At 41.7% G+C, this 132,500-nt stretch overlaps 5 protein-coding genes and 3 non-coding genes across 8 annotated transcripts; 5 read left to right on the top strand and 3 right to left on the bottom strand.

The window, feature by feature from the left end:
- Positions 1-7,937: 7,937 nt before the first annotated feature.
- Positions 7,938-15,982, bottom strand: LOC138962262 (frizzled-4-like). The gene has a single exon (XM_070334008.1). It carries the CDS (start codon positions 15,033-15,035, stop codon positions 13,098-13,100), a length of 1,938 nt encoding a protein of 645 aa, XP_070190109.1. The 5' UTR covers positions 15,036-15,982; the 3' UTR covers positions 7,938-13,097.
- A 10,942-nt stretch (positions 15,983-26,924) lies between these two features.
- LOC138962261 (frizzled-10-like) lies at positions 26,925-36,689 on the bottom strand. Its single transcript, XM_070334007.1, has 2 exons — positions 35,637-36,689; positions 26,925-28,438 (listed from the first exon to the last, which is right to left on the bottom strand). The coding sequence occupies exons 1-2, from the start codon at positions 36,566-36,568 to the stop codon at positions 28,435-28,437; spliced, it is 936 nt and encodes a 311-aa protein (XP_070190108.1). The 5' UTR covers positions 36,569-36,689; the 3' UTR covers positions 26,925-28,434.
- Positions 36,690-43,829: 7,140 nt separating this feature from the next.
- Positions 43,830-81,966, bottom strand: LOC138962264 (testis-expressed protein 11-like). Its single transcript, XM_070334009.1, has 30 exons — positions 81,922-81,966; positions 79,740-79,839; positions 79,230-79,363; positions 78,763-78,847; positions 73,611-73,690; positions 72,859-72,889; positions 72,470-72,519; positions 72,081-72,200; positions 67,211-67,291; positions 66,589-66,726; positions 65,906-66,001; positions 65,332-65,413; positions 64,634-64,715; positions 63,252-63,400; positions 57,939-58,024; positions 57,254-57,409; positions 56,863-56,965; positions 56,372-56,469; positions 54,572-54,714; positions 53,646-53,683; positions 53,213-53,299; positions 52,709-52,779; positions 51,776-51,892; positions 51,374-51,458; positions 49,362-49,505; positions 48,945-49,053; positions 46,933-47,035; positions 45,363-45,433; positions 45,039-45,132; positions 43,830-44,533 (listed from the first exon to the last, which is right to left on the bottom strand). The coding sequence occupies exons 2-30, from the start codon at positions 79,780-79,782 to the stop codon at positions 44,462-44,464; spliced, it is 2,748 nt and encodes a 915-aa protein (XP_070190110.1). The 5' UTR covers positions 79,783-79,839; positions 81,922-81,966; the 3' UTR covers positions 43,830-44,461.
- Trnar-ccu (transfer RNA arginine (anticodon CCU)) lies at positions 58,161-58,264 on the top strand. The gene is made up of 2 exons: positions 58,161-58,197; positions 58,229-58,264. It is a non-coding gene; the product is annotated as a tRNA-Arg (tRNA).
- On the top strand, positions 62,235-62,337 carry Trnar-ccu (transfer RNA arginine (anticodon CCU)). The gene is made up of 2 exons: positions 62,235-62,271; positions 62,302-62,337. It is a non-coding gene; the product is annotated as a tRNA-Arg (tRNA).
- Positions 62,834-62,934, top strand: Trnar-ccu (transfer RNA arginine (anticodon CCU)). The gene is made up of 2 exons: positions 62,834-62,870; positions 62,899-62,934. It is a non-coding gene; the product is annotated as a tRNA-Arg (tRNA).
- A 234-nt stretch (positions 81,967-82,200) lies between the features above and the next one.
- Positions 82,201-86,075, top strand: LOC138961187 (uncharacterized). Its single transcript, XM_070332788.1, has 5 exons — positions 82,201-82,441; positions 82,995-83,137; positions 84,097-84,130; positions 84,345-84,393; positions 85,825-86,075. Exons 1-5 carry the CDS (start codon positions 82,201-82,203, stop codon positions 85,949-85,951), a joined length of 594 nt encoding a protein of 197 aa, XP_070188889.1. The 3' UTR covers positions 85,952-86,075.
- Positions 86,076-87,238: 1,163 nt separating this feature from the next.
- On the top strand, positions 87,239-96,472 carry LOC138962260 (forkhead box protein O-like). Its single transcript, XM_070334006.1, has 2 exons — positions 87,239-87,987; positions 94,358-96,472. The coding sequence occupies exons 1-2, from the start codon at positions 87,628-87,630 to the stop codon at positions 95,909-95,911; spliced, it is 1,914 nt and encodes a 637-aa protein (XP_070190107.1). The 5' UTR covers positions 87,239-87,627; the 3' UTR covers positions 95,912-96,472.
- Positions 96,473-132,500: the final 36,028 nt, after the last annotated feature.

The raw sequence follows: 132,500 nt of genomic DNA, 5'->3' as shown, positions 1-132,500 counted from the left end.
AGAGGAGAGAGAGAGAGAGAAAGAGAGAGAGAAAGAAAGAAGGAGAGAGAGAGAGAGAGAGAAGGAGAGAGAGAGAAGGAAAGAGAGATAGACAGAGAGACAGAGACAGATAAACAGAGAGAACGAGAGAGAGTATTTTGTGTGTTTAACGTGTAGCATCTTTTTTGAAGGAGATAGACAGAGAGACAGACGGACAGACAGTCTACCAGACAAATATCAGGGCCTTAAGTAACGTAGAAACATAATATTCTCCACTTATCCTATAAAAACGCACGATGCTGTACTAAAACAAACAATGACATCCGAAGTAGTTTCCATCCCAAAAAAACAAAGCAAACAAAAACTACTGACCTTGATAGTCGCTTTATGTAACAAGAGGTAGCCTACTCTCATTAGCAAAACATCACATAGCTGTTTAACTATAATGATAAAGATGCATATGTGCATCATATATCACAGCCTAACAATAAACGCATGTACATTTTGAAACGAGCTTCTACCCAACCCAGTTTCAACACAGCACAATGGCAACCAGGCGTCAATCAGCCCGTCTTCCGTCAAGAGTCCAAATAGGCCCGAACCTAACTTCTATATGGTAATAATGAAAATCGACACCAGAAAATTTGAACTTTTCAATTCCTGTAAAGGGGTTTTCGCGCTCAAACGCCAATCTATCATCCCTTTTTATCCCCGTTGTCAAAAGCTAGAGGCACGATGAATAAATGCCATAATGCGCATGTCAGGAAATGATGGAGTGAGGCAGGCTTCCGTCGCCGCAGAATTGTGCGCACGGCCGGGAAGAGTGGAAAAGTTCACGGCGGGAATAAAATAGAAGAAAATTCCGGAATATTTTCAGGGACTATAGCGAGGGTTATATTTTGCTCGCGGGCGAAACCGATAAGTGTGAGCAAAAACCGAAATGGGCTTAGAAAACTTTCACACAGTCAGGTTATTAAAACAAATATTGAAAAAGCATTCTGATTTTCAATCTCAAATGTACTATTTTACCTGAACAGTAAACTACATTAAATCATTCAACAAAAATCACTTTTCCGTCTTACTGGCCCTTAAATTATTGCAATCTAAAAAAAATCAGATTGCACGTAAAATGGATCCTGGAAATCTTCAGGACAGAAGCAATTCTACCAAATCCCACCAAATACAGAAAACATCTAACACACCCAAACACGCATCTTCTCTTTAACTCCTGAATATGTATGGGTGAGTATTAGTATGAAAGAACTCTGAGAGCGCAGGCCTAGCCCGAATTTCACCAGAAGAGAATGACAGTGTACGAAGCTCGTTAATTAAAGGCTCGTGCACGTGCGCATCGTAACTGACAAAAAAATATGCCAAAGCAGAGATACTATACACATACAGAATACCCTACTCTTTCAAACTGCAAAAAGAACTAAGTAAAGTCTCATTTTTGTCTTAAGTGTCCGATGTCAAAGAAGCAGGTTCTGGCACTGCATCATATATAATGCAAAGAGTACTCAGTGAAATTCTCACTTCGGTTTACTTAGCTATACACATAGAGAGAGGGAGAGAGAGAGAGAGAGAGAGAGAGAGAGAGAGAGAGAGAGAGAGAGAGAGAGAGAGAGAGAGAGAGAGAGAGAGAGAGCGCGCATGCAGCCGGGCATAACCAGAACTTGGGGGTGTAAAGACAGTGGAAGTTCTTAGCTCGTTATAGGCTCGTCCGTGCAAGAAATGAACAAAAACTCACACGAAATGTTGCCATTCACCAAGCTAATCCAAAAATATATAAAACGGCAAACAGAACAGAGGATTTATCTCTATATATAATAATTATAGTTCCTGGAAGCAAATAGCCGTAGAGAGGATATACAGTCGGGCGTAACCTGCATTTGACCAGAAATGAAAGAGAGTGGAAGAAACTGCTCGTGCACAAAAAAAAGAAAAACACACCAAAACAGAACAAACACTGACACAGAATTAACCCCTTAATTCTGCAACATACAATTCAATTGTCCACGCACACAAAGGCAAACAGCAAACAACAAAGCAGAAGAAATGTGTGTATTCCTAGACTAGAAATAGCTATAGAGCAGCTATAGAAAGCGAAGGCCTGATCTGAATTGGATCAGAAGGGAACGACAGTGGAAGATGGTCGTTAAAGGCTCGTGCGCATCGATACAAAACAAAATTCAAAAACTGACACAAAATGTACCCCCAAATTCTGCATCAAATTATCAGTCCTTCCCCGAATAAAATGAAGAAGAAATTGAAAACAGCGAAGAGGGCAGAGGAATCCATCAATCCTGACTTCGTGTAATAATAATAATAATAATATGGGAGATTTATAGAGCGCTTGACGTTCTCAAAGCGCTTTACAATGACTTGGTGAAAGGTCAAGGCAGGTAAAGTAGCCCGCACGTGAACATCTCTCATCCTGGGTATTTTCGTGTCTCTATAACCCACCGAACTCTGACATGAATTACAGGATTTTTTCGTGCGCACTTGGTCTTGTGCTTGCGTGAACACACGAAGGGAGTTAAGTCACTTGCAGGTCTGCACATAAGTTGACCTGGGAGATCGGACAAATCTCCACTTTTAACCCACCAGGCGGCAGCGACCGGGATTCGAACACACGACCTTCCGATTAGGAGGCTGACGTCTTATCACCACGCCACTGCCTCTGTAAAAGAACCAGAGAGCTGAAAACCTGACCTGAATTTGACCAGAATGGAACGACACTGGAAGAAGTTCGTAAAAAGGTTCGTGCGCGTCGAAAGAACAAAATATGTCAATAATCAAAAAATGACAAAATGTACCCCAAATTCTGCAACATACTCGCAGCCCTACACCGTCAAGCAAAGAGGAGAGAGAAATAGATGAAAACAGCAAACACAGCAGAAGAATCTATCACTCCTGACTTCGTGGAAAAGAACCAGAGAGCTGAAAAACCTGACCTGAATTTGACCAGAGTGGAACGACGCTGGAATAAATAAGCTCGTTAAAAAGGCTCGTGAACTTCGAGATAAAATAAAATTAAAAACAGAGTCAATAATCAAAAACTGACCAAATTTACCCCAATTTCTGCAACAAGCTAGCTCCCCTACCCCGTCAATTTTGTAAAAAAATTTTTGGGTAAATAAATAAAAAGGAGAGAGAGAGATAGAGATAGATGAAAACAGCAAACAGAGCAGAAGAATCTATAACTCCCGACTAGAAATAGCTATACATGTATAGAAAGCTGAGGCATGACCTGAATTTGACCAGAAGCGAACGACAGTGGAAGCAGCTCGTTAAAAGGCTCGTGCGCGTCGCGCTCGCCGTGGTGTGGTGGTAGGGAGAATGAAGGCAATAGAAAAGCCATCAAGGTGTCATTAATCATCGGTACTGTGTGCCCTGCCCTCCCACCGTTCCGCTAGGCTGCTCTATTCTTGTCAAGGCTCTACTACACTGACATCTGTGGAGAAAGAAAGGGAAAGAGAGAGAGAGAGAGGGGGGAGAGAGAGAGAGGGGAACGAGAGAGAGGGGGAGAGAGAGAGAGAGAAAGAGAAAGAGTTGGTGGGGGGGGGGGGGAGGAGAGAGAGTGTGTGAAAGGGAGAGAGACAGAGACTGAGACAGAGAGAGAGAGGGAGAGAGAGAGAGACAGAGAGACAGAGAGAGGGAGAGAGAGAGAGAGAGAAAAGGAGAAAGAGAGACAGAGAGAGAGAGAGAGAAAAGGAGAAAGAGAGACAGAGAGAGAGAGAGAAAGGGAGACAGAGAGAGAGAGAGTGACAGAGAGAGAGAGAGAGAGAGAGAGAGAAGGTGGAATGGAACTGATATGGTGTATATGAGGTGGCGTGTTTTTTAAGGTCTTTTTCACTGGGAGCCGCTATGACGGCTTACTAGCGCCAAAACTAAAAATTAGTAATTAACCCGTGAAAGTTACTAATTTTCATGAGAAAATTACAATTCTGACGGGAAAATTAATAATTTTCACGTGTTAATTACTAATTTTCTAGTGTTAATAACTAATTTTCAAGTGTTAATGTCTAATTTTCAGTTTTGGCTCGCTTCCTGACGGCTTACTAGTGCCAAAACTAAAAATTAGTAATTTTCACGCGTTAATTACTAATTTTCTTGTACCTCGTGACTGTGGGGGCTCAATGCGCATGCGCGACTGTTTCACCTGCCAGAGCAAAACATCCTTCGATTCGAAACTTTTCTGGTCCATAGTTCTTTAATTAGATGTAAATTAACACTAAGAGCTGAGCGCATGTGTAGATAACCGTGACATACAACTGTCTGTCCAAAAACTTGTTGAATAACGAATTCTATCGAAAGATATTTGTGAAAGTGTGTCAGTGAGTCTCGATGAAGAGATCCGTCTGCTAGTCGTCGGACCTTTTGCACATGTCCGACCGGCCGCCATTTTTCCTCTCTCGGTTCGAACATTTTCGGATCGATTGTCCTTCCCTAATACACTTTTAAGCAAATGTATGAGTGTGGTAGTGGAAACAAATATGAAGTACAGCTGTCTGCCTGACAACTTGTCGAATAAGGAATTATATTGAAAGATATCTGTGAAAGTGTGAGACCACAGCCGATCAAAAGTCCGTCTGCTACGAACAGCTTCGTTTCGAAAGTTTTCAGGGTCGATTATTCTTTTCTAAGATACCCAAAACAACGTTTAGGATAGCGCTATTGCAGAAAACAGTGACATGCATCTTCCCGTCGAATTACTTGCTCGATAAGGCCTTCTATTAAAAGATATTTTAGAAATAGTGTGAGAGTGATGTTTGCCGGGCGTTGAAGCCTCTCAGTGCGGACTCTTAAAATCCGACTACTGTGACCGAAAACGAGGCAAAAATGAAAATTAGTAATTAACACTGTTAATTACTAATTTTCACGTGAAAACGATAACCCTAGGTTTTGGCACAAGTAAGCCGTCATAAGCCGCTGTTGCAGGGATTTGTGTTGATGTTGCTCGTGTGAAAGACAGTCTGTGTGCGACAGTTTCCTTCTTTCTTCTTCATTGCTTATACTTGTAGACCGCACTCTGTCTATCTGTCTGGTTCTCTCTCTCTCTCTCTCTCTCTCTCTCTCTCTCTCTCTCTCTCTCTCTCTCTCTCTCTCTCTCTCTGAGTCTGTCCACGGTGGTCTGTCTGGCTCTCTCTCTCTCTCTCTCTCTCTCTCTCTCTCTCTCTCTCTCTCTCTCTCTCTCTCTCTCTCTCTCTCTCTCTCTCTCTCTCTCTCTCTCTCTCTCTCTCTCTCTCTCCCTGTGCATTTTCAAGAGACAGCATAATCTTGATCAGGTACATATCAACTTCTACACTCCTTTTTTTCCTCACAGCTTGGTCGCGGAATTACCAGCGTAAAAGGCTACACCGAAAAGAAGACAAGAAAAGAGTGACTCAGACGGACAGAAAGACGGCACACGGCATGGATTATGTTTAGGTAACTTTTTTTTACCTCAGTATCCAGGTATCAAGACTGTTTTGCGGTACAGGGAGAAATATAAGTATCCGAGTAAAGACAGGTAAGTGATGGCAACAATATTCTACTGCGGTAGAAGCTATTCCAACACCAACCGTTTCAATGAACAGGTGCAACTTTGCAAAACACAATACAAGTTAGACAGCTATCCTAGTGCAGCGGTGTGATCGTTGTTCCGCCTTCAACTTATCCCCTGCTCTCTTCTGGAATAATAATAATAATAATAATAACGGGCATTTATAAAGCGCCTTATCAGAAGTTCAAAGCGCGTGACAACAATACATGTATACAAAATTCATACAATCACTGTCAGATTCAAACAACACATCATGCACATCTCACATCCCCAGACTCTATACTAAGGAACTATCCGTAGTGTTGTTGGAACAAGTGAGTTTTCAAATTGGACTTAAAAGATGAAATGGATGGAGAGTGACGTAATTGAAAGGGGAGTGAATTCCATAACTGAGGTCCATAATACGAAAACGTGCGGAAGCCATGAGCCTTGCGTTTAAAGCGACCTTGACAGAGAAGTCGAGCATCATCAGAAGAACGAAGGGTGCGAGAGGGAGTGTAGAGAGAGACCAGAGAGTCGACAATAACAATTGTGAGTGTCAAACCGGTTCAAACACACACACACACACACTCGCACACACACACACACACACACACACACCACACACACACACACTCACTCGCTCATACACACACACAGACACTCACTCACACACGGCAGACAATAACATACCCATACATACATACACGAACACAAAGCAAGAACGAAAAGGGGTAGGGATACAAAATATAGCACCACAACCAACCACAAACACCCATAAGAAAACAGAGGGGAGTAGAGGAAAGGACAGAGAGAGAGAGAGAGAGAGAGAGAGAGAGAGAGAGAGAGAGAGAGAGAGAGAGAGAGAGAGAGAGAGAGAGAGAGAGAGAGAGAGAGAGAGAGAGTCCCTGAGAAAGAAAAAAAAATCACGACTGGAAAGGCAGTTGCCTCCCAAACACCCGGAGTCGAATCTCGCTTCTGTCTGCCTCACCCCTATAAATCACTCCCTTTTACTCGAGCACATCCTAAGCACAGCGAAACTCGACTTCAACTACCCGAGCAGCTCGACGTTCTTTACACTTCCTACACCGATACCACCACTAACCCTTTAAAAAAATAAGTCACCTCCAAAATCTTCTTCCTCCTTCTCCCTACCCAGTATGATTACCGTCTGTGCTAAAACCGTTCAGTAGTTTGGCCCTAAAACAGAACAATAGGAAAGGTGGCAAGAGAAAAAAAGGGGCCAGAGGGAGAGAGGAAAGGGAGTAGGGGTGAGGGGTATACGGTTGGTTTGGAATGCAGGGGCCTAGGTTTTAGAGGGAAGGGTTCCGCGGTAGGGTAACGCCGGTAAAACGTTATGGAGCTGGCTGCGAAAGCTTGACAGGCGCGTCCGGCTAGCAGTGTAGATTTAGAAGGCACTTGGCTTTTTACCATAAAGTAGAGTGCGGATATGATTACTGGTAATAACTACCTTGGATTTGGGGGAGTTAGGAAGGAGTTAGGGAGCATACAGTAGAATTGAGGATAGGAGAGAAGAGAGTAGTACCTTGGTTGTGTTGTGTTGTTACTCGGAGCGTGTCGAACCGACTGTTACGTGTATGTTACAGTGTGTACGTGTGTTTTAGTGTGTGTTGGAATGTTCCTTTGTGTGTGTATGTATGCGGGATGAAATAGAAAGAGAGAATGTTCTTTCGTGTGTGTGTGTGTGTGTGTTTGCGCCTGCCTGTACGTCTGTCACTGCATGTTCCTATGTAAACGAGAACGAGAGAGGAGGGGGGGGGGGAGAGACACAAATGTTGTTCACTGTCTCTGTTTGTGCGTCTGTTCGTCTCCGCGCGCCCCATGCTAGCCCGTCTGTAAGTCTGTCTATGTCAACGTGGTGCAAAAGCCTGGCACATTAACAGCTCCCCTGTGGAGGAAATGTGAAGGCTACAGTGAGCCTACTTTATGCTATTTACAAATCCTGGATTCATTCTCACTCCTAAAGGTTGCACGACTGATATTTGAGTTAGGGACGCATAAAGGTTGCCCACGTTGTGACGCGACAGTTTTAGATGTTTTAGAGACCGTCAAAGTTTTCACACTCACAACGGCTGATATTTTTAAATAACCAACTCACGAGAAAGTAAGCTTGCCTTATGTACAGCTTGTCAAACCCACTTTAACCACAGAACGGATTGTCAAGTTATCACTCAAACACAGACATGTGTTTCTCATGATGGCGCTTAAAATTTATAATGACACAAAAGACAAATTAAACACATAACAATCCCTGACACAAAGAACACGCACAACAACAGATGACACAAGACACGTATTACACACAAAACAATGCCCTGACAAAAATCAAACGCACGACAATCACTGAAATGACTCAAAACGTTAATTACGTACACACACAACAATCACATTAAAAAGTAAAAACCAAAACATGTTTCAGTTCAATTTCATGTTCATTCTTTTCTTCAAGTTCAACAAATATGTACATGTACGTGCGTGTTTTGGTGCAAATACAGCCATTTGACGACAAGACATTTGGGACTATTCTCGTTTTGTTTGTGTTGTAAATGTTCAAAAGCAACCTCTCTTCAGGTTGCCAGCGAAACCACCAGACATAAATTAAACACATGTTACTTGTATATCTTTTGGCATTCACATTTCAAGGGGGGGGGGGGAGGGAGGGACATTATGTTAAAAATACAACAAAATGTTAAAAATACAACAATCAATCCATAAAGCTCAAAACAAAACTCATCTAAAGACGTTTGTGCCAAATGTTGTTAGCACTTCTACAACAAAATACATCACAATCACATGTAGTACGAGAAAGGTAGACGTTTCACAAAGCATCTACTTCGATAAAATATGTATGTAAAGTGTTTGTTTCTCACAAAAAGACAATATTTCAGACTGAAGTTTCTTTCGCTTTTTTTCCAAAAACATAAAAGTAACGTTTCAGTTTGACATTGAAAGCATGAAAACACTGCGCAAGTGCAACAGACATAAGTTTTTGCCACAGACATAAGTTTTCGTAAAGAATTCACCGTTTCTGGTGATTTTTGAAATAACAACAATCATCATAAACTTCAGTTGTATCTGTTTTAACATTTATAGTTACCTAACAAAAAACATCAATTTTCTCTTCAAGAAATTTAAACCAAAATCAACTTTCTTCCAAGAGCAGGACATCTAGAACTTTGTGTTTCTTTTGCAAAAGCAGCAAGAGTTTTAAAGCTTTTGATCTGCACACACAAAACTTAGTAAAGCAACATCATTAATGGTTGTGGGGTAAAAGGGAGTGAGGGAAACAAGTCAAAATGAGAATACTGATTTTTAGGGTTTAACGCACAGTAACAAACAACCAGTCAAAATCACACTGAACAGGTAAACAACACTTTTTTGCCATCTTATCTTTCTCAAAACATACACACCCTTAGACACGCGTACGTACGCACACCGTACGCACGCACACACACACACACACACACACACACACACACACACACACACACACACACACAGTTTTCTACTTTACAAACTGACATCCTTTCTAAGCTGGCTACCTCAAGGAATTCAGTCAGAGAGAACTGCACCAGGAAAATTGTAATCACACATGCAGACTGACAGCAACTGACAACAACACGCGTTCCTATCAGTCACAGAGAAAGCGAGAGAAACAGAGAGAGTGAGAGAGAGGGTTATGGGCAAGGGGTAGGGGGGTTGTCGAAAGGCAAACTGCCTTTTAGCTGGTTCGAATGACTGTTAGTTTCCAACGGAAGCTTACATTACAAACAAAAAAATGCAGTTTCTTGGTAGATATCAAAACTACTGATGAAATTTCTTTCTATCATTAGTCATTACTTTACTCTTTCGGATGTTTTGTTCTTTGTTTTTTTCTTTTTATACTTTTTTCTTTTATTACTGTAGCCCTTCTGTCCTTTTTTGGGATTATACTTCTTACTGTTACCACTCTTTCCGTTCTTTCTTTTATTTCTGGCTTATTCTTCTTCAAACCGGCACGGTTGGCCTAGTGGTAAGGCGTCCGCCCCGTGATCGGGAGGTCGTGGGTTCGAACCCCGGCCGGGTCATACCTAAGACTTTAAAATTGGCAATCTAGTGGCTGCTCCGCCTGGCGTCTGGCATTATGGGGTTAGTGCTAAGACTGGTTGGTCCGGTGTCAGAATAATGTGACTGGGTGAGACATGAAGCCTGTGCTGCGACTTCTGTCTTGTGTGTGGCGCACGTTATATGTTAAAGCAGCACCGCCCTGATATGGCCCTTCGCGGTCGGCTGGACGTTAAACAAACAAACAAACAAATTCTTCTTCAAAACGTATGACGAAATTGTAAACACCTCGATCTTAACAAGGCGAGAAGGTTCAGGAAACATAACAGAGGAAGTTTTCAATTAAGTTATTCATGAATCTTTTAATCAGTGAAGTTCCTTTTTCTAGACAAAAGCATTATCTGCCATAACGTGCAGCAGATTTCAAGAACTCGAACACCTCTTCTCTTCAAAAAGGTACAGATCAGTCCATTTTTCCCTTAATTGAAATTTCTGTTTTTGACTTTTGGATTCTAATGTCTCTGAAATATTTCAGTCCGTTTTCAGTTTCCAATTTCAATTTCTTTGGAATTTCCATTCATTTTCCTCTTGACATTTCAATCTACTGTATTTTTTTTAATTGCAATTTCTTTGAAAATGAAGTTTATGTTTTATTTTCATTTTTAATTCCTATGGAAAAGTGAACGTAATAATAACGTTTACCCTGATGCAGCTAAATTACGTTTCCACATGTTGTTGGGCAATGCAAGAGACGATAGAACACGCACAAATGAAAACGAACTCTTTCGTTCCTTTTCTCAAACTCAGTGCTTAAATTAAATATAAATTCATTATCTGATCGCTGCTGATGGATAAAAGTGGAAATGATTATTCTCAGAATATAAAACTAAAATAACTTCTTAAAATGAGGGATGAGAGAGCGAGACGGAAAGAGATAGTTAGAGAGAGAAAGAGAGAGAGACAGAGATTGAGGAAGGGAGATATATATATATTCAAAAACAACAAATACTTCAGTCATCCAAATTTCATCCAGAATTAGCCAGACACACTGTATGAGCAAGCAAACTCACAAAACTAACAACTGAACAGGTTTCCAGACTTCAAAAGCATGCAATCGAAGAGCTTCGCATTAAATAAAATAAAACTGTCCATAACTTTCAGCATATATATATATGATATAATGTTGTGTACTAAAAATGCGCTTCCAGTAACAAAACAGATCTAACTGAAGAATTCACAAAACTCATTCACGTAAAGAGGGCTTATATTTTTAAATGTATTGTTAAAATAAAAAATGCGACAGCGCTTACTATAGGAGAAAAATACCCAAAGACTTTACTCGACATGTTTTGCACAAGCAAAACCCACACCGAACTTTTCCGAAATAAGCATTGGAGCTAATTTTGATACATATTTTTACTTCTAAACGAAAAGATTGTATTATTATGTTGTCCTTTACTATAATCATGCCAAGCTTTTCGATTGCATGCTGGTTTTAGTCACCCTACCTGAGCACACAACATACTTCACTGACGGTACTTAAATTACCCGTAAAACAACGTTCATACTCGTGCCAAAACAAAACCAAAAAGCTTCAACATATATACACATACATCTAAGTAATGGTATATAATTTATACCACACTCTTCGCGCGTCATTGGTCGAAAAAGGTCCGAGAAATGCAAATTAATGCACACATTGTGTACACCACACCACAGCAGGCCTGGAGTGTTTCCATTCTTTGCCCACAGTTCGCCAAGCCTTGAAGTATACATGTATGTTTTTTTCAGGTAGGTTGGTTGACTGGCAGGTAGATAGTTTGGTAGTACTGTGGGTATAGGTAGGTAGGTAGGTAGGTAAGGGATTGAGGGGTAGTGGTGTGCAGGCTAGGGACTGCACACAGTTAGCCTGAAGCTTGAAGGTTTGGGAGTTATCATCATTATTACACACGTTTACACTCAGTGTAACTTTCAGTCAAAACAATGCTCTTTGGTCAACATGGGACTGCTCTACATTATCAGCACATGTGGATGTACGGTAATAGTCAGTCATGAATACACCCACTCCTGCACGCACCAGGAACGTCTCACTAGTAGTACCATAGTTCTTTACTGTGCAACAACGAACAGTAGTAACACTAACAGGTATAGGGGAGTTCAAAGCAGGAGAAGCCGGTGTGGGGAGGATAACAATCGATCAAAGATTTATCGATCTGTTTGGAGGAGCACTAGACCTGTCAAGACACACTCTGCCCCAATGTCTCGGCCACTGAGGTCATCGATTTATTTCCACACGCACACAACTATATACTCCAGCCGGCTGAATTCTCGGACAAACACGAAAACATGCTGCATACACACACACACACACACACACACACACACACACACACACACACGGAGAAAGACTGCGCTTTAGAGTTCTACGTCTTTTCCGTTTGTCTTGTCACCAAAGTTTTCAAAAACCACATGGTGGTACTCCTCTCGGACAAACTTAAAAACATGCTGCACATGCACACACAGAGAAACATTGCTCTTTGTTCTTGATTGTTTCTTTGCCAAGTTTTTTTTTAACCACATGGCTGACAGTTCTTCCTCATTATCATCTATACACTCGCACATTCAACAATTCAACTTTGTATAGCATGACGTACTGTGACACGCACACATAACAATAATTATACTGGCAGTAACCATTAACACTGAATAGAATCAGACACAGTTCGGCGGTAATGACTTTGACACAAAACATTCATTACTTTCAATGATTTTGTTTCAGTTTTGGGCTCTTATCAGGAGCTACTCACTACTCAGCGACTGAGGGGCAACACAATCTATACAGCGCAAGCTGGTTTCACAATGTTTTTGAGTGGAGAGTGTAGGGGGGATATTGGAGAAGAAAGAAAATCCGTAACGATCTGGTTTCAACGTTTGCAGCTGTCTTGCGCTGGTACAGATTGTGGGTTTGCTTTACGTTACCTGATCAATGTTTGAAGGTTCAATCGACATTTTCTGGCGGTGGAGGTGCGTGATTCAACGTATGTGTCCACACACACACACACACATTACACTAACACACAATCCTGGCAAAGGCGTGTTTAGACACCTTAGAAACTCTATCGATCAAGGCTATGCAAACACACGTGCATGCATGCACAGACACACACACGTGCGCTTGAGAAGAGCGATTTTTAAAGCTGATCGGTAGTACACAGGACGCTTGGAATCGATCACCAAATAACTGTACCACTCCAATGTGGAAATGTGTAACGTTATCAATCAAGATCAGAGCTTACCTCGGATAGAGTGACATTGTGATGGTTTTCACGAATGCAGCTCTAGAGGTCTCCCCGGCCTCACACGGTAAATTCCTGTGCACACAAAGTAAAATGCCCTCGCTTTTTCGGGTTCTTGTTTCGGACACATTGTGGTTCTCGAATACGATTCTGAAACCCACACAAACCAGTTTACAGGTTATACTTTCAAAACTCCTGTGCACACGACGAGGCAAAAAGTAAAGCGAATACATTTACACGATGGTTTCAGAATCGGACTTTCCGCGCTTAGAGCTGGATTTCTCCATCCTTATCGTCCTGGAAGATTGATGGTGGTGGTGCGGCTTGACGGGCACCTGTTGGTAGTGGTGGATGGGCACGCTGTACTCAATGCCGTTCTTGCGACTGTCAGCGCGTGCCCGCCCCCCGCTACTACACATCTTGCCCAGGAAGGCCTTCCACGAGTCTACGGTCTTGGCGGACCAGACCCACATGCCGCTGGTAATGCCCACCACCAGATTCATGAAGAGTTTGAGCATGAAGATCTCGATGTTGGGCTCGGAGTGGCCCTTCTTCGCATACCAATAGTCTCGGTTGGCGTACTCGTAGATGAGACAGCCGATGACACAGGTGGCGGGGACTGTGTACAGCACGGAGAAGATACCGATGCGGACCATCAGCACCTCCAGCTTGTCCGTCTTGACGCCGTCGCTCCGGACCTGCTTGCGGATGCGGAAGAGAGCCAGGAAGCCGGCCACGAGGAAGGACACGCCAAGAAGGAGGTAGACGATGAGCGGGGCCACGGCGAAGCCCATGAGGGTAGTGGTGTTCTGGTTGCCCACGAAGCAGACCCCCGTGAGCTCGTCGGCGTCCACGTCCCGCATGACTAGGATGACGATGGTCTTGATGGCCGGCACCGCCCAGGCGGCCAGGTGGAAGTAGGAGCTGTGCAACTGGATGGCCTCGTGGCCCCACTTGAGCCCCGCCGCCAGGAACCAGGTGAAGGTCAGCACCACCCACCACAGCGACGACGCCGTGCCGAAGAAGTAGAGGAGCAGGAAGACGATGGCGCAGTCCGTGTTCTCCAGCCCTTCCTGTATGAGGATGTTCTTGCCGCTCTGGCTCTCCATGTCGCAGGCGATGTCGTCGCGGCCGGCGATGAGCCTGACGATGTAGGCGATGCTGTAGATGTTGTAGCACATGGACAGGAAGATGATGGGCCGCTCGGGGTATTTGAAGCGCTGCGAATCGATGAGGAAGGTGAAGACGGTGAAGAAGGTAGAGAGGAAGCACACGCCGGCCCAGATGCCCATCCACACGTCCGCGAAGTGCTTGTCCTCCGTGGAGAAGGCGTCGTCCTGGCTACACAGCAAGGCGCAGCGCTCCGTGCGGTTGATGTACACGTACTTTCCGGCGTTGTTGTACATGGAGCACTTCCTGAGGTGATGCAGGCTGCTGGAACCGCTTAGCCCTGGGATGATGTCAGGGTACAGGGTGGTCCTGCCTCCTCCGAGAGAAAGTCCATGGTTGTGCGGCTTGGGTGTGTCCGTCGGATCGTCCTCTGTAGGACCGTCCATACACATGTGGTTCTGGTCGTTGGACGCGGGGAACTTGGAGCAGTTGAGTGCCGTGGGCCAGGGGTAACCGAACTCGTTCAGCACGGGCTGGCACCTCTTCCGGACGTTCTCACACATGGGTCTGCACGGCCCTATGGGCAGCAGCACCTTCTCCGTGCACATGGGCACGTAGACGGAACAGAGGAAAAACTTGAGCTGGGCGGAGCAGCCGTACTGAATCAAGGGGGTGAAGGTCTGGAGGGTGAGAGAGGCGTCCTGCTGGTCGATCTGTCCTACCAGGTTGGGCATGCCGGTCACGTTGTAGCCCAGTCCTTTGCACATGTCAAAGCGTATGGGTTCGCACGTGCGCACCGCTTCCGTGCCTGTCACCCCCAGCACGTGCTGCGACAGTATCAGCATGCTGAGGGCGCTGATTGTCAACATGGCACTGCTCGTGCACATCGTGTGTTTTCGCCACGAGAGTTTAGAGTATCGACAGTGGCTATGGTGGGGTTGGGACAGTCCTACACTTGCACTAATACCAGTTCTGTTGTCCAAGTCCCTTCGCCCTTTTTCCCTGCTACTTCCCATTGTTGTAGTGGTGATAGTAGCGTTGGTGGAATCGCAACAACACATGAGTAGTGGAGGGTAAAAGATTTAAAACTGCTTGTTTGCTCTCACACCTCTTCTTGGAGGGAGTATACTGCTACCCTTACAGTTACACAATGATCAAGGTCGAAGATGTTGTTTAGGTGTTGTTCGCGGAAGTTAACTTTCACAACTCCGTCGTATGAGTCGTGTACAGATCTTGTGATGGAATCCCATAGCAGTGTCGGAATAACGTCAGTCCTTCACGTGTTGTGTTGTCTTGGGGGGCCAAGGCCGGGGTAGCGGGAACAACACAAACCTCCCGTCCATGGATTATCACAGTCCGGAGAAAGAGCCAGAAACATGGAGGAACAAGATAGGGGGAGCAGAACAACACAGTGCTGACGACGACTAAAAAGTGCTGTGAAGAAATAACAACACACAGAAACACACAAGGCTCTTACTCTCCCCCCTACTCCAAGGAGTGGGGTGCCTCGTGTGTATCACTAGCCATGGGTGTAGCACAGCGGCACAAGTTTCTCTCTCTCTCCCTCTGTTCCCTGTCTGTCCAAAATAACCCCTTCTGTCTGTACAGCGAACAGCGACCGACAACACAAGTTCTCCCGGCAAGTCCTCACATAAGTCCGGACTCTTTCACAACACACGTGCACACTGAAGAACAAGACTGAGTATTACAGCGAGCCGGTATGCCACCAAAAGACTTTTGGAACTCCCGAAGTCAAGTCACGTTTTAACAAGGGGGCTGTACGGCAGTTGCAGAGCAATAGCACACAGAGAGAGAACCTCCACTAGCCCAGCAGAAGAGAAACTACACACACAGACACCACACACCACACCGCACCGCAGACTTGTGTTTTGGCTCTTGCAAGGCCCAGGCTAAAGCCAGCCAGGAAAAGCAGCTGTGTACAGTGAAGTCCACAGTCGTTCGTTCGTTGGAGGCGGTAGCTCCATGCACTGAGCACTTCAGCCTCGTGGCGGCGGTGAAAAAGCTTGTGTTGTAGAACACGGCACCGGCCCTGTGTTGGTTTCACACGCCTTTCGTCCAATCCGCGACGGCGGTGTCAACCCCCTTGGCCACGCCCCCTTCGACACTAGGGGGTTTCCGAGCGGACGGCATCAATTGCAGCTCGTTAGCTGTCAATCACAACCAAAGAAAACAGGTGGTTTAGGGGTAAGGACACTCTCTCGAAGTTGTCGAGTTATCAGGTTTTGAATTTCGAAATGATTTTTCAAAAAGCTCTGGTGAGGAAACACTCAAGTTCCTGGGTTTTTCGACATCAAATGCTCAAAGAGCCCAAATAAGGAAATGTTTCGAGTAATTCAGTTTTCAGTAATATCACATTTTCAAAAAGCTCAAGTAATTTGGCTGCAATGTTCGTTCGAATCTGCCCGAAAGCGCTCACGCGAAAGCTACGACCAATACCGTCAACATCTAAAACAAGCCAGTGCTGCCAAGCAAGGATCATCATGTTGGTGTATTCGGTGAGTGCAACAGTGGGATAATGTCCACATTCTCAACAACAAAAAGTATTTGCCAGTACAGATTGGCTGTGGAAGTGCATTACGTTTGCTCAGGGAACAAATCACAAACAAACAGACGAACAGAACAAATGCAGTGTATTGGCCAAAATAATGCAACGAACGACCAATATTCCGTCTAATAATGTTCAACAGAATACAAGTCTGTCATGGGGTGTCTCTGGTTGACGCTGAAAGTGATGTTAAAACCCGTCTCCTAAGAGAGATTGAAGCATCCTGGATTCGACTGTGCTTAAGTTTACACGCTTAAACGTTTTGCAGTGGTTTTACTTTCCATCAATCGGTAAGTGTTGCATGTGTTGTAATAATGACTACGTTAGCCATTTTCCAAAACGGTACCTCTTCACAAGTACGCCTCCTCTCTCCCATTAGAAAAACAAACACACAAAAACGGTCACTCTGTCTGGCCAAATGTCCAAAATAACTGATTTCAACGTGAATCATATGGGGAATATCTGTAAGTCCATTGAAATATCAACCTTTAGGCATGACCAGTTTTCGATTTCCTTTCATGTACGTTCACATTTTTGTCGGTAGCATACTGGGAATGTTCGGTTAAAGTACACGGCGGTTGTACTGTTATGCAAGATTCTGTCTTTGCTGAAAGCAGACAACACAACTCTACGAAACTCATCTCCCTCTCAGGCCAGGCATACTTTTGGACACACACGCGCGCACACACACACACACACACACACACACACACATACACATACACACACACACACACACACACACGCACATACACACACACACACACACACACACACACACACACACATACACACACACACATATATAACTCCGCGACGCTTTACTGGGTTCAGACAGATACATACAATGAATGTCTTTGGTGCAAGCTGTCATAACACAATTGCCTTTTGTTCACACAAAACACACGCTATAATAGCCGTGACAATGCTTTTAATGATCGGCCTACTTTTAAATTTGCTGCGCCTTGCAGCATTTCGCCGTCACTGTCATAAGGCCAAAAAAAAAAAATTGTCTGTTTAGGGTAACCCGACCGACCCTATCGATTTGGCGCCGACCCAAAAACTTTTTTTTGATTTCAAAAAAAAAAAAAAAAAAAAAAGGTAAAAATGCTAAAAAGAGACATTTGGCGTTTCTTTCTCTCCCTTTCTCTCTGTTTTATTTATACGTTAGTTTTGAAACATGTATTCATCAAATATAAGAAGTGATTGTTCAGCCAACATAGCATTTACAACAAAAAAAAAAAACAAAAAAAAAAAAACTTTACCTACCTACCGACCCTACTTTTTTTGGTCATGTTACCCTAAACAGACAATTTTTTTTTTTTGGCCTAATGAAATGTTCCGGTTGTGAGCACTAAACGTTAGAGAAAACTGTGGCCTGTTTGTTTTGCATAGAAAGTAAAGTTCACCAAAAAATATGTAGTGTATGTACTGTATAGCAACTGATAATGGCGTTGATTTGCCTTGTTATGGGAGTGGAGAGAAAAAGACAGAGAGAGGTGACGATGGGTCGGGTGGGTGGAGGGGGAAAGGGGGGGGGTGGAGTGAGAGAGGTTATACGATTTCTACACAGTTTGAATAATATTCGGGGAGTGGAGAGGGAGATGGGGGGGGGGGGGGGGGGGTTGAGCGAGTGAAACAGTAATGTCTGTGTGGAGGTATATGGCATAGATCTCAAAACACATTTGGACAAAATGTGTGAGTGTTGGAGAGAGAGATAGAGAGAGATAGAGAGAGAGAGAGAGAGAGAGAGAGAGGGAGAGAGAGAGAGAGAGAGAGAGAGAGAGAGAGAGAGAGAGAGAGAGAGAGAGAGAGAGAGAGAGAGAGAAAACCGTCAGTACATTTTGTGCATGCGTGAGTGCGTGCGCGTGTGTGTACTTGTCTGACCGGTACACTAAATAAACGGAGGCAGTCTCGCCGGAATGTTATAGAGACCGTCCGGCACAAGTTTTACAGTCCACCACCAGAGTTGGCCATCACAATTCTTGTTGTCGGAGGACGCAGAAAACTGACACATTCCAGGCAGCTGTCAATCACTGCTACCGGGCTCGGTGATGATATTTTTTTTCTTCTTCCAGAAGTAGCTCTAAACTTGCCGACTCCTCGACACCTTGCAAATCGACAAAAACCAATCCAATCACTTTCCTGCTTTACGACGCAAGTTGCCCAGAAAGAGAAAGAAAACTTGAAGCAAGGCTTTCTCTCTGTGTACACAGACACAAAACTAACAGTTTCCGACCGAAGGCGGTAAAGCCTGTGGGCTAGCCTAGCGGAGTTGAGGCTTGGTCGGGCGATAAAAGTTGTGTCGAACAAATCGGTTTGTGCTGTATGTTCCACGCTTACTAGAAAAGCCATAAAGCGTACAGTTATTGGGAAAAGATGGAAGTAAATGCGCGGGGTATAGAGGGGAAATGGGTACCGCGGGATTATGGTGTATTCAAACGTGAGGGCCAACTTTTGTGGAAGTTGAATTTGAACAAAACCTGGAAATGTCAGCCTTTGCGTTGCGTGTGTGGTGAAAAGAGTTCAAGCGCTCGTAAACAGAGAACAGTTTTTACGTTCATGAATGGAGCCGGTAAAGTTTTCAAATGTTCAGTGTGTTCTTGAAAGCGGCAACAAAATCGGTAGTAGGCAATATGGTGCTTTGTAGTACATGTATTTAAACAAAGTTAAATATAATACTATTCGCTCTTGCAGATTATCTTTGGTAGAAATAATCTGATTTGTGAAACAAAGAATGTAACCAAATGACGAACTGAGAGCTGTGTGTAAAAGGCTGCCAGTAGGATTTGATGCCTTACTCAGAATGTATATATAACCTGGTTATTAATACTAAAGTATATACTTGAACAGACGTTTTATTAAAACATTGACTTGTGTCGGTTTCACACCAACAAAATTATTCAAAACGTAAATTAACTGATGAGTTACAGCGAATAACTTTCTATGCCTTTATTTTGACATTCATTGACATTGTGAATTCGAATAAATGACACATGTATCTGTTGAACTTTTGGACTTGTGCAATGTGACTGAATTTGTGACTGACCAAACGAACCGTATCATTGAGTGATTTAAATAGATTCGAACATGAGTTCGTCAGTGCCTCATTCACAACCACATCAATCCTAAATACCCAAAACTTCGTACAAAAAACTACTGCAATATCAATAAGCCACAAACACCAACATTAAAACACCACAGGAGTTCTCTGTCCAGCAAGGTCACAGCGGCCTTGCTCAACATTTAGAATAACAACCCTCATCCCAAAACATAAAACATGAAACTGGTTTTAAAACCCCACAAACACCAACACAAAACATCCACAGGAAATCTCTGTCCAGCAACGCCACAGTGGCGGTTGGCCGGACCAGGGCACCTTATCCACCCCTACCCTACCCCCCCCCCCCCCCCCACCTCTTTCCACCCTCCCCTTCCCATACCCACGACACGGTGGCGGTTGACCAGAGCGGGACATCTACCCCTTCCCTGCCCCCCCCCCCCCCCCCAATCCCACCCATACCCCCAACATAGTCTGTGGCGGTTGGTGAGGGCCATCATACCCTATCCGCCCCCTTCCCCACCCCACCTCAACCCTCCCACTCCCCTCTCCAGGGGCGGTTGTCCGAGGCAGGACAACACATACCCCTCAACACCACCCCCCCCCCCCCTCCTCCCATGTCCCCTCAAGTTGACAAGCCCCGGGCCGGGTCTAGGCCCACTAAGGTGGCTTTTGTTATGGTGGCTGTGTCAGGGGCTTTAACGCTATGGGGCCAACTCCAGCGGCGGCCCGCACGATCCCGTCCCTTTATCGTGTTGACACTGCGGCGTCGTTGTGATAACGACAAATTATTTTGACAAGTTTAGGACCGCGGAATTCAAAGACTTTTTACCTGGGCCTAGGCCGGTGTTGTCTGATATAGTAAACGTGGAAGGTATGGCCTGATGAATCAGCCAGCTCCTTGCGAAGGTTTCATTATAAACACAGCTGATAAGTTTCAGTGATAGATTTCAGGTTAGTGGTGGGTGATTATAAGTAAGTTTAGGGGGGAAGATTTTCAGCTTCAAAAGTGGCCGCTATAATTATGTTGGTCCGTGCAGGTGAAGTTTCCAATCAATTGTAGGTGGGGTGTAGGCTTACCGTGATAGTGTCCGATTTAGAATAGATAAAGTCCACGATTACGATATCCTAAAACTACAAGATACAGGTGACCGACAGACTCCACCCCAATCCCCCCAACCCCCTTCCCGCTCCTAGCTTACCGCCCACTGAAGCAGGGTGGTTTGGTCTTGATCATGAAATCATTTCTTTGGAACACCTGGCGTCAGAATTGGTGAATCTTCCACAGGCTACCTGCATCCACAAAAGTTTGGTTCAAGACATTGGCGTGCAGGTGTGCTACTGGCAAGGATTTCAATTGCGCAGTGCCATGCTTCGTCAATATCGCACCTTTTATTTTTTTGACACAGTCCAAAATGCATGAGTCAGAAACTGAGCTCCACATCACAATAACACGATTGCATGTTTGCTTTTATCCTGACTTCGCGGCAATTGCTCAACATTTTTGGCTGACTGGAGCAATGCTAGACTGATTAACCCCAAAAATTCAATTTGAAATCCGAGAAATTACGCCCGCGGGCTTGATTGGTAATTGTATCCCACCCCATCCCTGCTCTCCCTCTTTTTTCTTTCCTTCTCCTCAATTTTTATCATTTACCCTCATTCCTGGTCTTGATTGGTAATTGTACCACCCTCCCTTCCCTGCCCCCCCCCTCCCCCCCCCCCCACCCCACGCTTCTCATCCTTTTCCCATTTACTATCATTCCTGGGCTTGATAGGTCATTGCCCCAATTAATCTACCCCCTCTGCTTACTCATCTATCTTTCTTTTCGCTCCTTTTTCCAGTTCCTTACATTTTCTTCCTTTCTGCTCCTCCTTTATTATCATTATATTATTAGTAACAACTACAACAACAAAAATCATATTGCCCCCCCCCCCCCCCCGTGATATTTTTTTTTATAATATATGTAGGTTGTGATTGAGAAGTGCCATGGCGCACGCCGTCTTCGCTCCGGAAACGGTATGCAGCGGGAGCCACTTGCGGCGTACAAGGCTTGTTATATAGGGCCCCCAGGGGCACTTGAGCGAGCGGTTTCTGGCATCTCGAGTGGCAGTTGATATTCATTTCGATAACTGCCATCCTCCTCCCCTCCGGTTAATTGGAGTATTTAGCTCTTGGCAAAGCCTCGCGTTGGCCAATCTAATTTTGTTTGCCTTGCCTTGCCGAGGTGCTTTTTTCGGTTCTGTTCTTTTTACATTTAGTCAAGTTTTGACTAAATGTTTTAACATAGAGGGGGAATCGAGACGAGGGTCGTGGTGTATGTGTGTGTGTGTGTGTGTGTGTGTGTGTGTGTGTGTGTGTGTGTGTGTGTGTCTGTCTCTCTGTCTGTCTGTGCATGTGTGTGTGTAGAGCGATTCAGACTAATCTACTGGACCGATCTTTATGAAATTTTACATGAGAGTTCCTGGGTATGATATCTCCGGATATATTTTTCTGTTTTTCGATAAATGTCTTTGATGGCGTCATATCCGACTTTTTGTAAAAGTTGAGGCGACACTGTCACACCCTCATTTTTCAATCAAATTGATTGAAATTTTGGCCAAGCAATCTTCGACGAAGGCCGGACTTCGGTATTGCATTTCAGCTTGGTGGCTTAAACATTAATTTATGACTTTGGTCATTAAACATCTGAAAATTTAAAAAAAACTAAAAAAATTATAAAACGATCCAAGTTTACGTTCATCTTATTCTTCATCATTTTCTGATTCCAAAAACATATAAATATGTTATATTTGGATTAAAAACAAGCTCTGAAAATTAAAAATATAAAAATTATGATCAAAATTAAATTTTCGAAATCAATTTAAAAACACCTTCATCTTATTTCTTGTCGGTTCCTGATTCCAAAAACATATAGATATGATATGTTTGGATTAAAAATACGCTCAGAAAGTTATAACGAAGAGAGGTACAGAAAAGCGTGCTATCCTTCTCAGCGCAACTACTACCCCGCTCTTCTTGTCAATTTTACTGTCTTTGCCACGAGCGGTGGACCGTGACGATGCTACGAGTATACGGTCTTGCTGAAAAATTGCAGTGCGTTCAGTTTCATTCTGTGAGTTCGACAGCTTGACTAAATGTTGTATTTTCGCCTCACGCGACTTGTTTTACATTTAATCAAAACTTGACTAAATGTTTTAACATAGAGGGGGGAATCGAGACGAGGGTCGTGGTGTATGTGTGTGTGTGTGTGTGTGTGTGTATGTGTGTGTGTGTGTGTGTGTGTGTAGAGCGATTCAGAGTAAACTACTGGACCGATCTGTATGCAATTTTTCATGAGAGTTCCTGGGTATGATATCCCCAGATGTTTTTTAATTTTTTCGATAAATACCTTTGATGACGTCATATCCGGCATTTTGTAAAAGTTGAGGCGGTACTGTCACACCCTCATTTTTCAATAAAATTGATTGAAATTTTGGCAAAGCAATCTTCGACAAAGGCCGGACTTTGGTATTGCATTTCTGCTTGGAGGCTTAAAATTTAATTAATGACTTTGGTCATTAAATATCTGAAAATTGTAATTAAAATTATTTTTTTATAAAACGATCCAAAATTACGTTTATCGTATTCTTCATCATTTTCTGATTCCAAAAACATATAATTATGTTATATTCGGATTAAAAACAAGCTCTGAAAATTAAAAATATAAAAATTATGATTAAAACTAAATTTTCTGAAATCGATTTAAAAACAATTCCAAAAACATATAGATATGATATGTTTGGATTAAAAACACGTTCAAAGAGTTAAAAAGAATAGAGATATAGAAAAGCGGGCTATCCTCCTCAGCGCAACCGCTACCGCGCTTTTCTGTATTGTTAATTTCACTGCCTTTGCCACGAGCGGTGGACAGACGATGCTACGAGTGTACGGTCTTGCGGAAAAAATGCTTTGCGTTCAGTTTCATTCTGTGAGTTCGACTGAGCTTGACTAAATGTTGTATTTTCGCCTTACGCGACTTGTTTCTTCTGTCCTCTTAATTTCTCACTCTCTCTCTCTCTCTCTCAATGTTGCTGCAAATATAGTGTAGAATGTTTATATATGTGGACAGCACACGCTCTCTCTATCCCTCTCTCTCCGACCACCACCACCCCCCCCCCCCCCACACACACACACCCTTCTCTCTTTCTGGCTGCAACTGAGAATAGTGGAATATGTTAATTTATATGTGGAAGGCATGTTTTCTCTCTCTCAGTCTCTCCCACCCCAACCCCTCTCTCTCTCTCTCTCTCTCTCTCTCTCTCTCTCTCTCTCTCTCTCTTGTTTTGTTCTTTAAAACTTGGCTGTAAGTAGTAGAGGATGTTTATCTATAGAAGGCATGCGCGCTGCTATTCCCAGCAGAGCTTGCTACGGGATGGAATTACAGAGCTAGTCTTTCCAAGAACTTGAGCGAGAAGAAGACTAGACAGGTGGGGAGGGGGGGGGGGGGGGGGGCAAAAACAAAAACGATTGCATAGCAAACTTCGCTTCCTCCCTTCAGCAATGTTTGAGCGAGATTATTGCTCATCAACTATTTTCTCCCGTTGAAGGCCGCTTGTGTGTGCTGATTAGTTGGCGCTTGTTTGACATCAACGCGGAGAGAAAATTACAGCGGAATTCTCCGGTTCCAGAACCGATAGACGCACTTTGCAAATCGGTTACTCAGTCGGGGTGGTATTTGTTTGGTTTGGTTTGGTTTGGTTGCATTGTTTAACTTGCAACTGAAACCTACATCATTCTTGCACCCGGGTCTGAATTCATTCGGAATTTTATTCATTTTTATTTTTAGGTGACTGCCATTACAAAAAATATCGAGGTTGGAGCGGGAAGAGTAAAGATGCACAGGGAAAAGGAAGCAAGGGGGAGGAGAGAGAGAGAGAGAGAGAGAGAGAGAGAGAGAGAGAGAGAGAGAGAGAGAGAGAGAGAGAGAGAGAGAGAGAGAGCGCGAGGGAGAGAGAGAGCGAGGGAGAGAGAGAGAGAGAGCGAGGGAGAGAGAGAGCGAGAGCGAGAGAGAGAGAGAGAGCGAGAGAGCGAGAAAGAGAGAGAGAGAGAGAGAGAAAGAGAGAGAGAAAGAGAGAGAGAGAGAGAGGTAGCCTACATTGTACAGATTTTTAAAAAAAGTACATTTTAGTCGCTGATTATAAGTTAACATTCTTTAAACCATCTCTTAAAGATCGCCACTGCTTGAAAACAAGACCAATTCATGAAGAGTTAAGTAATTAGTATAGGTAGGAATTCACAATGAATGTTTTCGTAAATTCGTAAATTTGTAATGTCCTTTCCTTTTAGTCTAAAGGACGGTAAACTTCCAGTTTAAAGTGATTTTGTTTCCGGGCAACAAAGAAGGTCAATAAGTTTTATGCTCGTCAGGACAAGCAAGAAATTAGGAACCCTGAAAAATTAATAACCTAATTCGACTAGAAGACAAAAATAAGTTGTGTCCTTGAAAGGCAACCCTCTCGCGGAAGGAATTTTTTTTTAAAAGTTGAAGGCAGCGACACACAGGCTAAACCCAATCACACATTTTGTTCTGGAATTAAGTTGATTTCAAATCAACCGGCCTACACAACTTAGTGATACCGCACACTATTTGCCATACCACACCCACATCATATGCCTTCACTAAAAAAGGCAAAACCAGAGACCAAATATATATGTTGCTTCAACAACACAGCGGCGATCACTTTTGCTTTCAAATCACGATAACTTCAAGGTCAAACTTTATCTGAAATTAAACTGGTGTCAAGTTAACCCCCACACAAAAACACATACTACCACCACACACAAAAAAGCAATTCCAGCTAGCATAGTGGGGCCGAAAATATGTCTCCAGAGAAAAAAGGACAACAAAACGATCACTCTTCTTTTCACCAGGCGATTTAAACTGTACGGCGCCAACAAACCGACCCGAAATGGGGGTTCTCTTCATCGGCTCCGTTGTCAAACCGAGGGGAGAGATTTGTGTGGAAAGTGCTAAACATTCAGGTCACCTCGCGGTTGGGGGAACGAGGGGGCAAAAAGATACTACGACTATACAGGTGAATGGGACCGCTGAGGCGTGTCTGAGGCGCCTTGCTTATCATACCTTGTGATTTTTCAGTGTAGTGTCGTCTTCACAGGCGAACGAATTCCAGTGGATTTTTTTCAAAGTTGATCTACTTCGCTCTATCTCTTGCGTATTTCGGTCCGGTGAAGAAAACACTCGGAGTTAGGTTATTAAAATAATTACCACCAGTACTGTTGTCAATATTTTTCCCTAGAACAACTGCAAGGCTACTTATTTACTTATTGCAGTGTTTGTCTTAGTTATTATTCTAACTGTCCCGAGCGCTCGTTGGGTTGACAAGAGAACCTCTTTACTCCCCCCCCCCCTCCGGCCCGCAGCAAAGAGAAAGTCGTTTAAGTATGCCTGTGTGTAAAGTGAGGGAGGGGGGGGGGTAAAGAGGTTCTCTTGTCAACCCAACGAGCGCTCGGGACAGTTAGAATAATAACTAAGACCCCTTTTGACTATGACTTCAATCATAACTCTTTCTTCTTCTACTCAGTTGCCAATGATATTCTATGGGTCTCCTCTTAATCCTACTTTTACTGATTTTACCTGCACGTACCTGTGGAATTTCCTTTCTCCTCCCTCGGATCCACGGATCCGGAAAGCCAGCGAAGCAGATAAGCGTCGTCTGTTTATCGCGGCTACGCTTGGCTGATCAAAACACACGTCCCATAATCGCGACAGATTTGTTATCCCCGTGTAACTGTTATTGCCGATCATGGAAGACCCGAAGGAGCCGGTGCCTACAAGATTGTGTGATGATAAAGTGGAACCGTTTTTTGTGTGCTACTTAATATATCTTTCTATTCCGTAAAGATAATCCTGTGTGTGTGTGTGTGTGTGTGTGTGTGTGTGTGTGTGTGTGTGTGTGTGTTCGTATGTGTACATGCGTCTGTCTGTGTGTGTGTGTGTGTGTGTGTGTGTGTGTGTGTGTGTGTGTGTGTGTGTGTACGTGTGTGTCCGTGTGTGTCCAATGAATAATTAGTGGACAAGATCTTGGGTAACCATGGTATGATTTGATGTGATAAAAATTCACTGAAAACTTCATGAGAAAAAACAATGAACAAACAAAATAATTCGTTTTGAAAACTTATTCAACACCCACGGGTTGAAACGGAGATGAAAGTCTACATTACCGGTACAATAAGGTGTCAAGACGTGAACACACACACACACACACACACACATACACACACACACACACACACATTCACTCACTCACACTGAATAAACATTTCTTCAATGCTTTTTTTCAGTGTGCAAAGATGAAACAAAGGTAAGTCAAACTTCTAAGACATTGGCACAAGACGGTGTCAATATACGAGAGAAAAAACAACTACAGCACTAGATAGCTCAGTTGGTAGAGCACTGGACTTGTGATCGGAAGGTCGCAGGTTCGAATTCGGGCCGGGACGGACACGGGTCAACTTTATGTGCAGACCCAGAGACGAAAGCCATGTCCCACCCCCGTGTCATCACAATGGCACGTAAAAGACCTTGGTCATTCTGCCATAAGTGCAGGTGGCTGAATACACCTAAACACGCAGACACCTGGGTAGCGCGACTCCGTTGCGGCTAGCTTTCCACTGGGAGGAAGCGACCCGAATTTCCCAGCGATGGGACAATAAAGTAATGAAAATGAAAAAAAAAAAGAAGAGATAGTTCAGACAGTTACACTGTTGCGGTCCAATAAACGCCTATTGTTTGTGACAACTAGTTCATAAAACATTTCTAAAGAGTACCAGCTGCGCTCAAACAAAAGACTTTTGTTTTATTGCACCGAACGAACTTTCCTTTCGCATAATCCTTAACCTTTACGCAAACCATGTCTTTTTAAACGTTTGTTCAGTGTTTTACTGTGGGGTTTTACTAATTCATAATGATTATAGCAACAATGAATACATTCAAAGAATAATGAATTTAGCATGAACACTACTAAATGACAACAATGAAACACTAATTTGTTTAAATCGGTAAAGCCAACCTGTGATGCAAAAGTTAAACAATATTGAAGAAAAAACATTATCAAGTTGATTCGCTCCATTGTCGACATTGACTAATACTATTGTAACCGTGTGCCGAAACACTACGATCACCTCGGGAAGCAAAGTGCAATCAAACAGGATTGAAAATGTTAGGGCTAATTTCTTAGCCCTATAAAACCTGTTATGCAACCCGAAGGTTTCCATGAACATACAGACAATCGGAAACCACCAGACCCCATCACAAACAGGACTCTACAATCCACTGGTGTTGACTTTTAAAGGCCAACAACTCGGGTGCAGAGTCTGCTGTGAAAGGAGCGGTAGCCTCCCCTGTCACACTATTAGTAATAGAATAGGAACAAGAGACTGTAGGTGAGAAGAACAAGGACAGGATAACAGGGAAAATGTACTCACCAGTACCAGAAACTAAGTATTAGTATTGTATTTGCTGACGAAGACAATCGTCGAAACCGGTCATATGTTAATTGTTCGTGTTTCTGGTACTGGTGAGTCCATTTTCGCTGTTTTATCTTGTATTAGTAATAGGTTTATATTTTCACGCAGTGAGGGAAATATGATAAAATGGAACGAAAACATGATTCTGTTTTACACTCTCCTTCAAATCTGCAGGACTCGAATTAAAGAGCAGTCAAGTTCAAATCCGTCTGCTATGGTAAGGCAGGACAATGTTTCATTCTTCCAGGCTTTGAGTTGATCTTTGTCTTCCCATGCCTTCCAGAATCTCAGTGTAAACGGACATCATCTGCAAGCATAAAGTCTTCACTTTAACCTTCGCCGGTGGTCGTGGGTCCGTGTGGACCCAGAAGGGTGTTTAATTGCAAATATCTCTTTAACTAGTTGGAATTTTTTTAATGAGGTTTTAAGAATGCCTCAGGCACATAAAAAGCTCTTATGTCCTAAACTTTCAGCGAGAAGTAATTAAAAACAAAAAGGTCATAATTATTTAGACAACAAACATCGTGGGGCCGTGCGGACCCATGTTTCTCAAAGAAGGAAATGAGAAGCATAGGTCCGCACGACCCCACGATGACTTCCGTGTGTAGTCGATAACCCGGACGGGCGAAGGTTAATCAGTGTTGCAAACACATTTTCCTTCGGTTGCCTAGCCTTCAATTCGTGTAATTTTAAAGCTGGCTGGTTGAGCATGAATTATCGTTATACTTGAAAAGGCACGTTGATACTGCTTCATTGGCCGTGGGAAAATGTGAGGTGGGTGGGGGTGGTACCACGATTGAAAGAGGGAGAGAAAAAGGAAAGTTTTCTCTGTCGCCAAAGTCGCTGCAGCTTTCACTGAAGTAGTAATGGCATGCGGGAGGTAACTCTTTTTCTGCTGCCAATTTGTAAAGGAATTAACAGTTGTTTCCCTTCTCGCATCGACTACATTTCTTGTTATTATTAATATATGAAGTCTTATATCGCGCGCGTATCTCCAGACTCGGACTCAAGGCGCAGGGATCTATTTATGCCGTGTGAGATGGAATTTTTTACACAATACAAAACGCATTCACATCGACCAGCAGATCGCAGCCCCTTCAGCGCATATCCTACTTTTCACGGCCTATTATTCCAAGTCACACGGGTATTTGGGTGGACTTTTTTTTTTTTTTATCTATGCCTATACAATTTTGCCAGGAAAGACCCTTTTGTCAACCGTGGGATCTTTAACGTGCACACCCCAATTTCTTAAAGATAGTATACCACAGGCGACATTTGGGAAAGTTTTCTGGCGATTTGGACCTTAGAAAGTTCAAGCAAAGTTCAAGTCCTGCGGACTTTCTGTAGTGGAAGCTCTTTGGTTCAAGGGACATTCGCTGTACTGTAAATTATAAACCCCTGCAAGGATTTGCTCAAAACTGCCCCGAAACTATGCCAAATTATTAAATGATATTTAATCAGCGAGCGGTTTGCTTCGCCCAGCTCTCCCGTCAGGAGTCCGGACTTCCGTTCATCATCATTATTTATTTAGTTTTCATAGATACTTATTCGTCAAAGCAGACTAAGACCGTTGGATTGAGGAAGTCAAACCTACAGTCACTCTAGCTTACGCATGCACATGCCGTGCCATACAGCGCTAAAACGTTTCGCATTTATAACAGAAACAAACGTAATGGCCGTTAGAGAATATCACGGTCTGCAATAACTACCAAACACAACATTTAGATTTGAAAAATAGAACCCTAAAACACTAATGCTAAGACTTTCCTCGTGTGTGTTGTCATCATCTATTCAACTCCAAAAACGACCTCTGTAGCTCTCGGCTCAATTTTAAATATGTATCTCTAGGAATAGCACATGAAATACTCAGGGTCAAAAGGTAGGACGGAAATTATGACTCGCGTAAAGAACGTCACAATGAGAATTACAGTCGTTTTCAATTTTGAGTAACTCAGCACTCAAACAGATGTTTTTTTTATGGTATTCCTGGTGCGTGGTCACATAATTACAACCCCCAACCTGAACCGTATAGCTCTTGGGGCGATTTGAGACAGTTTTCTTGTTAGATATTATTCATTTAACTAGCGTCTATGTCTATGTCGGTCGTTTTGCTCCTGATATCACGCTCATACTGTTACACTGACGAGGAAAAACATGAAGTGTGTGTGTGTGTGTGTGTGTGTGTGTGTGTGTGTGTGTGTGTGTGTGTGTGTGTGTGTGTGTGTGTATGTGTATGTGTGGGTGTGTTTGTGTGTGTATGTGTGTGTCCCACGGTGTGTGTGTGTGTGTGTGTGTGTGTTTCTAAAAGGAAGAGACAGACGAATGTTCTGTCTTTTAAAACCAAGCATAGGAGCTGCAACACTGGCAGTATTGAACCAGCAATAAACGGGAAAAATAAAATCAGTTGAAAATCATGGCAGATGGGAGGCAACTCTTCTAAGCCGTACATTTTAAAGTGGGATAAATGTTATCTCCCTTCTCATATCACTTTCATTACTCGGGTCTAGTTTCCAGCGAGCGAATGCGTCATGTGGTAATATTTTTTCTGCCATTGTTTGACTGCATGGGCCTGGACAAAAAGGCGCAAAATCAACAAGAGAAACCAGTCTTTGTCAGGATATGACGGGATGAAAAGAAACAATCGAGTTCTTTGGTAGGCACAAGCCTGTGAGTTTGGTCTCTCTGTCAGGAGTTTATGATATCTTGGCCACTGGAATGCTTTGTGGTTTCTATAAATAATGTGGGGGTACTGGAAATAATTTGGCGTCTTTGGAAATAATTTGGGGCTACTTAGTTTCACATCGCTGACTGGTAACCCAGAAGGTCCCTACAGTCCCAAATTATTATGTAATATTGCGTGCCAAATGTCAAGGTTTGCCAATAAGCTTGGTGTAAATATTATTAGAGTTTGCGACAAAGAAAACAAGTCCCGTGAAGTAATATCAACACGTTTTGTGAATTATCTGTCGGCCTGACACTAAACCAAATTTGAAAACACATGACAAGATTTGAATAAACCGATTTTCTTTCATTTTGAGCATATGTTTGGAGAAAACATGGCATATCTATATGTTTTCAAGTCAATGAATGATAAATAATACAATGCAATCATTTTTGAAGTTGTTATTGAAAGTTCAATTTTAATTAGGATTTTGACAATTTTAATTAACAAACTCATGAATGAATGTTTAAGCTTCCGAGCTGAAATGCAATATTTCCCACTGAGCCAAAGACTGTTTGACCAAAATTTCAATCAACTTGATGGAAAAATGAGGTCACCACAGTGTTTCTGAAAAGCCGGGTATGACGTTGACCCGCACTTTGTCATAATGTCAAGCATTTTACAAATTGCGGGGCGCGTGTAATTTGTAAAATGTTTTTTTAATTTTTACCAATCACGGGTTAACAGACGTCATCAAAGACATTCATCTAAATAATTGGTAAAACACGTCTTGGGATATTATCTGGAACAATTCACATGTAAAGTTTGGTAAATACCAACACATACGCACTTAAATGTACCTAGTGATCTATTCTCTTCATACGTGTCCTTCAGAGATCCAACGTGAGGCAGAAGCCTCGTGCTCATTGCACACCACTGCGTAACTTCCGCAGCTGGAATAGAATACAATAGGATTTTTATTTTGTTGAAATTAAAACTTGTTTTCCTCGTTTCTCATTTAGACGAAGAGTCCTTCTCGTGTAAACTCTTCGTCTTACCGTCTTCCATTTAGTCAGACTTTGGCGTGGGATAAACTCAAGACCATATCCCTCTGCTTAGACATATACTAACAACAAACACACTGCATGCTCTCTGTTTAGACGGGGAACTTTTTGTTGAATTTATTTTAACGGACACTGGTTGCTTTTTATGAAATTCTTTCCTTACAAAAGTTCTCACTCTGCACAGGAAGCAGTCGAGTCAGGATGGCGATTGTGTGTGTGTGTGTGTGTGTGTGTGTGTGTGTGTGTGTGTGTGTCTGTGTGTGTGTGTGTGTGAGTGTGTGTGTCTGTGTGTATGTGTGTGAGAGTGTGTGTGTGTGTCTGTGTGTGAGTGTCTGTGTGTGTGTGTGTGTGTCTGTGTGTGTGTGTGTGTCTGTGTGTGAGTGTGTGTGTGTGTGTGTGTGTCTCTGTGTGTGTGTCTGTGTGTGTGTGTGTGTGTGTGTGTGTGTGTGTGTGTGTGTCCGGGTGCAGGTATGTTTACATCCCATGTAAAAGCCCGATTAGATCTGTAAAGGTTGTTGGAAGGAATGTGCCTTTGATGTACAAGTTTATATGTATATGACTAAGTGCCAAAAGGTGCTCACAGAACAGAAGACGACTTTGTTTTACAATAAAAATGTTTCTAAAAACGTGTGTCTGCTGAAAATTGGTGTGTGTGTGGATGAATGTGCGAAGAGATAGTGGACATAATTTCGTGTGTCTGACTTGAACGGTTTTGAAGTTATCTTTGTTTAAAGTCAAAAATAACGCCAAAACCGGCCATCTGAAAAAGGACATCGTGATACCTCGTGTTTTGAATATGCCACAGAAAAATAACAAGAAGCACAAATGAATTGCATTTAGTTTGATTGAATGCCTGAAACATCGCTTTACAGACGAGACCAAACGTCAAATCTAAATCTCGAGAGAATTTTTTTTTTTCGATAACCGAATTTTAAGGTGTCGCACGCAAGATGATTCGTCATCACGGCATACATTTTTCAATCGCAGATATTTACTAAATTTCTTTTTCAAAAACTCTGGAATTGATGTCGACACGTCAAGCGATAACGGTGTATCAAACTGCTGTCTTTCAAGTAATCCAGCAAAGACTGCAGAACTTTTGAACAGCATTTTTGAAAACGATTTGAAAATTTCGTCATATCTTGCGTGCGACAAAATGTTCGGTAATTAACGGTTATTTTCTTTTAAAAACAAAATTTACATGTACAAAGATCTACTTCATTTACGGAACCACGTGACACATTCTGTGTTCAAAATTTGTGAAGAAATCACGAACCACGATTGCGCTATCAAGTGTTGAAATTATGTCGTCAACATCTTTTCAGATCTTGCGTGCGACACCTTCTTGCGTTCAACATAAAATGTCACTACCTTATCGAGTTTAATGGGTAAAACTAACTATTTGTTGTCTTAGTTTAATCTTCTTAATTAAAAGCGTAATAAAACCGAACTTCTAAGATGAATTTTAATTGAGATTAGCGAAAGAGCGGGCACGCAAGTCGACCTTAAAGTAAAAGAATGATAACACGAGCGTTTGTCGTGTTGTCTTGCGTGCAACACATTGTCCAAAAAGGAAAATGTATATTTTTCTCAGACGTTTTTTAAGTTGAAACCTTGAAACTTCACACACATTTGGGGTTTAATCGCCCCCATGCATGGTAAAAGTCTTGTTGACCCTTGTCAGATTTCAAGGTCACGGCTGGGTCACATGTGGTTCAGAAAACGGATGAAACATATTTTTTCAGAGATTTTTGAAGCTAGAACCTTCAAACTTCAAACAACGCTTTTGCTTAATGATTGTTCAACATGGAGAATTCAAGGTTGATCCTTGAGAAATGTGAAGGTCATAGCAGGGTCTCGTGTGGGTAAAAAAAAAAACATAACCTTTTTCTCAGAGTTTTTCAAAGCAAGAACCTTGAAAGTTCACATTTTTGGGCTTAATAGCCTCCATACACGGTTAAAGTCTTGTTGACCTTTGTCGAATCTCAAGGTCACATGGGCAAATCAAAAACACGAAAATGCATCATTATCTCAGTTTTTTTTAAAGGGAGAGCCTTCAAACATCACACAACTCTCAACTCCGACTTAAAGAAGTTAAGGTAGATCCTTGTCACATGTCAAGGTCACAGAAAGGTCTCGTACGGGTAAAACAAACAAAACAAACAGATAATATTCATTTTTTCAGCTTTGTTGTTAGCTAGAATAGAGGCACATGCCACCATTCCATTCAACATGACTCATAGAAATGTATGATGTATGACGTAATTGCATTGTGTGTAATGACGCGGCTGCCTCTGTAGTTATTCCAGCCTTTGAAGAAATGGCGTTTTTCCTTGCTTGGACACATTTTTCCTTTTCTTGGATGTTTCAGGAGTTTGGGTGAGTTTGGTGTATATGGTTGAACACAATTTAAAATTTGCATAAAAGTGTATTAAAATAAACAGTGGTAGCCAGTCTCATCTGTTGTGTCGACAATTTAATCTCTTTTGTGTGACCTCAACTTGACCCCTCTGAATGCTCTCAATCATGGAAATTGACCACACTTTGATTATAACCAAACAACATCAAAACTTTGGAATGTGTGAAGTTTCAAAGGTGTTGCTTAAAAGGCGTTCGTGAAAATGACAATTGTATGTGTCTGACTTCAATGCGACCCCGCTGCGACCTTGACGTTTGATTTTATCAACCAGACTTTCATCATGTGTGAATGACTTCAAACACTATAAAACTAGTTGAAGAAATTGACAATTTTTCAAAGTTTAAGCCAGATGGCACTGCTGTGACCTTGAAATTTGACAAACATTAACCAGGCGGTCACCTTTTTTAGAAAATATCCTTAAAGGATCTTTAACCTTACTGTGACCTTGGAATTTGATGAGGTTTAATTTAACTTGCGTAGTGTGCCAAGTTTCAAGGCCCTAGCTTCAAAAACATATGAGAAAACCTCATTGAAAAATGTATATGTTTGACCTCAACGCGACCCTGCTGTGACCTTGACTTTTTCAACCAGACTTTAATCGTGTGTGAACATTATACACTAGAACTGTGTGTATTTTCAAAGCTCGTGCTATAAACGCGCTGAATAAATTGAAAATATTCCACATTTGGACCAGATGTGACCCCGCTGTGACCTTGAACTTTGACAAAGATTAACAAGCAGGTCACTTTTAATGAGGTTTTATAAAAATGCTGAAAGTATGTGAAGTATGTAAAGTCTAACTGATCTAGTATTAAAACATGTAAGACGTGACAACGACAATTTTCCAGTTTGCAAAGGAAATTTAACCTCGCTGTGACCTTGAAATTCAATGTTGTTTAGTGTGATGTGCACCATACCTGGAGGTCATTATACTTTGGTTGTGTGCCAAGTTTCAAAGCCCTAGCTTTAAAAACGTGCGAGATAACCTTAATGCTATGACTCAGTGCCGTTTTGAATGATATAACGAACAAAATTATCGTTATTTGTAAAATCATTTGGGTAAATTTATCTTTTCTTTTCGTAATTGGGTTCCAGCATCTGTTGTCTTAACAAAAATCACAATATCAGTCGTGTTTGTCAACTTTTATTTTTTAGCCCCTTTGTCCGCTTTTCGTGCGCACCTTTTGGCACTTAGTCATATACATTTTTTTTTAAAGCAAAGGTTACCATGAAGACTAACACGATCACATAAGTGCATCGTAAGAGCTACACTACAGCTACAACGCGCGCACACACATACACCCTCACTCTTTTTCACTCACTCAGTCTACATTCCAAACCAAACTCAAAATATATCTACCTCTGCAACGGGTCGGGGTGTCCTCTGTAGGATCGTTCATACTGATACACATGCGGTTGACCGTTGTGGTCGTTGGACGGGGGGAACTTGGAACAGTCGAGGTCCGTAGGCCAGGCGAAACCGAACTCGTTCAGCAGGGGCTGGCACCTCTTACGGACGTTCTCACACATGGGTCTGCACGGCCCTATGGGCAGCAGCACCTTCTCCGAGCACATGGGCACGTAGACGGAACAGAGGAAAGACTTGAGCTGGTCGGAGCAGCCTACCTGGATCAAGGGGTTGTAGTGCTGGAGGGTGAGATAGGCGTCCTGCTGATCGATCTGTCCTACCAGGTTGGGCATGCCCATCACGTTGTAGCCCAGTCCTTTACACATGTCAACGCGTATGGGCTCGCACGTGCGCACCGCTTCCACGCCTGCCACCCCCAGGATGTTCTGCGGGTTGTACGGCTTGGGTGTGTCCGTCGGGTCGTCCTCTGTTGGACCGTCCATACACATGTGGTCCTGATCGTTGGACGGGGGGAACTTGGAACAGTCGAGGTCCGTAGGCCAGGGGAAACCGAACCTGTTCAGCACGGGCTGGCACCTCTTCCGGACGTTCTCACACATGGGTCTGCACGGCCCTATGAGCAGCAGCACCTTCTCCGAGCACATGGGCACGTAGACGGAACAGAGGAAAAGTTTGAGCTGGTCGGAGCAGCCTAACTGGATCAAGGGGTTGTAGTGCTGGAGGGTGAGATAGGCGTCCTGCTGATCGCTCTGTCCTGCCAGGTTGGGCATGCCCGTCACGTTGTAGCCCAGTCCTTTGCACATGTCAAAGCGTATGGGCTCGCACGTGCGCGCCGCTTCCAAGCCTACCACCCCCAGGATGTGCTGCGGCAGTAACAGCATGCTGAGGGTGCTGACTGTCAACATGGCACTGCTCGTGCACATCGTGTGTTTTCGAATGTCGTGTGTGCGACCCGGTATGCCACCATAAGACTTTTGGAACCCCTGAAGTTAAGTCACGTTTTAACAAGGGCAGTAGCAGAGCAATAGCACACAGAGACAGAACCTCAACTTGCCAAGCAAAAGAGAAACTACACACGCTAACACCACACCGCGGGAACCTGGTTTGAGGTGTACGAGAAAGTTACCGACCGGGTGGGAGCCAGCCGCAGCGTTGGATTGGTTGACATTGAGATTTGTTGCAATTTCAACGAGTCAGGCCCCGCGGTTTGTTCTCACCTGTTTGGGTGTCTCCCACTTTCGCTTCGTGCACCTCACCTCAGAGGTCAGATTGTTGGGCGCAATGACATTTCAACTGCCTGCAATTACCGATGTAACATTTCCAGCAACTGGCTGTGTGTGTGTGTGTGTGTGTGTGTGTGTGTGTGTGTGTGTGTGTGTGTGTGTGTGTGTGTGTGTGTGTATGTGTGTTGTTTGAGCGAAAAGAGAGAGAGAGATAGATAGAGAGAGAGAGAGAGAGAGAGAGAGAGATATTGATTGATTGATTGAATTTCATTAAACTTACTGAAAATTTACCAAAATAGAGAGAAGAGAGAGAGAGAGAGAGAGAGAGAGAGAGAGAGAGAGAGAGAGAGAGAGAGAGAGAGAGAGAGAGAGAGAGAGAGAGAGAGAGAGAGAGAGAGAGAGAGAGAGAGAGAGAGGTTGCACAATTGTGTGTTGCTCACGGGTTTTTACTGTATTAAATGCACTGTCGGTATAAATTGTATGCAAATATTCTTATGGGGTTTTCTTTGTACTTTCATTTCGTTACACGGGCAGAAGATGTAGCACCACAAAAACAACAAGTCGCGTAAGGCGAAAATACAATATTTAGTCAAGTAGCTGTCGAACTCACAGAATGAAACTGAACGCAACGCAACGAAGCAAGACCGTATACTCGTAGCATCGTCACTCCACCGCCCGTGGCAAAGGCAGTGCACGTGGAATTGACAAGAAGAGCGGGGTATTCGTTGCGCTGAGAAGGATAGCACGCTTTTCTGTACCTCTCTTCGTTTTAACTTTCTGAGCGTGTTTTTAATCCAAACATATCATATCTATATATTTTTGGAATCAGGAACCGACAAGGAATAAGATGAAAGTGTTTTTAAATTGATTTCGAAAAAAAACCATTTGATAATAATTTTTATATATTTAATTTTTAGAGCTTGTTTTTAATCCAAATATAACATATTTATATGTTTTTGGAATCAGCAAATGATGGAGAATAAGATAAACGTAAATTTGGATCGTTTTATAAATTTTTTTTTTTTTTTTAAATTTTCAGATTTTTAATGACCAAAGTCATTAATTAATTTTTAAGCCACCAAGCTGAAATGCAATACCGAACCCCGGGCTTCGTCGAAGAGTACTTGACCAAAATTTCAACCAATTTGGTTGAAAAATGAGGGCGTGACAGTGCCGCCTCAACTTTCACGAAAAGCCGGATATGACGTCATCAAAAACATTTATCAAAAAAATGAAAAAAACGTTCGGGGATTTCATACCCAGGAACTCTCATGTCAAATTTCATAAAGATCGGTCCAGTAGTTTAGTCTGAATCGCTCTACACACACACACACACACACGCACGCACACACGCACACACATACGCACATACACCACGACCCTCGTTTCGATTCCCCCTCGATGTTAAAATATTTAGTCAAAACTTGACTAAATATAAAAACAAGTCGCGTAAGGCGAAAATACGATATTTAGTCAAGTAGCTGTCGAACTCACAGAATGAAACTGAACGCAATGCAACGCAGCAAGACCGTATACTCGTAGTCCACCGCTCACGGCATAGGCAGTGAAATTGACAAGAAGAGCGGGGTAGTAGTTGCGCTAAGAAGGATAGCACGCTTTTCTGTACCTCTCTTTGTTTTAACTTTCTGAGCGTGTTTTTAATCCAAACATATCATATCTATATGTTTTTGGAATCAGGAACCGACAAGGAATAAGATGAAAGTGTTTTTAATTTGATTTGGACAATTTAATTTTGATAATAATTTTTATATATTTAATTTTCAGAGCTTGTTTTTAATCCGAATATAACATATTTATATGTTTTTGGAATCAGCAAATGATGGAGAATAAGATAAACGTAAATTTGGATCGTTTTATAAATTTTTATTTTTTTTTACAATTTTCAGATTTTTAATGACCAAAGTCATTAATTAATTTTTAAGCCACCAAGCTGAAATGCAATACCGAACCCCGGGCTTCGTCGAAGATTACTTGACCAAAATTTCAACCAATTTGGTTGAAAAATGAGGGCGTGACAGTGCCGCCTCAACTTTCACGAAAAGCCGGATATGACGTCATCAAAGACATTTATCAAAAAAATGAAGAAAACGTTCGGGGATTTCATACCCAGGAACTCTCATGTCAAATTTCATAAAGATCGGTCCAGTAGTTTAGTCTGAATCGCTCTACACACACACACACACACACACGCACATACACCATACCCTCGTTTCGATTCCCCCTCGATGTTAAAATATTTAGTCAAAACTTGACTAAATATAACAAACTTTTGTTAGTGCTGGAGATCTTCACCGGTACACGTATTTAAGGCTTGTAACTATTTACTTCATGAAAATTACCACAAAATTGCCCACAGCCATTTTTTATCGCCGTTAGATCGCCAATTATACCCACTTTTGAGGGCACCATGTGTATATAATAACAGGTTAAAGGGCAGCTGCCGGGTTGTGGCTCTCAAAATCTGTTCCTTAGAATGAGTTATCATGTAACTGAAACTTAAAAGTTACTTGGTGATTTTGACAGCTTGATAACACAAGTCCGAAGACTTTAGACATGCTACAATGTCTTTAATCGAAGAAAGTTTGCATTCTTGGCCGAGTCAATGCAGCCCGCTCGAAAATTACTTCCCTTGGACGCGTGACGTCAGCCGCGGAATCGGCCGGGTTGAACGGTGCTCTCTTTATGCCGTGTAATGGGCGCAATCGGGTTGTCTAGTCAAGCCCTCAAGCATACTTCACGGGTAGGTGAAGAGAAACTTAGGATGGGGTGACTTCTCCCAGGCCAAAATTTCGCAGTAAAAAACGGAGTTCATAACATGTCTTCCGTTCCCCTCCTGCTTTTGTTCCACTGGAACCCTGTTTTTGTTCAACTTATTGGCAGATATTGTCACGCGTCGAGGTACACAAACACACGCACACAAACACACTCACACACACACACGTGTTATCACACATATACACAGACACACACACATACGTGTTATCACACACACACACACACACACACACACACACACACACACACACACAATAACCATTAAAAACACAGTTTGACAAATTCATCTTTGATTTTTTGCGGCCGAACCCCCTCCCCCATTTTCCACACTAGATCCACTGTTTCATCTTTGTCTCCGTCTCTCTTCCCTTTATCTTATCTCGTCTATCTACTTGAGTAAGTAACTGATGTATTATCATCATCTCTTTCCTAGATTTTCCCACCGACAGAGTTTGGCTTTTGTCTTGAATTCAGTACCTCACACGTACACGGTAATTGGTGTGACACCTCAAGCGGACCTTCTTCATACGTGTACAGTGTCTGCTGACAAGGGACACGAGGGTCTGTGGTTGAGCAACTTTATGGTTTAACCGGGTGGACAGGGCCGGACCCAGGGGGGGGTTCCAGGGGTTCCGGAACCCCACCCCTGGAAAAAGCATGTACCTTGCTTTGACTTTTACTAGTTTTAGCACCAAAACAATGCTGCCCTTAAAGGCCCGGCAGGAGTATATAAGGAGCCTGACCTTCTGCGTTGGCAAATCATTTCAAACCTCTTGCAGGCAACGGACAAATACTGCTCCTACATTTTCTTTAATATCTCGGGGGTTAAGCATGAGTTACGGTGTCAGATTTTTTGTTCACACAGCTGGTTTTCACACATTTACCGCCCTATGCGCTTAGATAAGGTTAATTCTCCATAATAAAGAAGATATTTGTAAACAAACATTTCAATGGGGATCTTGTTCAAAGAAAAGGGCGGAGTCAACACTCTCCGACGTCACAGATTTACACCATGCGTTCCAAAAATAGCAAAACACGTGGCATGCGGCAATTTGGTTCCAGAACATGCTGTCTCAGGTGCATGTGTATTTGTTACATCGGATATGAAGAAAGAAATGCAACTAACCTTTACCACCAGTTGTGGCCTTGATAGGGTATTCCTGTGGGGTTGAGATAAAGCTCTCTCACTAATTTGAGCACACAGTCGGGCATCATTTCTCGGCTAATGTTTACCCGTGTTGGATTGTCTTGATGTAAGGAAGACGTCTTTTTCGCCAAGTACAATGCACAATTCCAAGCACCGCGTCGGTCTAGCATGGACCAATACTTCTTGTAGAGTACTTTTCTAACGCCGGAATTCCTGCGGTGTGGCAATTGGCCTGTACCTAGCCACCTCTGGCGATGATTTGTCACACAAGGGCTGCAAAAACAAAAGGCACACTGGCCTACCCCAGAGGAGAGCCCTGTACTAGGACCCGTGTCTCCGCTTTCACCATCGCCTCCAGGATCAGATAACCACGTCTGCACCCTAACGGTACTAGAGACAGCCTCTGTATCGAGGTCACACGATGATGGCCCAGCACCTCTTGGTACACAAGTCGAATCTTTTATTACACACCTTCGAGTTTCAAATGGCCACTGATTCTCAGTAAATAGTCTCCTTATTGCGTTCTCCTGGTCACTGTTAATGTTGAGAAGTGTTAAATCAAATTTCGCCATTTATTTCCACAGACAGAAAGAGATGTCAGTGCAATACAGCTTACAGACCGCAGCCTAGCCCTTACTAAGTTACTATCACCATCCGATGTTGGAATGTGAAACACTCAGGGCTTCGAATTCCCGCCTTCATCTGTCGACAACACTGATTGTGTTAGAGGCTCTCGCTGGGTGGAATAACAGACCGTGTTCCAAAGTATGCGTATACACTACGCAGATTATCACCGTTGACTTCGTCTACATGGTCCCGCTAACTATAATTACTGTCCCTGAAAGTGCCTCACAGGATGGGCAAGTTTACTTTCAAAACAGAAAGGGGTAATCTAAACTCGGTTTGTTCTAAGTGGACATGGGAAACAACCGGACTCGGATCTTGGGTCGCCCCTGGCAACACAAATGGAAGAATCCAGGATATGCAAATGGTCTTCTGCAGTTTATTCCAAGGTGGTAGGGGGTTGAAAGGGGGAACGAACGGGAGGGGGGAGGGGACAGTGGTCGGTGGAGCTACTATACTAAGACTGCAGCAATGGACTGGTGATGTGAAATCATCACCCACACATTTCGAGGTACCCTCCCCCCTCACCATTCGGTTCACAAGCCTGTTTTTGTCCTTGGTCAGTTTGAAAATGATTGGTTTGTTCAAGTATTCCGCCAAAAAAATGCGCCAAGATTTCCCTCCTCATTTTAGTGGTGTTTGACGCTTGCCCCACTCACTTAGTCAGAGTCTGATGCAAAAATTGACTCGAGAATTCTGTTCATTGACGTTGTGACGTACTAAACTTGTTTATTGTTCGCGGTTTTGGCTGATTCTGTGTTGTTTTTCTGCAATATCAGCGAAAGTACCATCATAGCGGTGACTGAGTTACAGCAACCAAGACTAAGTTTCATTTTGTCCGTTTGACTAGCCTGACATCTACAGCCTTGACATTGTTATTCTGTTTCTCTCTGTGTGACTGATTTCTTTGACACAAAGGTTCTCTGTGTGAAAGTTCAATTGTATTGTAAATATAAACAAAATACGCAATCAATATGCAAGATATCACAAATGTTCAGAAACGAAAATATGTGAAAAACTCTGAAGAAGCTGTTAAAAGAAGAAATGCTTGCACAGACAGAAAGCCAGATGGTAAAATTCAGTTTAGCGGTGAGAGAGAGGAAATTGATCTTATTTACGCCCAAGTTCAAAAGGTTAAAACATTTTTAGGAGAAGGAAATCCAAACAAAGAGCTTGTGGACACTATCTTGTGCTTTTTTTATTGACAAAAACATTGAAGCTGATTTATTAGAGCGCCCTGATGCCCCCGCGTCCCCAGTGCACTTTGGCCTGTTCGTGTTTACATCGCGTGCCACGCGTTGTGCTATTTTTGCTAAGCCCCGCCCCTTTTTCTGTTGCATTATGGGAGAGGCCGGATTGGCCGTGACGTGTTTAACCCTCAAAACAAGGCCCAGAATGCACCAGATTGCACAGATTTTAACCGTTTTTCAAATATTTTCCGGGGGAGCATGCCCCCGGACCCCCCTAGTAGCAGGCGCGCGCTTTTGGCTTCGCCACTTCGCTGATTTGCCCCCCAAAAAAAGGAGGAACCCCCCCCCCCCCCCTTACAACTCATTTGGTCCGGCCCTGTGGACTGGAGGAGTAGCAACAGCATGTGAACCACTTTAGAAATGACTTGTAAAGGTTGCAGTCGGTCAGATCAAAGAAGAGAAAATGGGAACGTGGGTCTTGAGAAGATACCACCATCATAATACTTTACTTTGTGCAAGAATCAATCACGCGTACAGCATTACAGATGTCCAGCTGTAGTCTACATTGTACTGTAAACTTCACAGCGGCCTTATCGGCTTCCTCGAGTGACGTCACAGCAAGGCTAACGCTGCGGCGTCTTTCTTGTGCTGACAGAGTTGTCGGTCGCGGATTTTGAGTCGTTTCGGCCTGCCAACTGCTTCTTTTTTTTGCGGATTGTGAGAACTAGCAGAAAGTTTCACGCATTTTAATGGTTTCAAACTAATGATGAAAGTGTCTTCTTCTGGACCAAATCAACAGTCTTTAGTTGAATCAACTCGGAAAACTCTTAAACGCGTTTTTGCACGCGACTCCGCGCATTTTTGAGACCAGGCAACCCGACAGCTGCCCTTTAATGTGACACCAAGAATGTAGTTAAAGGGACTGTACTAACGCCGAATCCGAAACCAGTACGATCTCAACCGTGCAACTTATTGGAGCGAATAATCGGGTTTGTGTTTGTGTTTTTTTCCTCGCATCTGCAAGACATTATATATGCGTCCGACATCATCTCCTTCCTTTTGTTTTTGTCAGAAATGGGGGAGAACTAACTACGCCGTGGGCATGATATCGCTTTGTGTATATATATATTATAGTAAATGTCAGTACATTTTTAAAATTACTATTTAACTCGGGCATTTTAGGAAGAAATAATAACAAAAGTCAAGGGTTTTTAATTTGTTTTAATTCAATTAAAGTAGACATCCAAAGGCACAAACAGAATAAAAATTTAATCATACAAAAAATATTGGTACAATAAAGTGTCAACAAATGAACATGAGAACTCAAAAACCCAACCACACACACTAAAGACCTTTTTCAAAACGTTATTCAACACCCATGGTTTGACTCGGAAACAGTTAGGAAAGTCATCATCACCATTAGTACTATAACGTGTCAAGACGTCCACACATATTCACTCACTCACTCACTCATTCAGAGTGAACATTTCTCCGTATTCAATGTGCAAAGTTGAAACAAATGAAAGTCAAACTTCAAAAACATTGGCATAACAATTATGGTGTCAATATACGAGAAGAAAAAAACTGCAATTTGAAAAATCCAACATTTAATGCAAAAGTTAAACAGTACTGAAAAAAACACATTAAAAAGTTTGATTCGATCCTTTGTCGAAAGGTGACTAAGTTTTTTTTATATTTTCACACAGTGAGGGAAATGTCATAGAATGAAACGAAAAGCTGATTCTGTTTTTACCTCTCCTTCCCTCGGCAGAACTCTAATCAAATCGCAGTCTAGTTAAAAACCGACCATATGGCAAGGCAGGAAAATAACGTGTCTCATTCTTCCAGGCTTTGAGTTGATCTTTGTCTTTCCATGCCTTCCAGAATCTCAGTGTAAACTGACATCATCTGCAAGCAAAACGTCTGCACTGTAATCAGTGTTGCACACACATTTTCCTTCGGTGGCCTTATTTATCACTATCACGCGCATTCACCAGCGTTCTTCTGCTTAGCAACAATAAGTTAATTGAAATTACCATGACAAGAAAGAAAAAAAAGAAAAAAAGAAATTCAAAATCTATAAAAAGAAAGAGAATACATTACCCTGCACACACACACACACACACACACACACACACACACACACACACGCACGCACGCACGCACGCACGTACGCACACACACACACACACAAACACACACACGCACGCACGCACGCACGCACACACACACACACACACGATCTCTCTCTTTCAATCTCAACTCGCTGTGCATTGTGACCTCACAATGTACCACTCAGCGTCAATATCCTTTAATAACGTGGACCTCACGACATTATAAATAGTGATTGTTTATACGGTATGGTATTTACACCAACACATACACACGTACCTAGTAATCTATTCTCTCATACCTGATCTTCATACGTGTCTTTTAAAGACCCAACGTGAGGCAGAACCCTCATGCTCATTGCGCACCACCGCTCCGCTTCTGCGTAACTTCCGCAGCTGGAACAGTGAACTAACAGTTGAAGGTCAAACAAACACACACACACACACACACACACACACACACACACACACAACCACACACACACACAACAACAAACCAACACAAAAACAAGCAAACAAACAACATTTGAAAAAAAACAAAGCAAAACAACAACAAAATATTGCCAGTCGATCAAATTATTTGTTTTTAAGTGCTGCCAAGCTTAGACGCAACACAAAGCACGCACCAGAAGTGTCGTATACCCGTGTTCCACGACTTTGTCATCAACCAAACTGTCTCCATCTGCGGATATCTCCCCTGAAGGAAAACAAACAAAACAGCAATAGCGAAATGGTCAGATTAACTTTTTCTTGCCCATAAACACAGAGAGACGAAAAACAAATAAAATCTCACTGTTTTATCTACTGCCCGGCAACAATTGATATTATACAGCGCAATACAAATGTATATTCATGTGGGGACAAATGGAAACTGGTCTCTCGCTCGTCTCACACATCAGATCAATGTGGGTCTATGTAAGCAGATGCCAGCGCAAGCAATCTGATGCAGAGTCAGGAGGCGGTTTGGTACACCTGTGTGCCCACACTGTCAAGTGCAATGCACGTACCCCAGCCGCCAAACACACCACAAAATAATTCAGTCAATACATTAGGCCTAAAAAAAAAATAGGTGTGGTTACGGTAACCCGACCTACCCTATTTTTAGGGGCCGACCCTATAACTTTTTATTACATTTGTCAAAAAAAGAAAAAAAAAGAAAAAAAAACGAATCCAGAAAACGCAATGAAAGCGAAAGCGCCCGAGTCGCACACTTATTTCCCTGTCAAGTAGGTTTAATTTGTACACATTAGAAAAAAAAGTTTAAACAAAAAAAAAAGTGATTGCCTACCTTCCTACCCTATTTTTTTTGGCTAGGTTACCGTAACCACACCTATTTTTTTTTTGCCTTAGGCCAAAAAAAAAAAATTGTCTGTTTAGGGTAACATGACCAAAAAAAGTAGGGTCGGTAGGTAGGTAAATTTTTTTTTTTTTTTTTTTTTTTTTTTTTTGTGTAAATGCTATGTTGGCTGAACATTCACTTCTTATATTTGATGAATACATGTTTCAAAACTAACGTATAAATAAAACAGAGAGAAAGGGAGAGAAAGAAACGCCAAATGTCTCTTTTTAGCATTTTTACCTCTTTTTTTTTTTTTTTTTTTTGAAATCAAAAAAAAGTTTTTGGGTCGGCGCCAAATCGATAGGGTCGGTCGGGTTACCCTAAACAGACAATTTTTTTTTTTTGGCCTTATCTCGAAAGAAAAAACAAAAAAATACATGCAAAGATAAAGAGGACACTACACATAGACTTTGCAAAGAACTGGCCCTTTATTTGTATGCACAACATATAACGAAACGAGAAAATAGAAAAGGAAACATTCTGTAGGATGTGGCAACACACAAAAGAGAAAGGAGTACACAACAGTACATGTAGATGAATTATAGCTTGAGTTCAAAACAAAATATGGCAATATTGCTAATCATTTGAGGGCCTCAGGAATGTAGCTTACTGCTGGGGTTTGTTTTCTTCGTCAAATATGCCGAAATGGCCATGAAAGTTTCGGAAATAACCGGAAGTTTCAGGCAGTCATTGGCGTTATTTTTTCCCCACCGTGAAAATTCGGCAAAGTTTTCCGCGATTTAAATAGCAAAGAATTCGGCGTTTCCCCCACTGCCGACATATTTGAAGTCTACAATCTTCTTTTTCCAGTTCATTCTATTTATTTATATTCCCTTAGTCTTAGGACAAAACTGAACCTGCGCCTTGTTGTCCAAGATGTCTGCAGTCTCCTTGAAGTAAGTGAAGGCCTCCTCCTCGTTACATCTGAGACTCTGTTCCACCAGCTGCCGAATGTCCTTGCTGCACCAGCATATGCATAAGACAGTCATGTCATTTTATTATTAACACATCATCAACAGAACGATTGCAGGGGAAACACAATCCGTATACTGTAAATGAGAATGAAGTTGACACGTTCGAGATTGAAAGCAAATTTAAGCTACCGTTCTCAACGGGTTTGCACGATGGTGTGTCATGTTGATTGCTTTAACAGTTGGAACTGGCACCCCCTCCAATCTCTCCCCTCTACATACACGCACACTTATACTTAAGTGTGTGTGTGTGTGTGTGTGTGTGTGTGTGTATGTGTGTGTGTGTGTGTGTTTGTGTGTGTTTGTTTGTTTGTTTGCTTAACGCCCAGCCGACCACGAAAGGCCATATCAGGGCGGTGCTGCTTTGACATATAACGTGCGCCACACACAAGACAGAAGTCGCAGCACAGGCTTCATGTCTCACCCAGTCACATTATTCTGACACCGGACCAACCAGTCTTAGCACTAACCCCATAATGCCAGACGCCAGGCGGAGCAGCCACTAGATTGCCAATTTTAAAGTCTTAGGTATGACCCGGCCGGGGTTCGAACCCTCGACCTCCCGATCACGGGGCGGACGCCTTACCACTAGGCCAACCGTGCCGGTTGTGTGTGTGTGTGTGTGTGTGTGTGTGTGTGTGTGTGTGTGTGTGTGTATATATATTTATTCCCCCCTCTGCTTCTTTACCTCTGTAAACTTGTAGGGGTAGTTATTTTTCGATAATGACCCAGCAACCAAACAAATAACGACCCAGCAACAGCCTGAATCCTCGATAGTGCAATGGGTTGAGAAGTTGTTCTGCTTCGGTACTACTTTTTGCGACTGAAAAGTTCCAAACGCTCTAATGTACGAAGTATACATCTCTGGAGCAAACAATACAAACATACCGCATTTAAATTAACAACTACAGGCCTGAACACATGAACCTCCATATAAAATCCATGAGTTCGGTTGTTTTCTGAATCTAGATCTGCTGTGCTCAAACGTTCATCACAAGCAATTTCCCGCAAGGCAAGTAACTCATACTAGCGACAAGAGTAGTTCCCCTTCTTTTCACTCAGTTTCTTCGACAACAGACTGCAATCCGATGGTCAGTTTTCAACAATATTTCATTTAATAAACAGATCACACGCAACAAAATGCACACATCTCATATTAATTTAAACAACATAAAGCGGTTTCATACATTATTTTCCCCAGAAAACTGAACTTCATACAGTTTTTAACATTGGAACACGGGTGCAAAAGTTCGTCTGCTAGTCCCATTTGACGAAAGAACATTATCCTAAGCGATACCAAAACATATACAGAACACACAATATCTGCCTTTGCCGCCACAGCAGAATAACAGCATATCTGTGTACTTGATTTTAGTCCAGAATGGAATGATTTGCACGGAACTATACAACCGCGCATTAATCAATCGCCTGCGCAGGTTGACTGGTTGAGTGAATAGGATTCGATCAAACTTTCGCAAAAAAACTCCTCTTTTCTTTGAATAACTGAAGAAAGGAGGAATAAAGAGGTTACACACCTCGTCTCAGTGATTATAAAAAATAATGGTCTCAGTTCGCGGTCATGAAAAAGCTCGCTAAAGCTCGCATTTTTCATGATCCGCTAACTTCGACCATTATTTTTAATAATCACTGAGACTCGGCATGTAACCTCTACATATGTGTGTGTGTGTGTGTGTGTGTGTGTATCTGTGTGTCTGTGTGTGTGTGTGTGTGTGTGTGTGTGTGTATGTGTATGTCTGTATGTGCGTGTGTGTGTGCTGCTTGTGCGTGCGTGCGTTACACCTTTTCTTTTGGTCTTTCCCCAAGTTGTAATCGAAGAACTGGGCCTTAAAACTCTCAAATGCCATAGACGAATCGCGACATGTGTACGAAGAACTGACCTGCACTTTACAAAGTCCGGTTCCTGGCACTGAAGATGTGTGTGAATGGCAACCTTCAGAGCTCGCATGCTGAGTTTGTTTTGTCGCGCTGGCGGATCGACTGCTAGCGCTGAAAGATTGAGCCAGGCGCTGATTTCCACTTTGTTTATCACAGATTATACAGTGAGGGGTAATAACATTTTGATCAAGTTCAATATGGCTCGGATTCATGCGATTGGCAAGACACAATGTCGGGCATAGCAACCTGACAAGCATGAATAAGATACTCATATTCTAAAAATATTTTAAAGAAATTATGTGTTATCATTTCCTACACAGACTGTGAACTGACCAGCGAATGACTCAACTTGAAGAGTTTAGGTTGGAGAAAGTTTTAAAAGTCGTGACATGCACTAACAAATTTTAATCATAACTCACCAGCAAATGACTCAAAGAGTTTGGGTTCCGGGCTGGGCAGGACGAGAGCTCTCTCCAGAACGGATTCTGCTTTGCTGTCCCCCAGTTTCGTCAGGGCTTCAAATTCATACAGCAGCATCAGGGTCTGTGCAGGCCTCCTCGTTTCTAAACGGTTAGCATCATGAAAGCAATGTAAAACTGCACGGTTAGCAATCTGTGCATCATGAAAGCAATGTAAAACTACACGATTAGCAATCTGTGCATCATGAAAGCAATGTAAAACTACACGATTAGCAATCTGTGCATCATGAAAGCAATGTAAAACTGCACGGTTAGCAATCTGTGCATCATGAAAGCAATGTAAAACTGCACGGTTAGCAATCTGTGCATCATGAAAGCAATGTAAAACTACACGATTAGCAATCTGTGCATCATGAAAGCAATGTAAAACTGCACGGTTAGCAATCTGTGCATCATGAAAGCAATGTACAACTACACGATTAGCAATCTGTGCATCATGAAAGCCATGTAAAACTAGACCTACACGGTTAGCAATTGATTAGTGCAGCACAGAAGCAATGTCAAATCTACAATGTTAGTAGTTCATTGGTGCATCACAGAAGCAATGTCATATCTACAATGTTAGTAGTTCATTGGTGCATCACAGAAGCAATGTCATATCTACAATGTTAGTAGTTCATTGGTGCATCACAGAAGCAATGTCATATCTACAATGTTAGTAGTTCATTGGTGCATCACAGAAGCAATGTCAAATCTACAATGTTAGTAGTTCATTGGTGCATCACAGAAGCAATGTCATATCTACAATGTTAGTAGTTCATTGGTGCGTCACAGAAGCAATGTCATATCTACAATGTTAGTAGTTCATTGGTGCGTCACAGAAGCAATGTCAAATCTACAATGTTATTAGTTCATTGGTGCATCACAGAAGCAATGTCATATCTACAATGTTAGTAGTTCATTGGTGCGTCACAGAAGCAATGTCAAATCTACAATGTTATTAGTTCATTGGTGCATCACAGAAGCAATGTCATATCTACAATGTTAGTAGTTCATTGGTGCGTCACAGAAGCAATGTCAAATCTACAATGTTATTAGTTCATTGGTGCATCACAGAAGCAATGTCATATCTACAATGTTAGTAGTTCATTGGTGCGTCACAGAAGCAATGTCATATCTACAATGTTATTAGTTCATTGGTGCGTCACAGAAGCAATGTCAAATCTACAATGTTATTAGTTCATTGGTGCATCACAGAAGCAATGTCAAATCTACAATGTTATTAGTTCATTGGTGCATCACAGAAGCAATGTCATATCTACAATGTTAGTAGTTCATTGGTGCGTCACAGAAGCAATGTCATATCTACAATGTTAGTAGTTCATTGGTGCGTCACAGAAGCAATGTCAAATCTACAATGTTATTAGTTCATTGGTGCATCACAGAAGCAATGTCATATCTACAATGTTAGTAGTTCATTGGTGCGTCACAGAAGCAATGTCATATCTACAATGTCAGTAGCTCATTATTGCATCACAGAAGCAATGTCAAAACTCAAAACTACACGGTTAGCAATTCATAAGCGCATAAAAGAAGCAATGTCAAACCTACAGCAACAATTAGTGCATCACAGAAGCAATGTCATATCTACAATGTTAGTAGTTCATTGGTGCGTCACAGAAGCAATGTCATATCTACAATGTTATTAGTTCATTGGTGCGGATCAAGAAGCAATGTCAAATCTACAATGTTAGCAATTCATTGTTGCATCACAGAAGCATTGTCCAAACTCAAAACTAGTCATCAATTCATTAGTGCACCACAGCGGCAATATCAAAAGTCAGATCTGCACTGTAAGCAATTCACTCGTGCATCTGAGACCACCCCCCCCCCCCCAACTTTGCAAGTTAAGATCCTAAAAATAAGATTCCACCCTTCCAAAACAATTGTTCTTAGTACTTCTGACTCCCATTGTGGGTTGGATGAGCCAACGTCTAACGATAGCTACTTACTTTCAGATGCTTCTCCGTCCAAAAGTCTGTTGTCCATGGACTTATGTTCCGAGATGTAATGCAAGGCTTCTTCCAGCAGAGATTTCTGACAAACGAAAACGACATCGTATGCATGATTACAGTCCGGTGTACTTTACAAAAATAACAACATTTACACTATGAAAACGATCACCACTGCACAAATGTTCAGATATGATGTCCATCGCACGACACGTATTACATGCAGACAGAGATATACATTGAATATCTATGTCTCTGATGCAGAAAAATTGGATATCGGGTAATTCCATTAACTCCACGCCAACGCTTAGACAAACTGAGTAGAAAAGAGAAAGTTTACGCACACGGGTCACTGTCCTAACCATGATACACATAATGAAATCTGTATTGTCTCAATCTCACCATGTCGCTTTCAGAAGGCGCTGTTCGGGCTAGCTGAACGCAGGCAGCAGTGGCCATCAACACACAGGTTTTCTTGTGAGTCAAGCTGCCACCATCCTCTCCGCACAGTGAGATCAGCTGCACAGAAATGAGCAGATGCTACGAGTATCTAGTGTCACCTAATTAGCTTTCTTGGCCATTGGGTGCTGTGCATGAGGAAGTGCCCAACCCAAACACTGGGTCAGATTGGTTGACATTGATATTTGTTAAAATGTTCAACTAATTTCAATATGTTCGCTGGTGAGTCCCAACCAATTGTCCACGTTTTCGTGCGCACCACCCCTGGATTCAAACCCACGAATTGCATCATTTCTATCTACTCCTCCCTCACAACCCTCCACCCTACATCCCAAACCTTGGTCTTTTAGTTAGTATCTTGTGCTGTGCTCTGTGAGAGGTGTTTTCTTTGTGTTTGATATTATTTTGTTTGGACCTAGCTATTGATGTGTACATTGTTGTTAAACAGTTGTATGTTGTATGTTTATCAGGGTTTGCTAGTGTGTGATAGGGTTTGTGTCCGTCTGTAGATGTTAGTTTCTTTGTTAGTCCTGTGTTGACAACTTTTCGACAAGCGCTGCTTAGAACTGTACCCACGGAATACGCGCTATATAAGCTTCATATTGATTGATTGATTGAGTATCTCGTAACATGTGTTAGACAACCGAAACGTTCCATTGAAAATTAATTAGAACGTGGCACAAGGATTTCAATGTTGTGTAAACAACAGCATATAATTCCTGTGCCTTAACTGCCATGCAAAATTGACTGTTTGCTTTAAGGTCAACGGACACGACATTTATTATTTATTATTATACTGCAGCTGTATTTAATCAAAGATATCAGTAAATGACACAGCTAACTATATCAATTAGGAAAGAAACTTGTCATAATTACCCGGTAAGACAGCATAAAGAATTCCTTCATAGTTGCTGGATCGTCCTCACATTTCAAAGCAAGATTCCATGCTGAAAATATCACCAGAAAAATTGTAAAACGCATATCAGTGTGATGCAAAAACTTGAAAAGGGTGATAATCAATGTTATGCCTAGTGTCTTCAAATAGCCCCCTCATACTATGTGTTTGTTGTTTTTGTTGTTTTGTGTGTGTGTGTTTGTTGTTGTTGTGTTTGTTAACAAATATAGGTATTATGACATGAATGTTTTACCAACAAAATGTGTAAAAACCTGAAAAACATAATATGTATATGTGCATACTGATGGTTAAATGACACACACACACACACACACACACACACACACACACACACACACACACACACAAACACACACACTCACATCACACTCACACACGTGTCACACACACACACTCACACTCACACACACACACACGCATGGTGAATTTTTTTGAAGAAAAGCCTTTTCCTTTTAGCAACAAACCTATTTTCATGAACCAAGCAGCCTCTGTTCGCAGTCTGCCTCGGTCACAATCTTCTGTATCCGACCAGACCAAGAGTTTGTTGGAAGCTAGAAAAAAATAACAAAAGCAGGAAATGCGTCATAATAAACACAACATGTGTTAATCTCGCGACTGATTATACAACAAGCTCAGATTCTTTTATTTCCAGTCAGTTATTCAGTCAGTCAGCCAGTCAGTTAGTTTCTTTGTTTGTTTGTTTGTCGGTACTACACGCAGTTGAAGAAGGGCTATCAATGATGTGCGTATAGTTATTCACATTATGTGTCAAAATGTATACTGGAAGAGTTGACTTGTGCGACTTAAGTGTACTTCAAACTTTGTTATTGATATAATTAATGTAAATTTACGATACCCTGATGTAGATAATGATAATGTAAAAGTTGTATTGTTTACCTGTCCGTATATGACACAGAAGCTCTCCACGGGTCTGTCTGCAAAGAGAATAAACTACAGGGGATGGAGGAGAAAAGCGTCATTCCAAATAGCACATATGCACAAACTTGAAATATCTTTCTATGTGCAAGCATTTCCACTCTTCGCTCACCTTCCACCCATGCCATGTCGCCAACACTCAAAACACTATCCCAACCACCAACCCCCAACCCCCAACCACCAACCCCCAACCCCCAACCACCAACCCCCAACCACCAACCACCAACCCCCAACCACCAACCCCCAACCACCAACCCCCAACCACCAACCCCCAACCCCCAACCCCCAACCCCCAACCCCCAACCCCCAACCCCCAACCACCAACCACCAACCACCAACCACCAACCACCAACCACCAACCACCAACCCCCAACCCCCAACCCCCAACCACCAACCCCCAACCCCCAACCACCAACCCCCAACCACCAACCACCAACCCACCAACCACCAACCACCAACCCCCAACCCCCAACCCCCAACCCCCAACCACCAACCCCCAACCCCCAACCCCCAACCACCAACCCCCAACCCCCAACCACCAACCCCCAACCACCAACCACCAACCCCCAACCACCAACCACCAACCACCAACCCCCAACCGCACCCAAACCCCATCCCACCGCACACTTTTTCTGCCCAGCCGATTTCAAAACAAAGAAACAATCAAAAGCAAGCAAACAAACAAACAAAGTTAAACATAAGATGAATATTTTCCCACCAATATTTGTGATGAAAAGTACACTATCACACGTCTTTCTGTTTAAAACCAGAGATGCTATGCTATGCTAACTTAATATGTCTCCCCAGAACTAGCGTCTATTTGGGACATGACGTGGTTATATGCTGGGAAACCAGAGATGGAAATTCCACTTGCAGAGACAGCGTACCTGGCCGCCTCCTGACCCAAGTCTTCCAGGTGTGCCGAGCTGAGACGCACCAGACACCTGAGAGCCCTCAACACCTGCTTGTTGTCAGTCATGTGAGTCACCACACTCGACAGGGCAATGGCCGCAAGGCTCTCTCGCTTTTGCTAGATTGCGAAATAAATAAATTCAAATCAAACACAGTACAGTCACCATGAAATCTAAAAGACACATAGTTAATTTTGTTTGCTTGTTTTGTGTAGTCTTTTTACATTTAGTCAAGTTAGAGGGGGGAATCGAGACAAGGGTCGTGGTGTATGTGTGTGTGTGTGTGTGTCTGTCTGTCTGTCTGTCTGTGTGTGTGTAGAGCGATTCAGACTAAACTACTGGGCCGATCTTTATGAAATTTGACATGAGAGTTCCTGGGTATGATATCCCCATACGTTTTTTTCATTTTTTCGATAAATACCTTTGATGACGTCATATCCGGCTTTATGTAAAAGTTGAGGCGGCACTGTCACACCCTCATTTTTCAATCAAATTGATTGAAATTTTGGCAAAGCAATCTTCGACGAAGCCCGGGGTTTGGTATTGCATTTCAGCTTGGTGGCGTAAAAACTAATGAGTGAGTTTGGTCATTAAAAATCGGAAACTTGTAATTAAAATTATTTTTTTATTAAACGATCCAAAAACAATTTCATTTTATTCTTCGTCATTTTCTGATTCCAAAAGCATATACATATGTTATATTTGGATTAAAAACAAGCTCTGAAAATTAAAAATATAAAAATTATGATCAAAATTAAATTTTCGAAATCGTTTTAAAAACTATTTCATCTTATTCCTTGTCGGTTCCTGATTCCAAAAACATATAGATATGATATGTTTGGATTAAAAACACGCTCAGAAAGTTCAAACGAAGAGAGGTACAGTAAAGCGTGCTATGAAGCACAGCGCAATCGCTACCGCGCCAAACAGGCTCGTCACTTTCACTGCCTTTTGCACTAGTGGCGGACTATGTTCAGTTTCATTCTGTGAGTTCCACAGCTTGACTAAATGTAGTAATTTCGCCTTACGCGACTTGTTTTTTTCTAGATTAAGGTTTAAAGCCAAAAAGTTAATTATGATTTGCAGCGATAACTGATTACACTGATAGCAACGCTTTATCAGATACACCCTGATAGTCCTTTTCTTGAAATATTGATTCATTTATCTATCTTTTCATTGATCTTTTTCATTGATTGATTAATTGATTGAATGATTAATTGATTGATTGGTTCATTAATTCATTGATTGATTCATTTTTTTAATCATTTAGGCTATGTATCAAGTCTTTATCAATTTACTTCTGTATTTATTTATTAACTTGTTCATGTATTTACTTTTGGTCCAAACTAAGTCCCCGCCCCTCACTAAAGTTCCCACTCACAAAAATCCACCCGGAAAACCCATACTACTCGAATCACGGAGAGAAGCTTCCGTTTCAGTTTGATGTACATGGAACAAATTCGCGCACATTGAAAAGGATGCATTCTGCGTACGTATTAACAAAATATGTCCCTAATAGACAATTCAGAAATAACTCCGTCGGGTATAGGTATGGTTTGAGGGGAAGTGACCTGTTCTTGCAAAACCTCGTACAAATATTGGAGGGTATGTCATTAGCGAGGGTTGTGTCGGAAACACGTGAAAACACGCACGTGTTTCCGACACACCCCTCGCTTTTCGGAGTTTATCTATTGGCCACCGCTGCCGCAGAGGGCCTTAAAATCGGAATTTCACCAAGGACGCATTTCAGCAGTTCATCCCAAACTGTCTCCTCACCTCCATGGCTATCTGTGCAGCAAGGCAGATCAGGCTGTTGTTGTCATCCGCACTCTGAACGCTCTGGTTTTCTACCATGGCCTGCAAACTTGCCTTGGCTGTAACCACAGTAAATAAAAAAATAAAAGTATAATTATAATAATACATGAACAAGAAACATAATCATTATAACTGAATCATTCGTCTGAGTTGGCCGTAGTTGACATTGTTATATATTCCTGAAGCTAGAGACAACAACATTTGCGTGAACAGATGACATTTTTTTGTTCATGTCAATATTTCTTATACTCTCAGGTTCATAACTCGTACTTACTGTTGTTGTCTACATTTAGATCGCTTACTTTGCTTTGTTTTTTTAGATCGTGCGCAAAAAGTGTTTTTTTCTCTCCCCACACCTGCATAAGAAGATAATCAGTCTTCCCTCTCTTGACTTTGAAAACTAATTTAGAGTCTGCGTAACGGCAGTGAGAGGTGGGTTTTTGTCAAAGTACCTGCTTCTGTGTCAGATTCCAATAGAGCAAGCTTGTAGAGAAGGAAATGTGTGTGTACTGAAGTTGGGTCAGCTTCTTTGGCCTCAGACAACGCCTCCTTAGCCTGCAACAAAGATGTCAGTACTTCAGTTTTCTTCTTCGTCATTTTCCAGCCTCTTCCATCACTGTCTGGTCTGGTCTGTGGTCTGGTCTCTCTCTCTCTCTCTCTCTCTCTCTCTCTCTCTCTCTCTCTCTCTCTCTCTCTCTCTCTCTCTCTCTCTCTCTCTCTCTCTCTCTCTCTCTCTCTCTCTCTCTCTCTCACCGTGGTCGTCTTCCCTCTCTTGCACCCCTCATCATCTCTCCAAATGCAGATTACTGTAAGTGACTTTAATACAACCAATTCTGGGAATACCTTTGACAGTTGCTGAAGGCTGATGTAGCAGTTGGCCCTGTTCCTGTGAAGTTTAGCTAAGTTGCCTTCGCCCACACAACCGCCGTCTCTCCCAGCAGAGCGAAACAGACTGAGCGAATAGTTGTACCAGTCCAGAGCATCAGAAAATTGTTTCTCCTGTTTAAAAAAAAAGGCATTGTTTCTGTAGTAAGTTGATCTGTACAACCTATTCCGAACGATTTCACAAAAAAAGAAATGCTGGATATCCTCACTTGCGTTTAAAATAATGTGAGAATAGAAGTTATAAGGAAATGTAAAGGAATAACTAACGATAGCTATGTCTTTACTAACAGTGCACATGTACTCATCACTTCTATTCTCACCTGAACTCACGCTTTGCATTTTCAATTTGACTGACACCCGACAATATGACATTGAACTGACTGAAAGCATTTATTGAGCTGACTGGCAGCTTTGAGTCTCAAGACAGAAAGATTTTTTTTTTTTTTTTTTTTTTTTTTTTAGAAAAGCGCAGCATGCGTTATTCGATTACTCATGACAACGTCAGGTGTTATCGTACGCTGCCCATTCGGGATATTCACCACTATAATCTGATGATCTTCTTCCACCTGACGAGCTTCTCTTATCTGTTTGTAACATATGTTTCAGGTTGAGTTTAAAAATGTATACAAAAAAGAATCAATACCTCAAAATCCAGAGCAGCTTGCTCCCAGAACAAAACGTGAAACTGCTTCTTTGTGTCACCATCCATTGGACAGTCTGTATTGTGTGCTGATAAAAACAAAACCAACACGACAAGCCATTCAAACAATTATCTGCGTTAAAAAAACAATAAAACAATAAAAACGTTGAACAAAGCATTATGTGTATAACACATATAAAGTCATAACTTAAAGGAAGCATGCAAGCCTCCGTGGCCTAATGGATAAGGCATCGGCCTCCTAATCGCCGAAACGGTTGAAGCGGTTGTGTGCTAGCCGGGGATTGCGGGTTCGAGTCCCGTCGGAGGTGTTTTTATTTTTTAATTGGAAATTTTGTGTCGTTCTAATTTCATATTTTCTAAATTCTTGTCGATTTAACAACAAGTTCCAGTTTGTTTACTATTCTTTTTTCTAATCAATCTCTAATTGTTTCATTTCTTTTTCTTCTTCTTATTTCTGTGTCTTAATTGATTTCATTGTTTTGCCTTGGGTATTGTGAAGTTGGGGTCACTTTGTATTTTCAGTTTACTTTTCATCTCTGCCTAATCTTCCCTAGTTGTAGCGAAAGAAGGTAGTTGATCTGTTGATCCGGAAATGCATAGTTAATTACATATTACAAAGAAACAGCATTAGGAGCTGGTAAAGACTCGATAATCAATCAATCAATCAATATGAGGCTTATATCGCGCATATTCCGTGGGTACAGTTCTATAAGCGCAGGGATTTGTTTTGTTTTTGTTTTTTGTTTTTTTGTATGCAATTTATATCGCGCACATATTCAAGGCGCAGGGATTTATTTATGCCGTGTGAGATGGAATTTTATTACACAATACATCACGCATTCACATCGGCCAGCAGATCGCAGCCATTTCGGCGCATATCCTACTTTTCACGGCCTATTATTCCAAGTCACACGGGTATTTTGGTGGACATTTTTATCTATGCCTATACAATTTTGCCAGGAAAGACCCTTTTGTTAATCGTGGGATCTTTAACGTGCACACCCCAATGTAGTGTACACGAAGGGACCTCGGTTTTTCGTCTCATCCGAAAGACAAGCACTTGAACCCACCACCTACGTTAGGAACGGGGGGAGAAAATTGCTAACGCCCTGACACAGGGTCGAACTCGCAACCTCTCGCTTCCGAGCGCAAGTGCGTTACCACTCGGCCACCCAGTATAACATAGAGGGGGAATCGAGACGTGTGTCTGTCTGTCTGCGTGTGTGTGTAGAGCGATTCAGAATAAACTATTGGACAGATCTTTCTGAAATTTTACATGAGAGTTCCTGGGTATGATATCCCCATACGTTTTTTTCATTTTTTCGATAAATATATTTGATGACGTCATATCCGGCTTTTTGTAAAAGTTGAGGCGGCACTGTCACACCCTCATTTTTCAATTAAATTGATTGAAACTTTAGCCAAGCAATCTTCGACGAAGGCCGGACTTTGGTATTGCATTTCAGCTTGGTGGCTTAAACATTAATTAATGACTTTGGTCATTAAAAATCTGAAAATTGTAATTAAAATTATTTTGTTATAAAACGATCCAAAATTACGTTCATCTTATTCTTCATCATTTTCTGATTCCAAAAACATATAAATATGTTATATTTGGATTAAAAACAAGCTCCGAAATTTAAAAACCTAAAAATTATCATTAAAATAAAATTTCAGAAATCGATTTAAAAACAATTTCATCTTATTCCTTGTCGGTTCCTGATTCCAAAAACATATAGATATGATATGTTTGGATTAAAAACACGCTCAAAAAGTTAAAACGAAGAGAGGTACAGAAAAGCGTGCTGTGCAGCACAGCGAAACCACTACCGCGCTGAACAGGCTCGTCAGTTTCACTCCGTTATGCACAAGCGGCGGACTACGGTCATTGTGAAAAAATGCAGTGCGTTCAGTTTCATTCTGTGAGTTCCACAGCTTGACTAAATGTAGTAATTTCGCCTTACTCGACTTGTTGCTTTTTATATTTAGTCAAGTTTTGACTAAATATTTTTTAACATCGAGGGGAATCGAAACGAGGGTCGTGGTGTATGTGCGTGTGTGTGTGTGTGTGTGTGTGTGTGTGTGTGTGTCTGTGTGTGTGTAGAGCGATTCAGACTAAACTACTGGACCGATCTTTATGAAATTTGACATGAGAGTTCCTGGGTATGAAATCCCCATACGTTTTTTTCATTTTTTTGATAAATGTCTTTGATGACGTCATATCCGGCTTTTCGTGAAAGTTGAGGCGGCACTGTCACGCCCTCATTTTTCAACCAAATTGGTTCAAATTTTGGTCAAGTATTCTTCGACGAAGCCCGGGGTTCGGTATTGCATTTCAGCTTGGTGGCTTAAAAATTAATTAATGACTTTGGTCATTAAAAATCGGAAAATTGTAAAAAAAAATAAAAATTTATAAAACGATCCAAATTTACGTTTATCTTATTCTCCATCATTTGCTGATTCCAAAAACATATAAATATGTTATATTCGGATTAAAAACAAGCTCTGAAAATTAAATATATAAAAATTATTATCAAAATTAAATGTTCCAAATCAATTTAAAAACACTTTCATCTTATTCCTTGTCGGTTCCTGATTCCAAAAACATATAGATATGATATGTTTGGATTAAAAACACGCTCAGAAAGTTAAAACAAAGAGAGGTACAGAAAAGCGTGCTATCCTTCTTAGCGCAACTACTACCCCGCTCTTCTTGTCAATTTCACTGCCTTTCCCATGAGCGGTGGACTGACGATGCTACAAGTATACGGTCTTGCTGAAAAATGGCAGCTACTTGACTAAATATTGTATTTTCGCCTTACGCGACTTGTTGTTTTTATATTTAGTCAAGTTTTGACTAAATATTTTAACATCGAGGGGGAATCGAAACGAGGGTCGTGGTGTATGTGCGTGTGTGTGTGTGTGTGTCTGTGTGTCTGTGTGTGTGTGTGTGTGTGTAGAGCGATTCAGACTAAACTACTGGACCGATCTTTATGAAATTTGACATGAGAGTTCCTGGGTATGAAATCCCCGAACGTTTTTTCTTTTTTTTGATAAATGTCTTTGATGACGTCATATCCGGCTTTTCGTGAAAGTTGAGGCGGCACTGTCACGCCCTCATTTTTCAACCAAATTGGTTGAAATTTTGGTCAAATAATCTTCGACGAAGCCCGGACTTCGGTATTGCATTTCAGCTTGGTGGCTTAAAAATTAATTAATGACTTTGGTCATTAAAAATCTGAAAATTGTAAAAAAAAATAAAAATTTATAAAACGATCCAAATTTACGTTTATCTTATTCTCCATCATTTGCTGATTCCAAAAACATATAAATATGTTATATTCGGATTAAAAACAAGCTCTGAAAATTAAATATATAAAAATTATTATCAAAATTAAATTGTCGAAATCAATTTAAAAACACTTTCATCTTATTCCTTGTCGGTTCCTCATTCCAAAAACATATAGATATGATATGTTTGGATTAAAAACACGCTCAGAAAGTTAAAACAAAGAGAGGTACAGAAAAGCGTGCTATCCTTCTTAGCGCAACTACTACCCCGCTCTTCTTGTCAATTTCACTGCCTTTGCCATGAGCGGTGGACTGACGATGCTACGAGTATATACGGTCTTGCTGAAAAATGGCATTGCGTTCAGTTTCATTCTGTGAGTTCGACAGCTACTTGACTAAATATTGTATTTTCGCCTTACGCGACTTGTTCTTTAATTTTCTTTGCCATGTGGTTTTCGACTTCTCTAATGTGTGAATTCATGTTGCATTTACTACATGATCCAGTGTATGTTTAGTTTTCGTGTTTTCTAAAATAATCCTCAAGTGCCGTTTTTGTGTTTGTTTAACGTTCTTTCGCAGGCGTCAATTATTGTCTTCATTTAATTCTTTTCCTTGGGGATGTTGATGCTAGGGTGGGGCGGCGGAGGGTTTACGTTTCTTCTCGTTACTTTCTATTGCCGTTTACTTTTCAACTCTAGGCTATATTCCCCGGTTTATGTTTTGGAAAGCTAATTAGTCTTTCTCCAACCCTTTCGCCACAGAACGGTGTAGGTCTGTTTGTCTGGACACCGACTGCAGAAAACCGTGTAAGGCGGTTTGATTGAGTAAATCCTGCAGAGGAACAGATTAAGACTCGATCGGCAATAGCGATCATTTAGGTAGGCTTTCCTCTCTTACCTATGATTAAGTCTTGACAGTGTGCGCGTTCGTACGCAGCAAAAGGCAGACCCGACAACGACCAGCTAATCATTTCACCGTACAGGCAGCGCCTCCGTGGCCTAATGGATAAGGCATCGGCCTCCTAAACGCCGGATCGGTTAGCCGTGTGTGTGCTAGCCGGGGATTGCGGGTTCGAGTCCCGTCGGAGGTGTTTTTACTTTTTATTTGCAAATGTCGTGTGTCTTTCTAATTTCCTAGTTAATGAATTACTGTTGCGTATTCCTGTTTCCAAAATAATGTCAATGTGTTTGTGGTTTTTTTTTTTTTTTTTTTTTTTTTTTTTTTTGGGGGGGGGGGGGTGTTCTTGAGTGTGGGTCTTTTCCTTTTTGTCTCCATTGTGGTTAGTTTTTTTACTTACCCATTCAATGCAGTGCTGTTCCCAGGCCTCAGTCTTCGGTCATTTACGCATAAGCTTACTTTTGACCCCGGCCGGTCGAACGTCCGATAGCTTTGACAAATGGGATGTCTTTTGAAAATAAACTATTTTTTGCGACGAGGACATTTTGACATGTAGGTTTTCTGAGTCCAGGTCCAACTGCCCTACTGTCTTGGAACAACACTGCCAATGATACATTCTTTGGCAAAATATACTCAAAAACATCAGGTACTAACGATAGATTGTTTCACATTTCCTTTGTGAGAATCAAGCCTCCGTGGCCTAATGGATAAGGCATCGGCCTCCTAAACACCGGATCGGTTAAGGTCGTGTGCTAGCCGGGGATTGCGGGTTCGAGTCCCGTCGGAGGTGATTTTTTTTCTGCTCAAATGTCACGCGTCCTACCGATAACAGTTTTGTGGAATTCTAGTTGCGTCTGTCCGTTCAAGTGTTGTGTGTTTTCTGTTTTTTTTCATTAATTACACACCCACACACACACTAATAATTATAATACTTTACAATTCGAGTTAACATTTTGAGTTCATATTTTGATTAGCTGATATTTTCTCTTTGACGTTAGTGAGACAAACCTGAAGCTTTTGTGTAAATGTAAGAAACGAATCACTCAAACCATTAAGAGGTAAAAAAATCGATCGTAGCATCTATTGTGATTAGTTTTCAATTCTTACCTATGATACATTCTTTAGCAAAAGCCTTGGCAGTGTGAGCGTCCGTACGTAGGAGAAGGTCCAGGTATGCGATGAGAAGTCTGCCGTACTCCGGTAAGTTGCGGAACCTGTTCAGTGAACTGCTCGGCAGTGGGCAACTTCCAACCTCTCTGAAACAATGTGAATGAATTTTTCTGCTGAATTTATGAATTACTTAACTGTTATATAATTTGGTATTGCTATGATTGTTACTTATTCCCTTCTTCCCGATGCCCCACCAAGTATAGGCCCCATGTGACATAAATAAACTTTGAGTCATATAACTACTGAGGTTTATGAAGCGCCCTAATCGAGAGTTGCCAGTCGTGTTACAGGTAACTTGAAAAAGGATACTAAACTTCCCTTAAAATGAAACCATTCTTGAATTATAGCGGTCAAGTAGGCGAGACCAAACAAAAAGGACAAGTCGCGTAAGGCGAAATTACTACATTTAGTCAAGCTGTGGAACTCACAGAATGAAACTGAACGTAGTCCGCCGCTAGTGCAAAAGGCAGTGAAAGTGACGAGCCTGTTTGGCGCGGTAGCGGTTGCGCTGTGCTTCATAGCACGCTTTACTGTACCTCTCTTCGTTTGAACTTTCTGAGCGTGTTTTTAATCCAAACATATCATATCTATATGTTTTTGGAATCATGAACCGACAAGGAATACGATGAAATAGTTTTTAAAACGATTTCGGAAATTAAATTTTCATCATAATTTTTATATTTTTAATTTTCAGAGCTTGTTTTTAATCCGAATATAACATATTTATATGTTTTTGGAATCAGAACATGATGAAGAATAAAATAAAAGTAATTTTGGATCGTTTTATAAACAAATAATTTTAATTACAATTTTCAGATTGTTAATGACCAAAGTCATTAATTAATTTGTAAGCCTCCATGCTGAAATGCAATACCGAAGTCCTGCCTTCGTCGAAAATTGCTTGGCCAAAATTTCAATCAATTTGATTGAAAATTGAGGGTGTGACAGTGCCGCCTCAACTTTTACAAAAAGCCGGATATGACGTCATAAAATACATTTATCGAAAAAATGAAAACAAAACGTCTGGGGATATCATACCCAGGAACTCTCATGTAAAATTTCATAAAGATCGGTCCAGTAGTTTACTCTGAATCGCTCTACACACACACACACACGCACAGACACACACACACACACACAGACACACACACACACACACACACACACACACACACACACACACACACACATACACCACGACCCTCGTCTCGATTCCCCCTCTAGACTATCTTAAAAGATTTAGTCAAAACTTGACTAAATGTAACAAACTACATTGAGACGGGTGAAAATCGAGAGCCAGAGAAGGTAGCATGTCGTACGTGCTGTGTTGCTGCAGAAGGAGGATGACACTGTGACAAAGTTCAACCCCGGTGTCCACGTGCTTCATCAGTTCTTCCACCACTAGAACGCACCAAGGGGCAGGGATACATAACACATACAGTCATACAGACACGCATGTGTCAACACCCACACCCACTAACACACACACACACACACACACACACACACACACACACACACACACACACACATAAACACACAAGCACGCACGCGCACAAAACACACACACATACGCACACACACAAACAGACACACGCACACACACACAAACAGACACACACAAAGACACACATAACCATACGCACGCACACACACACACACACACACATACACACACACACACACACACACACACACACACACACACACACACACACACACACACACACAGCGAAGAAGACCTTTTATTTCTAGCTGGAGATTAGATCTTTCCTCTGTTCTGAGGTGGACAAAATCCTGTAGCTTAAGAGAGTACACACACACACACACACACACACACACACACACACACACACACACACACACAATCAAGCAGCAATGCGGGCGCACATACACAAACAGACACATTTCAAAACGATTCACGAACAAGCTAATGAACATTTATTTTAGTTACATGCACTGTTATTGAATAACCTGTTAACCTTATTTATCTTGTCAAGAATGTGACATGACATACCTGATTTTAGAGCAGCTGGATTTTCCTGACTTTTCAGCATGATCCGGAGCTTCAGAAACAGGCCTGCTGGGTGCAGATATTCCTGTGCAGATACATTTTCTCCAGTGTTGCAAACTTTAGAAACGTAAAAACATGAAATAAAACCCAAGGAAAGAAACGAAAACAAAAATATCGAGGTCATAATGATACGATATAATATGATATGAAATTCAGAAATTATACGTTGCCAGAGTAATTAACCTATGGTACAATTGCTTGACATTTTGTCTGAGGAAGAAGAGGCAAAATGTTGAAGAATAACAAAAAGATTATTTCAACAGCTAGGTGTGCACTCGTGCGTGCGAGCGAATGTGTGTGTGTGTGTATGTGTGTGTGTGTGTGTGTGTGTGTGAGTGTGAGTGAGTATGTGTGCGTGTGTGTGAATGTGTGTGTGTGTGTGTGTGGGTGTGTGTGTGTGTGAATGTGTGTATGTGTCTGTATGTTTGTTTGTCTATCTGTGCATGCATGTGTGATTGCGAGCGTACGTGCGAGCGTGCGTGTAAGCGAACGAGCATGCGTGCGTGCGTGTGATTACCGTGTTGGCCAGGGTAACAGCGTTGAGAGCTTTCTCGCAACATCCCGGCTCATTCCACTCCAAGTAGGCGCTGGCCAGCAAACGAAGAGTTCGCGCCTGGGACAACGATAAATCATTTCCCAGTTAACATTGAAAACCGTCATTGTGTACGATTGGCTTAATATTGATGTCATAGTGAAAATCCGACCCGCACTAGAACGATGTAAGAGTGTGTCTTTACTTTTGTCAATGATTAAACTCTCCAATAATTGCTGTTACAGTGAAACTCTCCAAAAGTCTGAGAAAATCAGAGTGGGAGTCTTGCAACAGCGGTGCATTTTACAGATGTTATGTGTGTATGTATCTATGTGTGTGTGTGTGTGTGTGTGTGTGTGTGTGTGTGTGTGTGTGTGTGTGTGTGTGTGTGTGTGTGTGTGAGAGAGAGAGGGGGGTCTTAACAGCAGGGTTCCGCTGTATTGATAACAAACGATTCGAAGTTTTGTTTGAATTATGAATAGATCAATGTCTGAGTGCACTACACAGCATTTTAACTACTCGATCTGCCACCTTTTCCACCGGACCGCAACAAGAATCCTCGACATTTTACAGACAAAAATATGTTTGAATCTACAGGGTCCGACCAAAGTTAAGGTGCTAAAGCAACTGCAAAATAAAAGTAGAATATATTCATCAGGCGTCTCTACCTGGTTTTTGGCTGGAACGCTGCTTCTTTCCTTGCCCAGGTCAAAGCTCTCTTTTAACCACACTGTGCAAACCTGGTACTGCTTCTCGTGGTAGCAGCTCACTCCAAAGTTGTAACACAGCATGCTCACGTAACCCACCTGCAACGAGTGTAACTACAGTCACCCACGTTGATTCCTGAAGTGTTCACAGCAGCCTAAAAATGTAATCATCTTTTTTGTCGTCGATTCTCCTATTGAAAATGTGACATCACTTCGTTGAGTGGAACGGACAATAAATTTTTTCGACAAACGACATTCAAACTTATCATAACTGATGGATCAACTAATTATAAATTATAATGATAATCCAATATCATTTTGCTGTATTTTTGTCGATTCACAATCAAAACAAAAGCAATCAAAGACATCAGCACTTTGGTGGTGTAAGGGGAGCGACTCTTCCAACAGAATGAAAATGCGGGCGCCCAAGAAACAAACACTACTAGATTGCATTTACCTTATACTAAATAGCGAAACAATTTTTGGACTTAATTTTCCTTTAATAACGCACTTTATTTCTTCTCCTGGAGACGATCGGTAAGATTTAATAGCTATCGTGACATGCCTCTCAGTTTGAATTTACCTCTTTTGGGAACTTGGGAAGAAACTCTTTTGCCATCTGAATGCACTGAAGCGCGTCGTCATGCCTGCCTTGCCCTGAAAACTGTTATCAAAATAATGTTGTGAACGACTACCTCAAAGGCACATACTTCCCAGTTCGGCTCACCTTCGCAGATCTCGACAGGATTTCACATGAGATAAGACCACCCCACCAAAAATGAACAGTCTGGGTGTTCTCTGTACACAGTGAGAATGTATGAATGAATTAATTTCTTAAAAAGCCACGATTGGCTTTTGTAAAATTAGTTCATAAAAAATCCCAGCTCACCACAGCAAGCAGCCATAGTGTTGATTTTTTGCTATGTGATCAAGTGGGGGAGAGGGGGTGGGGGGTGGGGGGGGGGGGGGGGGGGCAGAGGTCCTTTAGGTAAAAGCCTGGCCAGATCTGAGATGGTAAGCCGAATTGTTTTCACGGGAAGGAGTGTACTTTTGAGTCTTGGAAATACGATTCACCTGTTATTTCAGGCGCATCACAATGGCAAAACCGTATCAAGAGATCTGTCCAATACTAATACAATTACCTTTGATGTGGGTCGAAATAACAACCACTAAAGACAACTTATACGTTTGTATCAAATAATGCGAACTAAGGGAAGTAAGCGGGGTAACTGTCTGGTGAATGTTTAAAGGCACAGCACGCCTCCCGTAAACCATCACAGATACTGTCAGGCTTTTACACACAGTACAAACACCCTTTCGTTTAAACACTCACCGCTTGAGAACATCCTAGGTGCCCTACGTAAAGAGCGAGCAATTTTCAAAGAATTAATTTTGCGGATTGTCTGATCAGACAATCGGACGGTGCGTTTTGGCGCTATACCTAACTTTTAAAATCTAAATAATATATTGACAGCTTGTTACACAAACATTCTTAAATCATAAAAGAATTATTTTTGGCTCACGTAAGTGTAGCCTATGCGATGGTAAACTCTGTCTGTCTGTGCGTGCGTGCGTATGTATGTATGTATGTGTGTATGTCTGTGGTAGAAACTTTAACATTTTTGGCTAAACACCGAAATACTCATTTCACGTGGTTAATTTTCAAGCACCATCTTCAAATTATTGAAGCAATGATCAACATTGTGTCGGCATGTGTGTAGTTAAAGCGTGTATCCAAAGAAAACGGGTGGTGGGGGGTTTTGAAGGGGTACAAGCAGTTGACTGGTTTGTGTCGTGTTTGGCATGCAGACGGCAGGTCAGGTGTCAAGATCAGGTCAGGGGTCGCGCGAAGGATTGTGGTCCAGTTCTCACCTCGCCGATTCGCCGGGGAAGACGATTTCATGTTGTTCGGTTTCTAAGCTCCAGAAAAGTAAATAAAGAAGATACCAAAGGGAGATTTCCTACAATTTGATCTGCACAGCGTGTTTCCAATGTCCACGCGAGGAAGAGCTGTCGAAAGCGCGGCAGTCAGTGTCGATCTTGCAGCCGTATCCCGGTAAGTTCAGAGACAGATCTAGTGTCTCCCACTCTCATAACGTGTCACCTACTGTTAATCCGTTTTGTTTTAATTTCTTTTTATTTCAGCAGACACGGATGTCAAACACAGTGCTAGTGAAATGAGTTGATCTAAAGTGCCTGTAATGTTTGGATGTCTTTGCTCGTGGTTCGATTTATGTGAATTTCAAGACTTGCAGTAGAGTCTCAAGTTAAGTTTACTCTGCCCGAAAAAAACTGTCCACCATTTACTTGAACATGCAGATATAAGGAAACAGAATGAATCTGTTCTCAAAGTCAAAATGATCACGATTTTTTCCTCAGATTCAAAACATGCACTGTCATGGTTTTGTCTGTACAATTTAGTAAGTCTTAAGTACTTTGCAACAACTTCCTTGAACGTGAAAGACAGTTTTTGAATGCTAGATCTGTATCGCGTTTCATTCCAGACTCGATCCTCTCTTTGATTGTAGATCTACTGTTTGCTGTTTACGCACTCTCATATGATTCGCTATGTAACGTTTGGTAAGCTTACCTTGCAACAGCTTTCTTGTCTTTGTTGGCATTTCTGGCTGTGTTGACCGTCAGAATTATTTTAAGAACCAGGCTGCTGCAGTCGACATGTTTCGCATATTGTAGGGTCACCATGCTGCATAGGTAAAGTGGCTTGTATTTATAACCTGACTATTCTGTGTGTGTTACGGAGTGAGTGAGTTTGTGTTATGTTACTGTTTGTTGATTTCTTACGGGAGCCTTGAAGGCTTCGCCTCTTGTTTTATCAAGACAAGATCAGTACAATTCGAAGTTTTGAAATCTTATTGCAGATAAGCTTTCAGCGAGTCGCATTTAAATCACAAACTGACGACTACATTGTGAATAAAAGGAAACTGGATCACACGGGTTCACGATGGCTCAGGGGTAAGATAAACCACGCAAAAATAAATTCTTTGAAAATTGCTCGCTCTTTACAGAGGGCACCTAGGATGTTCTCAAGCGGTGAGTGTTTAAATGAAAGGGTGTTTGTACTGTGTGTAAAAGCCTAACAGTATCTGTGATGGTTTACGGGAGGCTTACTGTGCCTTTAACAAATTTGTAATTCGAATCACACTACCTGGACAACAAATTATGAAGCACTTATTCGTTAGATGGCAGGCTATGTATTCTATATTTAGTAAACGGGAGTTGATTGTGTCAGCCTATAGTGTTGTAACAAAATGGCAGATCGAGACACATTGCATTGCTACAAAAACTGAAAGCAAGGATTTTACTTGTGTTAAAAAGCAAACAAGTCGCGTAAGGCGAAATTACTACATTTAGTCAAGCTGTCTAACTCACGGAATGAAACTGAACGCACTGCATTTTTTAACAAAGACAATACAGCTTCGTCAATCCCCGCGACAAGGATGTCGCTCACTTTTCACGTGCAGAACGAAGGGAAATTGACTAGCCAGTACAGTGCGGTAGCGTATTGCGCTAGGCAGGAAAGCGCGCTTTTCTATATTCTTTTTAACTTTCTGAGTTTGTTTTGAATACAACATATTATATCTATATGTTTTTAGAATCAGAAAATAATAAAGAATAAGATGAAATAGTTTTTGGATCGATTTCTACAATTTTAATCGTAGTACTAATTAGCCTGTTTTCGTTAATTGTGATCACATTTTAAGAGTAAACATGACATACGTATGTATTTTTAGATTCCGAATTTGATGAAGAATATGATCCAATCAATTTTAAATCTGTTTGCGAAAAATTGATGTTGATGACAACTTTAATGAGCAAACTAATTAACTCATTTTTAAACTTCCGAGCTGCAATGCAATCCCATAGTCCGGACTTTGTCAAAGATTGCTTGACCAAAATTTCAACCAATTTGGTTGAAAAATGAGAGCGTGACAGTGCGGCCTCAACTTTCACAAAAAGCCGGATATGACCTTATCAAAGGCATTTATCAAGAAAAAGAAAACAAGTCCGGGGATATTATACCCAGGAACTCTCATGTAAAGTTTAATGACGATAGGTGCAGTAGTTTTTAACTTTTTTCTGAATCGCTCTACACACACACACACACACACACACACACACACACACACACACACACACACACACACACACACACCCCACGACCCTCGTTTCGATTCCCCATCTATGTTAAACATTTAGTCAAAACTTTAGGGGGCCCGGGTAGCTCAGGTGGTAGAGCACTGGACAATACAGATCGAGAGGTCGCTGGTTCGAATCCGGGCCGGGACGGACACGTGTCAACTTTGTGTGCAGACCCAGAGACGGTATCCATCTCCCAACCCCGTGTCACCACAATGGCACGTTAAAGATCTTGGTCATTCTACCATAAGTGCAGATGGCTGATACCACCTAAACACGCAAACATCAAAAAGCCGTGAGGGCGTGAAACTCGAATCGTATAAACCAATTGACGGACAATAAGCCCCTTAAAATTTACTACATTTAGTCAAGCTGTGGAACTCACAGAATGAAACTGAACGCACTGCATTTTTTTCACAATGACCGTAGTCTGCCGCTTGAGCAAAACGGAGTGAAACTGACGAGCCTATTCAGCGCGGTAGTGGTTTCGCTGTGCTGCATAGCACGCTTTTCTGTACCTCTCTTCGTTTTAACTTTCTGAGCGTGTTTTTAATCCAAACATATGTTTTTGGAATCAGGAACCGACAAGGAATAAGATGAAATTGTTTTTAAATCGATTTCGGAAATTTAATTTTGATCTTTATTTTTATATTTTTAATTTTCAGAGCTTGTCTTTAATCCAAATATAACATATTTATATGTTTTTGGAATCAGGAAATGATGTACAATAAGATGAACGTAAATTTGGATCGTTTTATATAAAAAAAAAATTATTACCATTTTCAGATTTTTAATGACCAAAGTCATAAATTCATTTTTAAGCCACCAAACTGAAATGCAATATCAAAGTCCGGCCTTTGTCGAAGATTGATTTTCAAAAATTTCAATCAATTTGATTGAAAAATGAGGGTGTGACAGTGCCGCCACAACTTTTACGAAAAGCCGTATATGACGTCATCAAAAGTATTTATCGAAAAAATGAAAACAACATCCGGGGATATCATTCCCAGGAACTCTCATGTCAAATTTCATAAAGATCGGTCCAGTAGTTTGGTCTGAATCGCTCTACACACACACACGCACAGACAGACACACACACATACACCACGACCCTCGTCTCGATTCCCCCTCTGTGTTAAAACATTGAGTCAAAACTTGACTAAATGTAAAAAGAGAAGGGATACAGTCAGACGAATGTGTTTCAAGAAAAATTAGTACACCAAAATCATTTTAAATGCTTTATTCTGGTTCCTTCGCGGGAAGATTTGGTAAAGTTTAAATATAAAATCTCATACCACTTCTGCCCTGCAGCAGACAATCTTCAACATGTCCTCTTCTACCGCCAGTCGGTCCTCATTGCTGCAACCTGATTGGTTGATTCTCTCCACCACCATCACGTGTAGTGTTTGCGTCATCTGAAACAGAAGTATTAGTAAATAAAATTTTAAAAAATTGTAAAAACCCACACCAGATTACCCGCTGGTAAATCTAGCCAATGTTTATTTTGTTGGCCAGACATTTGAGTCTGATGGTTGTGCGAACACTGATCAGTTGCTAAATCATGTATCCAACGGGCCAAAAGTAATCACTGAAGATGTGTTATAATTATTGTTGAACCGTGCATCTGGTTCTTATAACATAAACACGATACACTTTCTAGACCAAAATACAACTTGCACTTTACCTGGTTCACCAAATCCAGGACTTTTTCGGCGTAGTCGAAGTTCTGACAATCTGTGGAGAAAAAAAATACGAAGGAAACAAGATATAGAAAACGTCTGACACCAAGAAAAACGAGAGTCTAAGGATGAAATACAGTAAGATTTACCAAACTGGCTGGGCAAGAATTGTTCGATAAAGAAACGCGTAGTATTTCTAATGACACACAACATAAGACCGAGTATACAGACTCTCCTTTTATATAATGCAGCTGATGAATGCTCAACTTGTATGTGTCTAAATTTGTGTCAGTTTAAATATGTCAACCCTTCTTCAGCATGTGCTGTATCTGTCTTTCGTCCGATTCTGGCGATGTTCGGCGTCTAGTAAAAAGCAATGTAGTGTTTCACTTACCAATCCATGCCCTGGATGTTTTCATTCCCATCTGCAAAATAATAACCAAATTCATTTTAGTCAAAGAAAACACAAAAACGTTTTTTTTCCACAGCATTTCGATTCTTACTGTTTCTCAAAAGGCTCGGGAGGGAGGGGAATGGTTGTGGCAGAGTATTGTAATGACTAAAACTACGCTGCTTATGTAATATACATGAGGGTTAGCAGAAAGAACTTGCACCAAATGTGTATCACAAGACATAGGTGATGAATTCCATTATTTATTTGTCTGTGATTTTTTCAAGGAAGAAAGAGCTGAGTTGTTACCACCTTACTATTGGAAAAAACCTAATGCACTTAAATTTAAAAAGTTGTTTGCTACTAAGAAAAAGAAATTGCTAAAGAATATTTTGGACTTTATTAATAGAATTTGTAACAGCTTTTCATAACTTTTTTTTTTTATTTTTTATTTTTTATTTATTATATTAGCATATATCATGATTGTATTGATTGTATTTATTGTTCAAAATGCCCCCATGGGTTATGGACCAATAAAAAAACTTGAACAGCATGCAAGCACGCACACATGCACGCTCACAAGCACGCACGCACACACGCACGCGCGCGCGGCCTCTCGTTTTGCTTAAGTTTGCACATGCTGGTTATGCTACAAAGTTTTTCAGTGTTGCTTAAAGTTCGCGATCAAAGAAATGCCGCCTGACAATGACACCAACAAACAAAAAAACACAAAAAAAGAGTTACAAACGAAATACCAAAATCTGCTTCCTGAGTGACATTTCATCATTCGTAGAGCTGCAGGAAAATGTAACCATTTTGAATGCGACGTGCCGAACTGGAAAATAATTAGAAAAAGGTCAACAAAACCATTTCACTTTCACAAAAGCATACAAAGATCGAAAAGAAAGTATAATAATTATGGAGAGACAGTCGTCTAGACAAACGGACAAATAGAGAAAAAAAACCACAACTCTCAATGCATAGAAAGAAATAAAGAACACGTTAGAAAGAGAAAAATATTGTATTAAAAGGTGTGTTTTTTCTTCTTTTTTCTGTGTGTGTTTTTGTACATGGCAATACAATGTTCGCTTCTTTGATTGCCTCTCAGTTTGTCTGCCGACCTCAGTCTCGCAGTCACGAACAGACATATCTGTGGTCCGGACACCAGGTAGGTCGATCCATATGTTTGTTATTTTTTTCTTTCGGGGCCATTTGATCACTGAAAACTCCATGTACATGTATTTTCCTCACACTTTCAAGCGAGCAGAGTGGCTGCGGGTATAAGAGCAACAATATCCAAACACTGTCAGCTACACGTGCGTGCATGCGTGCACGTGCGTGCGTGCGTGTACGTGCGTGAGTGCTTGCTTCCGTGCGTGCGTTTGTGTATGTGTGCATGCGTGGGTGTCAGGTCTATGGTTTTGTACATAAATCATCTTCCAAAGTGAGTTAAATCAAAAGTTCTGTCAATTTGAAGTTTATGAATATATTTTGAGGTAAGAAATACGATTCCAAGTAACCTGAAACACAACAAAAAGAGGAAAAGAAGTCCTTTTATTGTCAGCAATTCACACTTTGTTTATGTCAAGCTGACAGATAATAGACAAATCTATATCATAGTGTCAACATCTCAAAATACACCGAATACCAATATTTGCCAATTTGCATGGGACCTCATTACCTTTGTTTCGCTGCCCACGTTTGCCCTCGCACGTTTGTCCAGACTCTCATTTCTCTCTCGCCTGTCCACACCGTACACCGTGGCTGCACTAGGCCGGCGCCGGACGGGTAGGCTGCAGCTTCGTGTCGCCGGATGGCCGCCAACACGGAGGTGAGTTACTCCACACAATCTGAGCTAGCATCTCTCCCAGCCCCGATCCTTCGAAAATAATTGTTTGGGGTAAAGCATAAGACTCCATTTTATCTTATGATGGCTCATTTTCTTTAGTGTAAGTGGCCTACATGCTTACAGGATTATATTTGTTTCAATTTTGTTGTGCGATCAGTGTAAATAGCCATTTGGAGACGTAATTAAGTACAAATGACAAAAAGAAAAGAACTTTCATGAATAAGAATTCAATCAACAATTATTCATGCACACTCTTACCGAATTATAGCGTTGAAAGTTTATTAGTTTGAACGCAAAGTCCGAATTAATATGTGCAGTCTGAAATTAGCAGGCTGCGCGCACGACTGGTAGGCTGCGCGCACGATTACAGGTCGGCTGCACGCCAGATGATACCTTTACTGCGTTTTCAAGATGATTAACTAGGATTACCTAAGCTTGCGTGGGTTTTGACCACAGGGACATGTGTTAGGAGTGTTGGCGTACGACCACTAATGTTGAACAATACTATAGTGGTCCAGGGAGATGTGTTGGGAGTGTTGGCGAAGGACGACGAATGTTAAAATCACAGGCGGCAGTAGAGACATCCAGATTTGCCTTCGTCAAAAGTTCGTGAGTTCCGATCTTCGCGAGTTTGTTGAAGTGGTGACGTCACATCCCGTCACGGTCACCACTTTCCAATTTCGGTCCAGATCTACGCGAAGTTCTGAAACACCCAGCATAATCAATGTAAATGCTAGCAAAATTCCTTCAGCCATTTTAGATATATACTTGGCGTTTTTTTGTGCAAGCGAGGTTACACAGTGGCTACTACATAGGGGAAGGGCTCCTAATATGGACCGGCTCCTAATATGGACCACCACCAATTAACGGCGCTAGAGCGCTCAAAAAAGTTTTATTCGCTGTATTCACCCTCTTTAGATAACTTGCACATGTCAAAACAGTTGCAGAAACACAAATCTCAAAACCGTTAGGCTTTTTCTCTTTTTTCACTTTTGGCAGCGTTCACTCTAAATTTGCCGCCTAAAACGGACTCGTTTCTGTCCACAGCCAAAGCTTTTATCAAACAGAAATGGCTATATATGACAGCTAAAACCGTATTTGTTACATTTTAGCAGTGTTGACCCCGAGTTTCTACTGCAAACAAAAAATAATAGCAAAATCTCAAAGTATGTGCGAGTCCCCTAATATGGACCACCTTCAACAAATCGAAGAAAATAAAAGCTAAAGGCTATTTTCATTAATTCATTAAGAAGCTTGCTGATAATAACCTATAACTAGCCCTCGAGATTTAAAAAAAATGCAACGAAAAGAAGAGTTGATAATTTCACTTATTTTCACTCTGTTTTTGATAAGCTTCTTTAGTTTCCTGGTGTGCTTCAAATAATGCTCTCATCAACCCGAAACAGATAAATCTAGAGCATATTTTAATTAGGCTGACTTGTACACCAAGTTGTATCATGTTATTTTGAAATATAGGGGGCTTTTTACAGTGATTCGTGAAGGCCGCTTCACTGGTCCATATTAGGCGCCCAGGCTCCTAATATGGACCCTTTGTGATTTTTTCTGTATTTAATTTTTGCTGAATGTGTATCAAAGCTATTTTACTCTAATTAGGCCTAACGGTTAACCTAAGAAAGAAGGACTACCAAGCACAAAATGAAACTTCTTTGCACATAAACAAGCTAGTTATCAGCAATAAACAAAAAGTGGTCCATATTAGGGGCCCTTCCCCTACATTGTTATTACCAAAAAATGATACTCATTATAAGAGTATACACCATCAGAAATCAGTGTGCAATTGTAAATGCTAGATCATAATCAGTGTTGGTAGTACATGTAGACCCCTCAGCATGTCGATAATCAACAGTGCTGGTACTAGACCCCTCAGTCAGTGTCAGCATCAGTGTGGGCAGTTTACCCCTCAGCGAGTGTCAACATCGGTGTTGGTAGTTGGCCCCTCAGCGAGTGTCAACATCGGTGTTGGTAGTTGGCCCCTCAGCGAGTGTCAGCATCGGTGTTGGCAGTTGGTCCCTTGATACTTGGTATGATAGTAGTAAAGTGTCCACTACCCCCCGGCTTGCATCCCCCCCCCCCCCCCCTTTCCTCATCATACTACTATCATACCAAGGTATCTCACTAAATCCTTAGCGGAAACAACAACACTTTTGGTTTCAGCCATCCTGTCTCATATCCTGCTCAGATCACCAAATTAACGATTGCAATCGATTTATTGAACCTCCATTTCACTAATTAGTTGGAGAAGCAGTGCATGTCTGTCTATGGCAATCGCGCTGGTGCAGCTTGCAGGTTAAATTGTATACACGCGTGTTTCTAAATTCAAAAAAGTACATTTCAGAGGTAGTGGTTAGAATGAGATTGCCCTGTTATCCAAACAAAAAGCAAAAGAACGAAAATGAAAGTCAGGAAACTTCGAAAATACAGATGTTCTGAACATTGTGCCCGGAAGTATAACATAGTAAGTTGCCTTTTTGTGTCTATTGAAATTTCAAAGACTTAAACATCACATAAAAGTACTTTGTTATTGATCCAGATGGAAATCTCGGCAGTGTACGATGACAGCTACCTGGATGTGTCAGAGGAAATCGTTGGAGATGACACCACCGCAATACCAAGGCCAGTGGCGACATTAACACCATCAAAATCAAAGAAACGTTCTGAAATTGCCATGAAATTGTGCACAGAGTGTGGTAAATGCTTTCGCAACCGGTGCTCATTACAAGAACACATACGGAAGAAGCACCCTGCCCCAGGGGAACAACCTCGGTACACGTGCAATTCATGCTCGAACATTTGATTTAGTGGTCATACGCCAACACTCCCAACACATGTCCCTGTGGTCAAAACCCACGCAAGCTTAGGTAATCCTAGTTAATCCTCTTGAAAACGCAGCAAAGGTGTCATCTGGCGTGCAGCCGACCTGTAATCGTGCGCGCAGCCTACCAGTCGTCGTGCGCGCAGCCTGCTAATTTCAGACTGCACATATTAATTCGGACTTTGCGTTCAAACTAATAAACTTTCAACGCTATAATTCGGTAAGAGTGTGCATGAATAATTGTTGATTGAATTCTTATTCATGAAAGTTCTTTTCTTTTTGTCATTTGTACTTAAATTATGTCTCCATATGTCTATTTACACTGATCGCACAACAAAATTGAAACACATATAATCCTGTAAGCATGTAGGCCACTTACACTACAGAAAATGAGCAATCATAAGATACAAGAAGAGCAAACGCTCGATCGAGTCACTTTCGCAGTTCTGAATATTATATGAGGCATCAGATGGACAGGAAGAAATTGCTATTCACAACACAATGAGTCACGTTCACATAAAATTTGAGCCCGGTCACTTTTATAGTTTCCGAGAAAAGCCCAACGTTAAGTTGTGTGTTGCCGAACAGAAAAGGCTAGTTATCTCCCTTGTTTTTCTGATAACGTTCGTAAAAGGCTACAGATGTAAATACTTTGATGTAAAGAATAATCCTACAAAGTTTCAATCACATCCGATGAACTTTGTCAAAGATATAAAATGTCTAATTTTTCCTTTGACGCTGACCTGTGACCTTGAAAAAGGTCAAAGGTCAACGAAACCATCGTTAAAGTGTAGAGGTCATTGGAGGTCACGACTAAACAAAATATGAGCCCGATCGCTTTGATAGTTTCCGAGAAAAGTCCAACGTTAAGGTGGTGTCCACGGACGGCCGGCCGGCCGGACGGCCGGCCGGACAGACTAACACTGACCGATTACATAGAGTCACATTTTCTCAAGTGACTCAAAAATGGAGTCTTATGCTTTACCCCAAACAATTATTTTCGAAGGATCGGGGCTGGGAGAGATGCTAGATCAGATTGTGTGGAGTAACTCACCTCCGTGTTGGCGGCCATCCGGCGACACGAAGCTGCAGCCTACCCGTCCGGCGCCGGCCAAGTGCAGCCACGGTATACGGTGTGCTGTCTTGCCCTCCATTTACAACTCTGATCACAGACGATTGTGACATTAAAAAGACGGTTGTATGGCTACAGGTATGCTTTACTTACGTTTTGCAATCGTCATGTTGGCCAGGACCCCCTTGGTTTTCATCACAACTGTTTTGTTCCACAACAACACTGCTGCATTCTCCAACTGAAAAATTACCCAAAAAAGTATTGTATAATAACCACAGATGATATATCAGACTGACCCACAGTCAGGCAGAGAGGATAGTGAAAGAAAACAAATAGGATTAGAACAGGGTTGATGTAAAGCGCCGATAATCGGCCCATGACACAGTACCATTCTGAATAGACTGCAATTAATCTGGCTATAGATGTGGGTAATGAAAGTGATTCAGATAATGTTTGACACGCTAGTAAAGAATAAAGACGGACTGGCCTACTTGACAATTGACCAATGAATTGACAACAACAAAATAATGATGGAAGTATATGATCTTGACCGCAGCAAATGTTTAATACTGACCGATCGCATTATTCTGTTTAGAGGAAGAAGTTTGAACTTTACTCACCGCTGAGTTTGTGGATTTATTTTCAGCACCAATTCCTCTGCTTAGTTCAAATGTTTTCTCAACTGCAGAGTCGAGCAAATCGACAAAGTTTGGCAGAAGATGACTGCCTTCTTTGCAAATATCTGCCACAAGCGCTGAAAAAAAGTTTGCATAAGTCAAGACAGAAAATAAAAAACCATTAAGCTTACAAAACTAAAGCATATTAGACAAAAACCAGCAATCAGGAAACAAACCAAAACAAAATGAACCGATAAAAACAGAATGTGAATGGCGGATCAATTGACTGTAACTAAATGTATGAACAGTTTACATCAAATATTAGTGGTGAAAACACACACACATCCACACACACACACGCACACACACTCTCTCTTTCTCTCTCTCTCTCATTTCTCTCTCTCTCTCTCTCTCTCTCTCTCTCTCTCTCTCTCTCTCTCTCTCTCTCTCTCTCTCTCTCTCTCTCTCTCTCTCTCTCTCTCTTCATCTACATAAAAAGGGAAGTCCAGCAACCTTGCAAGTCTGAAGCTGCATTGGATTCTGTGTGCGGTTTCATCACTTGAAAACAAAATGTCACCAGTTGTGAGGGTTGACTGTTATGCTGATTAGGTTCCTGGAATCAATGGAAGAAGAAAATAATAAGCTTACTCTTCTGCCAGTTAAAGTTCTTCTACCTTGCAGGGATGTCGTTAGGCGTCGGACATCGGACATATACCGATTAAAAGGCTCAAATGTCCTATTCACATCGCCGCATGACGGTCAGATGTCCTATTGTTTTGAACTGAGCGCGGTCCTTGTCCAATAAAAACTCCATTTCTTCGGACCGCGCGCTATTTGATAATTTTCCTTTCGTGATAGAAATCTTCAAAAAGCGACGAGCGCTCTCGCGTACGGGTGCACTGAAGTTGCGGTAGCCTACTACTTGTGCAGTGCAAATCTTGCTTTTCCGAACCGTTTGCGGTATGGGCCGTTTGACCGGCACGGTTGGCCTAGTGGTAAAGGCGTCCGCCCCGTGATCGGGAGGTCGTGGGTTCGAACCCAGGCCGGGTCATACCTAAGACTTTAAAATTGGCAATCTAGTGGCTGCTCCGCCTGGCGTCTGGCATTATGGGGTTAGTGCTAGGACTGCAGTTGGTCCGGTGTCAGAATAATGTGACTGGGTGAGACATGAAGCCTGTGCTGCGACTTCTGTCTTGTGTGTGGCTCACGTTATATGTCAAAGCAGCACCGCCCTGATATGGCCCTTCGTGGTCGGCTGGACGTTAAGCAAACAAACAAACAAATGAGCCGTCTGTGTACACCCATCTACAGCGCACTAAAGTTAGGAGTACGGGAGACAACTCTAACTGACCGAGGATCGCGTCAGCTTTAATTTGCTTTCGGTTAGACTGATGAAGCGCATGGCACTGAATTATGCCACCGAAAAAAAACTAAAGCCTGCCCAAGAACAGCAAACGCTGAACACGTTTGGTGTTTCAACGGCATCGTGTGCTACATTAGAGCCAAGAACATGGAAAAACACGGCTATAGCTATAGCATCATTCAAGAAAATGACAGTGCCAATGACAGTGTCGCCGCGGAAACCTCCACAACCACGGAAAGAGTAAAGTTTCGTCACTTGAAGATGGTGTCGGTACAGCAGGAAATTCACACAAACGGTGTTTTAATTCATGGCTGACATGACCCAGTTTAGTACTAGTTGGTTAGAATTTGACAGCAAAGAGACCATCTATATAGGCAAGCTGTTTTCTTGAATCTGTCAAGAAAAGGCTCTGTGAGGAAATCATGCAGTTTGTGTGCCAATCAAAGTAAGAGTTGTGAGGTTTTTGGTGACTTTTAAGTTTCTTTTTTTGTGTGTGTTCTGTTTGAAACAAAAGTAATAAAACAGTATACGCACACAATGTTGGTGCATATATATATACTGATATGTGTGTTTGCACATGATTTTTTGTTTTGCACAAAATTATAATGTCCTATTAAAATGTCTGAAAGCAGTCAAATGTCCTATTGATGCCGAAGAGCTCATGACATTTGTCCTATTGGTATGAATTTCTGGCAACATCCCTGACCTTGTAGTTGTACAGTTGTAGATCTACCCACTCTCAAAGACATTAAAATTGTGTTTATCAGAAGAGAGAAAATAAGAAAAAGAAAATAACTTTTCTATGTTTTGTGCACACATTTTGCTATAAGCTGTCTAAGCTTACTGGTTCCCTTTGAAACATATATATCCAGAAATCTAAGATTCACTATCATGCAATCGACTTCCTCGATGATCTCTCAGCTGATCTTAAGCAGACGACACTACTCATTTCTAATCAAAAGTGAGCAAGACATAGGCCTATGTTTTAACGGTCTAAATAAGCTACCTCAGCTAGAATTATAGCACATAATCGAAATGTAAGTAAACTCGCTTACTTTTGCTGTTTGAATTATAACACACACAAAACTAAACGCTCACAGCCCATCACAGTAAACTTAGCAGACGATTGCTTCTGTCCCCGGATCTGAAGCAGACGACATACACTAATGACAGTGGACTCTTTTCCGATCTAAGAGCAAGAAATACGTTTGAAGTCAGACTGAGCTGCCTAGGTGGACAGATTAGACATTTCGGTCGAAACGTGACTGACGACTCGCTTATTTTCACTCGGTTTGAATAAAATCAAAAGAAACTTGAAGAGGACAGTCATACCTTTGATCTCAAAGCGCCAAAAAGTTGTCGTCGTGCTTTTCTGGTTCTGCGCATGTCTTTTCGATATCGGACATGCGCAACGCGGCGTTCCGGAATAAGAGCGCTCTTTGGATCGGAGCGGTGGTGGCGTCAAGACTGACTGGGTAAATAATTCGCTTCGCAGAGAGCACATTACTCGGATTACTTTGAAGACGAGATACCCAGATCGGTGGTGGTCGGTGTACTTGTTTTCCTCTTCGCAGATGTACAAATTAATCGGCCGGTATTATGCAAACCATGATGGAAGCAGGTGACAAAAGCGAAGCTCAAGATCTCCATGTTGTTCCGGCTTTGAGCTTACCCGAATGTTACGTTCATTCCAGCAATGGTAGTAGCTGCAGCAGCAGCAACCATAGTATTCACAAGACTGAACAGGTTCACGCCAACGGCATCCATTCCGAAGTTGGTCGCCCGACGCTCTCTCCACACGATTGCGGCGACATCCTGCCGCAGTGCTCATCCCAAATTGTCGCCTCACAAGGTTATACTAATTCAGCGAGCGAATTTTCTGGTGATGAAACGGATGTGGACGAACTTGGAGATTTACTTAGACGCTTTGGTGAGAACACAAATACTTGTTAGCCTCCGCGTTTGAATGAAATGGTGTTTTATCAGGGGCGGATCAGTTGCTTTGTAAGGGGGAGGGGGCACTTTGAATCGAAAGTGAATGTGATGGGCGCGAAGCGCCCGAATTTGCTAGGGGGGTCCGGGGGTTGCTCAAAGAAGCAAAATGGTGCCATCTGGTGCCATTTGAACTTAGAAATGGTCATAGAATCAGCATAGAAAAATCTTTTTTTTTCTTCTTCTTTTTTTTCTTCTTTTTTTTCGGGGGGGGGGGGGGGCACGTGCCCCCTGTGCCCCCCGCCCCCCCCCCCCCCCTCGTCCGCCCCTGTTTATTGTTACATTTATCGTCTTTTTTTTTATAATATCCATCCCATAGCACGCCTTACCTTCTTGTTATTTTTTCCTGACATCTGGATGTAGTACATTGCAGTAGCCAATAATGGCTGACATTTTTTTTTATTTCTTTTCAGATACTTTTTTCCGTGAGAAAGTTGATAACGAGCTGCAGTCAATAAGTGACTTCATGCATGGAATGTTATCCGAGCAACAGATACATCTGCAGCAGATTCTTGTCAACGCCAGTGCACACACGAAGTCATTTCATTCACAGCAGGTAAATTGTGTTGGGATTAGCGACGTAATCCGCTTTGACTATATTTATGTCCTCCGTTCAACCCTCCCTCTCTCTCTCTCTCTCTCTCTCTCTCTCTCTCTCTCTCTCTCTCTCTCTCTCTCTCTCTCTCTCTCTCTCTCTCTCTCTCTCTCTCTCTCTCTCTCTCATCTCATCTCATCTCATCTCATCTCATCTCATCTCATCTCTCTCTCTCTCTCTCTCTCTCTCTCTCTCTCTCTCTCTCTCTCTCTCTCTCTCTCTCTCTCTCTCTCTCTCTCTCTCTCTCTACGTACTCTCTCTCTCAGTGACGGCGTTGCTGCCTATGATATCTTTTAAAGTTCAATAAGCAAAAGTTAATGACGATGAACATGAGGGCATAGGACTAGGAGGGTAAAGATAAAGATAATGAAGATGATAGAGTCCGCGCATCTTTGTGCAAGTGATGATGAGGCAACGTACAGACAGAAAAGCAGGCGGAAACACGTGATAAGGTGATGATGAAAATCTGATTTCAGTTCTATAAATCACAGACTCTTGAACTGAACAATTTATAATTAAGCCGGCCCCCCGCGGGTTAGGGGGAAGAATTTACCCGATGCTCCCCAGTAAGAGGCGACTAACGGATTCTGTTTCTCCTTTTACCCTTGTTAAGTGTTTCTTGTATAGAATATACTGTAGTCAATGTTTGTAAAAAATTTAGTCAAGCAGTATGTAAGAAATGTTAAGTCCTTTGTACTGGAAACTTGCATTCTCCCAGTAAGGTCATATAAATATTGTACTACGTTGCAAGCCCCTGGAGCAATTTTTTGATTAGTGGTTTTGTGAACAAGAAACAATTAACAAGTGGCTCTATCCCATCTCCCCCCTTTCCCCGTCACGATATAACCTTCGTGGTTGAAAACGACGTTAAACACCAAATAAAGAAAGAAATAATTAAGCCGAGTTTCATTGTGTTTCAGGAAACTGGTGATGTTTTACCTTCGGATGAAGAGGGTAAGAATTGTTGAGTTTTTGAATATATATGTATCATTTGTTAAAATCACGCAAGTAAACAGTAATATTAAATGTTGTAACAGTGCTTTCTACTTGATTACATTACATTATACTTTTTTGTCTTGTTGGAAATTTACTTGTAGATATGCATAACTAGTTTTGTTTTGTTCTGTTTTTCTAACATCCCTAATTTGTCTCTCCCTTTCATATTCAGCTTTCAGTAAAGGGGCAGTCCAAGGTCTAGAACCGTACGAAGAAATCGAGTGAGTATTCAGTCTGTTTATGCCTGCTGACTTCTAAAATTGTACAGGACAAAGAATAGATGAAATAGCTAGCAAAGTGAAATAAGCACAGAGCGATACAAAGCACCAATATTTAAGGGAAGTAACAACGACTTTAGGTTAGCCTTTCAGCAATGCTTATTACGCGGTTACTTCCCATGAATTGCCGGTATCTTTTATGAGCAAGGTCATACCACTATATTAACCCAGTTACGAATATATAGGTCACACCCACACATCTGCCTCGATCGGAGAGACAAGGAGAGGCTGCGGTGAAAAGCAGCTTGAGTCTTGGTTTCACATCAAAGATAATAACCAGCCTTCAATAAAAGGAGGTGGGGGGAAAGGACAAAGACATTGAATTCTTCTCTGAGAATAATTTAAATTCTTTCATTGTATCTGGGGGGAGGGGGGGGGGGGAGGGGGAGGAGAGAGAGATAAAAATCGTTATAACAGGAAGGCCGGGAGAATAGGACAAAGACATGTGATTCTTCTCTGAGAATAATTCTAATTCTTCCATTGTAGGGGGGTATTGTGATACAACTGCGTGGAAATGTAATAACTAATATTCAAGAGACTGATTTAGTCCAGGAGAAATCACAGAGTGCCGACACTTTTTTTTAATTTAAAGGAACAACGGAGAAATTGGGCCGAATTCTAGGTCAAAACTGAAAGTATGTTGCTTGAAATGTGTCAGTGCAGCTGATGTCAACGAATAGAAGATCTCAGGCTGTGCGTGGGTGTCACTGACTTAGTGAAAAGTACTTTCCGTCTTTGGGCGTGTCTTTGGGCGTGTCCGTCGTCCGTTTGCCTGCCTACCAGTGTCTTGTATTATTCAGTTCTTTTTATTATTATTATCAATGTTGTTATGTTTGTATGACTTGCAATTGTGGCTGATTCTTGGTCTGTAAACTTCGACATGACTGGTTAGGCCAAAAAAAAAAAATAGGTGTGGTTACGGTAACATAGCCACAAAAAAATAGGGTAGGAAGGTAGGCAATCACTTTTTTTTTTTAAATTTTTTCTAATGTGTACAAATTAAACCTACTTGACAGGGAAATACGAGTGCGACACGGGCGCTTTCGCTTTCATTGCGTTTTTTGCACTGTTTTTTTTTTTTTTTTTTTTTTTTTTTTTGACAAATGTAATAAAAAGTTATAGGATCGGCCCCTAAAAATAGGGTAGGTCGGGTTACCGTAACCACACCTATTTTTTTTTTAGGCCTTATATTAACAACTTGATAACACCGAGTCTTGTCTCCCTCAGATCAACTCACTTGCACCCACACGTACACATGCATAAACATCGCCACTGCAAATAGTGTTCTCTTGTGCGGTAAAGTACTGTGCCCTTGTTTTGTGTACCTCTTGCTTACACGTTCTAGTAGTGAAAAGGTAATTCCTCTGCTGACAGAATGCAGCTTAGCACAGCAGAATCAGCCGAAAAGTATCAGAGGTCAGCCACAAGCGAAATTCTCCTCGAAATGATGTCCCTGGCCTGTGAACTGTCAGCCCTGCTCAACCAGTCCAAGTACTTGTGACTGACACTGCAGTGATGTCAGTCACTGATTCTACGGCAGGTCAGACTTCAGTTTGCGTGCGTTAGACTGCGAGTGGTACATGTAGATATTTTTAGTATACAGCAAATGATAACGTATCTGACACAGATCTGATGAAAAGCTGTGTTTGTCAAGGGGGTGTGTCAGCTGAGAGCATTGTGATTGGGTAAACTTGATTATCAGGACAGTCAACAACTCACTCTCTCAAACCTAGTAGTAGTATATCGTCGTGTGTGTGTGTGTATGTGTGTGTGTGTGTAAAAAAGTAAATTTTAAGGGGCTTATTGTCCGTCAGGTCTTAATTGCCTATATTGGACATGAATTGGTTTATACGATTCGAGTTTTACGCCCTCACGGCTTTTTGATGTATGCGTGTTTAGGTGGTATCACTATCAGCCATCTGCACTTATGGTAGAATGACCAAGATCTTTAACGTGCCATTGTGGTGACACGGGGGTGGGAGAGATGGATACCGTCTCTGGGTCTGCACATAAAGTTGACCCGTGTCCGTCCCGGCCCGGATTCGAACCAGCGACCTTTCGATCACAAGTCCAGTGCTCTACCACCTGAGCTACCCGGGCCCTCTAAGTGTATGTGTGTGAACTGCATGTGTGTTTGTCAGTGTGTATGTTTGTCAGTGTGTCAGTCACGGTGTGGTTGTGTATTGCATGCTACACAGTTCAGTTCAAAGGGTTCAAATAATACCATGATGGCGAATTCTGTGTTTAATTAGTGATCACAGCCAGCTGCGTTTAACATTGTTTCGTTGACTCAATTTCTCAGCCTAAATGGCGGGGTAAAAACGGTCATACACGTAAAAGCCGTGGGAGTTTCAGCCCATGAACGAACAAACAAACAAACAAACAAACTCAATTTCTTGTTGTCGCAAACTAAACATGTGTCTGTGGATCTATCAGCCGTCAGAAGACCCAGAGTTGCACTCAGATGAACCTTACACAGTACTTAGTCTCTGTCATGTCTTTGTTTGAGAGATTGTGTAGCATAGTTTAAGTTAGTAAACCTTCTGCCTCCCCTGGTGTACAGCGCGTGCGTAGCCCTCTACACCACACTTATGGTGAATGATGTAAGCAACAATGTCAATAGTAGATCCATCTGATCTGAACTTTGTTGTGATTTCTCCTTCTCCCTGATAGGGCCCCAACACACGAGCGGATGTTTTGGTTTGGAGATGCGTGGTAGGCCCTCTGCGCATTTGCGTACGCCAATGAAAATGTCTATGCAAATCACCCGTGACAACAACTACGTCATCAGGTGCTCCCCTGTTCAGTGCTAGCAAAATGGCCGTATGGAATGCAAGATAGAGCCACTGTAAGAAGTTTGTCACTGGCATCGCACGCGCTTCAGCTGTCCGACAGCGCGCAGTGACACTGCTTGTGTTCCGTTCAGTGATTACTTGTTGTGTGGAGTGGAGTAACGAGCGACGAGGCGGTTCCCGGCACTGGTTTTACTTCTGGATTGTGACGGAAAGGGGAGTACTGTCGACTTGCACTGCGATCCTCGATCGGTTGTGGTGTAGAGCGGTGTGGTAGTGGTGTGTGAGTGAGTTGCGCAGTAGGCACGAGGCAATACTGCCTCCTTCTCGCTCGTTCGCTCCCCCTTTTTACTGTGCTTATCTCGGAACAGCCGTCTTCTTCAAGATGGACGCAACGGACATCGACCACAACTTCGAGCCCCAAATCAGGGCGCGATCCAACACTTGGCCGCTGCGCCCCAACCGTGATCTCGAACCCCAGAGCGGGGGAAGCCCTGTTTCGGAGGATTCGAGCCCCGCTGATGGGCAAGTGAAGGAGAAAGGCGACCCTCTGGGCCTGACGGCAAAGAAGAGTGGGTCAAGGAGAAACGCATGGGGGAACTTGTCCTATGCCGACTTGATCACAAAAGCTATCCAGAGCTCGCCCGAGAAGCGTTTGACTCTGTCGCAGATCTACGACTGGATGGTTCAAAACGTGCCCTATTTCAAAGACAAGGGGGACAGTACGAGCTCGGCAGGCTGGAAGGTCAGTAGCCTCTAAGTCTCATTGTGATTTTTCTCCCCTCGAGGACAACCTTCTAGCCTTCCTGCAGTAATGTGACCTAATGTGTGTGTGTGTGTGTGTTGCGTGACATACTGCCGATTCCAGTATGTGAGTGTGTGAGAGCCTCTAGCTGCTTTGTGTGTGTGTGTCGGAGACAGAGCATGTCTGTGGATGTAATGAGCGTCTGATTGCAGTGTGTGTGTGCGATGTTTGACGTTTAAGTCCGCATCCTCCTGTCGTGACAGGGAGGGCTTGGCACAAGCAGTGTAGTGTGCGTGCAGCCCCTCCCACCACCATCTCTTTTCCTTTCCTCGCACACTTCCCCTTTTTCGCCAGTCGACAGGCTGTCCTAGCTTTTGACATTCACCGTTCACTTTGACTAGGAGGAGGGCTCTTCTTTCTCTGTACTGTTCTCCAAATGTCTTCAAGCTTTTCCATTTCATCTTCCCTTTTCACCCACCTACGTGTTTTCATGCATTCTCCCGCCCCGCCCCCCTCCCCATGCAGTGCTCTTACTTCAGCGCACACCAGTCGCAAGATCTATCATCGTGTCTACACCGCGACCTTGGCTGCTATCTCTGCCCTTTGCCCACCACTGCGATAGATCTTTGCTCACTTCTCATTGCTCGCTATCCTCTCTCTCTCTCTCTCTCTCCAGGGCTTTCGTCTGATGTCGTCTGCTACTGTTCAGCACACTCTTGCGTGCATGCCTAGCTCATAATCATGACCCGATCACCTCTCATTTTTGGTTCACCTTTTCTTCTTCTCTTTCTTTCTAATAATTAGCAAAGCTTCCTGCCTACTGCTTTAAACTCTGGTTCACTGATTATGCAAAATCTGCTCATGCATTCGGAGTATACAAACAGACGGCCGTAGCTCTTGTGGTCAGTACAGTGGAAAAGGGCGATTTGAGACTGGTCTGGCAGGTCGCCAGCTCATTGGATAATCGCCCTGGCCGTTTGCCAGGCGCGGTGTGTGCTATACCGTATGCCGCTCTCTACTCTCGTCAGCTGTCTGGGGTTGTAGACCCCGGTGGCCTAAAATAGACCTAAGATCACCCTGGCCTGCTTGCCTGCCTTACCCTGATATAACTAACTCTCTCTCTCTCTCTCTCTCTCTCTCTCTCTCTCTCTCTCTCTCTCTCTCTCTCTCTCTCTCTCTGCAGTCAAAAATTAATGGTCTTTACGCGAAAGGCGAAATTACTACATTTAGTCAAGCTGTCGAACTCACAGGATGAAACTGAACGCACTGTATTTTTTCACCAAGACAGTACAGCTTCCTCAATCCTCGCGTGAAGGAAATCGCTCACCTCCCACGTGCAAAACGTAGTGATATTGACACGCCAGATTAGCGCGGTAGCGTATTGTGCTAAGGCCAAAAAAAAAAATTGTCTGTTTCTGGTAACATGGCTAAAAAAAATAGGGTCGGTAGGTCGGGATTTTTTTTTTTTTTTTTTTTTTTTTTTTTTTAACCCCCAAATGTAGACCAATAAAACTAACTTTAAAAATCGCGCAAAGAGACTGGATTCACTATACATAGAGACGAGACACTCAACACATTTACAAATCGTCAGCGGACTTTCGTTTTCACACGTTTTTGTTGTTCATTTTCTCACCCTGTCCTTTACCACCAAAAAATAAATAAAAATTTTTGAGTTTGGAAAAAAAAAGTTTAGGGTCGGCGCCGAAATTTAGGGTCGGTCGGGTGACCAGAAACAGAAAATTTTTTTTTGGCCTAAGCAGGAAAGTGCGCTTTATGTATTCTTGTTAACTTTCTAAGCTTGTTTTGAATACAACCTATCATATCATATATGTTTTTGGAATCAGGAAATGATAAAGAATAAGATGAAATCATTTTTTGGATCGATTTCTTACATTTTAATTGTAAGACTAATTAATCTATTTTCGTTAATTGTGATCACATTTTAAGAGTAAGCATAACATATGTATATATTTTTAGATTCAGAATGTGATGAAGAATACGATGCAATCAATTTTAAATCTGTTTGCGAAAAATCGATTTTAATGACAACTTTAATGAGCAAACTCATCAATTAATTTTTAAGCCTCCAAGCTGAAATGCAATACCAAAGTCCGGGCTTCGTCGAAGATTACTTGACCAAAATTTCAACCAATTTGGTTGAAAAATGAGAGCGTGACATTGCTGCCTCAACTTTCACGAAAAGCCGGATATGACGTCATCAAAGACATTTATCAAAAAAATGAAAAAAACATCTGGAGATACCATACTCAGGATCTCTCATGTCAAGTTTCATGAAGATCGGTCCAGTAGTTTTCTCTGAATCGCTCTACACACACACACACACACATACACCACGACCCTCGTCTCGATTCCCCCCTCTACGTTAAAACATTTAGTCAAAACTTGACTAAATGTAAAAATGAGCTGTGCAGAGTCCTACTTTGCTGCTAATCATTTTGTCTTTGAAGTGATCGAAATATGAGGTTTTGAATTTGATGGTTTTATGTTGAACTGAAGTCTTATCGACAAAATGGAACATTAATTCAAAAACAAAAGAACACCTACACAAACACTGAGAGACTGATCAGGTGAGTTTCAACAAAGATTTCAATACATGCACACACGTGTTCAGTAGAACTATATTATAGATACATCTGGGAAAAGAAATCTTTGGAGTATGAGGGGCGAGTCTAGTGCAGATTTCCCCTGACTGGGCGGGATTTTAGGAGCAAGATTCCCAAAAAGTTGACACTGAAATGATTCACTGTTCTGTGTTGTCTTTTGTAGTTGAAGTAGCCAAGAAGGCAAAAAAGCGAGATGAGGAAATGGAAGAGTGATGCTTCAGCGTAAGGCGTTAACTTAAATCTAGAAACAGGTTGTAGGTTCTCACTTCAGAGGACTGTGCAGTGTTGCTGTATTGCATTAGTTTCTGCCCTTGACACTAGCCTTCTTTTTCATCAGTACTTCAACTTGGCATTTTTTTGAAACCATTTAACCTTTTTGATTAGAAAGAACTTACTCTTTGGCAGTTTTTGGTGCAAGATTGGTTACACTGTGTGGAAATATTTTGCATATATATATATGATTACCCGCTTCGCCGGGTACCGGCTTCGCCGGGAAGAAGTAGAACCGAATACCAGGCTGCGCCTGGGACCCGGCTAAAGCCGGGTGTACGCCGGCGCACGAAGGAAAGGAGATAAACGCGCAAAACACTGGAGACCTTCTAAAAATAGTAACGTGCAGTGACCCTCTAAAAATAGTAACGTAGTAACGGGAATATGGATTGACGCCACACGGAGGAAGGGAGATAATCACTGCTGAAAACACTGGAGAAGATAAGGAAGAGTTACTGGTAGTGGATCCAGACAAAAAACAAAAAAAAAATCGGTTCAGCGCGCACAGCGCTGCGCGCTGAGAGCACGTGTTGAAATATCTCATCGACCAGGTTGTGTCCAGGGTGTACCTGAATATGATCACCAAATTTGAAACAGATCCATCGAGAACCTTGGCCGCGCATCGCGCACAGACACACACACAGACACACAGACACTAGTCGTAGATAGATGTATATATACTTTTAGAGCCTGAGGGATTCATTTTGCATGCTCTGGCTCTTTCCCTTTCACCAGTTTAGTCAAATTAAATATGTGTATTTTGTGGTGTTTGCCAGATACTGTGAGAGTGTGCCTGAAAATGAACTTACACATGCCCGTAGACCATGAAATACGACTTGATTGTCTGCAGTGACTTTGATTTTTCACAACATTTAATGTCAACTTGTGTTAAAGCTGTGGGTGCGTGTGGTGACTGTACATGTAGCATATTGTGTGGTTTTATAGAAGCAAGCACTTCAGAAATCTGAAGTTCTCTGGGTCTTAGCCCTGGTTATACTACTGTGCAAGCACTTGTAAATTGCACAGGGGAACTTTGTGGTATCAACAAACAGTTAATTCGGCTCACTTGAAAAGAATATCATTGACGTTGAAACTTGAATTAAGGAGCAATCATCTGCTCGTTTTGAATTTGACTGAATGCCTTCTTTTATATTGCTGGTTTTCATTCCCGCAGTGATTTGCATACCCAGCACTTGTGACTGTTGGACTTAGAGAGCTAAGTACGCCACAACTCTTTGTAGAGCTAGTGTTTTGCACCAGTTCAGCTGAAGGCCACCAGCACTGAATGTTGAAAATGCTCCCATTTGGAAAGAAATCTGATGCTATTCATGCAACGCCTCCGTAACCGTAACAGCTTCTGAAGAGAACTTTTTGGCACAACTGATCAAAAAGAATTTGTAAACCTGGTTGCCTGCCAAACCTCTTAATTGTGTTTGTTTGTTTTGGGGCTCATCAAGTCTTATGGTGTCCTGCCTAAGATGATAACAATGAAATCGTTTGTAAAAAAAATATAAAAAAATTAAAAAAAGCTTTTGGCTCCTTGCAAGCAGGTCAATGAAACTTTTTCAAGACTTCTTTCATGTGAACCTTTGCTGATTGTCATCTGAAGAACAGTCGGTTGACACTGGGAATCATTAGCCACTGTCAAATCATCTATCATACTACATGATGACTAATTCTGCAGAGCTCTTTTTATAATGACATGCGACAGAAATATGATGTTCCTTACTTTTTATTTTAAAATAATTGAAGTACTTCCTTTATTTGAAATGTGAGTGCAGTGAAGTAAAGAAAATAATGCAATGCCGCATTCAAGTTGCAACACAAAAGTTATAAATACCCTTATTATTATTATTATTATTATTATTATTAAAAGTTGACGGCCTTTGAGAACCTTAGCACATGTGGTATTGTTCCTTCTGTTAAGGTTTAAGTTGCCATTTAATTTAGGTTATATTCCTATAATAATCTAAAGGCCTGAAAATGGATATATATATATATATCACAACCATATATGACATGTACACAGAATTCTGAAATAATCTGTAACAGCTGATTTTAGTTATTAGTATCAAACACTTTATAAGTAAGCATTTCATTTTCAGGCACTTACAGTGACACAGTCACTTGGAATGTAGGACTTGATCTATCAGGCAAAGGCCTCATGGTTGATGCAACTATCAATATGATGATTTTGAATACACCATGGTGGCGGAAGCTACTGGAGTCGATAGACAGAGAAAGGACAGGCATCAATTAAAACAATAATTGCTGATGGCATAGAAATGTGCAATCATATGCACAAAGCCCAGATATGCTTGGCTGACGGAGCATACATGTAGTTATACAATGGATCCCCCTTTGAAGAACCCAACAAATTAGAAAAACTCGGACGTCTTGAAAAGGAGGGAGTCTTATAAGTATAATGGAACATTTGCAGAGGTTATGAACAGAACCTAAAAAATGTAGTTTTTAAACTCAAGAGGGGAAGCCTTACATCCAGAGGTCTTAAAAGGAGGAGTGTCACTATAGTCACAGAAACAAGTCCCATCTGTATGGCTGCGCACATTTGCATAGCAAGCTCATTTTATAGTAAGGCAGGGAGTTATGTTAATTGTACACACCAACCAGCCTTACAGTTACACTTAAAGGTACATCTGCACACAGGACACTGCTGGTCTTGCGCAACTGTGTATCACTACAGTGGTGTGCTAATACTAGACCCAGCCTGCTTTTGGCAAGACTTCAGTCAGTCTCTCTCTTCCCCTTTGATCTAGTTGCCCAAAGTCGCAGTTTGCAAGTGGCATGGTTACTGTTATAGTCTCACTCTGAGAACAGTTGGCAGTGAAGTATACCCAAGGGTGGGTGTATAAGGTTGTGGTTGCATAGTGCCTTCAATTTCATGCACTGGCACTGGGTCACATTATTTGTGAAGTCACTTGGTTTCAGAAGGTTCCTCTTCCCAATTCATTTTGCTGAAATAGGGGTTCATGGTGATACTGATAGTCATTGACAGTTTCTTTTTAGGTTCAGGGACTTTGAACTAACACAACGAGACTGATTTGTTGCAAAGGTTGAAGTACACGGCCATATTATTGGCGGGTGTCTTGGTGCAAAAGTTGCAACAACAGAATTAAACAATGTTTTCAAACAAATTGAGCAGTCAAAATATTATTTGCGTACTACGTGTACGTAAGTAACATAACAACTGTCAAATTTCTGACAGATTCAACACAAAATATCCTTGGTCACAGAAAGCATGACAGAGAGAGAGAGAGTGTGTGTTTGTAATTCTCTATGATCTATTGAAGGGGGCATAGTTGTCTTTGACCTGCCTCTGTTACTTTATGAATGAAAATTTTAGAGTTGCCAGTTTCTTTCACCATCTTTTCCTCATCAATAACTGTAACCGTAAGAATTCCATTTCTGTAAAAAGATTCTCCTGAATTTAACTTGTATACTCCTGTGTTGTGCAGAACTCGATCCGACACAACCTGTCCCTACACAGTCGCTTCATGCGAATCCAGAACGAGGGCACGGGGAAGAGCTCCTGGTGGGTCATTAACCCGGATGCCAAACCTGGCAAGGCCCCACGGCGCAGAGCTGGCAGCATGGAGACCAAAAACTACGACAAAAAGCGTGGCCGAATCAGGAAAAAGATCGGGGAGCTGAGGGCTGCCCAGGAGAATGGGGGAAGCCCGCTGGGCAGCGAGGATTACCTGGACTCCTTGGGCTTCGGGGATTTCAGGCCTCGCACCAGCTCCAACGCCAGCAGCTGCGGCCGTCTGTCTCCCATTCAGGCGGGTCTGGAGCCCGATCTCCACGACAGCCAGGTGCCGCCTATGTCCCCGATTCCATGGGGTGCTGAGGCAGAGGTGGACAGTTCGCAGGGGATGTACACCGGAGGGGAGAATTTTTCAGAGCTTGTGGATTCATTGGTTGGGGGCATGAAGCTCTCCGGCCAAGACAGCATTGAGATGCCCAACGGCTTTACCTCGGATGCCTACCTCACTAACGGCGTGGGGCAGGATTACGGGCAACCCCCTCAGAACTTCCTGGGTGTGAACGACAGTCTGGGCGAGGCCGGACAGTACTCCCATCTGCCTGCTCCCCCTCCCTACCCTGACCGCAGCCCCGGCTGCCCCTCCCCTCAGCAGCCCACTCAGCTCAGCCCCCGGGAGCCCGCGTCCATGAACAGGGGTAGCTACTCTAATCTGCACGGCAGTATAAACAGCGCCTTTAGCCAGCCCGCCGACATGTACGCAGAGTCTGTCATGGACCGCATGAACAGCCCTGCCCACCTTTCCATCAACACCCCAACACAGCCCATGAACACCCCAGACCGATCTCAACAGAACAGCCCAAACCCCCAGTCCTTCGCCACTCACCTCAGTCCTCAGACGCACAGGGCCAACACGCCACAAGGCATGCGCAGCCCCCTCAACTGCCAGCTCTCTCCGCAACAGACACGTGCAATGCTGGGCTCCCCGGCACAGCGTGCCAGCCCTGTTCCGTCCTTGCAGCAGCAGCATGCGGCGGCCTTGCAGCAGGCAGTCAACGTGTCAATCCTGCGCAACGCTCTGACACGCAGTCCTCTGGTGTACGGGCAGCCCACCACCACCACCCAGTTCACCATGGGTCTCAGCCCCACCTGCTCCACCACCGCTTCCTCCAGCAACATCAACACCAACATGCTGAACGTCACGCTCTCTCCCCACCACCACATCCAGCAGCAGCAACTACAGCAGCAGCAGATGCGCATTTCGCCATCAAACAGCAATGGTTTCCTCGGGGAAGCGACTACGGGTAGCACCGGCTGTGGGCTGATGGCCAACAGCAGCCTGACCAACGGCAACAACAACAACATGCCGCTTGATATAGACATGGAGTCTCTGATGGCTGTGGACTATGACATGGATCAGGTTATTAAAGAGGAGCTGAGTCTGGAGGGCAACTTGGACTGTAACTTCGACAATGTTATCAACGCCCCTACCTCTGCAACAGCTGCCAGCCAAAATTTTGTACATTGACCACTTCTGCTTAGTAAGCATCTCCCCCCTTACCCCCAGTGTAGTGTGTTGCAGAACTGTACTGTATAATCTTCAGACCTCTGCGACTTTGTGTGTCTGGTCCCGAGTTGGGTTACCTATTCACTCATGATTTGTGATTTTTGTGTTACTGACGTTGATATCTTGTGCAGCATGTGGTAATGATAATGTCTTTGTGAACTGTACTATAATCTACTTTTGTGTGATGTGTCATTCTCTTGCTTCTCGAGAGCAGTGGTTTGGCCGGTCTCATTTGCGTCAATGGATTTAATATTGTGCTGTGGGAGAGAACAGTTTCGTGTTACTGGAACTAACACTTGGATAATGTTTGCCCAAACGACAGAAAGCAGATTTGTGTTTGTGCTTTGTTCAATTGCATAAGACGAAGAAGTCTGTGTTTCAGTACTTTCACACAGTGCAGACTTTTGACAAGTCGATGACAGAATAGGGCAGCGTCATTCGATTCACGATCAAGTCATCCTAGACTAGTGCATTTGTGTCATGACATATGATTTTGGATTATAAATATACTTGATGACTGAGGCTGGATCAGTGTGTTAAAAATTGTGTGGATTTTTATCATGACGTGTGTTTACTGTTTAGGTTACGTGCTGTGAACCTATTGGATACAAGTACAGCACACAATGTTTATAATTAAAACAATTGGGTGGTACATGGTACATGGTTTGAGTGATTCTGACATTCTCCCGACAACAGTACAATAGAAATATCCTGCACACATATCAAGTTTTCTTTTGTTTTGCTTGCATAGTTTTGTTTATTACCAAAAGACAAGAAACTAATTTCTGCTTTTAGTAGTATTAGCATTGTTCATGTGCACACTCGCATTCAGTGGCTGACTTTGCCTCCTCTTTCTATCAGCGCTTCAATCACAAGAACTTGATAGAGGGTCTATAAATTACTTAACATAACTTGGCCAGATATGTTCTTTTTTTTTTTTTAATTTAAAGCTCACAGTTAGTGTAACTATAAATACTAAATTAGTGAATTGCAAGTGCCATTACCAATGCACAACTTTGCTTTGATCAAAGGGTAGCACGGACGCTAAAGTGACATGCCTTGAACATGAAATTACATTTCAAAAACTGCTGACTGCACTTATTCAATCGAATCCCTTTGATGTTTAATGTGAAACTTTGTCTTCGAGCAGTCTTGGATATCTCTTAATTAAAAACAGGATGTGCAAGTTGTGGCCTTGAGTGCTGGCTTTCTTAATTATTAGCAAGTTCTTATTGCATTTGGCATTTGCAGGCATTTCTTTTTTCTCAGGTAAACTGATCAACTGATTTTTATATTTAGTCAAGTTTTGACTAAATATTTTAACATCGAGGGGGAATCGAAACGAGGGTCGTGGTGTATGTGCGTGTGTCTGTGTGTCTGTGTGTGTGTGTAGAGCGATTCAGACTAAACTACTGGACCGATCTTTATGAAATTTGACATGAGAGTTCCTGGGTATGAAATCCCCGAACGTTTTTTTCATTTTTTTGATAAATGTCTTTGATGACGTCATATCCGGCTTTTTCGTGAAAGTTGAGGCGGCACTGTCACGCCCTCATTTTTCAACCAAATTGGTTGAAATTTTGGTCAAGTATTCTTCGACGAAGCCCGGACTTCGGTATTGCATTTCAGCTTGGTGGCTTAAAAATTAATTAATGACTTTGGTCATTAAAAATCTGAAAATTGTAAAAAAAAATCAAAATTTATAAAACGATCCAAATTTACGTTTATCTTATTCTCCATCATTTGCTGATTCCAAAAACATATAAATATGTTATATTCGGATTAAAAACAAGCTCTGAAAATTAAATATATAAAAATTATTATCAAAATTAAATTGTCCAAATCAATTTAAAAATACTTTCATCTTATTCCTTGTCGGTTCCTGATTCCAAAAACATATAGATATGATATGTTTGGATTAAAAACACGCTCAGAAAGTTAAAACAAAGAGAGGTACAGAAAAGCGTGCTATCCTTCTTAGCGCAACTACTACCCCGCTCTTCTTGTCAATTTCACTGCCTTTGCCATGAGCGGTGGACTGACGATGCTACGAGTATACGGTCTTGCTGAAAAATGGCATTGCGTTCAGTTTCATTCTGTGAGTTCGACAGCTACTTGACTAAATATTGTATTTTCGCCTTACGCGACTTGTTTTTATTCAGTAGTCAGGTTACTGGAATCATAAGGAAAAAGTTGGTCATCTTTTAAACTTGTTAACACACAGTGACACTGGTTGTATACAGATTTGACTTTGGCTCCCCAAAAAATGTTGGTTTAGGGTAACGTGACCAAAAATATAGGGTCGGTAGATAGGCTTTTTTAATTGTTTTAATTTAGTTGATCTCATAATAATATGAAAACATCACTAACAGTAACACCATTTTGTCTCAAGCTCAAAGGAGGTTACTTCCCTTAGTCTCGGTATGGTTTGCAAAATGTGCCAAAAGTTTGTTATTTTTGTGGTGGGTTTTTTAGAAATCAAAAAACACGTTTTAGGGTTGGCGGGGAAAAATAGGGTTGGTCGGGTTACTCTAAACCAAAATTTTTTTGTGTGGGCTTACCTGAAACTGTCTCTTTATCACACTTGTAGTAACCACCTTGGGAGGTGGGACCAGGTTTGATATCGTATCATAATGTTTCGATATTTCACCCATTCTCTGCACACAACTCGTGTTTTGTTTTGTGTTTGTGCGTTGTACAGTACAAGAGCGCACAAAAGAATATATTTATCTGTGCTGCATTGCCTTATGTTTGACTGATATCAGTTAGGACAAGGGAAGTCTTAATGTTCAGCAATCTTTGAACTGTCCTTGTGATCTTTACAGACAGCTTTTTATTTTGTTTTGAATCTTTAATTGCTAGTGATAGCAGGGTTTCTCTTCTTTTTTATCCTTTTGTTTTTGTTTTGTTAAGATATAATTTGATAAAATTTGATGGGATGGAGGATGGGAGATAGACTCTGCCAATGGTATCTCTTTTACGCAATAGTACCGTTAACGGTTAAGTGACTTGTGTCATTATTCATGCACAAACATGATATCAATTCACGTAGTGATCTGGTCCAGATCTTCAAGAATTTCCCCCATTTTATGGATATCATTTGAAGCCAACCTGCTGACAACAGGTTGAGGGAATGTCACCTTAACTCAAGAAGCAGTACTTGATTGAAATGTGAAACACTAGATTGTCATAATACACATTTCTGAAATTGTAATACCTTGGACAATATCACATACACAATGTTCTCACCTGTTTGAAATGGAGAGAAAAATCAGATCTTACAAATAGTATTTCTTCCAATAATTTCTTTTTTATATAATATATGTTTGTCAGTTCATTGTAGGGGAAACAACTGATCCTTTTATGTTTCAGATGCAAGTTTTCTTTGCAATCAGCAGTCATCCTGATTAAGGACTTGCTATTTTAGATTTAGAAGTCTGCTAAATATTGATCCCTACAATAATTCATTTAAAAATTTACCGCTGCTGAAAAATAGATTAGACAATGAAGTTCTTCTCTGGCTGCCAGGATTTTACTGGATTCTTGTAGCATTGATAATAACTCGGTTGAATTTCATGGAGCAAATGTTGCCAGATGTTGTTAAGAAACTATAAATATTTTAAACTTTATTTGATTGTTTATGAACATAGAACTATTGCCAAAGATTGGAGTTTTTCAATTGGACTGAATGCAATATTTTCCAGATTTCAAATTAACTATACACATAGAGATAAGTAATTAACAGATTATTTTCCTAATTATTTTTTTAATTACAGTCTTTTGTAGGAGGTCACTCTTCCTTAGACTCTGTAAAGGTTTAAGACTGTGTTAAATGCTGAATATTTCAGTTGAAATGTTGTGAAAATTTCACCTCCTTATCTCCTTGGTCGTTAGCACTAGCAGGTGTGGAAATAATGTCTGTTTATGTTGTGTATTTCAATAATGCTTGAACTTGTTTTCTTGAGTCTCATAAAAAAAGACTTGTGAGAAATTGTCGAAGAAAACTGCTTGCAATTTAAACTCGGTGGTTTATTGGTTTTCGTTGTTGAATTGTGCATAACTTGCATTTGTGTACACTGTACATAAATTCATACATGTATAGATCACTCATTTAAGACTTGTTTCCGTGTGTATCTTTTGTTTCAAAAGAGATGCTTTCAACTTTTGTGATCTTTCCATTCAAGACTTGTTACTCATTGTACCGACTCAGTGATTGTTGCTGATGAAACAGGCCATATATGCTTCAAGCTTACCTTTCCTCAGCAGGCATGAAATTCATTCACACGTTGGCAGATTACTGGCAATTTTAAAGCGCCAGAGAAATTTCGTGAGAACCCAGGGTTGTACAGTTTGGTGTCATTTTTTTTTAAAAATGGGGGGGAGGGGGGGGCTTAGAATGGGGGGGGGGGGGGGGGGGGGGGTGGGGGGTGTAAAAGGAATGATTGATAAGCACCAAGGATCGATTGTTGCTGTTCAATTGAAAAATGCAATTCAGCTGTGAGGATCCTTCTGTGTATTGTGAGTTCATAATTATATGATTTCATGGCTGATCTGAAGTGTAGTTTTAGTGCAAACAGAGCTGCCAACTGCTACGCTTTTAGCATAGCATGCTACGTTTTAAGAGAATTTCCTACGTCAAGCTTAGAATTGCAGTATGGTCAAACAAACAATCACAAGCATGCAATAGTTTGCTCTTTTTTTGTGTGAGTCCTGGTGCTCATTTCTGATTCTCACTCCGTGTAGCAGTCAGAATTTATGTCATAAAACATTGTCCACACTGAAAAGTGGCACTGCAGACACTCTATTGGCAAATATGTTTCTTTTTTACATTTAGTCAAGTTTTGACTAAATGTTTTAACATAGAGGGGGAATCGAGACGAGGGTCGTGGTGTATATAACGTATGTGTGTGTGTGTGTGTGCGCGCGTGTGTCTGTGTGTGTGTGTAGAGCGATTCAGACTAAACTACTGGACCGATCTTTATGAAATTTGACACGGGAGTTCCTGGGAATGATATCCCCGGACGTTTTTTTCTTTTTTTTTTGATAAATGTCTTTGATGACGTCATATCCGGCTTTTTGTAAAAGTTGAGGCGGCACTGTCACACCCTCATTATATTTAGTCAAGTTTTGACTAAATATTTTAACGTAGAGGGGGGAATCGAGACGAGGGTCGTGGTGTATGTGTGTGTGTGTCTGTCTGTCTGTCTGTCTGTCTGTCTGTGTGTGTGTGTAACTGGACCGATCTTTATGAAATTTTACATGAGAGTTCCTGGGATTGATATCCCCGAACGTTTTTTTCATTTTTTTGATAAATGTCTTTGATGACGTCATATCCGGCTTTTCGTGAAAAATGAGGCGGCACTGTCACGCTCTCATTTTTCAACCAAATTGGTTGAAATTTTGGTCAAGTAATCTTCGACGAAGCCCGGACTTCGGTATTGCATTTCAGCTTGGTGGCTTAAAAATTAATTAATGACTTTGGTCATTAAAAATCGGAAAATTGTAAAAAAAAAATAAAAATTTATACAACGATCCAAATTTACGTTCATCTTATTCTCCATCATTTTCTGATTCCAAAAACATATAAATATGTTATATTTGGATTAAAAACAAGCTCTGAAAATTAAATATATAAAAATTATTATCAACATTAAATTGTCCAAATCAATTTAAAAACACTTTCATCTTATTCCTTGTCGGTTCCTGATTCCATAAACATATAGATATGATATGTTTGGATTAAAAACACGCTCAGAAAGTTAAAACAAAGAGAGGTACAGAAAAGCGTGCTATCCTTCTTAGCGCAACTACTACCCCGCTCTTCTTGTCAATTTCACTGCCTTTGCCATGAGCGGTGGACTGACGATGCTACGAGTATACGGTCTTGCTGAAAAATGGCATTGCGTTCAGTTTCATTCTGTGAGTTCGACAGCTACTTGACTAAATGTTGTATTTTCGCCTTACGCGACTTGTTTTTCAATCAAATTGATTGAAATTTTGGCCAAGCAATCTTCAACGAAGGCCGGACTTCGGTATTGCATTTCAGTTTGGTGGCTTAAAAATTAATTAATGACTTTGGTCATTAAAAATCTGAAAATTGTAATAAAAATTTGTTTTATAAAACGATCCAAATTTACGTTCATCTTATTCTTCATCATTTTCTGATTCCAAAAACATATAAATATGTTATATTTGGATTAAAAACAAGCTCTGAAAGTTAAAACGAAGAGAGGTACAGTAAAGCGTGCTATGAAGCACAGCGCAATCGCTACCGCGCCAAACAGGCTCGTCACTTTCACTGCCTTTTGCACTAGCGGCGGACTACGTTCAGTTTCATTCTGTGAGTTCCACAGCTTGACTAAATGTAGTAATTTCGCCTTACGCGACTTGTTTGTTTTTGTCTCCAAAAGTTTTCCTAATCAGTCTGTTTTGTTACTTTTCTCCCAAATTACTACATAGACTATGTGAGACTGAAAAAGGGCATACATGTTGTAAGTTTATATTCAACAAAATAAATTCATAGGACCAGGCATTATGGTGAACTTGCCATGCCGTTTTCTCATTTGAAAACATTTTGACCTGAATCTAAGGTGAGATGTACCATGCTCTAATTCTCAACTCATTGACAGCTTTCAAGCATGTGTATTAGTGTTAAACGTAGATTTACGTTCAGACCATTCACTAGCCTCCCCTCCGTCTAAGGTCTGGGTGGCCGAGTGGTAAACGCACTTGCCTCGGAAGCGAGAGGTTGCGAGTTCGACCCTGGGTCAGGGCGTTAGCAATTTTCTCCCCCCCCTTTCCTAACCTAGGTGGTGGGTTCAAGTGCTAGTCTTTCGGATGAGACGAAAAACCGAGGTCCCTTCGTGTACACTACATTGGGGTGTGCACGTTAAAGATCCCACGATTGACAAAAGGGTCTTTCCTGGCAAAATTGTATAGGCGTAGATAAAAATGTCCACCAAATACCCGTGTGACTTGGAATAAAGGCCGTGAAAGGTGAATGCTAGCCCTAATAGGCTTGAGGTTTGCTGGCCGATGTGAATGCGTGATATATTGTGTAAAAAAATTCCATCTCACACGGCAGAAATTAATATGTAAAGCGCATTGAGCATATATATATGATTATGCGCTATATCAAATGTCCATTATTATTATTATTATTATTATTAAAGTATATTTTGACAGAATGGGTTAGAACTGTAAGCACTGGATATAATTCCACAACACTCATGAAGTACCAGAGGGGAGAGGTTAATTGCATCCTAAAAGCTGTATTAATTTTTGTTCTGTACGTTTCCTTTTTCCCAACTGAAACCTACCATTGTGTGTGAGTTTGGGAGAAGGTGCAGATACATTCAATGTGATTATGAGCCTTTGAAAGCCTTTGAAAGCCTTTTGAATCATCATTTCCTCATGGGTCGTTGAATCATTTTCTCATGTTGTAAGGGATGTGAAAACACATGTAATTTACAAAATAACAATATTGTATCGATTGACACATCATGAGTACATGATACTTGAATAGACCTGCCCCTAAAGGTCATATCCCTCCTTCCAACTTAAATCCAGTCCCCGTTATCTGCCTCACCCGTCCCCACTCAGTTACTGTCGCTATTTGTATGTTCCCGTCTGTATTCAGTCTCAGTCTATCTTTCTATGTGCCTCTATGGTTCAGTTTCATTCTGATAAGTCACTGTTCATTCTCGTTCTAATACATCTCCGTTCATTCTCATTTAATCACTCTTATGTTCATTCTCGTTTTGATAAGTTGTGATCATTCTCATTTGATCATTATGTTCATTTTCGTTCTGATACATCTCCGTTCATTCGCATTTGATCACGCTATGTTCATTCTCGTTTTGATAGGTCTGATCATTCTCATTCGTATCAGCCTCTGTTCATTGTCATTCTGATGAATATTCAGGGTCATCTGTCAAATCTCTGTCCATTTTCATTCTTTGTTCATTCTCATCATGATAAGCCTCTGTTCATTCTCATTCTGATTATTCATTGTTCGTGTTGACCATGTGGAGTTTGCTGTCTTGTGATCTATAAATTGAACGGTGGAAGTTCTAAATTACGAAATGAAAGAGAACGAAATATGAGTTGGAGGAAGTCGAGAATACAAAACAAGATTGTTGAAAGTGATAATGAAGTTCATGGGGTTGTTATTGACGTTTGTTCTTGAACATGTGTATATTGTACAGTGTAACGTTACAAATGTTTTAGTGCGATGTTCTGATCACTTTCTCATTGCTACATTACTGATCGTTACATGTATTGTTACATAACTCGAAGGCTCCTCCGTGCTAAATACTTTGGGCGTGTTACGGACCCATCTTGAGAAGATATGTGATGTTTATTTTGTATATTGTTTGTTCCAGGGTTATGAACAGAGAATAAAAAAAGAAATGTACTGTTTATGTTAGTTAAGGCTGATTCAATATTTTAGTATTATCTGTGCGTGTAATTGTAGTGTGTGTGTGTGTGTGTGTGTGTGTGTGTAATCGAAAGAGAGAGAAACAGGAAATGTGTGATTCTCTGTGTGTCCGAAGGGAAGAGAGAGAGAGAGTGTGTGTATGTGTGTGCGCGCGCGTTTGCTCTGACGCATACGCTTGCTGTTGAGATGATTGGGGTTTTAAAGGCCTACTATCTCAGGCGCCATTTGGGAACGTTTTCTGGTGCATTAGACCTTTAAAAGTTCAGGGGACATTCGTTGTGCTGTAGTTTAGATACACCTGCAGTAATTAGCTCGAAATTGTTCGCAACTATGCTAATTAGTTAAATACATTTTATTCGATGAACAGTGGTCGAGTCAAACTCTCCTGTGTCAAATAGTGTCGATCTTTGTTTGTCGTCATATTTATATCCAGTACTGATGGGTACGCATTCGCCCTGACAGATGAAAACGTCTGACTCAGAATGTCAAATCTATATGATATAATCTAGCCAGCGCACTCATTCCATGCTTATTACGCAGTGACACAAGGTAAACAAACAAATTTTCAATACGCTGTCTCAAAAGACCACCCAACACAGTATTTTGATTTGAATAACAGAACGTTCAAACTGTAAATGATAATCTAAGGCATTCCTCTTGTCTAGACTAAAGTGTCATCAACTTTACCCCGAAACCGAACTCTGTAGCCCTTTCTGCGAATTCAAATCTGTATCTCTACAAATGAAGACCGGTCAGAGTCAAAATCAAAACGAAGCCATGATGCGATGGAAGAACTTGGGGAGAAATCACCGTGTCAGATCATTACCCGTACACAACCGTTTAAAATTTGAATAGCCAAGCGTTCAAACACTAATTCTAAGGTATTCATGGTGTGTGATGACATGATTACAATCCCCCAACAGAACTGTCCGTAAAGCTATTGGGGGCGATTAGAGGCAGTTTTTGGACAAGTTATATATCCCTTTTATGCATACTCAATCAAGCTGAGGAGTATAGCATTAATTATTCATACACACTGTCACAAATAAATTAAAGAATATGATCACGGCATACACGACGGGAAATTCAAAACCACCCTGAATCCTTTAGCAAAACGTAATTAAGCTCAGTTAATTACTCCAAGGGCATACAAACTGAGAAAACAAACTCGCTATTTTAGGAATTGCGCAGACGTAAAGGCGGAAGTTCGACAGCAATACTTGTGACATGTTTAAGCTTTAATTAGGCGGAAGACATAAAGATGAAGGATACTGCAGCTTATAAATCTATACATCCTGTATATTTTGTTGGCAAACTATCATATTTATGTGATTGCATGTACCCAACAGCAGAGCCATCTGGCGCACTTTTCGGACCAAAAATTTCTGTCATGTTATATACCGTCACCGACTTGACAAAAACGTCAGGTACCAATTAAAAAATCGACAACAATTCAGAATAGGCGCAACTTGGCAACTTACACATACGAGGAGAATGCCAAATCAATGATATATCCGAAAACAGGTTGTTTTGTTTTGATATCTTGCGAATCTCTTGTGTTATGTCATTTTTACTGATGCAGATGTGGAGCGTTTGAGCAGTGGAAACTTGCAACAAGAGGTTTTTTGCGTCCATTTTGAGGGGTACCATGACGAAAAGCGCTGTATTTCAGCAATGACTGGATTGATTGCTTCGAAACTTTCTAGGATCATTAAAATCCTCAAATAAACAAATGCAAAGTAATGTACATGATGAACATTTGAAAAAATAAATTACTCTCCATTACAACAATAAAAATCGTTGTATATATGCATGACAAAATTAATTCAGAAAAAATCCCTGCAATTGAACGGGTAGAAACCAGACCGTTGCCGGACTGTTGGTAGGTGTTCCAAGTAGGCTAGAAGGAGGCTAAAGATTAATGGCACACTCAGCTTCACGTAAACCATCAGTTTCTGGTCACAGACACTGTCAGGCTTTTACACACAGTACAAACACCCTTTCGTTTAAACACTCACCGTTTGAGAACATCCCAGGTGCCCTCCGTAAAGAGCTGTGTGTGTGTGAGTGTGTGTGTGTGAATGTGTGTGTATGTGTGTGTGTGTGTGTGTGTGTGTGTGTGTGTGTGTGTGTGTGTGTGTGTGTGTGTGTGTGTGTGTGTGACAGACAAACAGACAGACAGACAGACTAATAATACATCTGTGACCATATTTCGGTCTATCTGTTTCTCTGCTCCCCGGAGCATGACAGAAGTCTGAGTATATCATAATCTCGTTCTCATGCAGGAACTTAACATTTCAAAAGCGAAGTTTCATGGAACTACCTTGCTACTTCATCATATTCATGCGAGGTGCGTGGCCTATTATGCATTATTCTCGTTGTTGTAACGTAATAAATTACCCAAGGCTACACGTTTTGGATTTTGAAACTTCGTAAAGTAGATTCATCGTTTGATTCAACCCTGTGCAGCGGAAACCCCCTTTAAAGACTCCCTGATTTAAAACTCCCTCCCTTTTCAGACCTTCCAAGTTTTCTGTTCATGTCTGACAATTAACCTCCATCGAAAACTCCCTCCCCTTTAAGACCTAAGTTATCTCAAATATATGGACGCAGAGGGTGGGGGGGGGGGGGGGGGGGGGGCGGAGGGGGTCCGCTGTATTAAAGACGCCTTCCTTCTTATGCACATGATGTACGGTTGCTTGTACCCGTGCAGAGAGGAATTTTGTGTGTGTGGCTGAATTAATATTTCAAATTTACTTAAGTATTACTTATGCCATCTACACCAGAAGGAATGTATCTTTAACATTTAATTCTCCTCTGTGCTCATCAGATTTGAGTTAGAAATAGAATTCTCCGGGTGATAATAAATGCGCCCCAACCCCCCCCCCCCCCCCCCCCCCCCCCAAAAAAAAAAAAAAAAAAGACGAAGGACTGTAACTTGGAGTTTCTGGCTCATAGCACTAAAAAAAAAGGGGGGGGGGGGTTTGTTCATCATCTCAGTAAATTTAAGTACCTTCATTTTAATACCGTCCTTCTTTTAATACATCAACAAATGTAGAAAATGAGGGTTTCATTGTATGCAGTCGCTGGTTGTTCAGACGTGTAGGGTCAAATATCCCATTTATTTTACGATGTCAAAATTGTGATTGCGCCTGCGCAAAGGATAGGACAGAGAGAAAAGTACACCGAGAAATTCAGATAGACTACACAGCTACAGCGAAATTGAGATAGACCATAAAGCCTTGAATACTGGGTCTCGGAATAGACTGCCAGGCTTTTCGTGCATGATCGCCGAACTTCGGATGAAAAAAAAATGCACTGCAGATTGTACATGGATGAATAAAACACGCAAAACTGTCGCCACGATGCAATTTTTATAGGCACACGTATATAAAGTAAAACGCCACAGCGAAATTGAAATACCCAAAGCCTCAATATACTACAAACAGGAACATAATTCGCGTGCCTGCGTTCATAGCTATTCTTTCTCAGACTGCTTCAACGAAACCACTGCCCAACATCCCGAAACATTTGTGTCTGGCTTTAACTATCCTCATTCTTTTCGGAACTTAATTATTATCATACTTTGAGATGGTTGGTTTGGTTATTGTTTTTCATCGTCACTACAACCTATTTACCGTAAAATACCTTGTATACGCCCCCCCCCCCCCCCCCCCCCCCCCATGCACCAATTTTTCTCAAAAGTTGGGGGTGGGCGTTTACTAGGTACTATACCCTTTGCATGAGCGGTTCCTTTACTAGAATAACGATATTTTGGTCATTTGGCATAGAAATGTTCAACGGATGCTTTCCTTTCTCTCACTCACACACACACACACACACACACACACACACACACTTCCCGTCCAAGATGAAGGTTTTGTTTCTTCTTTTCCCTCCCAGTCCGATGCATCAAAAATGTATCGCGATTCTTTAGCCACTCTAGAATCCTCTGTGTGTGCACTCCGCGAAACATTTCCAAGGAAGGAAAACAATTGAAACAAGTCGCGTAAGGCGAAAATACAATATTTAGTCAAGTAGCTGTCGAACTCACAGAATGAAACTGAACGCAATGCAACGCAGCAAGACCGTATACTCGTAGTCCACCGCTCACGGCATAGGCAGTGAAATTGACAAGAAGAGCGGGGTAGTAGTTGCGCTAAGAAGGATAGCACGCTTTTCTGTACCTCTCTTTGTTTTAACTTTCTGAGCGTGTTTTTAATCCAAACATATCATATCTATATGTTTTTGGAATCAGGAACCGACAAGGAATAAGATGAACGTGTTTTTAAATTGATTTGGACAATTTAATTTTGATAATAATTTTTATATATTTAATTTTCAGAGCTTGTTTTTAATCCGAATATAACATATTTATATGTTTTTGGAATCAGCAAATGATGGAGAATAAGATAAACGTAAATTTGGATCGTTTTATAAATTTTTAATTTTTTTTACAATTTTCAGACTTTTAATGACCAAAGTCATTAATTAATTTTTAAGCCACCAAGCTGAAATGCAATACCGAACCCCGGGCTTCGTCGAAGAGTACTTGACCAAAATTTCAACCAATTTGGTTGAAAAATGAGGGCGTGACAGTGCCGCCTCAACTTTCACGAAAAGCCGGATATGACGTGATCAAAGACATTTATCAAAATATTGAAAAAAACGTTCGGGGATTTCATACCCAGGAACTCTCATGTCAAATTTCATAAAGATCGGTCCAGTAGTTTAGTCTGAATCGCTCTACACAGACACACACACACGCACAATGTTTTAACGTAGAGGGGGGAATCGAGACGAGGGTTGTGGTGTATGTGTGTGTGTGTGTGTGTGTGTGTGTGTGTGTGTGTGTGTGTGTGTGTGCGTGTGTGTGTGTGTGTGTGTGTGTGTGTGTGTGTGTGTGTCTGTGTGTGTGTGTAGAGCGATTCAGACCAAACTACTGGACCGATCTTTATGAAATTTGACATGAGAGTTCCTGGGAATGATATCCCCGGACGTTTTTTTCTTTTTTTCGATAAATACCTTTGATGACGTCATATCCGGCTTTTTGTAAAAGTTGAGGCGGCACTGTCACACCCTCATTTTTCAATCAAATTGATTGAAATTTTGGCCCAGCAATCTTCGACGAAGGCCGGACTTCGGTATTGTATTTCAGCTTGGTGGCTTAAAAATTAATTAATGACTTTGGTCATTAAATATCTGAAAATTGAAAAAAAAAAAAATTAAAACGATCCAAATTTACGTTTATCTTATTCTTCATTATTTTCTGATTCCAAAAACATATAAATATGTTATATTTGGATTAAAAACAAGCTCTGAAAATTAAAAATATAAAAATTATGATTAAAATTAAATTTCCGAAATCGTTTTAAAAACTATTTCATCTTATTCCTTGTGGGTTCCTGATTCCAAAAACATATAGATATGATATGTTTGGATTAAAAACACGCTCAGAAAGTTAAAACGAAGAGAGGTACAGTAAAGCGTGCTATGAAGCACAGCGCAACCGCTGCCGCGCCAAACAGGCTCGTCACTTTCACTGCCTTTTGCACTAGCGGCGGACTACGTTCAGTTTCATTCTGTGAGTTCCACAGCTTGACTAAATGTAGTAATTTCGCCTTACGCGACTTGTTTTAATTTTCCTTGTCTACTCCAATGATCGAAACTGGGGGGTGGGCGTTTACTAGGTAATGTACCCTGTGCGCCGAATTTGACCAAAAGTAGGGGGTGGGCGTTTACTCGATACTGGGCGTATACAAGGTAGTTTACGGTATTAACAGCTATTGTGTTTTCAGCGTAGCAATAGGGTCGGATATTTAGACGAGACAAGTATAATGCCGACGAATCGAAGACGACTGAGTCGCATTATACTTGTCAAGTTCGAGTCTAAATATCGGACCCTATTGCTACGCTAAAAATACAATAGCGATTATAAGCCTATAGCTGTTCTGACCTTGATTTGTTGTTCGAAACTTACAAAATGACAGTTTTTGCGTCGATGCGTTGATCTCAGGTTTTGATAGCAGACGCCGTTTCTTATGCGCATTAGTTTTGCGCAGGCGCCACACTGACTTTGGAAAAAAACTCGATTTGACAACACAGCTGTTAAACAGCTTTATATTAGTTCATTCGTATACAACAAACAAGTCGCGCAAGGCGAAAATACAATATTTAGTCAAGTAGCTGTCGAACTCACAGAATGAAACTGAACGCAACGCAACGCAGCAAGACCGTATACTCGTAGCATCGTCACTCCACCGCCCGTGGCAAAGGCAGTGCCCGTGGAATTGACAAGAAGAGCGGGGTATTCGTTGCGCTGAGAAGGATAGCACGCTTTTCTGTACCTCTCTTCGTTTTAACTTTCTGAGCGTGTTTTTAATCCAAACATATCATATCTATATATTTTTGGAATCAGGAACCGACAAGGAATAAGATGAAAGTGTTTTTAAATTGATTTCGAAAAAAAAATTTGATAATAATTTTTATATATTTAATTTTCAGAGCTTGTTTTTAATCCAAATATAACATATTTATATGTTTTTGGAATCAGCAAATGATGGAGAATAAGATAAAAGTAAATTTGGATCGTTTTATAAATTTTTTTTTTTTTTTTACAATTTTCAGATTTTTAATGACCAAAGTCATTAATTAATTTTTAAGCCACCAAGCTGAAATGCAATACCGAAGTCCGGGCTTCGTCGAAGATTACTTGACCAAAATTTCAACCAATTTGGTTGAAAAATGAGGGCGTGACAGTGCCGCCTCAACTTTCACGAAAAGCCGGATATGACGTGATCAAAGACATTTATCAAAAAAATGAAAAAAACGTTCGGGGATTTCATACCCAGGAACTCTCATGTCAAATTTCATAAAGATCGGTCCAGTAGTTTAGTCTGAATCGCTCTACACACACACACACACACACACACACACGCACACACGCACACACGCACATACACCACGACCCTCGTTTCGATTCCCCCTCGATGTTAAAATATTTAGTCAAAACTTGACTAAATATAAAAAGAAGTTTCAGTTTTTTTTAATTTTGAACAAGACTACTTATGAAGAAGACCAAAACACAACATCAACGGAAAACTAGAAACTGAAAAACTAGGATGCAACAAGGGGAGGAGAAGAGAACAGCAGCTGCTAATCCGTACAACGCGAGCAGACGGCAGCGATGTTTTCAGTTTGGGTGAATGGCATTTATACTTGTCTCGTCATGAAGCGAATTTGTCAACCTCAGTTATAAACGACTACATGAATGTAAGTGCCATGGGTTGTACATCAATTCTTCAGAGGGGAAGTGGGGTATTTAGTGTGGAGTTACGAGATAAGAAAAACCGAATGCGAAAGTTTGTGTCAGTCGGGCAACTGAGCTCACACAGGCACACACAAACGGCTGTTCCGTTTTACTCCCCTGTTTGTACTACATCTTTCGACTTTGGGCATTTTGTGGTGTTTAGGGACAGAAAATAATTGGTTTAGTCCTGTTTCATCGGGAAGTTAGCAGAAAAGGGTATGCTATCGACATTTGTAAAGCTGAAAAACATTCCCGAGAAGAATTTCAAGTTGTCAGTGTATGCTAGCTGTTGTCGATTGAAACATCGTGTGGTACATAGAGCTTAAACAATGACCACGAGTTGATTACTGGAAAATAAACGACGAGTTGGTATTTGCAGCTGCTTGGTAATTCACGAGTGTGCGGAGCACACGAGTGAATTACCAAGCTGCTGCAAATACCCACCAGTAATCAACGAGTTGTCGTCATTGTTTAAGTTATTTACACAACGAACAACACGGGTCGAACATGCAGTCATGCAGACGACATTTTGTAGGCAATTTCATTTCAGCCTAATCACTCAGAGTGTCAAATGCGCGTCATTCAAATAGTCCCCTCGATTGTTTTCGCTGCCCTTTAGCAGTTTGGTGACATCACTGTCAGATACCGCGCTGAATCGCCGTTTCTTTGGTGCCGGTGCAGCAGCCGGATCATCAAAAATGTCCCTTGATTCCACTGGAGTTAATTCGGTGAAATCCCAATCATTGAAATCGAAATTCAGATCAAAACTGTCGCTCGCAGCAGCCATTGTTGTTACAGTTTGAGTCAACGTTGTATTCTTCCGCAACAGGGTCCAATCGTCTTGGTTTCAAATGATGTCATGTTCTAAAAAATAAATTCTAGTATTGATTATTTTTTAGCCCTCTTTATTCAAACTTCGAATAATCCACGTGTGATTTTTGGGTGTAAAGTAGTTCGTTCTAATTTCTCACTTGTCTAAAAATAATCTAAAAATAGATTTAATCCACTCCTCGGTTGCATTACAGGAGTTGTATAAAGATGGGTAAACCGGAACCATGCGTCTTTGTTATTGCCAATATGCTTTTGGATATTGGCAAAAATGGCCGACTTCCGTAGCATTATGCTTTGATGATCGGAAGAGACCATCCAATCACAGCGCCCGAATTCCCCCACGTGTCCATCAGAATAGCTATATATGTACTGAAAGGCATAAATTCTGCAAATAGTGCATTGAACGATTTTGCTCTCAAACGAAAATCAGATTGAACCTGTAATTTTTAGTTGACATCTTGAGTGTCGGAGCAAATGTTTCACGCTGTCAGCGTGCGCTTTGCAATATTGCTGATCCAGCCACAGCTCACTGTGCTAAAAAAGACAATGGGCTGAAAGGGAAACAATAACGTAAAAAAAGATAGGTTTTTTTTCATGAGTGGAACTCATTATGGCCCTATAAAATGCAACTGGCTGTTTGGCTGTATCAGATATCACAATCATGCCACGACTTGATGAAGGAGAGAGACAGCAAGCGATTGGGATGCTTAGAGCTGGCCAAAGCATTGAACGTGTAGCCAGAGCCATGAACGTTCATTTCTCGACGATTTTACGTTTGCACCAACGTTGGACAGCCACAGGCACTGTTTCTGACAGACCACGACCTGGTGCTCCCAGAGTGACCACGGCCCAGGCAAGATAGGGCCATCCGCCACGCCCACCTCCAGGATCTCTTTCATACTGCCGCAGACACCGCCAGGACAACACAGGGGCAACGTGGAAGATTCATTAGCAGTCGGACGGTCAGAAGACGCGTGGCAGAGGGTGGCATCAGGTGCCGCAGACCGTATGTTGGTGCCACTTTAACCAACAGACACCGAGAGGCAAGACTGAATTGGGCAGTGAATCGAGCCTACCTGCAACAACGCCCATGGAGAGACGTTGTGTTTTCAGATGAATCTCGTTTTTGCGTGAGTCATATCGACGGTAGACTACGGGTGTACCGCAGAACTGGGGAACGATACCATGACAACTGCGTTATGGAGCGAAATCGGTTTGGAGGGCCATCAGTCATGGTTTGGGCTGCAATCAACGCCAATTTCCGTTCACCCCTCGTCATTATCAACGGAAATCTGAATGCACAACGTTACATTGAGGACGTCTTGAGACCCCATCTTATCCCTCTTCTCCAACAACACGGAGGTGTTGCGCGATTTGTCTTTCAACAAGACAATGCAACGCCTCATAGTGCACGTGCTACCCAGCAGTTCTTGCAGCAAAATGCAGTCTCTGTGATGCCATGGCCTGCAATGTCACCCGACATGAACTGCATTGAGCACCTTTGGGACGTTCTTGACCGTAGGGTTGATCAACACAGACCCAGACCTCAGACACGGGCCGCCCTTACTGCCGTCCTTCTGCATCACTGGAACAACATCCAGCAGCAGCAAATACGCGGACTGGTGACGTCAATGCCTCGCAGACTTCGGGCCTGCATTGCTGCGAATGGTGGACACACCAGATATTGAAACAGAGCCGTCATGAAGGTGATGAACACTGAACGTTTTCCGAAATCATTGCGCTTGGACTCAGTCACTTTTTTTGAAAAATTGTCATTTCATGATGTTCTATTCAAAATCAATTAAAGCGAAGGTTTATAAACACTGAAATGGCCAATAAATAAAATATTCAAACATTGAAAACATTCACCATGTACCACTGAGTTGATTTTTTTTGATTTTTTAAAGCTCAGTTTACGGAATTTATGCCTCTCAGTATATATCCGGGACCAATGATCATACTTTTGGAGCATAGAATATATTCACGTAACGTTACACAATATGTAAATAAAAGTAAGCTTTAATGTCGACAAAGTACATTGTCCTTGCCGCATAAGCGCTCGCGACGGCGGGAAATAAAACAAGAACTTCGGCGACAGGTCAGGTTTTTATTTTATTTTTTATTTTAATAAATTGTCTCATTTTTTCTCAAACTGCCAGCTTACAAAATGAGTTATGCACCTCAACGCTTAAAGTGACATGGACATGATACAGGAGAGCTGGCTTAAAGAATTAAGGAAAATGCGAACACTGTCGTAGAAGCCAGGAATTATAAAGAATAACTTGTACTTTTTGCCTTGCCCCAGGCAGCTGGCACTCAGACGTTGGCGACTTGACGGATGGCGACATTGTCTCATGCACTGCAACAGGCCTGCATGCTTGTAGATGTGTGTATATATAGTCTTCTTTAGAAAGGGCGGGGGGGGGGGGGGGGGTACGTGGTAATGAGTGGAGGGGGTGAGGGGGGTTGCTGAGTGTGTGGTGCGTGTGTGTGTGTGTGTGTGTGTGTGTGTGTGTGTGGATGTGTGTGTGTGTGTGGATGTGGGTGTGTGTGTGTGTGGATGTGGGTGTGTGTGTGTGTGTGCGTGCGAACAGCCAGATGGACGTTGATGGCTTGATGAATGGGACATTGTTTTATGCGAGTCGTATAATATTATTATGTGGTCGCCCCCCCCCCCCCCCCCCCCCACGCTCTCTCTTTCTTACTCTCACTCTCTCTCTCGTCATTTATTATAATTTTATTAGATTTCAAACATTAGCTCTACTAAGTTCAAAATGTGTCTTACACCGTGTTATCATTTTGATCTTAATTAAATCTTTCGCAGAATAAGCGATCTATCACTTTTGGAACAGTTCGAAACAGAATGATGGACAAGGATAGTCTATCTGACCTTTCCTTATTTCAAACACCACAACAACAACGTATTTTCTGATTTTCACTCAAACTGAAAACATAAACTCTTGCTTTTTTATGCCCTCTTTTTAAAACATGTTCAACGATACTATAAACAGGACCGAGTCACCAGCAGTTATAAATACACGCTTTAATAAGCCCTCATCAGCTAGCCATGTAGGCCACATGAGTTAACGAACCTGTCACCCCCATACTGGAACTGACTTTCAGCCAAGCTGGACATTATGACATTATCCAACGCCGGAAATCATTATCCCGTGAAAATGTCATAATGGCCCACAACAGTTGTGACCTCAATTCAAGCCAGGGTCAAGTACGAATCATGGACGTGGTGTGTTTTAGTCGCCAGCGGAAAAGTAGAGCGGAGATGTTAAAGGGCGGCTTGACTTCAAACAAAATATGACAGTTATGGAGGAGATTGTTGTTTTCTTGTGTTTTCTTAAAGGCACAGTCCTTCCCTTGAAATCGACCTCTTTTTTTTTTTGAGGTCCTAGATGCAGTGAAAGCTGTTCCCACACACACACACACACACACACACACACACACACACACACACACACACACACACACACACACACACACACACACACACACACACATATCCCATCTCAGAGTTTGCTAGGCTTTTACATGAGATAAGGTCATCCTTTCACTTGACTGCTTTCTGAGCACAGTGGGAGTGGTTTTACGAAGTAATTTCTTAAAAAGCACACCCCTTCCCGTGTCGGGATCACCATCTCAGATCTGGCCAGGCTTTTATTATCGGATAAGGTCATCCCTTCACTTGACTGCGCTCTGTGCACAGCAGAAGTTGTTTTATGAAGTCACACTCCTTCAGATCTGACCAGGCTTTTATTATGGGATAAGGTCATCCCTTCACTTGACTGCGCTCTGTGCACAGCAGAAGTTGTTTTATGAAGTCACACTCCTTCAGATCTGACCAGGCTTTTATTATGGGATAAGGTCATCCCTTCACTTGACTGCGCTCTGTGCACAGCAGAAGTTGTTTTATGAAGTCACACTCCTTCAGATCTGACCAGGCTTTTATTATCGGATAAGGTCATCCCTTCACTTGACTGCGCTCTGTGCACAGCAGAAGTTGTTTTATGAAGTCACACTCCTTCAGATCTGGCCAGGCTTTTATTATCGGATAAGGTCATCCCTTCACTTGACTGCGCTCTGTGCACAGCAGAAGTTGTTTTATGAAGTCACACTCCTTCAGATCTGACCAGGCTTTTACCGTGGATAAGACCATCCTTCCACTTGGCCACATACCAAAAATAAACAGCCTGGGTGCTCTCTATGAACAGGGTGGGGGGGGGGATTGTTTGATGAATAACTTTCGCAAAAGCCACCGGTGGGTGTTTAAATTGTTTTTTAATTAATCTAAAAAAAAATCCAACCCACCACAGCAAGCAGTGGGAGTGTTGAGTGTTGCTATGTGACCAAATGGAGGGATGGTCTTATCCCATGCACAAGATTAGTTAGATCTGATCGAGATAGTGAGTAGATCTATTTTCACAGAGAGGACTGTGCCTTGAAAACCTACTGCATCTGTATTCACCGGTAGGACTGTGACGCACACTGATCTTGAAGATAACGGCCTATTTTTGAACGGTCTATTTTTCGGTACAAACAAACATGCAGATGTAAGTCAGCAGAAGAAAGCTATCAAGAGAAGCAAGATTGAGGATGAAGATCAAATTGAAGTGTCGTGTCGTGTCGCGCTGTGCTGTGCCGTGGTGCGTTGTGTTGTGTTGTACGTGTTTTCACGTGTCATGGCGTTTTGTGCTGTCTTGCGTTGTGTGATTGCGATGACATGGTTCGTTAGCATGTTGCAACGTGATTAAAGGCACACTCCTTCCCGTTAAAACTGTTCTGCTCACTGTCTCAGATCGATCTGGCCAGGTTTTTACACGGGATACGACCATCCTTCCACTTGGTCTCCTACCAAAATGAAACAGCCTGCGTGTACTCTGTGCACAGTGTGAATATTTTATGAATTAATTTCGCAAAGCCATCAGTGGCTTTAAACAAACAAACAAACAAACAAACAAACAAACAAACAAACAAACAAACAAACAAACGAACAAACAAAACAAAACAAACAAATTAAACTCACCACAGCAGGGGTCAGGGGGGTCATTTTTGGTATGTGTCCAAGTGTATTGACTGTAAGAGTCTGGCCAGATCTTAGATGGTGAGCCGAACTATTTACACGAGAAGGAGTGTGTATTAAACTGTGCAGTTCTACCTATAACGGTGTGTTAGTGCCCAGCTCTGTCCCATTTTCCGGCAGTAGTCATGCAATATCTGATCAGTACTCAGAAACTGCATTGACTGTAAGATTATTTATACGAAGAAAAATTATAAAGGCGTAGTCCTTTATTTGTCTTTATGTTATATCTACCACGACTGCAATTTCTCCATGTGAGATAATAAAGTTAATTTGATTTGATTTGATTTGATTTGATTTGAGTTTTACCTAAAACTCAGTGCTAGAGCTCCGTGCGGCCAGCTTTGCAAGTATACTTTGCGAAGTCGACTTCGCCCAGTTAAGGACAGACTGAAACAGGTTTGCAGCGGACATGTTAACCAATCAGAACCCCAGGAATCAGTTATTGGAAGTTCTTCTTCTTCTTCTTCTTCTTCTTCAGCGTTCCAGAATTGTCTGGTGACGTGCGAGCTCGTTTGCCCATTTGGGTTCCCCACACTATACTCTGAGAGCATAGACTGCCATAGTCAGCTTCACTCCGCTTTCGTTGAGTAGGCATGCTGGGTATTTTCGTGTTTCCATAACCCACCGAACTCTGACATGGATTACAGGATCTTTTCCGTGCGCACTTGGTCTTGTGCTTGCGTGTACACACGAAGGGGGTTAATGTCACTAGCAGGTTTGCACATAAGTTGACCTGGGAGATCGGAAAAATCTCCACTCTTAACCCACCAGGCGGCAGCGACCGGGATTCGAACTCACGACCTCCCGATTAGGAGGCCGACGTCTGTTACGCGTGATTGTTCTGAAAAGTGACTATTACATGATTGTTCTGAAAGTCTACTATTTATTTCATCGTAATCATGTAAGCCATCATACGTGATTGTTCTGAAAGCTTACTAATTTACATGATTGTTCTGAAACTCTACTAAAGGTAAACTTGCTTCACCCGTGAAATGTAGTCAGATATGGAACAATATGATTGTATACCCCTGCCCAACGAAGTGTGTTTGAGTTAATCCGTCTTCTGTGTGCGCGACAGCTTCATGATGTGTGTTTGAGTTGATCCGGCGTCTCTCCACTCCCTTTTTTATATTTAGTCAAGTTTTGACTAAATATTTTAACATCGAGGGGGAATCGAAACGAGGGTCGTGGTGTATGTGCGTATGTGTGTGTGTGCGTGCGTGTGTGTGTGTGTGTGTGTGTGTGTAGAGCGATTCAGACTAAACTACTGGACCGATCTTTATGAAATTTGACATGAGAGTTCCTGGGTATGAAATCTCGGAACGTTTTTTTCATTTTTTTGATAAATGTCTTTGATGACGTCATATCCGGCTTTTCGTGAAAGTTGAGGCGGCACTGTCACGCCCTCATTTTTCAACCAAATTGGTTGAAATTTTGCTCAAGTACTCTTCGACGAAGCCCGGGGTTCGGTATTGCATTTCAGCTTGGTGGCTTAAAAATTAATTAATGACTTTGGTCATTAAAAATCTGAAAATTGTAAAAAAAAATAAAAAATTATAAAACGATCCAAATTTACGTTTATCTTATTCTCCATCATTTGCTGATTCCAAAAACATATAAATATGTTATATTCGGATTAAAAACAAGCTCTGAAAATTAAATATATAAAAATTATTATCAAATTTTTTTTTTCGAAATCAATTTAAAAACACTTTCATCTTATTCCTTGTCGGTTCCTGATTCCAAAAATATATAGATATGATATGTTTGGATTAAAAACACGCTCAGAAAGTTAAAACGAAGAGAGGTACAGAAAAGCGTGCTATGCAGCATAGCGTAACCACTACCCCGCTCTTCTTGTCAATTTCACTGCCTATGCCGCGAGCGGTGGACCACGAGTATACGGTCTTGCTGCGTTGCATTGCGTTCAGTTTCATTCTGTGAGTTCGACAGCTACTTGACTAAATATTGTATTTTCGCCTTACGCGACTTGTTACATTTTGTCAAGTTTTGACTAAATGTTTTAACGTAGAGGGGGGAATCGAGACGAGGGTCGTGGTGTATGTGTGTGTGTATGTGTGTGTGTGTGTGTGTGTGTGTGTGTCTGTCTGTCTGTCTGTCTGTCTGTGCGTGTGTGTGTGTGTGTAGAGCGATTCAGACCAAACTACTGGACCGATCTTTTATAAAATTTGACATGAGAGTTCCTGGGAATGATATCCCCTGACCTTTTTTTCTTTTTTTCGATAAATGCCTTTGATGACTTCATATCCGGCTTTTTGTAAAAGTTGAGGCGGCACTGTCACACCCTCATTGGCTCACGTAAGTGTAGCCTATGCGATGCTAACTTTTGTCTGTCTGTGCGTGCGTGCGTGTGTGTCACTGTGTGTCGTGTGATAGAAACTTTAACATTTCCGAGTCTATGGATAAAGCTCGCATAAGAAGATTACGTCTCGGTCAAAAGTGTTTGACGTGTGTGATAGAAACTTTAACATTTGAAGACGTCACATTATGACGTAAGAGGGTTAGACGTCACGCGAAGGAATTACTGAAAGTCTCGGTCATTGTTATTGTGAGCGTGCCGAGACTAGTTGGCAGATCTAGTGTCTCGCTTTCTTGCACAGTTTCACCTATGCTTACTGTGTGTGTGTGTGTGTGTGTGTGTGTGTGTGTGTGTGGGTGTGTGTGTGTGTGTGTGTGTGTGTGTGTGTGTGTGTGTGTGTGTGTGTGTGTGTGTGTGTGTGTGTGTGTATGTGTGACGGAGTGATTGAGTTTGTGTTACTGTTTGTCGATTTCTTACGTGAGCCTTGATGGCTTCGCCTCTTGTTTTTCAATCAAATTGATTGAAATTTTTGTAAAGCAATCTTCGACGAAGGCCGGACTTCGGTATTGCATTTCAGCTTGGTGGCTTAAAAATTAATTAATGACTTTGGTCATTAAAAATCTGAAAATTGTAATAATTTTTTTATATAAAACGATCCAAATTTACGTTCATCTTATTCTACATCATTTCCTGATTCCAAAAACATATAAATATGTTATATTTGGATTAAAAACAAGCTCTGAAAATTAAAAATATAAAAATTATGATCAAAACTAAATTTCCGAAATCGATTTAAAAACAATTTCATCTTATTCCTTGTCGGTTCCTGATTTCAAAAACATATAGATATGATATGTTTGGATTAAAATCACGCTCAGAAAGTTAAAACGAAGAGAGGTACAGAAAAGCGTGCTATGCAGCACAGCGAAACCACTACCGCGCTGAACAGGCTCGTCAGTTTCACTCCGTTTTGCACAAGCGGCGGACTACGGTCATTGTGAAAAAATGCAGTGCGTTCAGTTTCATTCTGTAGTAATTTCGCCTTACGCGACTTGTTTAAGACCTGAGTTCTTTCAAATTTTCTGTTCAAAAGTCTGTAATTTGACCTCCAAGTTAAGACTCCGTCCGTTTTACGGCCTGATTTTCTCAGATTGTTGTAGGTCTTAAGAGGGAGGTTCCACTGTATCGTTCGAGACGGATGACCAACGCTCGACAAAAGGCCTTTCCAAGTTGGTCAGTTGTTCAATCAGCTGTTGCAAGAGCTGCTGACGCAAGCCTAATCTGGAACCTGACGTTGTTATACAAGCTTTAGTCGGTGAAAAGTTCAGGTAACACTGTCGCCAGAAGCTATTTTTGTTGGCGATTTTTTTAGTCCGAGTTGTTGAGCTAGACGTGTAGTTTTGCACATACTCTACGTGCCCAGCTGTCGTATGTATGATGTTTAAGTTACCCTGATGATTACTGGATTTATATCAGTACTTTAAGTCTCCATGTTGGTATAATTTAAGTTACCATATTCCCCCTCGTGTATCGATCATCATGTTTGTCACCACAGATATGTCCAGGCTTTAACATGGAAGAAGTGCATTCTTTCACTTGTACACATTATAACACATGATCAGTATGGCTGCTTTCTGTATCTACTAGGAATTTGTTGCTGAATCATTTTAATCAGATCAGTTGACACAAGTGTCACTTGCAAAATTAGTTCAACAACAACAACAACAACAATTACAGCAACAACAACTACAACAACTACAACAACAACAACAATTACAGCAACAACAACTACAACAACTACAACAACAACAACAACAACAACAACAAAACGTTCCCCTCTGCTCAGAAAACTGACATGCTGATGATTTTAGGCCTGTTTTTAAATTGAAAAATGATGTTATCCCGTGCAAATCTTGACACATTTGTGGCGTTGAACATAGTCCCGCACACAATTAAGGAGAATGTATACCTTTAAGGTCACACTCTAACCAGAAGTAGAAGTACATTAATTAACGTCATATCCCTGTGCCAGAAGCTAGTTTTGATGGTGATTTTCAGTCATAGATGTTGAGCAGTTGTGTAGTTGTACACTGAGAACCGTGTGTGTGTTCGCGTGCGCGCGTCAGTGAGACTGTCGGTTGCTCCAGAATAATCATATGTTTATATGTGCTTGAGCTCATGTGTGCGCAAGCGCGTCCATGCGTGCATTATACAGAAGGCTATACTTGGTGTGTCAGTCTATCGGCCCAAAAACTGCATTTGAGGCTCTTTGAAATCTCAGTTCCATATTCAGCTTTGAAAAGGTTTCCGTTTCGTAACCAGTCAATACCTAGGTCAAAAAGCGTGATAGCTATTATATATATACTTTACAGAAAGTATTGATCAAGGGTAAATATATGTGTGAATGTGCATGCTTCTCTCTATTTTTCAAGCTGAGTAGTTGTGATGTTAGTATTTGAATTTTTTGTTTTTGTTTTTTAGATTGGTAAAGCTCGGTTTACACGCGCACGGATAGACACACAGACAAACATACACGCAGACAGACACACAGACAGACACACGCACAGTTGCGCTAAACTGACACACACACACACACACACACACACAGACACACACACACACACACAGACACACACACGCGCGCGCGCGCGCGCGCGCCACACACACACACACACACACACACACACACACACACACACTCTAACCAGAAGTAGAAGTACATTAATTAACGTCATATCCCTGGGCCAGAAGCTATTCTTGATGCTGATTTTCAGTCATAGATGTTAAGCAGTTGTGTAGTTGTACTGAACCGTTTGTGTGTTCGCGTGCGCGCGTCAGTGAGACTGTCGGTGCTCCTGAATAATCATATGTTTTTATGTGCTTGAGCTCATGTGTGCGCAAGCGGCGCGTCCATGCGTGCCGCTATATACAGAAGGCTATACTTGGTGTGTCAGTCTATCGGCCCAAAAACTGCATTTGAGGCTATGCAGACCAAGCCTACATTTATAGACTGGTTCGACATACCCATTTCACAAAGACCAGGTCAGGCTATCAGTATTTGCGACATGTCTGCAAATATACATTACACACAACCGCAGTGCACTGGGCCCAATGACGCTCTTTGAAATCTTTCCGTATTCAGCTTTGAAAAGGTTTCCGTTTCGTAACCAGTCAATACCTAGGTCAAAAAGCGTGATAGCTATATATACTTTACAGAAAGTATTGATCAAGGGTAAATAGAATGTGTGAATGTGCATGCTTCTCTCTATTTTTCAAGCTGAGTAGTTATGATGTTAGTATTTGAATGTTTTTGTCAGTTTGCCATTAGATTGGTAAAGCTCGGTTTACACGCGCACGGATAGACACACAGACAAACATACACGCAGGCAGACACACAGACACACACACGCACACTTGCGCTAAACACAGACACACACAGACACACAGACACACACACACACACACACACACACACACACACAAACACACACACACACACACACAAACAATCACACGTAGTAAAATTACGACCAGCGGGGCCACTAAAAACGTCGTGAATGAAAACATGTTGCGGTCTGTTACCGAGCGGCATCTGCTGTGAAAAATATAAAGAGTATTAATTGTTCAGAGTGCATAGAAGAAAAACACATAATTTGTGAGTGCATACAGGGCAAATCATCGTTCCCAAAATCATCTGCCGTCGCAGCAGCCACAGGCGCATGAAAACAATCATTTCAGTAGACTTGACCAAGGTTTCAATTGTGATGTGTGACTTGGTACGTACGGTACAGAAGAGCTAAAGTCGTATATATATACTTATTCAGAACTACCCGGCACAGGCGCATGAAAACTCAGGAGTAAATATGAAGAAGGTATTCATGTCATGGTAGTCTAATACAGTATAGAAGATATTGAATGATACTTTCATGTTTAAAAAAAAAATCAAAACAGCATCTACAGCAAGAAAAAAGCTGAAAAGACTTCAACCACTCTTCATTATCATATGCCTGTTGTATATCTTGTTAGTCGACTTTCATGACCAGTAGTTCGAAGTTCTGTTGAATTTTTCCTTTGTCTATAATTAAACGTTCAGTAAACTTCTTTTTATTATTATTATTATCATTATTATTATTCTCAGTCAAAGCAAACAAAAACACCTGAAGTAGTTCAAATATTTATAATGAGCTAAAATGACTAGTGACTAATAAAATTAGCGTGGTTCATACTGCAGTCTGACACGTTGCGAGGTTCGACGAGCGTAAATCCGTATTAGTTATCTTTCACCACATTGCACTGAAATGTCAAGGAGAATCATTTCAATACACGCTGATCAGTGCTGGGAACGAGATACATATCTTCAGATCGTGATCGTCAGTCACAGTAATGGGAACCTTCTTCCTCTGTAAAGACACAGTCCTTTCCGTGAGAACACTTCTGCTCACTATCTCAAATCTACAAATGGCCGCGCTTCTACATCTCTCCACTTGCACACGCGTACCGAAAGCCAACATCCTGAATACTTACGTTTCTGGGAAAGTAGGCCTACCGGTGGCTTTTTTCAAATTAATTCATGAAGAAAATCCCATTTTGCACAAAAAGCAGTCAGACAATTGGTTTTTCAAATGTGTCCTAGTTGAAACATGGCTTTATCCAATGTTAACTCCCGGCCTTATCTGAGATGGTCAGCCAAATCCTTAAGACGCGAAGGACTACCTTAAAACGCGAAAGGGGGGGGGGGGTGGGGGGGGAGGGGAGGGGGGTGTCTTCAGTTCGTGCTCGCTTGCTTGTCAGGGTAGTGGTAAGCCTACTCTTCTGATTCCTCTTTAAATGTTAATAATATAATACTTCAGGATATCATCACCCTGTATATATTGCAGTCTCCTTTTGGACTCGGTGTATATCGTGCGTTGAACTTTAATGTATCAGATTGTATTAGTCCACGCCAGAAGCATCCTTATTTGTTGCCTTATTTATTAAAGTCACGATCTTCATTGACATTAATCACTCACACCTGAAACAAACCGGTTGCAAGTGTGTCTCTGCTGAGGTGTCTGCACAGGAGCTTGCATCACCGTGTTCCAAGCTTGGTAGGATGCAGAAGATGTTGTTCTTGATAATGGACACACACATGGGCTTGTATCTTAAGCGCCTAGCTCAGCCTCTTTATCTCGACTAGTTGAGTTTACTGGCATCTGCAACGTTTTATAGACCAATAGTATAGATCACTGATAAATCGAGGTTATGCAGTGTCACCTCTTATACAGCACAAGTATAGATAACTGATAAATGCTAGTGTATAGCCGATTGCATTTCTGTCAAGTACTTCTTCGTATACCTCCGTTTAACAGCAGTATAGATAATAGACGGTATTCGCTATCGACGGCAGAAAGATCAACTGATAAAAACTAAGGACCGAATGAGCTCAGCGCTTAAAAATATACAAGCACATGTGAGTGTCCGTTATCCAGAACAACATCTGCCGCAATAAAATAAAGTATTTGAGAAGTAACGTTTTCATGAAAGAATGCACAGTGACCTCGAAAACTAATCCTTTCCATCTGAAATTGCTGGTGCATTCGCTTTAGCGATTGCGCTTCACTAGGAAAGCCTTTTCTTTTTTGTTGTTGTTGTTGCCCTTTTCGTTTTTATTCTCCATTTGGTGTGCTCTTTTAACCAGGTAGGATCATTTAAGAATCTGCGCAGGACATTAATAATGAATGAAAATTGCACACACAACAAAAGTAATGATAAGAACAGCTTGCAACTTGAAGCATGCAGATCTACATATTGGCAGTCCGTCCTTCGAAGTTTTGGAAAAATAAATAAATAAAGGAATAAATAAATAAATAAAATAAAAATAAAAATTATCAATAAAAAGTCACGGATCGACTGCAAAGGCCTGCTGCTGTATTTCTGGTGTGATTATTTATAGTGGTGATTGTCGAAGACTGCACGCAAACTGCAGTTCAACAAAAAATGATTATAAGACGCAGTTGACAGCCCCGGCCGGGTAGCTAAATCGTTTGAAGGAACGTTAAGCTACAATCACCAAAACGCAGTTTTTTGCACCCAGTGCTTTACAGACGATGTTTGGAAATACCTCTGTCAAATTTTATTTGGTTTTGGAATAGTTACTCACCAATAGGCATACCGGGGCAAACAACACGTGACATTGTAGACCAATCGCTAGCGAGCGGCGTGTCTCCTCGCGTGGTCGGCGATCTGTTCCAGTGAAATCATGCGAACGACTGAAATCCCATTAAAATTGAATTAGCTCCCATCTGCGTTGTGTGCACTGTTTGCTCAACATATTTTCTAACGATCTTTTCGTTGGAACGTGTGCACTGATATCGGAGATGACTATCGGCATTGCCGAAGTGATCGCGCCCCATATATTGTGCCCGGGGCCACGGTGCACGAGAACGTTACCAACCGGGTGGGAGTCAGCCGCGGTGTTGGATTGGTTGACATTGAGATTTGGTGTGATTTCAACGAATCATACCTCGCAGTTTGTTCTCGCCCATTTGGATGGTACCCAGTTTTCGCTTCGTGCACTTCAGCCCGATCGCCCGCCACGTGTGGAGCCGACACGCCGCTCGCTAGTGATTGGCCTACAATGTCACGTGGGTTTGTTGACCTCGGTGTTTTCAAGAAAAGCAACTCTTCCACAACCCTCACAAAAATGACAGACTTGTTTTCCGGAATTGTCTTCATTGTAACGCGGTAGTTCGTACCCAACAGACGAAGCAGGCGTTACAATTCAGAGATGGGTACAGTAAAACCAGCGTAACGCGTTAGGACTGCGACTGCATAAGCTGTACAGGCGGAGAATCCCCAAGAGAGCAGTAAGTGCTTTGTGCATCATCATCATCGTATCAGCCACAGGCTCAAGTTGTTCCGCTTCCGGCCGACCGCTGCTTCAAAGATGTCATCACGGATTTGGTTGCAGTTTGACTATGACCGGCGTCGTTTTGTCTCTCACATACAGACATACAAACACATATACTGGCACACAGACACGCAGACACTGAGACACAGACAGGCAGACAGACAGACAGGCAGACAGACAGACAGACGAACCGTCACGCACGCACTTACGCACACATTCACATTCACATGCAGAGAGAGAGAGAGAGGGAAACAGAAAGAGAGAGAGAGAGAGAGAGAGCGACAGACAGACAGACAGACAGACAAAAAAGACAGAGTATTTCACACACAAAATGATCACAATGCAAAATACAGACAGGCAGACTACCAGATGGACAGACTAACAGACCGAAAAAAAGAAATCAAATTGTGCCATCTTGCATAGTCTATCTTTCTTTATTCCCTCAACATCATTCACAATAGCAATTTAACCAGTCCTTATAATAAGGTGTGTGGCCATAGTGCTGACAGTTACGGCTATCTCTGTTTCAATCTGACCACGAACTGCACCTGTCGCAAGACATAAAGTATTCATGACACACGTGAGGTATATAGGTTTTGACCCTTCATTCAATCTTTATCTTCACGTACAGTGAGCTGTCACGGTGACCACAGGCGCTTGATGCATGACTTCTTCTTGCGCCATTTCTGCGATCGACTCATACGCGTTCTTCTTCTGCGCTGTTTGACAACTCTACGCGTCATCTCCAGGGACGTCACAAAGTTGGGCGTCCGATGAAGGCGTCTGACGAAGGTCGTCTGCCGTCCGACTAGCTTGGTTTTAAAATCTGGTAATACTCCGATCAATGAAACCATCGGTATTTTTTGGTCAAGGAACAGACAGTTGTAGCCTACAAAACAGTTTTGTTGCAATTTTAAAAAGAAGACGATAAAACCCTCGGCAATTTCACGTCAAGCACTCGACAACAGCAGCACACCCGTTCACACGTATGGAAAGCCGTTTGGCTCATATCCATTACACGCGTAAAAAATGATTAATACACGTGTAATAAATGATTAATACACGCGTAATAAATGATTAATACACGTGCAATAAATGATTATTACACGTGTAATAAATGATTAATACACGTGTAATAAATGATTAATGCACGTGTAATAAATGATTAATAAACGTGTAATAAATAATTCATACACGTGTAAGAAATAAATACACGTGTATAACTTATTTATTACACGTGTATGAATTATTTATTACACGTGCAATGGTTATGAGCCAAACGGCTTTCCATACACACGTGCATGCACCCACCCACCCACACACCCACACACCCACGTACGTACGCACGCACACACACACAGATGCCACACACACACGGACACACTCACACGTACATACGGACACACACACAAACACACACACACACACACACACACACACACACACACACACACACACACACACACACTCGAATGCTCGAAATCCGAGTCAGCTGATGACGATGCAAGACGTATCGATACAGCAACAACTTGCTGAATTTGTATACAACTGCATGATTATACGCAATAATGACATAACTACAGATACATAACAATGTTGTAATCACTGCTCCATGGACGATATTTCTTCTTGTCTTTACAAATATCCACTTCGTGTCTGATAAACCCTTTACTGTGTTTTTATGACAATTAAATGAGTTCTGAGTTCTGAGTTCTGAGTTCTTCACACAGTGCCAAGATTTTCAGCAAAAAGAACCATCCAGCAAGATTTCTTTCAGTTGCAATGAGATTGGATCTACTGTGCACACACATAGCTCCATTGTACTCAGCTAAGGGGCTCCGCTCATATATACAGTATAATTATGTAACTTCAGCAGGACCGACGACGCACTGCAGATTATCCCAGCCCGCTACACGTTGCGTGAAAGGAAAACAAGCCAAGTACTCGTCATAATCCCTATCGGGGGGCGAGTGCCGTCCACCTACCTCCTAATACAAAAGAAAGCGGTTTGAACCGGCACTGTACTGCTCTAGGTTACATCAGAAACACCTAGCTTTGGGGTGGGGTAGGGTGAAGGAGAGCACGTACTCCTACCTTCTCAAGTTCACACACACACACACATACACCCTCACACACGCACGCATGCACACAATATTATAACACACACACACGCGCGCGCGCACACACACGCTCGCGCACACGCACACACACACACACACTCACTGTGTGTGCGAAGAAGGAAGGAGAAAAACAGTCCCACCCCACTGACACACGTACCTCCCCCCCCCGACCCACATACTGTCCTGTGCCTGTGGCGGGACTGTGAACGGTGACGGGGCAACCCTGGCCCAGTCTCAGGATATTAACCTAGGTCAGGGTCGATCGACACAGGCCGTAGAAAAGGGACTTCATCTCAAGAGTTGCAATATAATCGAATATATCGACAACGCCAACTTTATTGTAAAGGTAGGTAGGTGAAAGCGTATTCCTCTTATTGTGACTGGTATCATTGGCAATCAATGACAGTAATAAACAAGTCGCGTAAGGCGAAAATACAATATTTAGTCAAGTAGCTGTCGAACTCACAGAATGAAACTGAACGCAATGCAACGCAGCAAGACCGTATACTCGTAGCATCGTCAGTCCACCGCGCACGGCAAAGGCAGTGAAATTGACAAGAAGAGCGGGGTAGTACTTGCGCTGAGAAGGATAGCACGCTTTTCTGTACCTCTCTTCGGTTTAACTTTCTGAGCGTGTTTTTAATCCAAACATATCATATCTATATGTTTTTGGAATCAGGAACCGACAAGGAATAAGATGAAAGTGTTTTTAAATTGATTTCGACAATTTAATTTTGATAATAATTTTTTTATATTTAATTTTCAGAGCTTGTTTTTAATCCAAATATAACATATTTATATGTTTTTGCAATCAGCAAATGATGGAGAATAAGATAAACGTAAATTTGAATCGTTTTATAAAAATTTTTTTTTTACAATTTTCAGATTTTTAATGACCAAAGTCATTAATTAATTTTTAAGCCACCAAGCTGAAATGCAATACCGAAGTCCGGGCTTCGTCGAAGATTACTTGACCAAAATTTCAACCAATTTGGTTGAAAAATGAGAGCGTGACAGTGCCGCCTCAACTTTCACGAAAAGCCGGATATGACGTCATCAAAGACATTTATCAAAAAAAAGAAAAAAAAGTTCCGGGATATCAATCCCAGGAACTCTCATGTCAAATTTCATAAAGATCGGTCCAGTAGTTTGGTCTGAATCGCTCTACACACACGCACGCACACACACACATACACCACACCCTCGTCTCGATTCCCCCCTCTACGTTAAAACATTTAGTCAAAACTTGACTAAATGTAAAAAGGGCGATAGTTTGTGCTCCATAAACTGCAAATGTGTCCACAAACTGCGCCCCCCCTCCCCCTCCCCCCTCCCAAGAAGTGACAAAATAGAAAGTAGAGCACATTTCCAGTTTGTGGCGCCCAAACAGAAGGCAAAAATAAAAATTGTCTAAAAATACAAAGTGTTGGTTACGATCAGCGATGGGGCGATGGGTTCTGGTATGACGGCTTACTAGTGCCAAAACCTCATAATTGTAATTTTCAAAGGAAAATTTTTCCCTTGATAATTACCATTTTCACGTGTTTATTACTAATTTTCCCGGGAAAATTACTAATTTTCCCGGAATAATTACTAATTTTCCCGGAATAATTACTAACTTTCACCTGTTAATTACTAATTTTTAGTTTTGGCTCACTTCCTGACGGATTGCTAGTGCCAAAACTAAAAATTAGTCATTTTCCCGTGAAAATGAGTAACTAACAGGCGAAAACAGTAACTGACAGCGTTAATTAGTAATTATCACGTGATAATGGGTAACCCCAGGTTTTGGCACTAGTAAGCCGTCATAGGGCTTACTAGTGCCAAAACCTCATAATTGTAATTATCAAGGGAAAATTAGTAATTTTCCCTTGATAATTACCATTTTCACGTGTTAATTACTCATTTTCCCGGGAAAATGACTAACTTTCACCTGTTAATTACTAATTTTTAGTTTTGGCTCACTTCCTGACGGATTGCTTGTGCCAAAACTAAAAATTAGTCATTTTCCCGTGAAAATTACTAATTTTCCCGTGAAAATTAGTAACTAACAAATGAAAACAGTAACTGACAGCGTTAATTAGTAATTATCACGTGATAATGGGTAACCCCAGGTTTTGGCACTAGTAAGCCGTCATATTCTGGCCCAGACTGTGGATACGGTCAGGGTCCGCATAGACTGCAGAAAGGTCAAGTCATTTAATCGGAAGCGTCGCAAGATAAATCGACACCGCCTGAGGGTCGTCCTCAATCGAGCCCGAAGTCGACTTCGCGAGGGCTTCACGAAGTCTTTTTACCGAAAAGGCTCAGTGCCAAAGTTTTGTGCAGCGAGCTTCGTCAAGTACACTTCGCGAAGTCGACTTCGCCCAATAGACGATATTCGGAAATAACTCTGTCGTGTATGTATGAGTTGTGAAAGAGTGAATACTCCTGCTTTTATTGAGGTACTGAAACTCTTGTCACGTGACATGCTACGTCAGTTGCTATAGCGAGGGGTGTGTCTGGAACACGCGGACACGGAGCACGTGTAGAAAGTTTGCCTCACTAAAAGCAAGATTATTCATTCTTTTGCATCTCATTCGAACCCGATCGACTTATTTCCGGAGTCTGTCTATTAATGAAAGGCTTAAGCGGTAGGATCTCTGCCCGCATGTGTATAGTCTACACGTGGATGCATTGTACACAAGCACTATACTATGGAAGCAGGAATGACGCTATGCGTCGGCAGGCGGCACAAAGCAGAAACTTCTGTTTACATTTCAAAAAAAAAATTTGAGGTCATTTCAATAGATGCCCGGAAATTTGTTCTCGTTGGAGAAAAGATGACGCCAAGACAAATCCTGGCACTTTCCGCGGTACAAACTTTCTGGCCCAGTCTGTGGATACGATCAGGGTCAACACAGGCCGCAGAAAAAGTCAGTTAAAGTTACTTAAAATCAGAATCGTTGCAGAATATATCGACATCACCACAGCGGTAAAGATAATTTCCTGATAGGCCTTCTTTAATTGAACCCGAAGTTAACATTAGGAAGACTTCACAAAGCTTTAAAAAATTTTTTTTTTTTAAAGTTTTGATTTTTTTTTATCGAAAACTCAGTGCCAAAGCTTCGTTCAGTGAGCTCTTTGAGAACAAGCTTCGTGAAGTACACTTCGTTAAGTCAACTTTGCCCAATTAATGTGAGGCTTTAAGTAGACTTCGCAAAGTCGACTTTGCCCAATCAACATCAGGCTTAGGCCAAAAAGAAAAATATGTCTGTTTTCGGTAACCCGACCGACCCTATTTTTCAGCGCCGACCCTAAAGGGTTTTTTCGCTTTTCAGTCGCACCAAAAACAAAAAAAAACAAAAAAAAATGAAGTCAAGTATACTTTATTTAGTTTCAATATATATCTAGGTCAAAAACATGTGCTAAATAATTGTAAGTAAACTAAGGAAGCGTTTAAAAAAATAAAAAAAACGTTAACAAAACGTAAGAAAAAGGTAACAAATACAATATTTAGTCAAGTAGCTGTCGAACTCACAGAATGAAACTGAACGCAATGCAACGCAG

Source organism: Littorina saxatilis, linkage group LG3 (genome assembly GCF_037325665.1).
Source record: "Littorina saxatilis isolate snail1 linkage group LG3, US_GU_Lsax_2.0, whole genome shotgun sequence".
Lineage (NCBI taxonomy): Eukaryota > Metazoa > Mollusca > Gastropoda > Littorinimorpha > Littorinidae > Littorina > Littorina saxatilis.
This window is presented reverse-complemented; position numbering and strand designations above follow the sequence as displayed.

Bases quoted from the DNA above. Each gene is read 5' to 3' on its own strand.
- LOC138962260 (XM_070334006.1), top strand. From the start codon at position 87,628: ATGGACGCAACGGACATCGACCACAACTTCGAGCCCCAAATCAGGGCG. The intron at 87,988-94,357 runs GTCAGTAGCCTC...TGTGTTGTGCAG, and splicing joins CGAGCTCGGCAGGCTGGAAG to AACTCGATCCGACACAACCT.
- LOC138962262 (XM_070334008.1), bottom strand. From the start codon at position 15,035: ATGTGTTGTTGCGATTCCACCAACGCTACTATCACCACTACAACAATG.
- LOC138962261 (XM_070334007.1), bottom strand. From the start codon at position 36,568: ATGTGCACGAGCAGTGCCATGTTGACAGTCAGCACCCTCAGCATGCTG.
- LOC138961187 (XM_070332788.1), top strand. From the start codon at position 82,201: ATGGAAGCAGGTGACAAAAGCGAAGCTCAAGATCTCCATGTTGTTCCG. The intron at 83,138-84,096 runs GTAAATTGTGTT...ATTGTGTTTCAG, and splicing joins AGTCATTTCATTCACAGCAG to GAAACTGGTGATGTTTTACC. The intron at 84,131-84,344 runs GTAAGAATTGTT...TTTCATATTCAG, and splicing joins TTTACCTTCGGATGAAGAGG to CTTTCAGTAAAGGGGCAGTC.
- LOC138962264 (XM_070334009.1), bottom strand. From the start codon at position 79,782: ATGAAACCGCACACAGAATCCAATGCAGCTTCAGACTTGCAAG. The intron at 52,780-53,212 runs GTTTGTTGCTAA...TGATATTTTCAG, and splicing joins TGCTTGGTTCATGAAAATAG to CATGGAATCTTGCTTTGAAA. The intron at 49,054-49,361 runs GTGAGTTATGAT...TCAATCTTTCAG, and splicing joins ACTCTTTGAGTCATTTGCTG to CGCTAGCAGTCGATCCGCCA.